Here is a 124,630-nt window from a genome sequence, read left to right as displayed (position 1 = left end):
CCTCAAGCTTGGCAATCCATAATATTCTGATTATGGATATGAATATTATAATCATATAATATTCTGATTAGACCACCTGGACTTTTTAAACTACCTGTAAAACCCTCAAAAGAGATAGTTCAGAACTATCAGAAAACTATGACTTGAAATGTGACTGCTAACACAACACCTGAAACAAGCAGTTTCCTGATATACAAAACTGGAAAAATAACCAAGAAAATGATGGTTTGGGGTTAGGAACAGGTCCATAGGATGGGAAATCAAGGTAGCCAAAGCAGCAGCAGCTACAATGCAGGATTTTCTTAAAGCAAATGAATTCAGGAGACACACCAAACTATTTTCCTTAAAGAAAGCACTTTATTTTTTATTTAAACAACTTGGTCACAGGATATCATTTTACACAAATGGCAGTAATTTGTAAAATCTCGATTTAAAAGGCCTTGCATCTGATTCTGAGGTGATAAGAGGATAAGAATACAGGTATAAAAACAGTGCAATATGTAATCCATGGCCTCCAGGTTGACTTCAGAAATCCCTTTAATGTTACTGGGCCAGTTCCATTAAATATTGAATTTTTAATATTAAATAAATACTTCTGGGTTTCCTTTAGTCCAACATCAGGCCCAGAAATGTAATAAAATGAAAAGGCCCCAAACATCTCAAACCATCAAATCACCTAGACAGAAGGATCACAAGTTGAGCTTACAAGCTCTGTAACATGGCATCTTGTCTATGGATCCAGCTGAAGAAACACAGAACTTCAGTTGCATCAACAATTAAAATAGACTAGCTGAGGTTTTAAAGCTTTGCCTTATAAATATGAATTTCTAGAGGTGAAAGGTGCTATTTGAAGACTAAAGCACTAGTAAGTCACAGGCCCCACTTGGAGATGGCCACAGCCTCTAAGAAATGTGTTTCCATTGACCATTTAGTCTGTGGCCCATGGCTGGTACTCCAGTGAGCTCACTCAGTGCCAGCCAGAGTGGGGATAACTATACTAGCAACAGGATTACACTTAGCTGACCCTTCAAACAGTTTATATTAATCACAGCAAACATCCACAAGAACATACTGAGTTTTATTCGGTATTAAGTTCAGCATGGCTTTGATTCTCCCCTGCATCGACTTTGCAGTGCTGGATATAAAATGGCACACTTGTCAAACTGCCGAGAACACTGGATCCCAAACAGGTGCCTCAAGCAAAAGTCTCTTATCATCCATTGCTTGTTTGAGAAAATTCTTCTTTAAAATGCAGGGTACCAAAATATGCCTAAAATGAAGTAATTAATATAAACCTATTTACCTAGTTGATAGAGATCCTTAAACCTCACAGAATATTGATTTTTAAATATCTTGGTTAAAACTTCTAGTGTCATATTTTTGCTTCTGTTAATTGAGCTTCATAATAAAAAGCTAATTTCCTAACCAAGGAAATAAGTCTGTTAAGCAGATGATCAGTATTACACAGAAACTTACTGGCGAAATAAGTCTGTTAAGCAGATGATCAGTATTACACAGAAACTTACTGGCATTGTGTTTTCTGGCAGTGAGAGATTCTAGTATAGAAAATTTTTTCTTTTTAAAAATATTAGAAGTACCAAGGACTATTGCATAAGAGGAAGTCTGTAGCAATCTTACTTCTAGGCAGATGGAACAGTGGAAGACAATAATCACTTCACTCACCAAAGGAAAACAGTACTCGGAGAGCAAAGATTTATAACATCCTAAAGACAAACACAAATGTAGCTGAGGGTGAAACAAGCAGTATGCTATCCTGAAAACAAACTTAAGGCTTTACTTTAGCAGCATCAGAGTAACCTATCAAAGAGGCATTGTTAATGGTCTGCTCATTTCAGAAGCACCCAGCTAGAACCACAGGAGTATTTTGTGGGTATCCTAAGAAACACTGAACATCAAAGAATTTTCTCCTTTTGTCCAATCCTGACCCTTAACTATCTGTCCCTTGAGTCTTTCAAATGGACTCATTCCTCTTCCCCAAGAAAGTACACAGTGGTATGATAATTCTGTAAGTGGCCAGAATATAACAGGCAATTTATTAAGCTTCACATCCAGAATGTTTCTTAACAGTCTGGGGATGTGAGGCAACCAGAAGGGGAGGGACATGAGGGCGATGGGAAGGAGTTTGCTCTTATGGCCAAGGGACTGCTGGGATATAGATTTGCAGGGCAACTCTTCACTACCACAACTACCAGATATTTCTCTGGGATGACTCAAACAGAGAGATCGTGTCCTTTCAAACACTCCACAGTAAATTCTCTTGCCCTCCAGAGAGAACCAAGGCCTATAATGAAATCCCTTAGATGGTTCCAGATTATAAAATGGCTCAAAAGTCTAGACCAAGGATGTTGCAGAGACTACAGAAACACTGTGCACATGTAGACCCTTGTTTGCTGCTCCTTTTGGTTTAAACACTTCAGAAAGCTTTTACTCCACAAAAACAATGAGCTTCCTTCAGGTTTGAGCTTTTTCAGTAAACTGACAATCATGAGTTCTTAAGGAATTTAAACCAAGTATCTTAATTCCAATAAGCTAGAATAATATCTAAGCAGTTCCCATCCAAGTAAGGGACACTGAGTTGCCTCATCCAGGTAATCAATGTCAGGAGTGAGATGTTACAGAGATGGTGATCATTCCTAAATCTCCTCGATGACTTTGGTCTTTTTGTACTACTGTTATCATATTTTTTGTTTGGTTTTTGGTACTGGGGAATTGAACCCAGGGGCACTTAACCACTGAACCACATCCCTAGCACTTTTTTGTATTTTATTTAGAGACAGGGTCTCACTGAGTTGCTTAGCACCTTGCTTTTTTCTGAGGCTGGCTTTGAACTTGCAATCCTCTTGCCTCAGCCTCCTAAGCCACTGGGATTACAGGCATGTGCCACTGCACCCAGCTCACATCACATTTGGATTGCTATTTACTGTGTGGCAAGTTATTATAAGTGACTATACTGATGTATCTATGAATTTTTATTATCAATCACTAGATAATCAGAGTTAGCTGTTTAGCTGGGGCTCAAGACACATGAAAACTACCAATTTCTGCCTACATAACGCTGTCCTTGACATTATTACCAACTCTCATATCTAAAACCTACACAGAAAGAAAATAGTTATATCAGAGCCAACTTCAATTCTAAAAGAATATTTGACTCTGGGCCAGAGAGAGGGCATCACTGTAGAAACCACAGTGTCTGCTGGCATTCCCAGGCTGGGTCTTTGGCTCGTCCCAACGGAACACAAAGCCTATCATTTGTTAAACAATCCATCTCTGGGGAGAGTAATGACATGCCTGAATAAAAATGTAATGACAATATCTTAAGAAGAATGTCAACTAATGACAAGACTAGGGATGGTGCTACCCAGAATTGTAGGAAGTAGTATTTCCTCTTAACACGTACAAATCTATTGCTAAAGCAGGATGCACTGACTGATGGAAAAAGCTAGCAGTATTTCCCCTATATTAAGCAACAAGCCAAGGCAAATTTAAGGACTCAAGAATTATCTTTGGGATTGCAGAACAGTACATGTATAAAATCAAACATTTCAAGAGACTATTTTCCCTATATGAAATGCACTCTTAATTCTATGGCAGAATGATCCATTCTATATAAATATTCCATCTAATACATTTCCAGTTTTGAGATATGATTAAAGAAACAACTTATTACTTTGGAGAAAATGAGGGAAGAATGCATTAATGAAAGTAAGCCACATATACCCTGTTCTTCTCTCCTAGTGAGATACTTTATGTAGGAAAGAGTGAATGGAAAATAATGTGTAAGTTAAGTGGGAAGATGTCAATCAACTCCTCAAAGACAGTTTATGCCAGAATAATGTGACTGCCACAAGACTGGTTTTTGCAATTTGGTGCTATAAAGTTATAGCACTTGAAACATGTATGTAGAGAATTAAAAAAAAAAAAAAAAACAAGCCCTTGATATTAATTAAGTCTCCCTACCAAGAAAAAGACTCCCTAATATAAGAGTGTTGTTCTTCTTCCAGCCACTATCTTGTGTGCTAGCACCTTACCAGGTGAAACACAGAAAGAGGAAAAAACCCTTCAATACCTTTTGGAGTCTGTTACAGTAAATACAACACGTATAAAAAATAAAAATAACTCATTTCCTATACTCATGACCACTACACATTACATTGATAATAATTATCTTCATCATTGTTATCAACTGTCCTTTTAAGATCAGATGACCAGAATCAGTCCATCTCAGCATCTCTTGCCCCGTGTGAGTAGTTAATGTCTAATACTTAAGGAGAAATTCCCATAACTGTACAACGTTATATGCTGAAAACTGATAACCCTAATAATATTGGCTTTCGTATTCTGAACCACAACATTTTTCTTCAGTCTTGGGATTTTCCTAATGACATTTCACATATTCAGGTGCTTAAATTGTTTCATAGTGCTTTCCACATCCCTCATCCTCATGTGACCCTTGTGTGACCCTCCTGTGATCTTCTGTGAAGTAGCCAGGGCAGGCATCAGTACCCCATGCTACAGATGAACCTGAGACTTGGGAAAGTGACTCAACTAAGGGTCACATGGCTATTAAAAAATTGAAAGAGGGACTAGAAGCTCTCCTAATCCCAAACTCCTCCTGCCATGCTAATGGATGGGAATTGCTTCTATCAATTTGTGCATTAGCAATCCACATCCTTTTCAACCTCTGGTGATTCAGTCAATTAATAAGGTGACTGGAAAGGAATGGCTCTACTTTTACTGCTTCAATATAAAAATCTCTTATGTTTGAAGTCAGAAAAATTAATTTCTCTCCAGTCCAGTATCCAAACCTGAGCATGGCCCTATAATGCCTGTAAGGAACTGGGGAAAAAATGAACATCCTGCATGGATACTGAAGTGTAAAATGGAAAGGGGCTGGAGGGAAGAGCCACTCCTCAGAGCTGCACAGAAGGCACTTCAGACAATGTCCTCGGCAGGGTGGTGGAATGCACGTGTGCCCAGGGTGGAGAACTGTTGCCAGTTCCGCAGGAAGCCCCTATTGTACTGGCCTGTGTCCACGATGAGCCCACAGAGGAGCCGGCGCCCGGTCTTCTGTCGAAGGGCCTGCTGGACTTCCCGCTCAGTCACATTGTAACTGATATTTATCAGCTGGATCAGGAAGATGTAGGCCATACCCGCTGTGATGATTACAGAGTACCACACACAGGTGAAGGACAGAGCCGAGCTGCAAAGGGAGAAAAGGGCTACTGCCATTTTTGTCACATAGAGTCCTTACCATTCTCACATTTTATACATTTTCTACTTATTAGTAAGGAATTTGCCATTTTTTCCAATCCTCCAAACTTAAAAATACCTTACTACCCTCAGAATACCAATAGCTGGTTTAATTTACAATAACTAACATGTTCTACTGTATTTTATAATCATCAGTACCTCTGTTTCTAGTACGTTATACTAGAATAGCAAGGGCAGTTTTTTACATTTTGTATCTTCCACACAACCAGCACAGCCCTGACACAATGACATTCAACATCTGTTTGATGAATGAATGTGTAATTCCTAAAATGTACCTAACACAGGAGAAAATGAAGATGCCATAAGTTTGCCAAAAATGTCCTCTAGGAAGTTGCAATAGGAACCTAGGAACCGTGCTTAAGTTATTAATCTCCATTCTTTTTCTAGTCCAATGCAGACAAACACAAAGTAGAAAGCAAGTTTCAATACTTAGTAGCCTCAATTATAAGATCTGCAGGAGCACTACAACATTTCCAACTCAGCTTCCTAAAACAAATTACCTTACAAGGCAGCAAAGCTCCTTTTAGGCTCATCAATGAAGCTGCGAGGAGGAGATGCCTAATCACACATGCCATTTGATTATATCCATTCAAACATGAGCAAATGGAGAGTTATTTGGAGATAAATTCACTCAGAATCTTCTTTTGTAAAGCTGAAAAGGGCCTCAGAAATGTAAATCCAAGAACCTCACCATCAAAATGAGGTGACATGAGTGGCCGGGGTTGTGGCTCAGTGGCAGCACACCTGTCTGGCATGTGTGAGACACTGGGTTCGATCCTCAGCACCACATAAAAATATTGTGTCTACCTACAACTAAAAAGTATTTAAAGAAAAAAAAGATGATGTGACATGAATCACCTGCAGAGTGGAGTGAAAACCAACAGTAGGGTTGTGTTCCTTAGTTCATTTCAATCACCCCACAGAGCACAGACAGGTAGGATGAGCAGAGTTGAGATTTATCTGGAGAGATAGGAATTGCTGTCTATAATCCCAAGACACCCAGGCCTGCTGTATCTAGAATTAGAGTCAGAGTACTTGTGTCTATCATGGAAAGAATCACAGATCTTGTAGCTTGTATGTAGAGAGCCTGAGAACTAAGATTCTACAATGGCAGGTCTCCTAGGTCTGCTGGGATAAATGTTGAATGCCAGGGAAATAGAGGGACTAGAAGGAATGTCTGGACTCCCATGTTGCAGGGTGTTTCATGTATTTCCATAGAACTGGGATTCTATGATGACAAGATATGCTGGGCTGCTGAACTCTATGTGCAGCGGATGGATATGGATATCTATGGTAGAAGGATATTCAGAACTGCCAGGGTTTGCATATAGATGCAGGGGCTGGAATTCTATAGTGCAAAGATTGTCAGGGATGCTTCTTTCTTTTCTTTCTTTATGGAAAGCAAGGAACTGGATTTTTCTGTTAGCAGAACTTGCAGAGCTGCTGAATTTATAAGGAAATTTCAGAGAACTCTGAATTTCTGACGGCAGGATATGCAGTGCTGCTAGACTCTATGTTCAAGCAAGGCACTATGGTTCTATGTTGGCAGGACTCACAGGCTGATGGACTCTATGTGGAGATGCAGGGAAATGGGCTTCAGATGGCTGGGCCTGGAATGCTGCCGGTGGTACATGGAAGTCCCAGGGAACTAAGGTTCTAAGATGGCAGGATTCACAGTGTTCCTGGACTCTACATGAAGACTAAGGAAAATTAACTTTATAATTGGAGCTCTTCCTGTGCTCTACACAAAGATCCAAATAACTAGGATTCTATTAATTGCACAATTCCCAGGACGCTGGGCACTATGTTTACAGTCACAGCATAGAGGTTTCTTGTATAGGAATGTTGTTTCTTTGTGGAGAACCATTTCACTGGTTCTATGATGTGGATTCTCATTGTTGATGGACTCATATTGGAGATCAGGGACTGGAGATTTGTGATGGGTGTTTCCACATCACTGAAGGGCTCTACATGGAGATCCTTGAAACTTGCGTTCTATTAATGCAAAATTCCCAGGACAGATTTGCTCTCCTTGGATATACATGGAATAGGATTTCAATGGGTGGCAGAATGTGCAGGGCTGCTGATCTCTATGTGGAAGAGTAGAATCATAACTGGTGTTTTGATGTACATTTCTGATGGGCTCTACATTAGGCACCACATAATGGACATTTGATGATGATGGTGTTTCCTGGGATGCAGGGTTCTACAGGGAGAGTCATGGAACCGGAGTCTGTTATCACAGGAATTGGAGTTCTTTTGGATTGTACATGGAGAGAGAAAATTGGGGTTCCATGATGTCATGGCAACAGGCTCTGCTGCAGGAAGGACATTCATCACCCACAGTGTCAGCAAAGAATTCCAAAACTAGATAACAGTCTCCAGTCGTCTAGGAAATAATTGTGCCCTGAGTAAGAGAACCAATCTATTTTAATAACACCCATAAATGTCCCAATCTAGAGTAACAGTGGGGAAATCTGTCCATAGATTGAAAAAAAAAAAAGAATTCGCATAGGATACTATGTGGAGAAAGCAGGGATGGTTCTGAAGAAAGGCGAATGAAAAGAAAGAGGAAAGTACCACTACCTTTGCGGACAATGGAGGAAAGGAAAAAGAATGCTGCAGGGAAGCGCATGGTGTTGAGGGGTGGGACTCTGAAGAGTCCCAGTTTTTGCCACTGCATTGAAAACTTTACAGGGTATAAACAGGCCCCCACCTAATAATGCCTAAGGAAATTTTGACCCAGATACCACAGTAATCATGAGTGATTAAAAAAAAAAAAAAAAAAGAACAGGAAAAACCATGAGAAGTAAGAAAGAAAAGAAAGGTTATAAAGATCATAAGCACTTTTCAAAAGAATCAGAAGCAGTAAATTAAGGTTGGACTAAAGAGCACCTGAAAGTAGCAATAAAGTGAAAAATGATTCCTGGTATTGCTGGTTATATTTATTATTTCAGTTTCACTATTGTTACCTTGGGTGTGCAAGTGGGCATTTGACTCTGAAAGTTCCTGATTAAGCCTGGGCCTGTCTGTACAGTACTAGCTCCTCAGTTTTTGTATTAACAATCCTTTTGACATCACCCTAGAAAAATGCATATAACCACAACACAATTTAATTGGCAATTTCAGGGATACCCAGGATCCCTATAACCTGTCCTTCATTTTGAACAAATCCTAACTTAACAGCAAATAACAGCTCCTGTTAATGACAACATCTATTACTTCCTGGCTGGGTGTATCAACTTTGGGATACATATCTCACCTGTAATTTGCATAAACTCCAGGACAATAGAAAAGGGCAGTGAAGACACTTCTATCTCTACAAATGGTGTCCAAGGTCAGCATTATCCCGTACACCGAAGTGAGCAAGAAGATCAAAAGAGCAAGTATAAATGCTTGATGATTTGATTCTCCAACACAGCTGTTTATCCTAGAAACAGCATGGGGATGAAAAGCAAACATATTTTAAAGGTTCTTTATATAACTTAAACAATAAGAAAGCTTTTAAAATAAGAATAATGTAATTCAGTTATTAAAATGTTCTCTTTTTCAACTTTAAAAAATTAAAACTTGTCAAACTGAGCAATACCTATATTCTATGTTCTTTACCAAGTAGAATCATTATCATTTAATTTTTTTAAAAAAGCAAAAAGCAGACCTAGCTAAGGAATAATTTAAAATATATACACATATGTTTATATTATTTTATGTTAAAAATTGAACCCAGCGCCTTGCACATGCTAGGCAAGGGCTCTGCCATAGAGCTACACTCCTAACTCCTCTTCCTTGGTATTAATAAGCAAAGTCTATTAGCAGGTGACAAAGAGAGTCAATAGTACCATCACCATGCTAAATAAAGAAAGGAAGCTACACGGTAGAGTTATGAAATCTTTAAAAATGCTAAGCAGAAGTATTCAGTACAGGAGATTATTAAAAGGATCAAAGAGGTTAGAAACATAGTGTGGGATAACCTGATAACATACAGGCTACTTGTCAAGTAAAAATAGTTCGGTGTCATGGCCATTTGTAGGGCAGGATGTAAAAGCAGTCTCTCCTGCCTACTGCACACCAAGATGCTCAGATAGGCCAAGTAGATTTCACTTGGGAGAGGCTGTTAGGCCCTTGGCAAACTAGCATATATACACACACAGGAATAAGTGATGAAGACAAAGAAGTAGAATATCTAAAAATGGAAATACCTTTACCCTAAAGACAAAGTCCCAGAAAAGAGCTGTCCCTGTATTTGGGTTGTACACTTGAGTTCCACTCCGATGCCCTCCTGGCCTTTCCAGCACCCTCACCTTCTCCTGCATCCCCTGCTAAGAAGAGGTAAGCTATATGGCCAAAAAACACAATTATCACAACTACCTTAAGAGCAATGAAGCTACAAACATGCTACTTAACAGCAGTCCTGTACCTGAATACTCAATTCTCCCTTCAGTGCAGAGTAACTCCATAAAGCTGCAGACGTTATCTTTAAATGTTGCACTGTGTATCTAATGAACCTTACATGAGTTCCTCAGCCACTGGCCAGCTGGAAGGTATAAAAGAAGCCCATCCTTCTGCAAATAAGTAGTTATCTGATAGCGCTTCAACTCCATAATGTTGAGTGGAAATTACTGTTAGCATCAAAAATCATTAAGGGTGTATGGCAAGAGAACAAAAGAGTTACCTAAAAATAGGAGAACACGTTCCCGAACCCTCTGTTCAAAAAGAATAGCAGAGAAAAATACACATATGCTGATAAATTCTGTTTTAAAAAAAACATTCAACTCTATTAGAAAGGAGAAAATAAATGAGTAGTTCCAAGGAAAATTGCAAAATGAAAAAGAAAGAAAAAGGAAAACCACACCCAAAGCGTTTTTCTCCTTCAGGAAATAACTGAAGAAACTAAATCTGTGAAATTCAAAAAACTGATGACTAAGTGGGAACATCCCTAAAGCCAGCAAATATCTACAAGGTGTAAAGCTGGGAAAGAGAGGAATTTTAGGCTAGCACAAAGATCAAATATGACTAGGGAGCTGTACATGAATTCACACTTTCCAGGCCTCCAAATTTTTCCAACATACCAGACACAATGATGATCCATTCTCCTTACACAGATGCCACAAATACGGCAATGCCAGGCCCGGGCTGGTCGCACCAGCTGGCATTTGGCACACCAGTCCTCCTTCACCTTGGTGGGGCTGCTGGCCAACATCCTGAAGGAGCCCTTAAGATCATCCTTCAGCGTGCGGTTGTTGAGACTCCCGGACGTGTCGGCTCCGGGGAACCCTTTGGTCTTCTCCTGCCCTTTTTTGCTCAGACATTCGTTTTGGATGCTGCTTAGGGATTTGTCATTGCTTGCTGGATTGCTGAGGTAGCCTGGATTCTTCTTGGCTCTATACAAGGCTAAGAGTATCAGAAACAACCCGCAGGTAAGAACAGCCAGCCGAGTGGGCCCCACATGCCCTCTGGGAACCACTTCCCGCAGGAACACATAGTACATGTAGCCCAATGAGAACAGTCCAAGGCTCAGGAAAAACAGAGTCTGTTCTTTCCTTCTGTGAGTGAGGTAGTAGTACCACAGTGCCAGCACAGGAAGGGAGGTCAAAACCACCACCCCCAGGAGGAAATGCCAGGAAGCCACGTGAAGGAAGACAGGCAGAAGGACAAGTGGAGGAATGATGCTAATGTTAATTTTTTTGGCTCCCCTAAGCCAGGGAATTCGGAGGCGATCAGAAATTATATCCATGATTCTTTCACAAGTCTCTGGCTGCACTGATTTACACGTAAGCCATCTATTCAGAAAGAGCACAAAGAGAAGACACTTCATATTGGTCTGCTGAATTCAAAACTACAGAACACTGAATGCCAAATAGCAGGATAATGATAAGAGACTAAAGGCCAAGCATTTTATTTCCTTACTACTAAGCATGAGCTTTTCAGACTTTAAAAAACAGGAACAAGAAAATAATATTTAGAAATTTAACAGTCAAGATTATCTCTTAAACAAATACATAGGTATTTAATAAGTATATACACATACTCAATACAAGAAATATATAGATATGGGTGTGTATATGGTTAAAACAATCTCAAAAAATCACAGCCTGTACAAACAAAATGAGAATTCTACAAAATACTATATAAGGGACAAAGCAACAATAATCATCTAATGAATTCTTATGATCAAACATTATAAAAAGAGTTCTGAAGAAGGTGGAGTCATCAGAGGGGTCTTAGTAGAAAAAAAATGGATCTGTACTTGACCCTGATAGCCAGCTAGCATTTATGTGGGTGGAGAGGAAGAGAGAAAGTAAGAGGAATGAGTGTAGCACAAGACCTGTCCTGGACAGCACATCACTTCAGCAGGGACAGGGCTCTGCACAAAGAAGAATGGAGATCAAACCAGGATGAGTTAAATGCCTGACCCTAATAAACAGAATGGTGTCTGTTGACACTTTTGCACACTTAGGCTATGCTATGGTCTGAATGTCTATGTTCCCCCATATTCACGTGCTAAAGCCTAATCCTCAACACATTGGTATTAAGAGATAGGACTGCCAGAAACAGTGGCATGCACACTTACAGTTCCAGCTAATCTTTGGGAGGCTGAGACAGAAGGATCCTGGAGCCCAATAGTTCAAGGCCAACCTGGGCAACTTAGTAAGACCCTGTCTTAAAAAAAGGGGGTCAGGGTGGGTATGGTAGTGCACACCTATAATCCCATCAGCTTGGGAGGCTGTGGCAGGAGAATCTCAAGCTCAAAGCCAGCCTCGGCAACTGAGTGAGGGCCTAAACAACTTAGCGAGACCCTGTCTCAAAATAAAAAATTAAAAAATAGGTTGGGGATGTCGCTTAGTGGTTGAACATCCCTCGGTTCAATCCCTGGTACCAAAAAGCGGAGGGGGGGGGAGTTTAGGAAGTGATCAGGTCATACATGAGAGCAAATGGGATTAATACTTTATAAAAGAAGCCAAAAGAGCTCATTTGCCTTCCTTCCATGTGAGGATGCAGCAAGAAGGCACCATCTATGAAGTAGACAGCAGCCCTCACCAATCACAGTATGTGCTCGTGCCCAGGTCTTCCCATGTCTTCAGAAATGTTAGCAATAAATTTCTGTCATTTATAACTTCCCCAGTCTAAGGTATTTTGTTATAGCCCAAAGAGACTAAGATAGAAATCAGTACTAAGAAGTGGGGTGGTGCTATAATAAATACCTAAAAATATGGAAGCAGTTTCAGAATTGGACAGAGGCTAGAGTTTTGAAGTGCATCCTTTAAAAAAAAAAAAAAAACCTACATTACTGTGTAAGGGCAATTCTGGTGACAGCTCAAAGAAGAGAACGGTAGAGAAAAAGCCTCAATCTTAGAAATTATCTAAGAGATCATGAGCAGAATATTTAGAATATGAATGGTTAAAGGCCTTTCTGATGAAGTCTAAGTGGAAATGAGAAACTAGAAGAAAGGTGAGGCTTGACACAAAGTGACAAAGAACTTGGCTTAATTATGTTCATGTCCTAGTGTTTTGTAGAAGTTATAAGTCAAGAGGGATGGAACTGGATATTTGATGGAAGAAATCTCTGAATAGTGTTCAAGGTGCTGCATGGCTTCTCTTGAATGCTTATAATAAAATGTGAGGAGACTTTAGGAGATAGAATTTATAATCAAAATGGAAACAGAACTTAGATTTGGAAGTTCTCAGCCTGTCTATATTGTAACAAATGTGAAAGTATGTTTGGGGGCAAACACCAAGGGTGTGGGTGAGGAGATCAGTATATAGACCAGTCATGCCATTCACTAAGGCAATGGAAGAATGATCCTGAAAGCTCCACTTCCAATACAAGTCTAGAATGCCAGGGCCTTGACGACAGAACAGTTGCATAGGAAAGACCCAGTGTACCTGTGAGAATTCAGGGCTTGCTGCCCAGTGCCACCTTAAGTCTCTTATCCCTAAATTCTGGTGCAGCATTTCACAGCAGGCCCAGGTGTGACGCCAGTGGACCCAAGTGCAGTATAGGCTACAGTGTCCACCACTCCAAGGGTTTCTAGGGGTAAATCTTGGTGGTAGTCATAAGTACCAATTCTTAAGAGCTATAGAGATATGACAGCCTCAAGGCCAAGGCAAAGAACTGACACAGGGACATAGCCACCACAGAGAGCCCCTACTAGGGCAAAGCCTACAGAGTCATGGGAGTAGGGCCATTTTCCTATACCTAATAGGGCTGCCTGGGGGCCCCCAGACTAGTAGAGCCACAAGTATGCAACTCTAGCCAGGGAAAGAGAGCTGTAAGCACATGACTCCAACTCATTGGAGCTTCAGTGTGGGCCACACCCAGCAAGTTATAGAGGGAGGAGTACTCAGAGCTATAGGGGCCCATTCTCCATCTCAGTATGTCTGGAAGGTAGAACTTCAAGCCCAAGTTTATTCTCAAGCCTGAATGTTGTTTTCCCTGTGGGGCTAGGAGCTTTCATTCCTTTCTCCTTCTTACTTTTGAACTAGAAATGTCTGTTCTATTCATGTCCCACCACTGTATTTCAGAAGCACACAATTTATTTATTTCACAGGTTCATAGCTAGGAGATAATTTGCCTCAGGATGAACTGTACTTGAATCTTACTCATATCTGATTTAGATGATATTTAAATTATATTTGAACTTAAGACTTTTGTGTTGATGCTGGAAAAATAAAGAATTTTGAGGTTTGGGGAATGGAATGAATGTGTTTTGCATGTGAGGACATGAATTTGAGGGGTCAGTGGTGGAATGCTGAACACTGGTATCCCACCAAAGTTATACATTGGAACCTAATCCTCAAGGCAACTGTATTAAGAGATGGGGTCTTTAGGAGGCGACTATGTTACAAAGGCAGAACTCTCATGTGATTAGTGAATGCCCTTAGAAAAGAAGCCCAACGAAGATTACTCACCCCTTCTGCCATGTGGGGATGCAGGTGCTATCTGTGAGGAATAGGACTCTCACTAGATACTGATTCTGCCAGTACTCTGATCTCAGATTTCTCAGTCTCCAGAATGGTGAACAATAAATTTGTCATTTATAAACTCCCAGTCTAAGGTATTTGTTATAGAAGCCTGAATGGATTAAGGCTAATATGGAAAGATAGAAAATAGGAAAAACTTTGATTTTTAGACAATTTTATTAAGCAGGACTAGAACTTTGAAGTGAGTGGGAGTAACTACATGGGAATCATACAGAGGAGCAGGGACAGTGGAAACACTGGAACTCTATCTCCAGAGGAGAAAGGTATAAAGAGAGCAGAGGAGAGAGTTCAGGGGACAGCCTCAGTCTTAAGGAATAGGAAGGATAAAAAGCAAAGTTAATGGAAAGGCTATGGTCTAAGTGACAGCGGTTATGGAAAAAGCATAATTTTACCATTTATTAGTGCAAAGTGTTCCATTTTCTCAGTATGGATTTTAGACTAAATCTAAAGAATTATAAAGAAGCAATGGAGTCTTTATGAGACAACGTTAGTACAAGACTGCAGTGGTCCCCAAAGGATGCTTTTCATGGCTAGATTAATGCACCAAGGTCTAAGTTAACAATCTGCAGGTGAAATGACTTTTTAAATCAGAAGTAATTAAATCAAATGTCCAATATCCCTACTCTTCTCACATTCTTGTTTTCCATTCAGAAAGTAGGTAAAAAACAGTTTATTCCTGTTTGACATACATTTTTTTCAGTGATGTTAAAAATTATCTTCTTGGACAGTAATTCCTATCATTGAGAGTGGTGGAAATAAAGGCACAATATGATGTGATCAATCAAGATGGCGTCACTGCTCACCCTGAAAGCAGTAGATCCAGAGGAGGTTCATGCCTTCTGGCTGGAGCTCCTCCTCAGAAACAAGGTGCAAAACCAGCAATGACACAAAAATGATCTTTCAAACCTCAAGGTGCTTTGAAACCAGGTAGAATGTAGTCAGTCTCTAATGAAAGGCCACTGAGAATATAGGAACTTTCTGGAACTACTGTGTTTATTTCAAACTTACAGATTCTGCTGGCTTGCAGTTTTTTTTTTTTTTAATATACATAACAACTTGCTTGGTATACCCTTATCTGCCTGTTCTCTCCATCATCATCATCATCACCATCTCTCTTTAAATGAAAATTAATAATGTTCTAGTAAATTGGGCTGGACCAGTGTACACTACTGCATACAATCTTTATAAAATCCCCACACTTGACATAGAAAACAATTCTCAATTTTTGATCCTTGAAAATGGAATCAAGAGCAAAATCCAGCGTTCTGGATGGCAAAGCTAAAAGTACACATGGTAGTTCTTAAAAGGACCAGTAGGGTCAGCATCAAGAAAAGCTCTGTTCTTACCTATCACACCCTTCATCGATATCTTGACAATCACACAAACAAGCAGCCACGTGGTTCTTTTCCCCATTTCTATCTATGTATTCGCAGCAGCACAGGGGCTCCAATTCAGGTTCTTCGGTTTTCTTTTTTTTCACTGGCTTCATACTGACTGCCCTTCTGTGCTGTGATTTGCACCTGTCACCATGAGATGTAAGCAGCCCTCAAAAGGTAAAGGTGGAAAGACTCCAATTCATATCTTGTAAATACATCCACGCCTCTCTCTCTGATGAACACCAACGCCTGAATAATCAAAAATGAGAAGAAAGTGGGGGAGGGGTCCCAATTTCATCAAGCTTTTGTGGCTTCATATGGTCAGACAGGGGGCTCCGAGGATCTTAGGGCTCCAAGCTGCTTCACCACCCCTTCCCATCTGGGGCAGGCGCCGTCTGGGCACAAGACGTTCTCATGGCGACAGCCGACCACGCGGCCCGGGACATCCCCGGCGCGGGCGGTAGAGTTCACCTGCGGAGCTGGCCGGGAAGGGCCGAGCGGTCCCCGCCCCAAGGCTGGGTGCTGTGGAAACTCACCCCCGGGGGTGCAGGGAACAGCGAAGCGTAAGCTTGCTAGTACCAGCTAATGCGCCCCAATGCTGGAGCCGCCAACCGCCTGGGGGAACGCTACAAGGTTCCCCTGCAGCCCCGAGGTCGCCGTCCAGCCTCCCGCGGAGTGCGTCTCCACCTCCACTGTCAAATTGGAGGACGTGGGCGGGCCTCTAGCGCCGCCCCGCTCGGAGAATGACCTTGGAAGGGAAGTTACCTGCTCTCCCGACGGAGGTGCGGCTGCAGAAAAAGAGGCGGAGACCGAATGGGAAAGCCTCTGCTCCACCACAGGCGCGGAAGCGTCTCCTGAATTTCGACTCTGTGGGGCTCCTGGCGTGACGGCTAGAGTCTGGGACCCCGGCTCCGCTCGGCCGTGCCCACGCCGCAGCTGCCCACCTGTGAGCACAGCCAGCCGGGGGCCCGGGCGGCGCCTCCCTGAGCCGTCCCCGCCGGCCCGGCTCGGCGCGGCAAGTCCGCGCGCGCTTCCGGGTGCCCCGCCCCCGGCGCCGGGGATCCCCGCCCGCCCGCACGTGCGCCGCCCGCCGCCCCGCGAGCCCGCCGGCGAAGCCCCACCCCGCGCCGGACCAGAGGGCTGGTACCCGGAGCCCGTCCGAGCGGCAGAGGCGCGAGGCGGTCAAGGTAACCTCGCGCGCCCGAGCACCACGGCTGCCTGCGGGCGGCGCGTCGGCGGGGCAACTTCCCGAGCCTTCGGGTTGTGGACGGGGTGCGGAGTCGGAAATACTGGGAACCAACAGGATTTCCGAACTACGTGAGACAGTGGGTCCGGCAGCCTTCTTTCTGACGCCGGCAACAGGCATTGGGGGCGAGCAGCGCAAATGTTACCGAGGTACCTCCCTCATTTTCCGGGACCTTCCCTTAAAGGCCCATCGCTGCTCCCAGATCTGTTGATTTATCCAACTTGTTCATTCTCCTGATTTGTGGCCAGCAGTCTGCATTCGACCAGCAGGCCTCTCCAGTACTTCTGTTCCAGTAGTCTGAGTATTCGATATGAAATTACCCTGAGATAAGAGACCTCTTGGGTTTTGTTTTGCACTGAATTTTTAAGAGTGTTGGCCCATGTACACGTTTTCACTACATCGGGCATTCTGGATGTTTTGCTTTTGTTTTTAAACAGAAAATGAAGAAAAATTACAACTCAGACATTTCAGGTTTTATTTATTTTCAGTTTACATAGCAGGTTCAAATTTTATGAATTAAATTTTGACTTTATAGTCTTAATTTATAAAGCAACTTTGGTAATCTTCTTTGAGGTATGTTATTAAAGTATACGTTTTAAAGCAACCATCAAAATATTGTTTGTCAAATGACTTCCCAAACTTTTCCTACCTCCTGGAAAAATGTCTGATTTCAAGTAAACTCACGAATTATTTTCACGAATTACTTGTATTGACATAAATGCCTAAAAACTTTTTATGGAAGAGCCCAAGATTGTCTAACAGCTTCAATCAGTTAAGTTGTATTGGGACATAAATGCTCCAGAAGTATTTTATTAAAGAGCTAAATTTTGTGTCTGGTTTATAACTTACCAACTAAAATAAGCCCCTCCCGCTACCAAACACACAGAAGCCATAAGTGGCTACTGAATGGTAATACACAGATTATTTTCAACCAGACAAGTCACTTCCTCCATGAAAGACTGCTAAGCTGAACCCAAGCTTAGTTCAAGTATGCATTTGATCTGTCATTAAATGCCCAGATTTTAACATCATCTGGTTTTTTAAACCCAGGGGATGGCTCTTCATTTTGAGCATTTGTGTCCTACATATTTCCTTTTCCTAAATTGCCTCTTATGCCATTTGATGCATAGAAGCAAGATAATCTCACCTCTGCTACCTTAATAAAAAATAACTCTTTCATAAAGATACAACATGGCTAAGGAACCTTTCTGATAATAACCATCAACATGCAGATTCAAAGGTTTGACCACTGAATTTGCATGCCAAATAAATGGAGATATTGTAATATTTTACACAAAATCAGAAATGTCCTGTATGCCTGAAAACTGATCCTTTAATATTAGTAATGATTTAGAGGTTTCTTATACTATCTTCTTTAGTCTCTTAAGCTTATCTCAACTGTGAAAGCAGTCTACTGGACACTTATTGGTTCTGTGCTAACAGATAAATTTAAAGCATCAAACTTCCAAGCCTCAGTGTAGAAAAGAGGCTGTACCATTCAATTCAGAGTGTCTGCTTTTCTCTTTTTTTTTTTTAATCACAGCATTTCAATTCCAGAATATATTTCATGGTTCACTGAAGAAGTTCACAGCTTAAAAACATGTTTTAGGAAATGAAAGGATAAATTTATAAGGCCATCAGAGAATAATTATCAAATAAATGTTATTAAAAAGAATTTCATATTAGGAATCCAAATAATATGAAAACGTGGAAATGTTCATGACAATGAAAATCCTTCATCCTCTGACTTTCTTCCCAAGGTTTTCTATTAGTTCCAAGTATTTCTACAGTTTCAATCCATAGATCACTAGCTTTTGACGGCCATGCCAGTTTTGTTCTTATTTAGTAGATCGAAGGTTTTCTGAAGCATAATGAGTGAGCTCTTCAGCTGCAAACAAAATTAATTTTCAAAGTCAGATTTTTAAAATTCTTTGATTATTTTATGCCAGAACTTTACAATTAAATTCAATAGAGTTTTGTTTATACAAATAAAAACTGAATACAACACACTCAATTCTTTAGGATATCTGCTGTTTGCTACATAGTTCCCCTCATCAGCTGGAGTACTGCATTTTTTCCTACTACTTTATATTCTACTTTCCAATATGTCCATTAATCAAATTATCCCGAGTGAAAGGCTCGTTTTCTTAAATGGTTTCTGAAATTGGACTGGTCTCTTCACTATTCCTACACAATTTAAGTTCCACTGATGGGCTATTCCTTACTATTATGTTCATGTTCCTGTTCGAACATCTAAAACTTATACATACCCTCTGTCTCTGTGGTTTTCCTTAATCATGTTGCTTCTAAACCCCCAGAACAACACCTTTACTACTTAACACTCTTGATGCTGAATTTTATACTTTTCTTAGTCTTTAACAATACACATGGATGTTGATTTCTCTAATAAAATTATAAACAACTTGGAACAAAGAATTATGTCTTATTCTTTCTTGTATTCACTCATTCATTCCACAAATATTTATTGCTTATCTATTATATGCTGATCACTATTCTAAGACTGAGTATAAATAAAATGGCTCCCCACCTTCATGGAGCTTACAGACACTAGTGAGGGTTACTAAAATGAATAGTCACATACATAAGTATAAACTTAGACATTTTATTTATTTATTTTTGTGGTGCTGGGGCTTGCTTACGTAAGCACTATATCACTAAGTTATATCTTCAGCCCTATTTTATCACATTTTTAACATGAGTAATTAGAGGAAAATAGTATTTTCTGAAATGAGGTTCACTAGAAGGGAATTGAGTTTTGTTCTGATTGATTTGAAGTGCCCATTAAGTCGTTAGGGTAAAGCTCAGGAAAGGGAGTCAGAGTAGGAAATACAGATTTTGGGTTTGCTGCAGCTTGACTATATTACCTCCAAAATTCATGTTAAAACTTAATCCCCAAAGCAACAATATTAACAGATGTTAGAGGGTTATTAGGTCATGAAGACTGCCTTCAGAGACAGAGTAGTGCTCTTATAAAAGGGCTGAAGGAAACTAGCTAGGTCCTTACACTTAGATGACACCGTTTATGAGCAATAACCCTCAGGCACTGAACCTGCCTATTCCTTTATCTTGAATTTCTCAGCTTATGGAACTGTGAGAAAGTTCTGTTATTTATAAACTATCCAGTCTCAGGTATTTTGTCATAGCAGCACAAGAGAGTAAGGAAGGAGTCAGAAGCTAATGTGATTATTTAAAGTTAGGGGAGTAGATGAGAACACCTAAAGGGAAAGTAATGAAGAAGGAAAGAGAATCTATCACAGAGCTCTAAAGCATTTGGGCCAGGAAGAAGTGAGTATAAGAGTTGGTTTTGACCAACAAAAAGTAGCTTTACATTATTCTAACTGAAAGAAGACAGAAAATAATACATATTATATAAGCCATTTATATGAAATGTCCCAAATAGGCAAACCCATAGTAATGAAAACAGATTGGTGTGTGCCAGGGGGGTGACTGCTAAGGTGTACAAGGTTTTCTTTGGGGGTGATGACAATGCTTAGGAATTAGATGGTGGTGATAGTTATACAGACTTGTGAATATAATAAACATTCTTTAAAAGGGCGAATTTATATTACTTGAATTATGTCACAATGAAGCTTTTTATGGTTTTAAAGAAGGCAAAATTAGCTATATTTCAAGAAAGGTGTGGTCAGTTTCAAATAGTGCTGACACTTTATAAGATGAAGACTTTTTAAAAAGACATAATTTTTACATGCTAAAGATCACAGAAAACCTTAAACAATATCTCAAACAATATCCATAAAGGGAATAACGGGGAGAAAATGCATACATTCTACTTGCACCCTCTTCAAACCCTACTAAAAGTACAATAAAGGAATTTTCTTCCTCCTTTCTTGTTTTTTTCTTTTCCTTCTTTTTTAGTGGGGATTAAACACAGGGGCAGTCATCACTGAGCTATATTTCCAACCCTTTTTTAAAATTTTGAGATAGGGTCTCACTAAATTTCCAGGTTGGCATCAAATTTGATATCCTCCTGTCTCAGCCTCCCAAGGAGCTGGGATTATAGGCCAGGCTTGTGCCACTCTATGTGCCACACCTTTCAGAGGCACTACTAGAGAATGTGCTCCATTAAAAGGAGAATGCAGGGCCTGGGGATACAGCTCAGCCACAGAGCACTTGCCTAGCAGGCGCAAGGCCCTGGGTTCAGTCTCTAGCACAACGAAAAGAAAAAGAAAAAAAGCCAAGAAAGGAAAACATGGGACATGGAAAGCTAGGAGACAGACAACAGAAATCCCCAGGAGGACAGCTGCACACCAGATACAGGATCACCAGACCTGACTAGAGTTAGTCAGAAGGCTCCATCAGTAGAATACCTGAGTAAATAAAGATTTTGAGAAGAGATCTGTAAACAGAATTAGGAGATGAAATGCTTATAAGTAATACTGATAAACTAATCAAAGGTAGTTATGGTTTAATTTTATGGCTCTCATCTTGGAATAGCAAACTTGGTCAAAACAGCAAATACTGAGTATTCTTCTAACCAAAATTATAACTTCACTGGAAAGATAATAGAAATCTGAAATGTATGTGTGGTGGGTGGGAGGTAGGAAAGTAAACCAAAACCTTGTTTTCCATAAAAGAAAGTTAAAAGATAATGTCTAAAACTGAAAAAAATCAAGAATTAACAATACGTGGTTGTTGACAAATATGGATGTAAGCAAAAGAATGAACTGAAAGAGTTACATATGAACTTCAGGAAAGAAATGGGGGAAAGAGTACTGAGATTGCCACTTTTCTGAATAAGCCTTGTAGAACAAGTTAATTCTTTATGTGAAGTGATTTTTGATGAAAATAAAAATTGAAAAATGAAATATAAAGTATGACAGCCGAAGTGCCTGACCATGAAAAGAAGTAGATATAAAGGGGTAGAAAACAAATGTGGGTAAAGCAGGTTTGTTAATGTAGAAGATAACAGAGCAGAGTTAAGTGCTGATGGTCAAGATCTAGTTGATGAGGGAGAATGAAAATGGAGAGGTAATCCCAGCTACTCAGGAGGCTGAAGCAGGAGGATTAGCAAGACACTGTAGTAAGATAACAAGGGAACGAATGAAGGAAGGTGTAGAGAAGCTAGAGAAGTGATGGATGAAGTCACCCACTAACACACACTGGAACTTTACCTCCCATAGGTGGAGGAGTGTTTCTAAAATTAGTCAAGAAGAGAATGGGGGTGCAAGGATAGGATAATTTATAGATTGATTATCGAAGGAGGAGGGAAAGTTTCTCTTTTGGGGCTGGGATGTGGCTCAAGCGGTAGCGCGCTTGCCTGGCATGCGTGCGGCCCGGGTTCGATCCTCAGCACCACATACAAAGATGTTGTGTACACCGATAACTAAAAAATAAATATTAAAATTCTTTCTCTCTCTCTCTCCCTCTCTCACTCTCTCTTTAAAAAAAAAAAAAAAAAAAAAAAAAAAGAAAGAAAGTTTCTCTTTTCTCCATATGGCACAGTCATCAATTGAGAGGGAAAATGGGAGGAGAGGGCAAGGGGAGAAGGACACCATCTGTCCTTGCTGAGGGTGGAAGGAAAGTCACTAAGGAACTGTAGGTACAGCACATCTGAGAAGCACCAAGTTGAAGCTGTAACCTTAGTGCCCACATGAAAGTCCAAGAACTATAATTGAATATTCTTAAAAAAATACATATATATATACATAGAAGAAAGGGACAGAAGGGGCTGTGGTTGTGGCTTAGAGGTAGAGTGTTCGCCTACCATGCATGAGGCACCAGGTTTGATCCTCAGCACCACATAAAAATAAAGATATTGTGTCCCCTTATAACTAAAAAATAAATATTTTTTAAAAAGAAAGGGACAGAAGGAAATGAACTATTAACAGTAATTGTATCTGAATGTTAAAACTATATATTCTCTTGTAATACTCTCTATTTTTTAATTTTGAAAAGTGAGTGTGTTATAGTCATAATGGAAATATTAATCTTCACTTTTCAAAGGAAATTCTAAGTCTAGTTCATAGAACTAACTAGCACATACTGGTGAGACCATGTTCAAGAGAGGACAATAACAAAATAATGAAATTACGTAAGTATTCACTTTAATGAAAAACTGGTAAAATAATTATGTCACATTTATACAGTTGAACCCTATGCAGCTATTAAAAGAACAGGAAATGCTTTATATGGTGACACAGAAGTATCACTAAGATATATCATTCATACATAAAAGAAAAATAATGAAGAGTGTATATAGGAGCTACCACTTCTATAAAAATTTAATTTTAAGCATAAAATTTTATCTAGAAGACCAGTAAAAAGAACGAAGTAGATAGATATATACATACTGATATATACAAACATTTTCAAAATCTATTACTAATTTTAAAAAGAGGATACTCAACAATGTGTATACTATGTTCCAAGTTTTGCAAGAATAACACAATGGCTACATACATAATATGTATAATGCAGAAATTTTCCTCAAATTATAGTATAGGAAATACTCTCTCATAACCACAGCAACTGCTTCACACTGGTATGAAGGTATTAAGTACTTTGGTACAGACATTTGCCTACCTGTTCAAGCATCACTATGGAATCTCGGAGTACTCCTTTTAAATGATGAGCCTGATCTTTGTTCTTTTTAATGTTTTCAGTTCTTGAGACAATATCAGAGGCTAGACTGAAAGAAAAATAACATCCCAAATCAAGAGAATAGCTTCTGAACTTTCATTTCCAAAAACTGTCAGTGCCCCATACATTGCAAATAAAATACAAAAGTAAACAAATAAACAAACAAAAAAAGCTAATTATGACTACAGGGTAATGAGGAGACCAGAATTTTTAGGACTGGAATTAGATTTTTCTACAACTAAAGAACGGCTGAAATAATATGGTGAAAACAGGCTGGGGAGTGGGATGACACTTACTTTAAAGATTTCTCTTCTCGGAGGTGGAGACGGTAAAAGGACTGAGCAGCATATTCTACCTTTGACAGCTTCAGAAACAGTGTCACATTCAACAAAACTAGCAACAGCAAACTAAACAGAACAAACCATACCTGGTTAATCCATACTTACACCTCAAGCATTGCTAGTACACAATATATATGCAAAAGCCTCAAAAAATGTGTATTTCTAAGACTATTTGCTAATCACTTAAATAAATCATCCCTATTTTATTGTGTTAAATAATTACTTTTAAATATTAAGTGAACATTGGGGAAAAAAAGATGGAGGGTAACTAGAGTAACAATAAAAGTATTTAAATAACTCCAACTCACAGGTTGGAATTGTATCTGACATCTCTCCTCTCTGTTTAGAATCCCAGCCAGTATTGATATGTGACCATCAGCTTAGAAATCTACCAAGTAAGCTTTCAGGATGTATTTTTGGGTACTTTGGCTTAAGCAATTATACACCCATAATGCTGCATTTCAAAAAAGGAAATGAAGATCGATATGCAGCTGATCTTAGGTGGATAATGATCTATCTCTTTATTCCCAGTGGAACCAAAAAGAAAAACTAAACAAACAATTACCATTTAGCAAAACTTTCCCCTTGTTCATCCTGGAAAAAGGAAGTATCAAATACCCAGTATACAATAATGTTGTCAAATATAAAATGTTATGTGTTAAATATACTTAATGTATTGGTATTCATAGCAACCTTTCAAGTGAATGAATACATATCTTATTACACATATATGCAAATATATAGATGACACCATATCTACTTTTTTTCTGTTAAAGCAATGACTTGACATTAAAAATATATAATGGAAGTTTGTGATATAGTTCAGTGGTAGATCCTCAGCACCACAAAAAATAAAAAATAATTCACCTTTACCCTTCAAGAAAATGATTTAAGAAATTTAAAGGTAGCAAGAAAATAAATCTATAAAATTATTATGGCATTGAAATTATATAGGGATCAATATTTCAATATTTGACTATAAATTTTCTGCAAAGTAATGCAAAATAACATTGCTAATATTTGCCATTCATTATTGTCATAGAAAGTCAATTTAAGCAAAATATGATAGCATTTTATAAAACTCAAAGGAATAACAATATTTACTGTTTTGAAATCTATAATAAGAAAAATAATTAATATAAAAGCTTCATTCCAAAAAATTATCACCCAGAGTGTATCACTGAGTCAGAACCAATTCAATCAATTTAAAGGACTATCTCAAGATTCATATAGACCCATGTAGATATTAGTTCTCTAAATATAAATGGTTAAGTAGATTCCTGGAGTGTACCCTGAGATTCAAATGCATACACAAACACAAACACAAACACACACACACACACACACGCACGCGCACGCACGCACACGCATATATACATAAACACATCACTATGTGATGCTCAGATTATTTGTGTTGGAATAACCTGGGTAGTGTGCTTTAAAATACTGGTTATTGATCCCTAGTAGAGATCTACCCAATCAATCTCTGGGACCAGGGCCAAGAAATTCACATTGTAGCTAACTCCCCAAGTGATTCTTAAACACAGTATATGGTAAGAACTACTGACCTAATCAAATAGAGTAAAATAGTATCATTGAGACTTTACCAGCATGTACACGTGTATAAGTATTCCTTTGAAATTTATGGAATTTCCCATAAAAACCCATAATAGTAGAAATGGATCTGATTTGTTTAAAAATTTTTAAAAATGTTTTTGAAATACATACTTGTATTCCTCCAAATTTAACTACTATGAAAATCATACATCAAAAACTACATACTGAAACCTATAAAATTGCTGGTTTTGTAGGCCAACATTGGTCAAATAGTAGTAATTTCAACCCAATAATATACAAATGCATCCAAATTCTTTGGGAAACTAGTTAAAAGTAAATGAAGACACAAATAAAATGAGCATTCACAACAAATACTTACAAAATACTCATCACCACAATAAGAGCAGTGTTACAGGTGTTCATTTTCTTTCCTGAAGATCACAAGAAAAAGGCTGCATTAGAGTGAAGATTGTGATTATAACTGATAAAAATTTAATGTTCATTTGAAAATTGAAAAAGAAATTTTAAAAGTTATAAGATAAAGTGATTTAGGGTAGTTTCCCTGTGCCTCTTTTTTGATATCTTGTATCCTGTGTAAGGCAGAAAAAAAATCTACAAAGAAAAACCTACAGCAATCCTTCAAATTTGGGGTATATTACAAATTAATTTACTCTAAAATTAAGCAATTCATTACAGCATGTGTGATATATAGCTAAGTACTAAAAAAATAACATGTGAGCTGGATTTATGTACAGATCTTCCTTCCTTTTTAAAAAAAGTCATTCTCATCTATTCACTGTTGCCTACACTTTTAAATTCCAAAATTAAAGAGCCATTAATCTTAAATAGTGTTAAACATTCACACTAAGGTATAAGCCTAAAGAGGATTTGATAATGTAGGAGAATGAGAGGTATGACAATTTTAAAATGCTGAGAAGGCAGAAGAAGCAAAATGTCTTCAAAATTGAGAGTGGGGATAATAAAAGTCAGTTCCATCTTTGAAACTTTCCTAAACTGGTCCTGACAGTACATAAGAACAGTCTTCTCAAATATAGAAATCAAATGAGTGAAGTGATCCAGAAGACAGTAGAAGCTATTGTGGTGGGACTGTGGCCAGCAGAGGAACACACACATCTGAAGGGGCAGCAAGGAGGAAGCTCTAACCAACTGCTGCTGTGAAGGGTTGTCAGATCTGAGTTTTTGAATAAAAATGTCCAATTTATAAAATGCTGTGTGGGCTAAATAGAATACTTTTGGCCATATGCCTGCCATTTTAATAACTGCTCCTTTATGCTTTAGTATTTGTTATCTTTAAGGAACTCAAGAGTGTGATAAACATTATCAAAATGATAGGGAAGAAAGACAGACATCCTGACATACAAACAAGGGAGACCTTCTGCTTTCTATAACTGAGCTAAAGTCCTTCATCTGTTCACCAACAACAGCTACCTGTAACATCCCCTTTGGTCTCTAAGCCCATATCTCCAGAAGAATGCTGAGAAGAAAGCTTAGGAACTGTTTCTGCTGTTCGGTTGAAAGTTCGCCTTCTCCTCCGCAGGCAGCTAAGTTTTCCAGGGTCTTCAACAGACTGATTTAACGAAGATTCTTCCATTAACAAATCTGATTCTAAGAAGGAAAACAAAATCTTTAAATACAGGGAAACCTTCTCAACTATAAGATAGTAGGGTTTTAACTATCTGTTACATTCTTATGGCCTAGATTCAAACTTTATTCTTAATGAAAAGCTTTAGAGAGTATGATGACCCCATAATGAGGTTTTATTTTTCTAGGAAGAATGTGTATTAATAAATGATGGGATCATCAATGCCAATTTGCCATGTGCTATATTAAATATTAATGTAATGGTTTCAGTTATGGAAACAACAGGCCACCCACTTATAATGGATCATTAGAAAAATCTCCAAAAAGACCTTCAATGATACATAAAATTATAAGAGGTTATGAGGGGCAAGGGGGAGGGAAAAAAAGGGAGAGAATTGAACAACAGCAGGGGAGGTAGAGAGGGAAGATGGGAGGGGAGGGGAGGGGGGATAGTAGGGGATAGGAAAGGTAGCAGAATACAACAGTCACTAATATGGCATTATGTAAAAATGTGAATATGTAACAGATGTGATTCTGCAATCTGTATTTGGGGTGAAAATGGGAGTTCAAAACACAATTTGAGTCAAATGTATGAAAGATGATATATCATGAGCTATGTAATGCTTTAAATAATCAATAAAAAAATTTTTAAAAAAAAGAAAAATCTCCAAAATAGGCTAAGGTACTTGTAAACCTCAAAGGAAGGACTAGCATATAATAGTTTTAATTTTCAATGAGGGTTTGCAAGAAAGGAAGCACAAGTAAAAAAAAAAATCTAAACAAGCTGAAATCCTCATTTTTGTTATTTCTTTCAACCTTTTCCTTCACAAGATTTTTTAAATTAGCTCATTATTCAGTGACCAAAATAATTTTTGAGTTTTATTTTCTCTGCTTCTGATGAGAAGTTTACTAATGAAATAGTCAAAGAGAATAAGGCCAGGAAAATAATCAACAAAACTAAATGATACTATGAAATGAATGAACTCCAGTTTTTCCTCAATTAAAATTACATTCATATATATATATATTTAAAAACATCCAAACAGAATAGCTGTATCAATTCCCAAGTCGCTCCTTAGTATCTACCTCCACCAAATCTATACATGTATATAACACCATTGCTAAGTGGACCTCCACAAGTCCAGGAAACCTTCCACAAAGAAGAAAGTTGTGGGCCTAAGGACTTTCCAGATCTTAGAGAGCACAGGGTATATCTGTGACCTGATCACATAATCCCCTCTCTGTATTCATCTTTCTTGGTTCCTTGCAGAGGCAGGGGTTGTGATAGCTCTTCACTGTATAATACTGGACAAGTCACTTAACCATACCATGTTTCAATTTCCTCTATACTAAAGTGGAAAAGCATAATCATTCCTATTTGCAGGGCTGGATGAGTATGAAATGAGTTAGTATTTATAAATTACAAAAAATTTTATTATATATCTGGCATTAATAAACATTATGTAAGTGTTTGATAGACCATTAAAAATCTGAAGTTTTGAAATCCCATAAGAGATAGAGCAAGTAGGGGATTTTGAACCACTTTAGTGAATCATTCCCACCATCATCTATTGTCTCCTGCTATGAATCCAAATGAAGAAGCAATTTATCTTATTAATAAGTGCTACCTTTACAGAAATAGATGCATCAAAAACTTTACAAACCAAGCTGTTTAAAATACTGCTCCAACGAACTCCAGGAATTCTTTTCAATTAAAGATTTGACAAGTCCCCATGGTTGTTTTCTGTATTTCAAATCTGTGGAAACTCTAATAGGATAAGAAGGAAAAATATTTATTTAAGGTCATGCTATAGTTATATTAATATTATAATTAAATGAAAGATTATATTCAGTGGAAAGCCAAAAGGATTCAAAGTCATTAAGATTTTAAAAGAAAATTTGTTCACTAATAATGCCTTCAAAAAACTACTGGATTGTTAATAATTTCATCAAATTCTCCTTTTAAATACTTGCTATTATATTTCTTTCCTTTCTCTAATCCTGAGTTTTTCTTACTTATATAGCAATCATGGCTCCAAATAAATGCTAAATTTTCTTCATGCCTTGTATGAAATTTCTAGTGGTCACATATTTGTTAAGAGTAACCACATTAATTAGGACTAGGCCAGGCATATGATAGCTCATCACACTTCAATGCACCAATCCTCACTTCCCACTGCAGCCAGTTACTGCTCGCCATCTGCTCCCCCAGAACTCCCAGCCCCCTTGCTCTAAAATAAGGTCATGGGATGAGTTCAGGGCAATGGACTATGAGCTCAATTCTATAGCTTTCTCTTTCTATAGCAACTAAAATGACACTTATGGATTGTGTGGCTGTAGGATGTTAAAGCTGTTATCAATTGGAGTCCTGGGTAAAGAGCCCCACCCCTCTTCTGATCTCTGAGGATATATAATTTAAGCAAGAAATAAAGCTTCATTGTGTAAACCTAAAAATTCAGGGTTAAAATGTTACCAGAGCATAATTTAGCCTACTCTGACTATACACTCATTGATGATAGCTCACCTTAGCCTGCATTTCTGTTTTGAAGATGGGATGATACAGTATCTGTTCAGTGTATAGAAGTAATCATGGTAGGGGACATCATGTGTCAGTACTTCTGAATCTATTAAATAAAATTGTGCTTCTCGACTTTCTTTATACAGTGTCTGCCAAAATAAGATTTTAAAAATGTTGGCATGTACATTTTAACAATTTTATAAGTTTTTTGGCAATTTAGAACATATATACTAGAATTCCTTCCCAGAAGTTACAAAAGACATGAGAAATCTATATACCAAGCTAGAAGAACCTCCACATTGGCTGTGGCATCTATAAAGTGAAAAGGGGCCCACAGAAATAGATATAATGTCCCACTGTCATTTCACTATACAATTAATTTTTTATTTTAGGCATGAGGAGGGGAAAGGAACCATATAATCTCTTGAATGTTTCTTAGTTTATAAGAAGTTTTAAATCTTTGCATTGGAGAACATTCAAAAATCAACTGAATAATACAAAAATAATACAAAATTTATCAAAGTTTAACCAACCCACCCTTCACCCAAATAGCAAAGGCAACCACAAAATATTGCTTTTGTTATACCAGATTTAAAGTGGCTGTCAGATAAACCTTCCTCATTTTAACCATATCTTTTCTACCTATCCTCTTAAGAGGGGAAAATTAGGTTTCCAAGGTTACTAAAGATTCCCTGATACAAAAATACCAAACTTTTCTTATATGTTTGACAATATTTTAAAAAATTTAAAAGGTAATGAACAAAACTGCAAAAGCATAGATTATAATGGGTATTTGCAAAACAGGTACATTACACTTAAACATAAGTTGCCAATACTGTCATTATTGATTACAGTATTGATTACTCCAAGATAGTGCCAAACTGGTCATTAAATAGCTTATATTAAGTTTCTTTCCCATGTTTCACAATAGCCATCTAGTTATTTGGTACTAAGTTTTGACATGATTCTGCAAGTTGGATTTTAGAAGTGCTCTTTTAAAAATATTTTATTATGAAAAATTGTTAACACAGTAGAAGAAATGAAGTATAATGAGCCCTCATGAGCTCATCAACCAACTTTAATAACATTATCTACTGCCCGATTTTTTTTATCTGTACCCAACTCCCACATTCCCTCCTTCTACCACCATTTTTTTGCCTGGCTAGATTAGTTTTAAAAGAATCTCAGGCATCAATATACTTTCATTCATAAATATCTCAGCATATCTCTTTTACACACACACACACACACACACACACACACACACACATATATATCAGTATATTTCATTTAAAAATAGTGTGTTCCTTAAAACACAGCTACAGTGCCATTATTATGTATAACAAGTTAATAATTCTTTTAACAGGTAGTTTATTTAATTAAGTTTGGATTAATATGGTTTATATGCCTGGTAAATCTCTTGTAACCTCCAACAGTCCCCCTTCCTTTTTTTTTCTCCATTTTTTTGTAGAAATTATCTTGTAAATTGGTGACTATGGTAGACAGGTTCTCTCTCATTACACACACGATTCTTTCAGAATACTGACAGGATAAGCATACCTGCTTTTCAGTGGCAGCAGTGCACTTTCTAGTAAGTGGATTATTAAGGACTATAGTATAGGTCATGTTTCTCAGTTGATCTCCTCCAGATTCTACAGTCCAAGGAGTAGACACTACATCTAGTCATGGGAAACATAAAACATGTTAGCTGTAGAAATTTGAAGTGCATGACTTTAAATAGAATCAAAAGTATTATTTTAGAAATTTTTTTAAATTTATTGTTGGTCGTTCAAAACATTACAAAGTTCTTAATATATCATATTTCACAATTTGATTCAAGTGGGTTATGAACTCCCATTTTTACCCCGTATACCGATTGCTGTATCACATCAGTTATACATCTGTTGATTTACATATTGCCATTCTAGTGACTGATGTATTCTGCTGTTTATCCTATTCTCTACTATACCCCTTCCCCTCCCCTCCCCTCCCCTTTTCTCTCTCTACCCCCTCTACTGTAAATCATTTCTTCACTTGTATTATTTTTCTCTTACCCCTCCTTTCCTCCTATATGTAATTGAGTATGACCCTGAGGCTCACCTTCCAATTCCATGGGATTTCCCTTCTCTCTCCCTTTCCCTCCCACCTATCATCCCTGTTTAATGTTAATCTTCTTCTCAAGCTCTTCATCCCTACCCTGTCCTTGGTTACTCCCTTATATCAAAGCAGTCATTTGGCATTTGTTTTTTAAGGATTGGCTAGCTTCGCTTAGCATAATCTGCTCTAATGCCATCCATTTCCCTCCAAATTCTATGATTTTGTCATTTCTTAATGCAGAGTAATACTCCATTGTGTATAAATGCCACATTTTTTTTATCCATTCATCTATTGAAGGTCATCTAGGTTGGTTCCACAATCTTGCTATCGTGAATTGTGCTGCTATGAACATCGATGTAGCAGTATCCCTGTAGCATGCTCTTATTAGGTCTTTAGGGAATAGACCGAGAAGGGGAATAGCTGGGTCAAATGGTAGTTCCATTCCCAGCTTTCCAAGAAATCTCCATACTGCTTTCCAAATTGGCTGCACCAATTTGCAATCCCACCAACAATGAACAAGTGTACCCTTTTCCCCGCATCCTCTCCAGCACTTGTTGTTGTTGGACTTCATAATGGCTGCCAATCTTACTGGAGTGAGATGGTATCTTAGGGTGGTTTTGATTTGCATTTCTCTGACTGCTAGCGATGGTGAGCATTTTTTCATGTACTTGTTAATTGATTGTATGTCCTCCTCTGAGAAGTGTCTGTTCAGGTCCTTGGCCCATTTGTTGATTGGGTTGTTTATTATCTTATTATCTAATTTTTTGAGTTCCTTGTATACTCTGGATATTAGGGCTCTATCTGAAGTGTGTGGAGTAAAGATTTGTTCCCAGGATGTAGGCTCCCTGTTTATCTCTCTTATTGTTTCTTTTGCTGAGAAAAAACTTTTTAGTTTGAGTAAGTCCCATTTGTTGATTCTAGTTGTTAACTCTTGCACTATGGGTGTCCTATTGAGGAATTTGGAGCCCGACCCCACAGTATGTAGATCATAGCCAACTTTTTCTTCTATCAGACGCCGTGTCTCTGATTTAATATCGAGCTCCTTAATCCATTTTGAGTTAACTTTTGTACATGGCGAGAGAAAGGGATTCAGTTTCATTTTGATGCAAATGGATTTCCATTTTTCCCAGCACCATTTGTTGAAGATGCTATCCTTCCTCCATTGCATGCTTTTAGCCCCTTTATCAAATATAAGATAGTTGTAGTTTTGTGGATTGGTTACTGTGTCCTCTATTCTGTACCATTGGTCCACCCACCTGTTTTGGTATCAGTACCATGCTGTTTTTGTTACTATTGCTCTGTAGTATAGTTTGAAGTCTGGTATCGCTATACCGCCTGATTCACACTTCCTGCTTAGCATTGTTTTTGCTATTCTGGGTCTTTTATTATTCCATATGAATTTCATGATTGTTTTATCTATTTCTACAAGAAATTCTGTTGGGATTTTGATTGGGATAGCATTGAACTTATAGAGAACTTTTGGTAATATCGCCATTTTGATGATGTTAGTTCTGCCTATCCATGAACAAGGAATATTTTTCCATCTTCTAAGATCTTCTTCTACTTCTCTCTTTAGGGTTCTGTAGTTTTCATTGTATAGGTCTTTCACCTCTTTTGTTAGGTTAATTCCCAAGTATTTTATTTTTTGTGGGGATATTGTGAATGGAGTAGTTGTCCTCATTTCCGTTTCAGAGGATTTGTCACTGATATACAAGAATGCATTTGATTTATGCGTGTTGATTTTATATCCTGCCACTTTGCTGAATTCATTTATTAGCTCTAATAGTTTCTTTGTAGACCCTTTTGGGTCTGCTAGGTATAGAATCATGTCATCTGCAAATAGTGATAATTTAAGTTCTTCTTTTCCTATTTTTATGCCTTTAATTTCTTTCGTCTAATTGCTCTGGCCAGTGTTTCAAGGACTATGTTGAACAGAAGTGGTGAGAGAGGGCATCCCTGTCTTGTACCAGATCTTAGAGGGAATGCCTTCAATTTTTCTCCATTCAGAATGATGCTGGCCTGTGGCTTATCATAGATTGCTTTTACAATGTTGAGGTATGATCCTGTTATCCCTAATTTTTCTAGAGTTTTGAACATAAAGGGATGCTGTACTTTGTCAAATGCTTTTTCTGCATCTATCGAGATGATCATATGGTTCTTATTTTTAAGTCTATTGATGTGGTGAATAACATTTATTGATTTCCGTATATTGAACCAGCCTTGCATCCCAGGGATGAATCCTACTTGATCATGGTGTATAATTTTTTTGATATGATTTTGAATCCGATTCGCCAGAATTTTATTGAGGATTTTTGCATCTAGGTTCATTAGAGATATTGGTGTGTAGTTTTCTTTCTTTGAAGTGTCTCTGTCTGGTTTAGGCATCAGGGTGATGTTGGCCTCGTAGAATGTATTTGGAAGTTCTCCCTCTTTTTCTACTTCCTGGAATAGCTTGAAAAGTATTGGTGTTAGTTCCTCTTTAAAGGTTTTGTAAAACTCTGCTGTATACCCATCCGGTCCTGGGCTTTTTTAGTTGGTAGTCTTTTGATGGTTTCTTCTATTTCCTCTATTGTTATTGGTCTGTTTAGGTCGTCTATATCTTCCTGACTCAATCTGGGCAGATCATATGACTTAAGAAATTTATCGATGCCTTCACTATCTTCTATTTTATTGGAGTATAAGGATTCAAAATAATTTCTGATTATCTTCTGTATTTCTGAAGTGTCTGTTGTGATATTGCCTTTTTCATCCCGTATGCTAGTAATTTGGGTTCTCTCTCTTCTTCTCTTCGTTAGCATGGCTAAGGGTCTGTCGATTTTATTTATTTTTTCAAAGAACCAACTTTTGGTTTTGTCAATTTTTTCAATTGTTTCTTTCGTTTCGATCTCATTAATTTCCGCTCTGATTTTAATTATTTCTTGCCTTCTACTTCTTTTGCTATTGTTTTGCTCTTCTTTTTCTAAGATTTTGAGATGAAATATGAGATCATTTATTTGTTGGTTTTTTTCTTTTTTTAAGGAATGAGCTCCAAGCAATGAATTTTCCTCTTAGAACTGCTTTCAATGTGTCCCATAGATTCCGATATGTTGTGTCTGTGTTTTCATTTAACTCTAAGAAGTTTTTAATTTCCTCCTTAATGTCTTCTATGACCCATTGATCATTCAGTAACCTATTGTTCATTCTCCAAGTGATGCATGATTTTTCGTTCCTTCTTTTATCATTGATTTTCAGTTTCATTCCATTATGATCAGATAAGATGCATGGTATTATCTCTACTCCTTTATATTGTCTAAGAGTTGCCCTGTGACATAATATATGATCTATTTTTGAGAAGGATCCATGTGCTGCTGAGAAAAAAGTGTAACTACTTGATGTTGGGTGGTATATTCTATATATGTCAATGAAGTCTAGGTTGTTAATTGTGTTATTGAGTTCTATAGTTTCCTTATTTAACTTTTGTTTGGAAGATCTGTCCAGTGGTGAGAGAGGTGTGTTGAAGTCTCCCATGATTATTGTATGGTGGTCTATTAGACTCTTGAACTTGAGAAGAGTTTGCTTGATGAACGTAGCTGCACCATTGTTTGGGGCATATATATTTATGATTGTTATGTCTTGTTGGTGTATGGTTCCCTTGAGCAGTATGCAGTGTCCTTCTTTATCCCTTTTGATTAACTTTGGCTTGAAATCTATTTTGTTTGATATGAGTATGGACACTCCTGCTTGTTTCCGCAGTCCATATGAGTGGTATGATTTTTCCCAGCCTTTCACCTTCAGTCTATGTATATCTTTTCCTATCAAATGCGTCTCCTGTAGGCAACATATTGTTGGGTCTTGTTTTGTGATCCATTCAACTAGCCTGTGTCTCTTAATTGGTGAGTTTAAGCCATTAACATTTAGGGTTATTATTAAGATATGGTTTGTTCCTCCAGCCATATTTGTTTATTAATGTTACTAAACCTGATTTGTTTTCCTCTTTGATTACTTTCCCCCCTTTACTGTCCTACCTCCCACTGATGGTTTTCAATGTTGTTTTCGATTTCCTCTTCCTGTAATGTTTTGCCAAGGATTTTTCGAAGAGATGGTTTTCTAGCTGCGAATTCTTTTAACTTTTGTTCATCGTGGAAGGTTTTAATTTCATCTTCCATCCTGAAGCTTAATTTCGCCGGATACACGATTCTTGGTTGGAACCCATTTTCTTTCAGTGTTTGAAAAATGTTATTCCAGGATCTTCTAGCTTTCAGAGTCTGTGTTGAGAGATCAGCTGTCATCCTGATTGGTTTACCCCTAAATGTAATCTGCTTTCTTTCTCTTATAGCTTTTAAAATTCTCTCCTTATTCTGTATGTTGGGCATCTTCATTATAATGTGTCTAGGTGTGGATCTCTTATGATTTTGCACTTTCAGCGTCCTGTAGGCTTCTAGGATTTGGGATGCTGTTTCATTCTTCAAGTCTGGGAGGTTTTCTCATATTATTTCATTGAATAGATTGTTTATTCCTTTGGTTTGGAGCTCTGTGCCTTCCTGAATCCCAATGACTCTTAAGTTTGGTCTTTTAATGTTATCCCATATTTCTTGGATGTTCTGTTCATGGTTTCTTAGCAGACTTGCTGAGCTGTCTATGTTCTTTTCAAGTTGAAATACTTTGTCTTCATTGTCTGATGTTCTATCTTCTAAGTGATCTACTCTGCTGGTAGTATTGTCAATTGAGGTTTTAAGTTGGTTTATTGCTTCCTGCATTTCTAGGATTTCTATTTGTTTGTTTTTTATTACCTCTATCTCCCTGTGAAATTGGTCTTTTACTTCCTGGATTTGTTTCTGTAGTTCCTTGTCAAAGTGATCTTTCATTGTCTGGTTTTGCTGTCTCATGTCTTCCTTGAGACTCCAGATCATCTGAAGCATGTATATCCTGAACTCTTTATCAGACATTCCATCTGTTGCAGCTATTACCTCTTCTAGAGTTGAGTTGACCTGCATTGCTTGTGGTCCTTTCTTTCCTTGTTGTTTCATATTGCTCGCGTTTCTTTCTGCTTGGTGAAACTGTTGTGTTTTTGAAATTTTCCCCCTATTTATTTATATTGCTCTTGTATAGTTGGGAGATCTCTCTTGCAGGGCGGGTAGTGGCTATGCTCCTCCTCTAATTAGGGTGATCTATCTACCACGCTGGTTGGTCGCAGGTCTGCCCACCCTGCGGGCGCGGGTGGCGGCTCTACTCTGCCCCCACTCCAATTGTGGTGATGTAACTACCACGCCCTCGGGTCGTTGGACCTGATCCGGATGTGGGCGGCAGCTCTGCTCCGCCCCTACTCCAATTGGTGTGACGTGTCTTCCACGCTGGTCGGCCTCTAAGCCTGTTCCGCCGGTGGGTCGCAGATCTGCCTACCTTGCGGGCTCAGGCAGCAGTTCTGCTCAACCCCCACTCCCAGTGGGGGTACCTAACTGCCTCTCCAACGGGTCGCTCACTGGGCCTTTTCCGGATACGGGCGGCGGCTCTGCTCAACTCCCACTCCAACCAGTGTGACGTGACTGCCTCGATGCTACTTGTCCACCACACTGGCAGGCTGCCGGGCCTGTCCTGCCAGTGGGTCACAGGTCTGCTTACCTTGCAGGCTCAGACGGCGGCTCTTCACAGCCCCCACTCCAAATGGGGTGACTTGGCTACCGCGCAGTCAGGCCGCTGGTCCTGTTCCAGGCGTGGGCGGCTACTCTCCTCGGCCCCAGCTGCAGTTGGGGTGTCTTGATACCATGCCGGCAGGTCACTTGGCCTGCTCTGGGCGCAGGTGGCAGTTCCACTCTGCCCCCCAGGCCCCCACAGCACCCAGCAGGACCCGGACCGAGAAGCAGACCCTGTAGGTTCCCCAGACCTGGGCCAAAGCAGTTTCGGGAGCCAGAACCCGGCCTCTCCGACCCCAGCCACGCTCTGCTAGGAGCAGGCTCCACAGAGCAACCGCCGCGGATTCCCAAGCCCCAGGCCAAAGCAGCCCCAGGAGACCGAGCCTGGACACTCCAAATTCTCCCAGCTCGGTGCACGCTCCGCTAGGAGCAGGGTCAAAGACGCAGTCCCCGCGGGGTCCCCAGCCCCGGGACAAAACTGTTCTGGGAGTCAGAGCACCGCCGCCCCTCAGCGCACGTTCCACCTGGAGCTGGCGTCAGCTCGCAGTCCCCGCAGGTTCCCCAGCCCTGGGCTAAAGCAGTTTCGGGAGCCAGAACCTGGCCTCTCCGATCCCAGCCACGCTCTGCTAGGAGCAGGCTCCACAGAGCGACCCCCGCGGGTTCCCGAGCCCCAGGCCAAAGCAGCCCCAGAAGCCCGAGCCCAGTCGCTCCAAACTCTCCCGGCTCAGTGCACGCTCCGCTAGGAGCAGGGTCAAAGACGCAGTCCCCGCGGGCTCCCCAGCCCCGGGCCAAAACTGTTCCGGGAGTCAGAGCCCCACCACCCCTCAGCACACGTTCCACTTGGAGCTGGCGTCGGCATGCAGTCCCCACAGGTTCCCCCGCCCTGGGCTAAAGCAGCCCGGGGAACCAGAATCCGGCCGCTCAAAGTCCGGCGCCCGCCTTGCCAAGAGCGAGCCCCGAAGAGTATTCTCCTCAGGTTCTCCTGTCCCGAGCCTGAGCGATCTGTCTGCCAGACGCAGGCAAATATCAGCCTGGAATCACCTGTTCCGTAGTTGAATGAGCTGAGATCAGTAGAAAACAGGGATCATTACATCAGCTCTCCAAGATGGCGGCTGCTGTCCTCCTCCGTAGTCCGACCGGTGTCGAGAAGCGAACTGGACCGCTTCTCTCCTCTGTCTCGAAGCCAGAACTCAGCACTAAGCACGGCCAGTGCACCGCTGGCAGGAGCCCCCAGAATCCACATCGCTGTACTCCCACTTCGGTACCTCGCCGCTACTCAGCGCGCGCCCCAGACTCCATCCACGGGGCGGTCCGCCGAGCAGGTTCTGCTACCCTCCGTGCGGAGAAATCGCCCGCGATTGAGCCCCCGCAGTCGAATCCCGCACACTAGAAATCCGTCCTTTAGATTCTGGAGCACCTCGATTTCACTGGAAATTCCCAACAAGGTAGCCTTCAGCCGTTTCACCTCGTCTTTCTCCCGCACAGTGACGCGGTGCACTGGGGTGATGCACTCCCATCGCCACCATCTTTCGGTGTCCTATAATTATTTTTTAAAAAATGGTTTGCTTTTGCATTTTTTTCCTACAGTGTGAGAGACCAAACTTAGGGGCTAGCACATGTTAAACAAGCACTCTACCGCTGAGCTATAACCATCAGCCCTAAATTTTTATTTTTGACCAATCCTGAGCCTCTTATAATTATGTATGTTCAATGCTGAAGAAAAAGAAATTAGCTGGGCATGGTGGAGCACACATGTCACCTCGGCTGCTCAGGAGACTAAAGCAGGAACTTTTCAAGTTCAAGGCCAGCCTGGTCAACTTAGTGAGATCCTGTCTCAAAACAAAAAGGTCTATGGATGTAACTCAGTGGTAGAATACCCTGAATTCAACCCCAATGCCAGAAAAAAAAAAAAAGAAAAAAGGAAGGAAGGAAGGAAGGAAGGTGGGGAGAGAGGGAGAGATTAAACATTAGATAGTCTTATATGTTACATATACATGTGTTTGATCTACTTATTCCTAAACTGTTTCTTATTAATACACTTTTTCTTTTTTTTAGAAAATTAAAAGTTGGTTTAGCTGTAAGCTTCTCTTTAAAGTCCCTAGTACCTATGGACAAAAGTAATGGCAACAACCTTATCAAACAGAACAACACTTCAATATACTATCATTGAGGACAAAACTTTAGAAGACATTTATTTTTATATAACAATATGACCTTGACAACCACTTGTAAAGAAATCATGTCAACATCATGAGAAGTCAGAATAGTAGCAGTTTGTCTACAACATCTTCAATCAAGATAAGGCAATAGGATGAAAAATGATTACATTCTATATAAACTTTTTTATATTAACAGGGCTATAAGAACATCTCCATATTTTTAACAGGATCTTGGTCAGAGTTCTATTTTATTTACTGAGGAACAGCACAGTAAGTGAAAACACACTTTGAAGAGAAATGTAGCTCTAGATTACAGCACCATACAATTAGTTAAGTACAGATAAAAGCAGTATGGACCTGACACCTGATGGCACGAGGACAAATGGACTTGGGCAATAACTCAGTATGTTTTGCTGCTATTCATCAGCATTCTAAAGTTTAGGAGCCTTTATCTAACCTATTATCCATCATAAAAAAAATGAAGCAAAGATTTATGATATAGTCAATTTTACTGAATTTCTTTTATACAGCTAGGCCTAGAGATTTAATTACGGACCATGAAGCTGTTCTTGAGTATCTGGCAAAACCTTATAACTAAATTAAAAAGGCAACATCATGAACCATAAAATCTTTATCCAGGATTTGCTGAAAAAATGATTTATTTGGGTGTTCATAAAAGAAGATATACAATTAATTCTAAAATACTGTTTCGGAAGATTGCTTTGGTCATGTCAGCCTGTTTCAGGAAAATGACATGAATAATCAATTGCATATCAAAATTGAAAAATATCATTGATTTCTGATATTTAAATTGTATACTATTCAATAAAACAATAAACAAGGATAAAAGAAAAATATCTATTTTCCCCTGTATGTTATGTTTGCATTTTTAACAATGTTACCAACAAGATGTACTAAATATCATTTGCCAGACATCACATAATTAACATCATATTAGAAATAAGTCCTCCAATATCTAAATAAAGTTCATGATAATATAAAAAAATACTAGAATGAAATTATAAGAAAAGTGGCAATAGTGTACAAAAGGACACATGAGTCATCTGATATACTGAGTTAAAGTAATAAAGAACAGAGCAGGGATTGTAGAACAAACACTTTAAATTTTTAATTTAAATATTTAAACTGGTGAAACATAACACCCATTAGGATCCTTATTATTTTTTCTTTTTTATTTATATATGACAGTGGAATGCATTACAATTCTGATTATACATAGAGAGCACAGGATCCTTATTATTTTTAAAAAATAGAAAATAACAAGTGTTGGTGAGGATGTGGAGAAACCAGAACCTCTGTCAACTACTGGTGGGAATGGAAAATGGTATGATTATTATGGAAAACAGTGTGATCTTTCTCAAAAAATTAAACATAGAGTTATCTTATGATGTAACAACTCCACTTGTAAGTATATACCCAAAAGAACTGAAGGCAGGGACTATACATCAGTATTCACAGCAGCATTATTCACAGTAACCAAAAAATGTAAATGACCAAATGTCATTAGCAGATTAATGAATAAACAGAATGTACTACTGTATATGCATACAATGAAATATTATTCTTCCTTAAAAAGTTATAAAATTCTGACACATGCTACAACATGGATGAATAAACCTTGAAGGCATGCTAAGTGTAATAAGCCCATCATTTAAGGACAAATATTGTATGATTCCACTTACACAAGGTACCTAGAGTAGCTAAACTCAGAGACAGAAAATATAATGGAGGTCACCAGGAACAAAGGGAAAGGAAAAACAGAAAGTTATTATTTAATAGGTTCAGAGTTTGTTTGGGATAATGAAGTTCTGAAAATGAATGGTGATAATGTTTCTGCAACAATATGAATGTACTAAATGCCTCTGAACTGTACACCTAAAAATGGGTCTTATGTATATTTTATCAGAATTTTTAAAATTGATAAATCTAGGTAGAGGGTATATGGATGTTATTATACATGCAAATTCTTTTACATTTTCAAAATGAAAAATTTGGATAAAAGTACTGAAAACTGAGTTTTTAATTACAGGTAGTGTCACACAACTGTAAATTAAGATTAAATAGAAGATCCACTTAAAAACTCCTTGATTTTTTAAAAGATATCCAGTAGTGGCCATTTCAATGCTGGAATTAGACTTAACTCACAAATAGTCAATTACACAAAAATATTAAATTTTTACATTTTTAAAAGATGCCTTTGAAACTCATTATTAAGAAATACAATTTGATTACCAGGTAAAAGATTCCAAGGACAGCAGTATGTTTTGCAGCCATGTGCAAATTGTCTTTTGAGGAAAAGTTTTTCCCTATAATCTTGCACTGTGCCTATAATTGTTCAGATTGTGATTATGTAGAAATCTTTGCTTCCAAAGCCATTTATAACATCAGATAGCAGATATAGTCATTCATATTGAAGCCAGGTATGATATCAGACAACAAATGTAATTGTGTTTCAAAACCTGAACTTCATTTAGTATAAAGCATGGAATAACATGCTAGTCCCTTTTGGGGTTTTTCAGCCATAAAAAAATGGCAGTGCAATGTCAATAGGCATCACTTAGAAAATTAAGGGAAATAATAAATCTGAGTCTTCTACTTTTCCATGTAGAAATGAATAACAATAAAATATAAAATAAATTCCAAAGAGAGATAATAAGTTAAATATAAGATACTGAGTGAAGAGGAAGATTTATAACTCTCCAATAAGCCACACTTTAAAAAAAACACATTTTTAAAAACAAAAGAAAGTGATTTATTAAAACCATGAATCAATATAATCACAAGAGTCAATATCTATCAATTAGAAATATCTTTGATATTCTAATGTGTATAAGAAAAAATTGATTTTTATATGTAGAAACAATATTGATAATATCATCTATGAATATATAATTATGTTTACATAAAAGTTTCAAATAAAGGAATAACATTTAGTGGTAAATAAAATCCATAGATTAAAATTTTTATTTAAATTGATTATACAATAACTTTCTCATAAGCAACTTACCTTATGTCAATCTCTGATGCTGCTACATTCTAATTCTATATAGCAAACTAAACCACTTACTCCCAAAGTTAGTAAAGTATCTGGAAATGTTTAGGTTAAATTCATTTTTAAACTATAAGATATTCGAGATATTTACCTTGGCACATGATCATTGAAATCCTTCCAATTTCCTAAAAAACTTTATTTTTTTTTCACTAAAATATACTACAGACTATAATCTCAAATACATAGGTCCATGCTTTTCACAAAGGAAAGATATACATGTGCCCCACTCAGACTAGGATATAAAATTTCACCAATATCCCAAAAGCTTCCTCCCAGTCTTTACCCACTGACTCTCCACAACTGAAATCACTATGTCGACTTCATAAGTTTATTTTGCCTGTTTTTAAACTTTATATAAAGAAATTATATACCATGTGTTCTTTCGCACCTGGTTTCTTAGCTTAACATTGTGTCTGAGGTTCCTTCATACTATAGTTTGCCATTATTTTCATTAGTATATAGTATTATTCTATGGAAGCTTTTGGAATTTATATATTTTATTATTGATGGATATTTGGAAGGTTCTGAGTTTGGACTATTATAAATAAAGCTACTGTGAACACTACAGCAGATATTATTCAGAGAACTCATGTGCCCATTTCTCAGGGGTGTACACCTAAGGAGTGGAATCTCTTGAGTTAGAGAATTCATAGCTTTAACAAACATTAGCAAACCATTTGGCAAAGTGGTTGTTCTAGTTTATATTCTACCAGAATCCAGTTGTTCCACAGTGGATGCTTTTGAACTAGATTCATCCCAACTGAATAGATACATAAATGAATAAATATAGTTTTAGTTTTTAAAGGGTTTGAATTTATTTTAAGTAGCATCTGTCTAGTTAAACAATTAAACCATTCACGTGTGAATTTAACCCAACATTTAAAAACTAGTTTATATATCACCAAAATAATCAGAGCAGGTCTAATATTTTCCCCTGACATCATAAATCAGTTTATATATGCTAAACATTCTAAGGATAATAAATTTATCATTAGGAAAGAATACAAGGACCAACCTATTATATTTCTAGAACTGGAAAATCTCTGCATAAAGCGTGAACTAGTGAAGAGCAATTCAAACATCCTCTCAGCACTGATATGAAAAACTCGATTGATATAAAGTCTTCCTCGAAGATCTTTCTCAGGAAAATCTTCTAGAAAAACAAAAATATACACCAAAGAGAAGTTAAGAAAAGATAATTTCAAGGAGTGTATGTATGGGTATATTCTTTTGGGCACAAAATGTTTTTTAAATGTGATTACAATGATCATTGCATTCTAGTACACTATCAAAACTCCAAATAGAATAATATGTATGCACTATATATATTTATGTAAACATAAGTATGTATAGTTGACTACATATAATCAAATATTTCAATTATTAAAATCTAGAAAATGTAGGAATATTTTACTGGAATGATATCAAACTCTTGATACTCAAAAGAATATTTCATAAGTGATTAAAACAATATTGAGGGCTGGGGTTGTGGTGCAGCGGTAGAGCGCTTGCCTAGCACATGTGAGGCCCTGGGTTCGATCCTCAGCACCACATAAAAATAAATAAATAGAGGTATTATGTCCAACTGCAGCTAAAAAATAAATATTAAAAAAAACAATATTGAGACACACAGCCATTAGTAGGTCCTATCTCTCCATACTCATACATTCAGTAAATATTTAGTCATCAATGGCTATAATATCTGCTATGCTCACTAGCTTGTCAGCCTGAATGATACAACCTGACTGCTAACTCTCCCAAGACAAGGATCACTATATTCACAATAATACCAATACCACACATTAAAAGAATAGGTATACCCTCTGAAAAATACTCTTCAAAGCTAAACAATGCCCAATGGAACACATTTTTTTCCTAAGAACTAATGATGATGTTGAAAATTAGCAAGTAAAAAAAGTTATATTTGCTCACCTCTTCTCATGCTCCCTGGAAAAATTAGATAAAAATGGCCCATATTTACATGATATTTTCTATGTGTCAGAGGTACTAAGTACCTCTCACTGCATTCCTCTGAAAAAAGTGGTATCATCATCATCATTTCTATTTTACGAATGAGGAAATGGACACATAGAGAGAAGTGTCAGGGCTCCACTGACAAACCAGTGTCAGTGACTGGTTTGGAAACTGAACCCACTTCAGCTCTAGAGCACACAAGCATAACCTTTATTTTAGGCTGCCAGAAAGCATTTTACTTCAAAGAATCAAAAATAAAAAGACAGATAGGTATAAGAACTCTGTATAATAAAGAAAAAAGTGTAAAGGAATCCAACGTGAAAGTTTAATCATTTAAGGATAGGTATTACTTCTTATTTCAAGGGTTATGCTCCATCAATACAAAATAAAAATTATGACAAAAGCTCCCCATATTTCAGAAATCAAGCTCTGAGAATTACCTGTGCAAAGCACATGTCAATATTAATCCATGGGAACCAGTCCATTTAAATGAAAGGCAATGGCCTATGAATCAGAAAAAACTCCTGTAGCTCTAGTTTCAGCTCCAACTATCACTATTTCTCCCTTATTGAATGATTTGTACCTCTCTATTTTGTTACAAGTGCAAAGAACTTAGGGACACACGGTAGATATTGACTTATCTTCACCCTGCAATAATACTATATGTCAGAAAAAATGATTCACTGCAATTTCAAATAATAGCTTTTTTGGTATAGGAACAAATCACTAAAATTAGGCAATCCGCTGAGGTTTTATGTAGTAACTCCCCAATTAGGCTTGCAAAACAGCTTTTGCCCACATAGAAGTATTATTTGTTTATGCAAAAATAACTCAAATACACAAAAAAGCAAACTAGAGATAATTCTATTGATCCTGCCATTTCTTCACAGAACCTATCCTTATTTGTAATTAAACTTTTGGTGTCTTATTTACTTGCTTATTATCTCTCCTGTACTTGACTATATGTTCCATGCAAGTTGGGATAACGTCAGTTTTAAACTTTTACATTCAGTGTTTGACATATAAGAACTGTATTTTTGAATGCATAAATTAATACAGAAAATGCTAGAAATATCTTAGGTTCTATTTTTGTATCTAGGACTTTTGAATTTGTAACCTCTAAAAAAACTTCTTATTTTATTTTGAGATATATAATTAATTAAACTATGATTTATCCCCCTTCCAGTAATGTCCTTTTTCTGTATAAGAATACAATCCAAAACACTACATTCCATTGGACTACTGAAGTTATTTTAATTTTTAGGTTATAATCTAATACTGTCACTATTTATTTTGTTCCTCAAATTATTTAACTATTTGATTTGGTCATTAGGAGCTCCTTCAGGTTGGTGCCTGTATTTTTTTGACATGTCCACCCTCTCCCACTTCCTTACTTTCTGGCACCACAATGTGCTCCAAGCTCATCTTCAATTTTCTCTGTTCTTAGAATCAGCTATTCTTCTAAGGATCCCTGGGACTATAACTTTTCAAAAATAAATTTCTTGGGGCTAGGGATGTAGAACACTTGCCTAGTATGTGTGAGACCCTAGATTCAATCCCAGCACCAAAAATGTAAGCCTCTTATTCATCTGTAAAAGAGGAAAATTGCACTCATGCATATTTCAGTACTGGGAATTGAACCCAGGGACACTCTGCCACTGAGCTACATACATTCCCAGCCCTTTTTTAAAAATAATTATTCTCAGACAGAATCTCACTATGTTGCTGAGGCTGGCCTTGAATTTGTCATGCTCCTGCCTCAGCCTCCTGAGTTGCTGGGATTACAGGTGTGCACCACTGTGCCTGACTCAGTACAATATTTCATATTTCTTTTAAATCCCATTTTTAGACAACAGATTCTGAATTACTATTAATAAAAATATAATTTGTTGTATGACTATAAGGAATGAACAACCATCTATTTTGTATGTAAATTTATTCAAGGGAGTAAGTAAATGAAATAAATTATTTCCACATGGGATTATTCATTTATGAAATTCATATACTTCAAAATCTCCCATCTGAATAACATCACCAATAGTATTGCTATAATATATTAAGCTAGAGGGGGTATTGCTCCATTCAGAAGGTTACTATGGCCAATAAAGAAGAAATGGTATTTTAAACATATCAGTTTAAAAGTAGCCAGTGGAGAGTATGTAAAGTGAGACAAATAAATATAGGAGAAATGCATGAACATAAATGAAACTGAAAATATATGCTGGCAGTTTTTTGAGGGTACTTTAAAAATGTAGTAGGTAGGTATAAAAAAAAAGCAGTTGATTGAAGCTTAATTTAGTAACTAAGGACCCACAATCAGTTATATCCTCCATTTTCTAAAAACTAGTGACCTGCTATCTTGATTCAGGTACTCCTTACACCTGAAAACCTAAGTTCAGTTGAATGTGTTGTTCAAAAATCCAATTCACAGGCTGGGGTTGTGGCTCAGTGGAGAGTGCTCACTTAGCATGTGTGAAGCCCTGGGTTTAATCATCAGCACCATGTAAAGATAAATAAAAAAGGTATTGTGTCCATCTACAACTAAAAAATATTTTTTTAAAAATCCAACTCAAGTAACTGTTGGGTTACCTGGTTTAATCTCAGGGCTGCTTCACTGATATGACAGCTTATCATGTGGCTTTTTCTCTGGCTTTTGCCAGAGTCTACTTGTTTTTGACTTCAGTAATTAATAAGCATTATCCAAAATTTCAATTCCTGTTACTCTTTGCTTGGCTTTGCCTCTAATTCATCTTTTTCTGTCAGTTATGGGTCATGGATTTCAATTTTGCTATCCTTTTGTGTTGTCCTCACAGCCTAATCTTCACTTGAGTTGTAGCTTCCATTCTCTGCATAAGCATCCTGTCACCATGACATTTCTTTGTTCTTGACACATGCAACAGCTCATCTTCATTTCCCAGGAAACTCCCAGCAACTTTTAAACTCCTTCCCAACTTCCCCTGGCTAGAGAAAGTCTATCCACAATGATCCTTTAAATAGATGAAGAAATTCTGTAGCTTATTCTATAAATCATAACAAAGTTTAAAAATAGAAATATGATTTAACATATTAAACACAATGCTTATTTTGTTTAGGAGCTAGGTGGAGGGAGTCCAGTTCTGAAAGGATAGAAATAGCTAGAAAAAGGACACCCTTCAATCTTGTTGTATTCTAAACTGCCTAGCACAGAGGAAGATCATTAAAGTAGATGTTAGCTCACGCAGATTCTAGTCAAAATTTCTCTGTGTTCCACTTAAATTTCTCATCAAAGATTGGGGCCAAAAGTTTCAGCAGTTCTCTCATGAGACATTTCATGATGCTCTGATTTGTTAAGTCCTGTCAGGAATACATGGGTCTCTATATAAAAATAGAGTCTCTATCAAAATAGTGGAGTGTCTATATCAAAATAGTTTAGGGCCCCCACTCCCCAAAATTATAGCATGTGGGGAACAGAAAAGGTGAAAAAAATTGTCATTTTCTCACTCAGCCTGGTCACAAAAATAGACGAAAACACTATCATTTAAACAAAATTATGTTTGGTTTAAAGTGATCTGTCACCCATTCAGCTCCCTCTCAATCACACACACATCTCCAAGTCTCTTGAGATGGTTTACTACTTCTGGCCATTCCCATTTTCTCCCCAATTCCCTTACTTCAAGTGTCTATATAACTTTACAACTTTAAGAAAATAAAAACTAGATTGATTATTATGCCCATTTGATATATCTGACATGATTTTGGAACCCATTTGAGGAAAGCAGCAGGAGTCCAGAATTGTTACCTAATGATAATCTAATAAGAAGTCATCATGCCACACACCTTAAGGAAAACTGCCACAAATAGAGGGTGTTACATGTTAAGTTTTTATTGCTGTAAAGCTGAACAGTCTTTGAAGGGGAAAGAGCAAGGAAAAAAATGTGATCAGTGTTCATATATAATACAGAAAATATACCACTATTATTCTTTACTCATGGTTATATGCACAGCTTTTATGAGTTTATGTTGTCCCCTGTATAACTTTATCATTAATGTTAATTTAATAGGAACTCAATAATGAAACTACTTTTTCAAGGACCATTCTTATAAAACTACAGGTGAGAGGTAGACAGATAAATAAATAAATCCTTATTTTGGTGTCACTTACCTATTTGGCCACTGGGTGCCAGAGTAGATCTTCTAAAGCCTGATTCAGTCAGGCAGGGTGTAACTAATTCCTGCCCTGCTACATACCAGAGCACTGATAAAGCACTCACTACCCTACCTCCTTACCAATGACTCCCACTGCAATGACTTCAATGTCAATGATCTTATAATTTTTTTAAAAGATTCCTGAAAATACCTACTTAATAAGTATGACAAGCCCCAGGTTGTGGGTTCTAACATAAAGTACAGAGAACACAATTTGCTATAAAGTTTCCTTTAAACAACTTTTTATACTTATGATATTCTCAACTTTTGCCTGCCTCCCCCTTCCTCTCTCCCTGCTCCATCTCTTCCTACCTTTCTTCCCCTTTGTGAGAAGGTGAGGAAAAGACATGTGAGGACATAGCAAGAAGGTAGCTATCTACAAGCCCAGAGAATCCTCACCTTGATCAAGGATTTCTATCCTCCAGAATAATAAGAAAATACATTTCTGTTGTTTAAGCCACACAGGCTGTGGTATTTTGTTAGGGCAGCCCAATCTGATTAAGACAATCTTAGTAAGTATGCAAGGGTTGTACTGGCAGGCCTGTCACACCTCTGTCCTTTCTTCTAAGTCTTAAGTGCCCACCGAGGTCAATACTCCTATAGGGATGATCTTCCCTTCTACATTGGGAAGAGGTCAAACATGGTGACTGATGGGTAAGTCTATCTCATTCATCAGCTCAATCAGCAGCCCAAGTACCTTTGTCACACATCTTCATCCTCTAACTTTGCCACTATTACTATTAAAAGTGATATTTTGTCCTCTATAAGACTTGCTTTTTGTTTTCTTTCCCAATTTTGTAACAACAAGGGTGGTCAAGAAAGATGGCAGTTTGTTGCGCCCACTAGAGACCCCATGTATGCAAGGATTACAATACTAAACATGTATTTAAAATGCCATCTGGAATATAATACTTCTGAGATTCAGAAGGTCTCTGGTTTATAATTTTCATTATTATTTATCATTATATTAGAATTAAATTAAATCTCTGTTGGCCTTCTAAAACTAAGTTGCTTTTTAATGCCATGTGGAACATTATTTATCATTTGTTTTGGTAATAAATTTCAACTGTAGAATGTTCATTTAAAAACAAATTGAAATTGAATGAAGTTGTTAAAAACTGAATGGAAATTGGCTATAGTAAATGCATACCAAATTCAGAAGCAATTATGAACTGTCCATGCGCCTGCTTTAAAAAACTCACCCCATTATTCAATCAAAAGCTTTTATCTTCCACATTCAAAAGTAGAATATTCTTCTGAGTAATACAGTGAGTAATATTTTTTTAAAAGTTTCCTTGTTAGAAATTTTGATGTTCTTTATTATCTTTGGGAAGCTACTCAATAAACTAAATTAATATCCATTTCAGAATGTGCCCCTACTACAAATACTTGCTTTCAAGTATTTGTGGTAGGGGCACATTTTGCTAAGGTATCTTTTTTAAAGAAAAAGGAGGAAAAGAAACAATAATTTTGGAAGTACTGGATAAAGTAAAAAGAACATTAACCTAAGAGACCTGGTCACTTAATTCCAGCGATGTATCGTGAACTAGCAGCATAATTTTAGACTGAACCCATCTAGGTCTTAATTTCCCTAACAGTTATCTAGATAAACCAATAGATCACTCCATCTATAAAATGTGAGCATTTTACCCTGCCTGGTATATGGGAGTGGGCATGCAGATTTTTATTAACAGATTTGCTTTTCCATTGGTACTTATTCAATGGTTGGTATTTTAAAAGCTAAATATAATGGATACTTTCAAATTCCAGGCTTTGAAAGTAGTGCAGATGGGTTAGATTTAGTAGGCTTTCTCCTGTTTTCTATAAACTTTCATTTCTTTTAAGATTCTTTATAGGGCAAGACTTCATCTAACAAAATCAAATTCTCAATCTGCAGACACCTAATACAAAGATAAACATTAAGACTTACTTGCAATTTTTTAAAAATTTTCCAGAAATTCTTTACCTTCATCAACAGAATCTGAAGTGCTGCTTTTTTCCAGAGAAAGATATTCATTTTTATTCAAATCCAGCGATTTTGATGGCATTCTACTTAACCTCTTTTCTGAAGTTAGTAAAGGACTCTTTGGGATCTGTTTCTCACTTTCAGGCTCCGCTTTCCCTAATGCCTAAAAGGCAATAATACAGTTAGTGAAAAACAAATTTTAAGCCTAGATTTTACAGTGAGAACTTTTATTTAAAGATTATTAAAGATGTTTTCAAATACTGCTCTTTGAAAAATATTTGTAGCATTTTGTTTATTAGGGTTGAATCTATCACATTTCCAAGGCTGCTAAATGAGGGCCCATGAAATGTCAGTAAATAATACATGCCTTCCTGAAGTCATCTTCTTACATAGTAATAAACAACAAATTTATGTAAAAGAACTCACATAAAGTTAATGTCATGTGAATTAAGTAAGCAGAAGGGAAAGGGACAAAGGGCAAAAATAATGCAATAATCAGTTTTTTAGAATGAAAAAGGAGAATAACCAAGCCCACTAGTTTCCCCAGCCAATGCCTGCCCCATCATCTCAAGGAAGAGAATTCACCTACCTCTCAAAACCAGTAACTAAAGCAGAAAGGGGAAAGGAAATAGAGAGATAAAAGTCACATAAGAGTACAGTGGGGAAGACAAGATTCAAAGGGAAATTAATTTCATAGCAAACTCAAAAGCACACAATTGGCTTTACTGTTAAGAGCCTAAGCATTAAAATATATTCAATATATGATGCTATCTATACCTTTGGGGATGGTTTGATAAAGACGTGTCATTTCTACAGTAAACTGAATGTTAAGCATTAAAGCATGAATACAATTACTATGTTAATATTCAGATAGGCTAGTTTTACAAACAGGCTTAGTAGGACACTGTAAAAAAATAAAACTGTATAAACTGTACAGCAAAGTACTTCCTTGCAATATCTATGTGTACACAGATGAAAGAGAGCAAAAGCTACATACACAATTCTTTGACTTCCTGCCCCAGGAGATTCTTGAGCAACACTGAACAGAAAAACAACTCTAGGGAGGATATAGGTTTCCATTGGCCACCTAGAAGCATAACAACAACTGGGAACCAGGACACAATTTACTAAAGGATTAAACTTCCCTAGTCAGAGGAAAGATTCTTTAGGCAGAGATTACTACTAAAATCAAGAGCTGATGTGTTTGGGAGTTCCACACTATAAAGCAGCATGCTTAAACAGCACCAGGGCTTTAACAGATGCTAAGTAGAGTAAGTTTCTCTAACTCCACATTTATGTTTCCCCTCTTTTTGCTAATTAAATTATATTTCTTATAAAGAATATAGATAGGGCTTGGAATATAGCTTGTGGTAGAGTTCTTGCCTAGCATGCATGAAGCCCTGAGTTCAATCCCCACCATGGTGGGGGGCGGGGATATAGATTGATACATATAAGAAAAGTAACAGTGACTATTTCAATGGGTGGCATTTAAACAGTTTTTATTTCTTCATTTATTCTTCTACATTTCAAAAAGTTTTACAAAGTGTTAATTTTAATAACTTTTTAAAAAATTTTTATTATTGGTTGTTCAAAACATAACATAGTTCTTGACATATCATATTTCACACATTTGATTCAAGTGGGTTATGAACTCCCATTTTTACCCCATATACAGATTGCAGAATCACATCAGTTACACATCCACTGTTTTACATATTGCCATACTAGTGTCTGTTGTATTCTACTGCCTTTCCTATGAAAACATGCTTTTTAAGTTATTAAAATTCGATAGGAATTTTAATAACTTAAAAAGCATGTTTTCATCTTGGAAAAAAATTGCTTCAGATTTTTTCTTATTTCTAACTTGTGCTGGAAGTAAAAATAAGCCAAACTAAGTGACACACAATATTTGTTGACATCTGAGAATCTCCCCAAACTGCTCTTGAAAGCAAAAGGGAAAATAAGGAATAAGGACCAAATTTCTATATTACTTATATTCCATAACCTAAAAACAACTATATTAAACACATCAAGGAATGTCTGATTGATCTCATAACATTGTTACTCTTCTATACTCCATTCTTTTATTGAGATCAAATGTGACCTTCTTTTTTTTTTTTTTAGAGAGGAGAGAGAGAGAGAGAGAGAGAGAGAGAGAGAGAGAGAGAGAGAGAGAGAGAGAGAGAATTTTTTAGTATTTATTTATTTTTTTTTAGTTCTCGGCAGACACAACATCTTTGTTGGTATGTGGTGCTGAGGATCGAACCCGGGCCGCACGCATGCCAGGCGAGCGCGCTACCGCTTGAGCCACATCCCCAGCCCCAAATGTGACCTTCTTTAGGAACAAAACTAGAGGCAAGAATCAACAGGTTAACTATTCAAGAGTTGGTATAGAAGAAATTGTAGAGAGGTTGTAGGAAGGACTCAAGCAGAGATTAGTTCTGAAAACCCAGTCCTTAAAGTCAGACTTCTGTAAAAGAATAAGGAGACTACACGAAATCCCCTATCTTGTTACCTCACCCAAGTTCAGTAATTTCATCATCTCAGTGAGAACATGCAAAGAGATTAACATCCAGAGTCAAATTCCTTGTATCAGTAGTGAGTACTTAAGTGTCTCTTAGTGTATATATTTTTAAAGAAATCCACAACACAAAACCAGGCTGAGGTAGTTGCATGATAGATGATGGTTGCCTAAGGCAAGTTCATAACTAAGGGCCTTTCACATAATAAATTCCTTTCGATGTTTTCCCAACATTTACACAGAGAAAATGCTGGAAGCTCCCTGGGGGAGGGTAGAAAAGAACCACTGCTGGCCATAGGTGGGTTCACTTTCAATTAAAACAGTTCATGGTTTGAAGTTACTTAATGTATGCTAGGAACTGTTCTAAGTATTTTCATACCTATTAGTTAATTTAATTCTTATTTTTTTAAACCCTATAAGCTATTATTTTCACTTTATAGTTGGGAAAAGAAAGAGTTTAATAATTAAATAGGTTATCAGTCATCTCAAAAAGACAAAGGAGCTTTACATGAGAGGGATCACATTGGCAGAGGGGACAAACTGAGTAACAAAATAATAATAATGACTCCTAGTTATTGAAACTCACTGAAATTTAAAAACCAATTACACTTATAATGATCCTTGAAAAGATGAAGGAAGAAACTGACCAACTAACCATAAAGCCCAGTAGTTAACTGGACCTGCCTCTTCAGTAGGTGGCTTAAGAATCATCTATTGTTACTCCTCCATTTCTCCCTTCAAAACAAATTCTCTCCATCACACTTACTACTCTCCCTGGAGAAAATTCTGCAAACTACAAATTTCTACATCTTGTGATTTTTTTAAATGCATTTATCCTCCCCAATGACAATGCCCAGAGAACTGCCTGGTAGCTCTATACTTTATCCAGCTCTAAACAAAACGACACTTTCCCCCATATAACCTCTGCTACTTACATACTTAAAACTCTTCTCATAAAATAGAAGCCTGATGTCCTAAGGTTTTAAAACATTTTGTAGATTGCATTTTTTACTTTATCTTATATTGTGACTACCACATGGCAATATCAGATATATTTTAAAGGAATAACATATACTAACTCCTTTTGATGAATTTCCATCCAATGACTCTGTTTCTGAAACTTGATGAATTGATTCACGGGTAAAACTGATAGACTTGGATAATTTTTCATCTCTTTCCCCAGAATCATCCACACCACTTCTTCTGAGACTGCTGTTAAGAAACACATCATTATAAAAATATAAAGTCACCTCCACACAAATAAGTTATTTAGACTCCTGGGATCTTTTTTATTATAAACCATTTTGATGGCAAATGGACTATTGTACTGGAGCAAATAGGCCTCTACTTATACCAAAGCTATCTTCTTAAATCACAAGCAAATTGACTTCATTCCTAAAAACAAATCATATAGGTAATATGAAGTTTTATAAATTTTAGAAATCATTAAAAAAAATTAACGAAGTATAAGCAGCCAACAACAGCATCTCAAACGAGCTGGGGACAACCATGAAACTTTGAAAGGTTCAGGGAGGATGTGTGAATTAGACATCAGTCAGCACAGAAGACAGTTTTTACATCTCCTTCCTTCTGACTCAGACCCAGCTGAAATGGCCAATCCCTTTCAGAAATGGAAGCTCCTGCTATCTGAGCCCATCAATGAATCTTTCCTGCTCATGATTCTTCTCAATACTAAGAACAAGGGGTAAGAAATAGCTTTCAAATGATCACAGGGCCAAGACTACCATGAATGTGTTAGTATCTGCTTTTCCCATCTCAGGAAGCATAAAGAAAGGAAAGAGATTAAATACAAAAGGAGCATAACTGATCTAATTTCCAGTGCCTAGCCTTATCAGGCAACTACAATTCCCATATAATCATAACCATGTGCATTTAAAGCTCTTCTGCTAAAATAAAGTAGCAGCCTGATTCTCACACAATATTATCCTGAGGAAGGAAAATAAAAGCCAAAGGGTATTTCAACCCTGTTTTACTCCGCCCAAATAATACTTAAGGTCTGTTACAAATCATTCTTGGCCAGGCAGAATGGCAGGCCTCTGATGAGCCAAACAAGAAAAATGGGTTGTCCGGACTAGCCTACCAATTGAGTGTCTACACTTAAGGAATTTAAGGATGGAGATGAGATACAGAGAAATAAAGAGAGTAGAAAGGAGGAGAAATAAGGAGAGACTGAGAATGAAGAGAGAATATGGAAGCCCTGAGGAAATAAAGGTTTGAAACAGACAATGCTTCTTTCAGAGACTAGAAGAATGAGAAAAGGAATGAACAGGAAATCAGAGTCCTGCCACATATTTTATTAGGAAAAAAGATACTAGAAGAAAGTAGCAGTGCATACATTTGGCAAGAGATCTACAACACAAAACCAGGACTGGTCACATTGAAAAGCTGATCCTAAAAGTCTGGAGCCCCCTGCCTTTTGCAAAGACTAGAAACTTTTCAAGATGGCAGGGATTTTGAAGGTCATCTAGTTTAGTGGCCTCGTTTCATAGATGAGTAAACTGAGGATCAGAAAGGTTAAAAGATTTGCATGAGGTTACTCAGCTACTTGATGGCCCAGATTAGAATCCAGATCGTGTTTACCACAATCCGAGTCTCTTTGCATTAGATCAGTTGCTTTTCTACCCAGCTTCAGTACCTGAAAGAAACTTGTAAACTTTACAAAGAAAGTAGTATAATGGAAATTTTTAACTTTACAGAAAACTAATAAAATATGCATGTTCTACCTGGTAAAAAAGACTATAAAATATTGATGCTAAACTGAAGCAATATAAATAGGATCAGCATCACTAGAAGACTAGCTAGATGAGTAAAAATTGTATACACACTTTAAAATCTTCAAAATATTTCCATTTTAAGATAAGCTATAGATTTTTAAACAACAGCTTTAACATATAATTCATACAACAAAAAGTTATCCTTCATTTAAAGAGTAAAATTCAGTTGTTTATAGAGTTGTACAAACATCACCACTACCTAATTTTAGAACATTTTAATCACCCCAAAAAGAAAACCTGTACCCATAAGCTGTCATTCCCATTCTTTCTTCCTCTTAGAGCCTAGCAACTACAAACATACATTTTCTAGGTATTAATGGATTCTGAACTCCATTTCATATACATGGTATTATACAATATATGGTCTTTTGTTACTAACTTCTTCCAGTTAACATAATGTTTGCTATAGAATTTTAAAGTATTATCCTGTTTGTTTTTGTTGCTATGGCCCAATCTTGCCATTAGATAAAATGCACTTTTACTCGAATGGTTAATAAAAAATGTCCACTCATTGCCAGGCATAGTGGTGCATATCTACAATCCCAGCTCCTCTGGAGGCTAAGGCAGGAGGATCACAAGTTTAAAGGCTAATCTGGGGAAGTTGGTAAGACCCTGTCTCAAAATGTAGCTCAGTGCCTCTAGGTTTAATCCCCAATACTGCAAAAGACAAAACACAATAACAACAAAAATGTTCACTCTTCTAAATGAATCTGAATCTGTCAAAAATATATTTCTCTACTCATAATTTCTTTATCACATTATTTGTTCCGCCTTCATCGCTCTTATCTTGTTATTATTTGCATCCCCAAAGTATTATAAACTTCTTTTATTAATGTACTCAATATTTACTGAGTGCCATCTTTTTACTAAGGGTCTGGAGAATTACCTGGTGAAATCTCTGAGTTTATAGATAAAAATAAAGTAAATTAAATGGCACGTGTCTTGAGGAACACAATGATACTATGACTTACTCAAGGATATCCTAGCATTTGTGTTCCTCAAGACATGTGCCATTTAATTTACTTTATTTTCATCTATAAACTCAGAGATTTCACCAGATAAAGATGAATTAAAACTAAGCTGTGAGGGGCTGGTGTTGTAGCTCAGTGGAAGAGCACTTGCCTAGCATGTGTGAGGCACTGGGTTCATTTCTCAGCACCACATAAAAATAAATAAATAAAACAAAGGCACTGAATTGTCCATCTACAACTAATATACAGATAGATATATAGATATGTATATATAGAGAGATATATAGATAGATAAGTATATGTGTATGTGTGTGTGTGTGTGTGTGTGTGTATAAAATGAGAATTTCATATTTAAAAAAAATAAGCTATAAAAACGGGAAAAGGGGATCATAAACTAAAATCAATTTCCATGCATATATAAGTTTGTCGGAATGAACCCAACTACTATGTATAGCTATAAAGCTCCGATAATAAAAATTAACCAAGCTTTAAGCAAATTCTAGGTGACAGTTTATAGTTTACATTTCTTCATATGTCTCGTATTTGGCAAACTATTCTCCATGCCTATCTTTTACCCCCTTCTACCTCAAAGAACAAGGCAAACTGTACCCAAGGGTGAATTAATAGAGATTCAGAATTAGTAGAATCTAAAATAAGTCCACCTTAAAGGCTAATAAACCTTGACATTTCAAAACATTTTGCTGTACCTTGGCTGCTCATTATCTTCAATTGACAGTGACAAGTTTTCCATCTCTTCAGCATTTAAACCTAGTTCAGTGCCATAGTTCTGCTGGAGAAGTTGCCAGAATTCTTGTCTGGTCAGACTCTAAAATGACGGAAACATAATGAGTATTAGATAATATAAAAGATAATATAACACAGTGATTTAAAACATGAATATTAAAGTTAAAATGACCTGTGGAACAGCTACCAAAAGCGTGGACTTGGTAGCTTTCTGATTTTTATAAACCTTCATTTTCTCTATAAAAATGACTTAAGCCGGGCCGCTGCCGCTCGCGCTTGGGCAGGATGCGGGGCGGGCGGGGGGTGGGGGGGAGGAGCTTCGCTTCCAGCCCCGAGTGAGGCGGAGACCCGGGCGGGCGGGCAGAGCAGGCGGCACCGCACCTCGGCCAGAGGCGGCTGCAGCAGCTGTCCTCGTCCCCTCCGCCGCCTCTCTAGTCCCTTCTGTGATTACCACTCCAGCTGCTGGAAACGGGCGAGAAAGAGGAGGTGAGAAACTCCCACCGACCCACAGAGACAAACAGCTGTGACTCAGCATCAATCCATCCGGCTGAAACAACTGGTCAGCCCTTCTCATCCTACGGAGGTAAATGCCTACCGAGCCTTCATAAGTAGTGGCCACAGGTTTGAAACGGGGCTTGGGAGAGACAGTAAGGACCCACCCGTTGCATTGGTCGCCCAGCAAACGGAAACGAACTGTCGCCATTTGCAAGAGACACCACTATGGCAGAGAACTGACGTCATCAGACAGCGGTGGAGGAGATAACGTCATTGAAACCTGCGGCTACAGCATCAAATAAATTTATAGGAGTAAACAGTAACTCAGCAGTCAAACAGAACAAGAAGTAACATGAGCAGCTTCAAAAAGCAAGGAAGAAAAGGAGTACAAACAATGCAGGACAGCCTAAATATTCAGGAGGACCTAGAGTCATCAGAAAAACGGTCATATAAAGAACTCAAGGAACACCTTAGACAGATGGAATGGAACCTTAAAGACGATACAAGACAGCAAATTCAAGCAGCGAAAGAACACATTGAGAATGAATTACATAAACAGATAAAAAAGAAGTTAAGCATCTTTATCAGGAGATAGAGATTATAAAAAATAATCAAACAATAATTCTAGAAATGAAGGAAACGATAAACCAAATTAAAAACTCAATTGAGAGTATCACTAACAGAGTGGAGCAAGTAGAAGCCAGAACGTCAGATAATGAAGACAAAATATATCATCTTGAAAAGAGTCTAGCCAACTCAGAAAGGCTGGTAAAAAATCATGAGAAAAACATCCAAGAGTTATGGGATAACATAAAAAAACCAAACTTACGAGTCATCGGGATAGAAGAAGGTACAGAGATTCAAACCAAGGGAATGAGTAACCTGCTGAATGAAATAATTACAGAAAACTTTCCAGAAATAAAAAAGGAAACAGATATACAAATTGAAGATGCATACAGGACACCGAGCACACAAAATCACAGTAGACCAACGCCAAGACACATTGTTATGAAGATATCCAATATACAGAACAAAGAGAAAATATTAAAAGCTACAAGAGAAAGGAGACAGATTACATTCAGGGGTAAACCAATAAGGTTAACAACGGATTTTTCATCACAGACACTGAAAGCAAGAAGGTCATGGAACAATGTATTTCAAACACTGAAAGACAATGGATGCCAACCAAGAATTCTGTATCCAGCAAAATTAAGCTTCAGGTATGACAACGAAATAAAAATCTTTCATGATAAACAAAAGTTAAAAGAATTTGCAGCCAGAAAACCAGCATTGCAAAGCATTTTGAGCAAAACACTACACGAGGAAGAAATGAAAAACAATAACCAAAACCATCAGTGGGAAGTGCCTCAGTAAAGACAGAGGGCGAGGGGAAAGATAATCATGCAGAAACAAACTAAATTTTTTAAAAAAAGGATAAACAATCAAACATGGATGGAAGTACAAACCATATATCAATAGTAACTCTGAATGTTAATGGCTTAAACTCTCCAATAAAGTGACATAGGCTGGTATCATGGATTAAAAAAACAAATCCAACAATATGCTGCCTCCAGGAGACACATCTGATTGGAAAAGACATACACAGGCTGAAGGTGAAAGGATGGGAAAAAATATACCACGCACACGGTCCTCATAAGCAAGCAGGGGTGGCCATCTTCATATGGAATAAAATCGACTTCAAGACTAAGTTAATCAAAAGGGATAAAGAAGGTCATTATATACTGTTAAAAGGAACCATTCACCAACAAGACATAATAATTATAAATATTTATGCACCAAATAATGGTGCTGCGACACTCATAAAACAAATTCTCCTCAAGTTCAAGAATCAAATAGACCACAACACAATAATTATGGGTGACTTCAACACACCTCTCTCACCATTGGACAGATCCTCCAAACAAAAGTTGAATAAAGAAACTATAGAACACAATATCACAATCAATAACCTAGACTTAACTGACATATATAGAATATATCAACCATCATCAAATGGATATACTTTTTTCTCAGCAGCACATGGATCCTTCTCAAAAATAGACCATATATTATGCCATAGGGTAACCCTCAGTAAATATAAAGGGGTGGAGATAATACCATGCATTTTATCTGATCATAATGGAATGAAACTGGAAATCAATGACAAAAGAAGGAAGGAAAAATCCTACATCACATGGAAAATGAACAATATGTTACTGAATGATCAATGGGTTACAGAAGACATAAAGGAGGAAATCAAAAAATTCTTAGAGATAAATGAAAATACAGACACAACATATCGGAATCTATGGGACACAATGAAAGCAGTTTTAAGAAGGAAATTCATCGCCTGGTGGTCATTCCTCAAAAAAAGAAAAAACCAACAAATAAATGAGCTCACACTTCATCTCAAAGCCCTAGAAAAGGAAGAGAAAAACAACAGCAAATGTAGCAGAAGGCAAGAAATAATTAAAATCAGAGCGGAAATCAATGAAATTGAAACAAAAGAAACTATTGAAAAATTAACAAAACTAAAAGTTGGTTCTTGAAAAAATAAATAAGATCGACAGACCTTTAGCCATGCTAATGAAGAGAAGAAGAGAGAGAACTCAAATTACTAACATACAGGATGAAAAAGGCAATATCACAACAGATGCTACAGAAATACAGAAGACAATTTGAAATTATTTTGAAAACCTATATTCCAATAAAATAGAAGATACTGAAGACATCGATAAATTTCTTAAGTCATATGATTTGCCCAGACTGAGTCAGGAGGATACACACAATTTGAACAGACCAATATCAATGGATGAAATTGAAGAAGCCATCAAAAGACTACCAACCAAGAAAAGCCCAGGACCGGATGGGTATACATTGGAGTTTTACAAAACCTTTAAAGAAAAATTAATACCAATACTTTTCAAGTTATTTCAGGAAATAGAAAAAGAGGGAGCTCTTCCAAATTCATTCTATGAGGCCAACATCACCCTGATTCCGAAACCAGACAAAGACACCTCAAAGAAAGAAAACTACAGACCAATATCTCTAATGAACCTAGATGCAAAAATCCTCAATAAAATTCTGGCGAATCGAATACAAAAACACATCAAAAAAATTGTGCACCATGATCAAGTAGGATTCATCCCTGGGATGCAAGGATGGTTCAACATACGGAAATCAATAAATGTTATTCACCACATCAATAGACTTAAAGATAAGAACCATATGATCATCTCGATAGATGCAGAGAAAGCATTCAACAAAGTACAGCATCCCTTTATGTTCAAAACATTAGAAAAACTAGGGATAACAGGAACTTACCTTGACATTGTAAAAGCTATCTATGCTAAGCCTCAGGCTAGCATCATTCTGAATGGACAAAAGTTGAAGGCATTCCCTCTAAAATCTGGAACAAGACAGGGATGCCCTCTATCACCACTTCTATTCAATATAGTTCTCGAAACACTGGCCAGAGCAATTAGACAGACAAAAGAAATTAAAGGCATAAAAATTGGAAAAGAAGAACTTACATTATCACTATCTGCAGATGACATGATTCTATACCTAGAAGACCCAAAAGGGTCTACAAAGAAACTACTAGAACTAATAAATGAATTCAGCAAAGTGGCAGGATATAAAATCAACACACATAAATCAAAGGCATTTCTGTATATCAGCGACAAAACTTCTGAAACGGAAATGAGGAAAAACACTCCATTCACAATATCCTCAAAAAAAAATTAAATACTTGGGAATCAACCTAACAAAAGAGGTGAAAGATTTATACAATGAAAACTACAGAACCCTAAAGAAAGAAGTAGAAGAATGTCGCGACCCCCTTGCCCGCAAGGAAGACGCAACACCGGGAATCTTCTTACAGCTGTTTATTCAGGCTCTGCAGAGTTCTTCCTCCCCCGGAAGCCCCTCCCAGCCTTAATAAAGTATCCGAACACCCAATGTGAAGCTGCCACGTGGAGCTTTCTCATAGGGTGTCAAAGAACCAAGTGCCAACTCTCCCAAAGAAGGAGTTGTTTGTCACAGACCACAACGAGGCCGGCGCCATCTTGTAATGGCGACCGGTCTGAAGAAACGGCTCACCACAGTTCCCCCTTTTGTTTTCTAAAAACAACACAGGCGAGAGTAGAGGTCCTATCCCACTGTGCAGAAGTGGCTGCATAGTATGGCTCAGCACATACTTATATATTTCTTGCAGATAGAATGGAAAGTTACCAGTAGGCGGGAGCAAGGGCGGGGGGAGACAGAAAGTTCTTGTTAACTCATACCAAGCCTTCAACCAGGAACCTTATCGGACCCAAGCAGGTCAAGACGTTCCCACATGACCGTTATAGGCTGAATAATATGAAAACAGACACCACAAGTCCTTCAAGGCCTGGTGAGCTGCCTCAAGGCCTTGTGAGCTGGCCTCTTTGACGTGCACAACAAGAAACCAGGGCTGGATCCAAGCCCTGGGGGCCGGGGGGAGTCCGTGCCAGCAGTTCCCCCTCTTTTGTTTGTGGCACGTCAAAGGGAATCAAGTAGCCCCTGTCTTAGGTCGTTCACTGCCCTTACAGTGCTTATCCGTCTCTGGGGAGGCCCCATTTCCCTGTCTTAGGTTGTAGTGCAAGCGTGAAAGTTGTCCGTCTCTGGGTACTACAAGATCAGCTCGTTGTTGCCAAGGCGTTTAGTGGTATCTATTCAGCCAGTCATTATTAGGTCTTTAATTGGTTTCGGTTCAACAGGGCATAGAGTCAGAGGAGAGGAATAATAAAAATAAGGAAGAAAAGGGGGCAAAAGGAGAAAGGCATGAAGCAGGAATCATTGTAGAAAAATCATCTTTGAATTGGTCGGAGACAAACTTCAGTAAGATCATCTTTGGTTTGTAGGCGTTGATAATGGACCTGTATTGGCTTAGAAGTCAGAATGTTAATTTGGTCTTTAATAAATTGTGTCATTCTCTTGACAAGGCAGGGGCCTACAGCAGCTACAAGAAGGAGACCGAAAAGCGGTCCCATTACAGTGGACATCAAAGGAGTCAGCCATGGGGTATTTTTAAACCATTGTTCAAACCATCCTTGTTGTGCTTCAAACTCCTTTTGTCTTTTAGCCAATCTTTCCGTGACCTTTTCTATAGTTTTAGGATTACCCCAGTGTGATCTGTATAAGCATAACACTGTTCCTATAAAGCTATACATAGTTCTCCTTCCCTTACGAACAATAAATCTAGTCCCCTCCTATTTTGTAACACAACTTTTGAGAGGGAGGTGAGGGACTTTTCCAAGGCGGTAATTGATTTGGCCATGGCTGTTAAATCCTCATTCATAGTCATTTGTAGATTTAGTAATTGACCTCCCTGGACATAGGTGGCTGTCCCTGTTCCTATTCCGGTTGTTATTCTGTCTATGCCCAGTAGGAGGGCAATAGTCATAGTTATGGGTTCTCTGGGGAGTCGAGTATGTCCCTCAAGGTGTCCCAGGGTGTAGTCTGACCCATGATAAGATATCCTCGGCCATAGTTGTACCAACACACAGAAATCAGTAGTTGTATTTAAGACTGCCATGGAAACACAGGGAGTTAACCCAGTATTGTAAGCAAAATAGGACCCTTTGGGACCCCACAAATAATCAGATTGAGATTGATTTATTGGTCGGGTGATGTTGTAGAAATGTTGGCGTGAAAGCGGTACCTTTTCCAAGCAAACCCCTTGTCCCATGACCTCCGTGATAGTCAACTTATAGCTGGGCAGAGAATAACATTTAGGATCTGCAGTGGTATTAGAGGATAAATTAGACAGTATCGTTACCCCCTCATAATAGGGCGGCCTGGAGGTCAAGCATAGCCAGCAATCTTGGGTCCTGTTAGGATTAGTGGCATTGAGAGCGAAGAAGGCTCCTTGGACCAAATTAAGAAGGCGATCTCCAGTTCCAGGGTATATGGGCTCAGGGGCATAATCAAAGGTTTGATAGCCCATAGTTTTTGTTTGACCGCTGGGGGAAGGTTTTACTGTTGGGGCTATGGGCTGCTTGGGTCCAGATGGGGCCTTTTGGTCTCCGAGCACCTGATTAGGTCCTATTAGACTTCCAGTAGGCTGTTCTGTGGTCAATTTGAGCCGAAAAAGCAGGCCAGGATTGTACTGTCCGGGGGTGTAAATACTCAGCCCCCAGAGATATCCTTAAGTCCAATCTGGTTGTTGTCTTCCATTGGAAGTAAACTGAATAGTAATATTTGTTTGTCAGAAATGGGCATAGTCATTCCTAGGTGAATTCTTAAGTCAATACCCATTACTAGAGGTTTCACATCCCCAGGAGGCACAATAATAGGCCTTAGGTCCCTGGCAGCATCTATATATTTTCCCCTCCTTTATTTTTTGTAGATAAATTTTTAAATGTTGATGGGCTCGTTCCACAATAGCTTGTCCCTGGGGGTTATAAGGAATATCTGTTTTGTGTTTAATCTTCCATTGGGTGCAGAACCGTTGAATTGTTTGGCTTATATATGTGGGTCCATTGTCTGTTTTGAGACAACGTGGACTGCCCATGCAAGAGAAAGCTTTTAAGAGATGTCCAATAACATCTTTGGCCTTTTCTCCAGTGTGTAATGTAACAAAGATATAGCCAAAGTATGTATCAATAGAAACATGTACAAAAGACAGCTTACCAAAACTAGGGAAGTGGGTAACATCAGTTTGTCAGATATCATTGGGGTGTAAGCCTCTAGGATTAACACCCAAACTGGGGAAATGAAGAAATGGAGCACATACTGGGCACAGGGAGACAATTTGTAAAGCTTGATCACGCGAGCATCCTGTGCGGAAGCGTAAAGATTGTGAATTTAGATGGAATTTAGCATGGAGTTGTGAGGCCTCATCATACTTGGTTATAGTGTATGCTAGGCCCATATTATGAGTGGCAGCATCTGCTTTAGCATTACCTTCCGCCAGAGGCCCAGGAAGCTCCGAGTGTCCTCGGATATGTCCAATGAATAAAGGATCTCGTCTAGCCCAAACAAGGAGCTGAACCGTTTGTAATTGTTCCATGATAGTGGATTGTCTGTCAATATAAGGGGCTGTTTTAATAACTGAGGCTAACTTAGCAACATAGAGACTATCAGTATACACATTAAGTGGGATGGAATTGTATAGTTTAAGGGCTATAATTAGAGTCTCAACTTCTGATCTTTGGGCAGACAGTTTAGGAACAGGGTGTCAAATTACTTGAGATCCATCAAAAACAACAGCAAACCCCCCTTTTTGTTCTGTCTGTATAAACAGTTTGAGCTCCCGAAATAGGCTCTCTTTTAATAATTTTAGGAAAAATGATAGGACATCTCTTAAGGCCTTCTAGAAGTTTATGTCGGGGAAAGTGATTATCAATTTTACCTTTGAAAGTACAAAGAAAAAGACACCAAAGATCATGTTTTTGTTGTAATTTTAAAATCATATCTTGGGTATAAGGTTGAATGAGAATGTCAAGAGTCTTTTTAAATAGTGCATCACCCAAATATTTGGCTTTCCAGAGCAGATTTATCACCAGTTTATAAAAGGGAGTTATCACCCGAGAGTTAGAAGCAGGTAAATGGACCCAATAGATGGGACTAGTCTGTCAAAACACTCCAGTAGGAGTTAATTTTGATGGCAGGATTATAAATGATAGGGGTATAGAATAATCTATCTGGGTAACCTGTATCTCTTGTAAGGCTGTTTCTATTAACCTGAGTGCCTTCAAGGCTTTTGGAGTAGGTTTTCGCAGGGAGGTGGGTGAGGGGCCTCCTCTCAAAAGGTCATACAGGGGTTTAAGTTAGTAGTTTAATATACTTAATGTTTAATCAACAATGTGAATTTATTTACCAAAATTAATCCCTATCTTAAACAGTAAGAATTGTTAGGCAACAAGGATCTTTCTGTAAAGAAATAAACTCACATTTCAATAGGTGTTTGTCATGTCAAAATATGGACAAAATTTTAGCTCACATTAGTATGGTTAAATTAGGAAAATAAACTGAAATATCTTTAAGTTAATTATAGTCAGTTTAGTATATGAAATTTTTTTTCTCTTTTTTGTTTAGATAACAATATAAAAATCTTTTTACTTAGGGAAATGAATAGAAAGACCTTATTTTACCCAAAGATGATTTCTTTCTTTTTCTTAGGATCCATGTGTGCTTTGTCTTTGTTGGAACATCTTGTTTTTTAAAAAAAATACACTTTGGAACAATTTCTGAAAACCTTAGGATCCATAAACAAATTATTATACTTTGATAAGAAATATCAATGAAAATATAGTTAAAACCCTTAGATATTTTGTAGAAATAATTATAATAATTTATCATCTTATGAGTTTAAACAGTAACTTTGAGAAGGAGAAACTACGTGATTGTATTTTCACTTAAAAGCAAATTTACAGTAAACACATTTATCTCAAATATCTGTAACTGAAAAGGCAGAGTATCTGATAAATGTAAATATAAAACATAAATTATGGGTTTTCTGTTGAAGAAAAACAATTAGGCAAATATATATTAATTAATCAATTAGGCATGTGTTAATTAATTTATAGATTAACAAATATAGGTTATTTAAATATCTAAAAAATATATATTAAGAATAAGAACTTAACTTATAATTGTATTAACTTTATGTAACCACGTGGTCTTAAAATATTTGGATCCATGTTAATTTATTTTTAACTAGGAGTGCACTCTTCTATGTGACGTTACTTGATGTACTGAAATAAGATCCTTGAGTATACATTTTTATTTTTATAGTTAGCAATTAGAATAAGGATTTTTTGGTCATCACAGGAACCTTGCCGGCTTGTTCCTGTGGCAAGCAAATGCATCCTCATAACTTCCAAAATTAAAAGTAAAATATAAAGAAGTATATTTGATATCTCTCATCAATAGAACATTATTTAGTAACACAACTACAGAGAAAAGTCAGGTTATTTAACTTGGAACTAGCTTAAATTTAGGACTGTAACATAGAAAGCTGTGGAATTAAATTTTGTCTGAAAAAGATATCTTTTGTTAGCATTGATAGGCAGGCATGTTTCAAAAATATAGGCTCTGAGTAGCTCCGGTAGAAATCTGAAACACAGCAAAACAGGTCAGTGGCTGGAAGGCGGGACTAGAAGTCCTGTCTGAGTGACTGTGGAAGAACCAATCGGCAGCCCCCAAAAGTGTGGGAGGTGGGACCAGGAAGCCGCTCTTCTGGCTAGGCACCCCATGGTTACCATGGTGATGTAAGCAACATGGAGTCCGCTGCTCATTTTGGAGGCAAAAGTTCCCCAAGGTTTCCTAGCCGATTGCATTTTGTTTGATTTTGTCTGCATTTTTCCCCGCCTGGCCAAGATCTTACTGCGGTAGCAGCTTGTTTTGTCTCTGGACCGCCCCGTACACTCTGGCTTCCGGGGCCCGGGGTGGGCCCCTGTTCCCGTTTCCCGGCTGTAGTGGGCGTCCCTGAGCATCAAACTTGGAATTACGCTCGCTGCTGTAGCTATCTGAGCATAGACCCCAGGACCATAATTAATTTGTTGATTTATGATAGCATATTGTCCTGAGCCTGTTAAAATTTCAAGGTTACACTGTGGGAAGCCGGCGTCCTGATTGACTCAGGCTAGCTCACGACACCTCTCTTGATTTTCACTTGTCCACAACAACAACAATAACAACAACAAAAAAAATCCCTCCGGACAATACAGCCCTGCAAAGTTGTTGCCAGTCACTAGGTGTCAGCTGATTGGCAGAGAAAAACTCGAAGAGAGTCAATGTAAAGGGGGCATGGGGTCTGTAATTAGTAATTGCCTCCTTTAGTTGTTTAATGTCCTTAAAGGCTAAAGAAACATACACTCTGGCCGGCTGTCCATCGGCATCCAGGTTTTCAATTACTGGAAAAGTTTGGGATATCTTAGGCTGCCACTGAACACCCCCCCTGCCTTCTGGGGTTGTCCTCGTTCCAATCGGGGTTATAAGGAGGGAGCGCAACAGGGATCGGGGCCGTAGATGCTTTAAATCTTGACTTCTTCATTCGACCCTCCAGTTCCTCTATCTCCCTTTCCAGTTCCTCCTCCTGCCAGCTGTTACCATGGAGCCCAGTTAGTAACTCCCTTATCTTAGAAATGTACTCAGCACTGTGAAGCCCAGCTCAAGGCCAGAGGCCTTGATACATATTTGTGTGAAAAACTAGTAAGGGAGTGTCTAGCGCCTGGAGTGCTGATCTTTTCAGACAGTAGCCAAATAAAACAGGACACAGCAACAAAAGAAACACAGAAAACAAAAGTGAAAGTACACAGTGCAGCTGCAATAAAATATGAGGCTCTCTCTTTCTTAGTAGAGGAGCTGATTCCGCTTTGGTCGCGGGTCCCACTAACCGGGACTATCAGGTCCCGCCCACCGGGACTATCGGGTCCCACTCACCGGGACTGTGGGGTCCCACTTACCGGGACTGTTCAGTGCACCACCTCTGACGACTTGCAAGTTTTGATTTTCCCGGGTTTCGGCACCACTTGTCGCGACCCCCTTGCCCGCAAGGAAGACGCAACACCGGGAATCTTCTTACAGCTGTTTATTCAGGCTCTGCAGAGTTCTTCCTCCCCCGGAAGCCCCTCCCAGCCTTAATAAAGTATCCGAACACCCAATGTGAAGCTGCCACGTGGAGCTTTCTCATAGGGTGTCAAAGAACCAAGTGCCAACTCTCCCAAAGAAGGAGTTGTTTGTCACAGACCACAACGAGGCCGGCGCCATCTTGTAATGGCGACCGGTCTGAAGAAACGGCTCACCACAGAAGAAGATCTTAGAAGATGGAAAAATATACCCTGTTCATGGATAGGCAGAACTAACATCATCAAAATGGCGATATTACCAAAAGTTCTCTATATGTTTAATGCAATGCCAATCAAAATCCCAACGGCATGTCTTGTAGAATTAGATAAAGCAATCATGAAATTCATATGGAAAAATAAAAGACCCAGAATAGCAAAAGCAATTCTAAGCAGGAAGTGTGAATCAGGCGGTATAGCGATACCAGATTTCAAACTATATTACAGAGCAATAGTGACAAAAACAGCATGGTACTGGTACCAAAACAGGCGGGTGGACCAATGGTATAGAATAGAGGACACAGAGACTAATCCACAAAGTTACAACTATCTTATATTTGATAAAGGGTCTAAAAGCATGCAATGGAGGAAGGATAGCATCTTCAACAAATGGTGTTGGGAAAACTGGAAATCCATATGCAACAAAATGAAACTGAATCCCTTTCTCTCGCCAGGCACAAAAGTTAACTCAAAATGGATCAAGGAGCTTGATATCAAATCAGAGACTCTGCGTCTGATAGAAGAAAAAGTTGGCTCCGATCTACAGATTGTGGGGTCGGGCTCCAAATTCCAATAGGACACCCATAGCACAAGAGTTAATAACAAGAATCAACAAATGGGACTTAATTAAACTTAAAAGGTTTTTCTCAGCAAGAGAAACAATAAGAGAGGTAAATAGGGAGCCTACATCCTGGGAACAAATTTTTACTCCTCACACTTCAGATAGAGCCCTAATATCCAGAGTATACAAAGAACTCAAAAAATTAGGCAATAAGATAACAAATAACCCAATCAACAAATGGGCCAAGGACCTGAACAGACACTTCTCAGAGGAGGACATACAATCAATCAACAAGTACATGAAAAAATGCTCACCATCTCTAGCAGTCAGAGAAATGCAAATCAAAACCACCCTAAGATACCATCTCACTCCAGTAAGATTGGCAGCCATTATGAAGTCAAACAACAACAAGTGCTGGCGAGGATGTGGAGAAAAGGGTACACTTGTACATTGCTGGTGGGACTGCAAATTGGTGCGGCCAATTTGGAAAGCAGTTTGGAGATTCCTGGGAAAGCTGGGAAAGGAACCACCATTTGACCCTGCTATTGCCCTTCTCGGACTATTCCCTGAAGACCTTAAAAGAGCATGCTACAGGGATACTGCCACATCGATGTTCATAGCAGCACAATTCACAATAGCTAGACTGTGGAACCAACCCAGATGCCCTTCAATAGATGAATGGATAAAAAAAAATGTGGCATCTATACACAATGGAGTACTATGCAGCACTAAAAAATGACAAAATCATAGAATTTGCAGGGAAATGGATGGCACTAGAGCAGATTATGCTTAGTGAAGCTAGCCAATCCCTAAAAAACAAATACCAAATGTCTTCTTTGATATAATGAGAGCAACTATGAACAGAGCAGGGAGGAAGAGTAGGAAGAAAAGATTAACATTAAACAGAGACATGAGATGGGAGGGAAAGGGAGAGAAAAGGGAAATTACATGGAAATGAAGGGAGACCCTCATTGCTATACAAAATTACATATATAAGAGGTTGTGAGGGGAATGGGAAAATAAACAAGGAGAGAAATGAATTACAGTAGATGGGGTAGAGAGAGAAGATGGGAGTGGAGGGGAGGGGGGATAGTAGGGGATAGGAAAGGTAGCAGAATACAACAATTACTAATAGGGCATTATGTAAAATTGTGGATGTGTAACCGACGTGATTCTGCAATCTGCATTTGGGGTAAAATTGGGGGTTCATAACCCACTTCAATCTAATGTATGAAATATGATATGTCAAGAGCTTTCTAATGTTGTGAACAACGAATAAAAAAAATAAAATAAAACATAAATGTGAAGCCTTAAAAAAAATGACTTAAAGTGTATGTGACAGAGTTGATATGAGTTTTGTACAAAATTGTAATTTTATATTTTGTTTATATTTTTTCAAGACAGGGTCTCACTACATTGTCTAGGCTGATCTCAAACTCTTGGGTTCAAGTGATTCTCCTGTTTCAACCCCCCAAAAAGCTGGTACTATAAGCACACATCATCACACCTGGAAAATGATGATTTTTTAAGTATGTAATAAAATAACTACTGTAGGTGGGAAGTAAAAATGTTTAAAATTTTTTCTTTATAAAATAATTTGTAGTTTCTGGATCTGATATCCAACAACCTACCATGACCACTGTTATCACCATTCAGCATCCTAAATGCCAACTTGGAATACATCCTTTTAATCCACAATGTATCTGAATATTTTAGCTGCATTTAGAATCTAATATACCAATACACTTTAAATTATATTTTCCTAAAATTCAAAATGCAAGAGGCTGAACTTCAGAATTTCCTTTACTTTTAATAAAGTCTAGTTTGTTCTCTTTTTCCTCTGCAAAAAATCATCAAATACTCCAGGCACAGTGGAGCACACCTGTAATCCTAGCAGCTCAGAAGGATGAGGCAGGAGGATTTCTAGTTCAAAGTTAGCCTCAGCAAAAAGCAAGGCACTAAGCAACTCAGTGAGACTCTGTCTCTAAATATAATACAAAATAGGGCTGGGATGTGGCTCAGTAGCTAAGTGCCCCTAAGTTCAATCCCTGGTACCCCCCCCCAAAACCCCAAATCACCAAATACAGCACATTTATGCAAAAGAATGATATGATGATAAAACAGGAAGCAATATAGTTAATTACATGATTAAGCAAGATAGAGGGAGGCAGCTTAACACTTGAAGATATTGTCAATCTTCATCTCTTTCATTCATTCAACAGGTATTTATTGAGTACCTACCAAATGTATACCACTCTACTAGATGCTAAGGGGTATAAAAATGATGTAGAAGTTAAGTTCTTGACCCTCAAATAATTTCTATTATAATTGAAGAGCCATGGGACACTTTAAGTTAAATATGACAATATATGATTATGTACTTAAGTGCTGGTAGAATCAAGATGACATAAAAGTCTAAAAGAAAAATTACTATTATGGATTAGGGAGATATGTTTTCACACTGGTTTTCAGCTGAACTGAAAAAAAAAAAACATGAATGAGAGCAGGAGAGAAATGAGAAAAGTAGAGGAGAGAGAAACCAACATAAAAGTACAGACTAAATGCATGAACATAAGTAATATTTGTTTCATGGTCAGTAATAGTTTGTCAGCCCAATTGGAGTAAAAATTTAAAGTTGGGTAACAGAAAGATAAATATAGATTTAAGAGGGCTAAAATGTATATAGATGCCTGGAATTCTTCTGCAATATTTCCTATAACAAATATATTTCCTTTTTTTCTCTTTTTTTTCTTTTCTCTCTCTAGTAGTTGTGGTATCTTTGTTTGATATTTATACTAGATGACTTTCATTACATTTTGTAGAACCTCAAAGAGATTAAGAACAAAATTTCTGCACTTTTTTCCCAAAATTTTTATAATTGGTGTATTATAGTTGTACATACGAGATTTGCTGTTACATATTCATACATGCACACAATACACAATATAACAATATAATTTGCCTAATATTACTCAGATTTCTGCACCCTTAACTGCTAATTCCCTGTCTGCCATGTCAGATCACTAGGATACCACAAGAACACTTGATTAAAATTCAGGTGTCATTATCAGTACTTCAACATGTTGAAAATATCTGAGTATTTACCTATAATAAAGCTACTCAGGTTAAGTAAATGGGCAACACTCTTTGCTTTGAGCTATTGTGTTAACCTAGAGTGGATATCTCATTGGAAATAATGTATGTGTAACAAATAACAATCTTCTAATATTTACTATTCAATATAACCACTTTTTGGTGGACAGAGTCTTTTAAGACATAGGATCCAGAGAAGAAAAATTAACAAAATAAAATAAAAAGGATCACTGGTGGTAGAGAAAGATGAGGAACAACTGTCTTTGATCCTAAAGAAACACAGCATACATTTCTAACTTCCACTCCCAAAGAGTCATTTGCTTTTCATGATGACATCTTTACTACTAATTAACTCATTCTTTCAAAGACTATCTTCAAAATATTTTAGTGTCATGTAAGGATAGTTGGCTTTATAAAGAGAAGCAAACAATATTTCAATATACTTGTGTAAGATTAACCTCTCAAACTTTTCAAAAACAAATAGATATTTCCAAAGAAAGACTAAAATAAACAAATCAACAAATACTCAAGACAGCTTCCTAACAGTGAAAGAAATGAAACTTATAAGTAAAATACTAACAACAAAAATGTAATTTTATTTGACTACATAAATACATGTTTTAAAATTTTTAACAAATAATACTAGGAAGTTAATCACAGGATAATTTCAATATGCTTTTTGACCTATTAATTGAACACACGCATGTGCGCACGCATATATATATATATATATATATATATATATATATATATATATATATATATATGTTAATGGGAAACAAAACTCATTGAATTCACCATGCTGTAGATTTGGTAATTTGTTAAACATCACTTTTCTATAAAGCTGTCCAGTTGTCATAAAAGCACAGTATGTTCAGCAATTCTGAACATTCAAACATTAAAACATGTTCAGCCTGAATTAATAATTCTTTCAATAATCAGCAGTAGAATCAATCTGCTTGAGTAATCTTAAAAACAACCTAAATTTTAAACAAAATTTAGACCACCTACCTGCAAACAAAGTAGAATCTTTCCAGTTCAACCTACAGAGTAGTTTAAAGATGAACCAAGCAGTAATCAGATAAGGCTCAAAAACCAGCAGATCAATTTCTGGCCCAGAAAGCTTTGTATTCCCAGTATGCTGCAACCTCTATCTGAAGCAGAGTGCCAAATATTTAATGACAACTACACAAAATCACTGCTTCAGTTTCCTAATTTTGTTATGAGATGTTTTTCCGTGTAAAAGAAAAGTTCTAGTGTAGTTTAAAGCACATTATTTGTTGCTTCCTGGTTTGCAGTTCCAGCATTCTTTCCAAGGCTACAGGTCAGAATGCACAACTGAAGTTATACCTCACTCTACAGGTTCCTAAGCCACTCCTACTAGAAGAGGAGAAGTAAACAGGGTTTTATTAAAGGGACAGTTCCTAATTTCTTCCGTTCTATACATGGTGTAGAGACAAGATGCAAATGAAAATATCTTGCTCATGCTCAATTACTCTTAAAAAAAACCTACTGCAATATTTTCAAATTTCATTTGAAAATTTAACTGTTAAAAGATTAAATTTTCTTCTCCATGATAGTACTTTAACTCAATTCCAGAAATATGATAATTACTTCTTCATATACCACTTCTTCAATACTGACATAGCATTCCCATCTGACTCCTCTATGACTAATATCGATTGTATCTCTTGAGTATTATAAATGGAATTTCAGGAAATAGCAGGAAGAGCCAGCTATTCAGGTGGAGCAATTCCAGTGAGTACTTGGCACATCTTTCATCATTGAAAAGTTATGATAACATCTTGATTTAGTTCTTTCCTTTGAAAATATTTCTGACTTTAATCCATTCAGAATAATTTCCTGGACTATAATAAACACTACAGTCTTATCTGCCAATTCCAATTTATTCCAAAGATGAAGAGTTTTCTTCTAAATTTCATTTTTTAAAGTTAAACATCTTAATTTCTACCAATTTATTGACTGAAGGTCAAATGCTACTTGATGAACTACAACACTTGACCTTTCTGGGGTTGCTAAAATCTAATCATTTTTACAAGGGCAGAATGAGAGAGCAAAATGACATGGAGAAGACCACTCAAATGAAGAAAGCACACTATGGGGACTAGCTTCCACATATAAAATTAAGAGCTTTTAGCCCACGAAGCAAGTTCTCATTGGCTGAAACTATAGATGAATATATTTACTCTCCACCTATGAGAATAAAATGTAATATTTATCTACTTCTTTTGCTAACTATAAAAATCCTCATAGCAAAGCAAACCACTGGTATATAGAGCAGAGTTTTAATTCAGGAGATTTAAGAAGGAAAACAGAACCTAAAATTGAGCCCCAAGAAAGAACAACATACAAAGGATAAGTAGAGAATGAGTGGCCAACAAAAAAAGACTGAGGGAAATATCAGAGAGGGAAGAGGAAAGTCCAGAAAGAATGATATCATGCAAGTGAAGGATAGAAGGTATTTCAAAATGGAGGGAGTATACAAAGTTGTCAATGCTACTGAAAGGCAGCACATGTGGCAAATGCAAGCCTCCAGAGGAATGAAGCAGGCTGGCAGGCCAAGCAACATGACTAGCATATGAGTGCTGGGGGAAGGGAAAGAGAGACTCCTTCAGAAAGGAGGAAGGGCCAGTTCTTGAAAAACCTTATATGGCATGCTTTAAACTATGGACTTTACATTGTGAAAAACCACCTAGTAGTTTCGGTGAAAAAGTAATTGTGCTTTCAAAAGAAAACTTTAAAAACTACCATTACTTGGCAACAACCTCAAAGGCAGATTAGAATGTTGTAAAAGAGATAATTAGGAGACTATAGTGATGCTGCAAGCTAGAAATGATGAGAACCTTGGTGATTAACTAGACATGTTGACAAAGAAGAGGTAAGAAACAAGGATATTCTTGGGTTTCTGGCTCAAATGACCCAGCTAAAGTTGGTTATGGTTCACTGACCAAGGAGAGTAGGTGGAGTGCTGCCAAACAAAAGGTAAAAAAGTGGGAACAATATAGAAATACAAATACTTCTGTCCTGCCAGGCTACTATGTAGCAAATGTAACTAAAATAGTTAGCAACTTCACATTTATCTTTTTCAAGGTAGGTTTGAATGTTGCATTTATTAGATTTGTAGCACTACTAGAAAACTTCTAAAATTCTAAGTAACTCCAAAAAGAATGATCACTAGACAGCGGATTAAGGTAGAACAAGGGGATTTGATCAAGTTGAGCTGTCTAGAGGAGAACGCTACATGACACTTTTCTAAAAGGTCTCAGAAGGTGACATAAAGCTCTGTAAACTAACTAATATTTGGAGAACAGCCTTATTACTGCCCATGCCCTAGACTGGGGCTCAGAGAAGCTGAGCTAAATAGGTCACACTTACAAACCACATTATAGTGGTTAAGTTGGAAATATACTAAGGCATAAAAGGGTTATATTGCTTGCTAGAGATAAGAAATCTCATTCTACCATGCAGGACACCTGAATACCTTGGAAGTCAGATTAGTAATCATAAAATTGCATGGTAAGCATGGAATCTGAGCTTTAGGGAACAACTCACTGTGACCTGTGGAGCCTAATGTCCTATCTCTGCACTCTTTCTCTGCTGACCAGAGTCTGCCTCTGTTACCCTACTTTTCTGTCCTGAGTCCTAAGTTTTTGGCCGAATTCTGACCAAGCCTCCTTCACACTCACATATTCTTTCTTTATATATTCACTAGTATATTTAGTGAATTGTTTCAAACCTTCCCTCACCCAGCACCCCAAAAGTAAAGCTGGAATGACATGTTTCAGAATTTGGAGTGGGTGGATATGTATGTATTTTAAAAAGCTCCCCATCACCTCACCTGTAATCTAACAATACATGCTATGTCCCCCTGCCCTTTAAGAATAAGCTGAAAGTCATGCTTTCTTTTTAAGCCTTAAAATTTTAAATGAGTGTAGATTTCTGCTCTATTAGGCTCTAGATTTAAATACTCTCAGAAGGTACTCTTAAATTTCTGGGAAACCTAGCTTCCTTGTAACCTCCCATGTACTGGCAAGAGACGACTATGCTCTAAGAGAAAAACTGTGCCACAAAAGTAAATTTGGAGTCTGTATGCATTCTATTATCATTAATCCTGAATCCAATAAAACAATAATATAATTGAAATATGAAAGGATTAAGAGCTTTAACCAAAGAAAAGCATAAGTTTTAAACTTTAACCCTTACTACTAATAATAACCTTTTATATCTATACCCTATTATTTTAAATTCAAGAGTATACAGAATAGATTTTATTTTATACTGTACTGTACATTGTTTCAAGATAATTTTTTCACCCTATGTATGTATATAGGAGGCTAAAGAAATTAAGTTAAATGCACATTGGATTTTGGGTAAACTCTGAATTATTCTGAAACCAAATTTCTGAGTTTTCTCTCCATTCTTTGGTTTTTCATTTAACAAATCTTCTTAATTAAGAGTACTGATTATTTTGACCTCAAATCATTAAAATTCCATAAATTGTGTCATTCAAGAAGTATTTATTGGACATATGCTACATGTAATATATAACTTATTATCTAAACTGGGAATACTTTTGAGAGTCAAGGGACACAGTTAATATTTACTTTGACAGAGGCTTAGACCCAGACAATTTCTGACTGTACTGAGTAGACTGAAACATATGCCAAATCTGAGCTCTGTCACTGGACATACAGCAGTAAACAAGACAGACATTGTCCTTGTTCTCAGGTGTTTATAGTCAAACAAGGAGAAGAAAAACAGAACAAAGATCAAGGAAAATGAATGGAACTGAAGATAGTAACATTAAGTGAAATAAGTCATACAAGTTTGCATATTTTCTCTCTTTGTGGAATCTGGTGGGTGAGGAGGATGCCATGATAGTAACAGGGAGAACTTTAGAGAGGAGGAAGAGTTTGGGGGATGGGAAGGGAAAGAAATGGGGGTTGGATATAATCAAAGTATGTTATTTGCAGGTATGAATACATCACAATGAAATGCATTATTCTGTATAATAAAAAGAACTAATAAAAATAGAATAAAGAATCATAACTGTAATGTTATAAAAGAGAAGTGCAAAATATAAAGAAAGATGAATAATAGAATGACATCAGATTTATTAAGGAGTTTCAAATAGGGCAAGAGGTGAGAAAAAATGGGTTACAAGTTCTAGAAAGAAAGAACATATTTGAAGATCTAATGCAAAAAAAATGAAGAACATGAAAAAAAAGAAGATGATAATGAGATGTGGTTGCAGTTATGGACTATGTTAGATTATGTAGGCTCTATGTAAAGTTTTTAGATTTTAATTCCAGGTGCAATAAGTATTAAATACGAAGTTGAAATAGGTCTTAGCATTTTTTTAAAAAAACATAACTTTGGCTGAAGTATTGTTCAGGGTTTGACCAACTGTTTCTATAAAGAACCATATAGTAACTATTTTAGGCTTTGTGGGCCATATGGTTTCTGTTGCAAATATTGAACTCTATTGTTGTAGTGAAAACAGAAAAATATGAGCATGGCTGTGTTTCAATAAAACTTTATTTTTAAACAACAAAATTTTAATTTTATATAATTGCCAATATCATGAAATGTTATTTTAATTTTTTTTAACCATTTAAAAATGTACAGCCCATTTCTTGTGGGAAGACCATTAAAAACAGGAGACAGGACTATTTGGTTCTGGAGCAGGGACTAGTTGAAATTAAGCAAAAAAGAGCTGAGGAATGTGGTGGGAAAGATCCTAAAATTTATCTTGAACCATGGTTGAAACATCGACATGTTCAAGTCTTTGGATAATTTGGTTATCTTTAATGTTGAACATGCCTCTCTATTCCAAGAGGGCACTATACTCTTATTTTCATAAGGAATTCTGTTTCTGTTCTTTAATATAACAACAAACAATGCTTAAGCATCTATTTATATTTTAAATACTAAATAAAACTGTCCTAAAAAGAAATTTTAAGCACTGTAGAATTCACCCCCCCCCCAAAAAAAAAAGATCTAGAAAAACAAAGGGAAAACTACCTATTTTGTATTTTCCTGGTGAATTTGAAGAACAACGCTAAATAACAGATAGAAAACATCAATTGTTTATATTAAAAGTCTGCCCTCATTCCAATCTGGCTGTTTGCAGAACCAGCTGGGAGAAATGAGTCTGGCTGGGAATTTGGAAGAGTGGAAGCAAGGGCAGGAGAAATTGAGTTTGGAGACTGAACCCAAGACCAGGAAACATGGGGGCCACAGGTGACAGACAGGACTAAGAATTAGCTCCTCTAACACACAAGTGGAACTCAGGCAAGGTCCCTGGGGTACAGTCTTTCTGCATAGACCAGCAATCACTGGGCCCTGGAGGTGCACTGATTTAAAATATCCAGACCAATTGGCATTCAGGGAAGAGCCTGGAGTCCACCTAAGCCTAAACAGGATTTCTGCCTATGGGATTACCTCTCCCATTCCACTAATCTGGAGGAATCAATAAACTAAATTAAAAATTCAATTGAAAGCATCACCAACAGACTAGATCACTTGGAAGACAGTTTTAGGCAATGAAGACAAAATATATAATCTTGAAAACAAAGTTGACCATGGAGAAAAGATGGTAAGAGACCATGAACAGAACTTCCAAGAAATATGGGATAACCTGAAAAGACAAAATTTAAGATTTACTGGGATAGATGAAGGCTCAAAGATACAAACAAAAGGAAATGCACAATCTTCTCAATGAAATAATATCAGAAAATTTCCCAAACATAAAGGATGAAATGGAAAATCAAACATGGGAGGCTTACAGGACCCCAAATATACAAAATTCCAAAAATCCCACACCAAGATATATTATTATGAAAATGCCTAATATACAGAATAAGAGAATTTTAAAGGCTGCCAAAAAATGACAGGTAATATTTAGAAGGAAACCAATCTGAATCTCAACCCAGAACCTCAAACCTAGGTGGTTCTGGAATAATGTATACCAAGCTGTGTGTGTGTGTGTTGGGGGGGGGGGGGGGAATGGATGCCAGTGAAGAATACTATACCGAGAAAAATTAAGCTTCAGGATGGATGATGAAATAAAAACCTTCCAGATAAAAGTTAAAAGAACTCATAACTAGAAAGCCTGCACTACAAAACATACTCAATAAGATATTTCATGAAGAAGAAATAAAAAATAAAAGTGAAAACAAGCAAAGGGAGTAACTATACCAAAATAACAGTGAATCAATGGAGAAACTAATTCAAATTAAAAAAAGAAGTAAATCAAAATGACAGGGAATAAAAATCATATCTCAATAAGAACACTGAGTGTAAATGGCTTAAACTCATCAATCAAAAGACAGAGAGAGAAGAGGGGAGGGGAGGGGAGGGGAGGGGGGATAGTAGAGGATAGGAAAGGCAGCAGAATACAACAGACACTAGTATGGCAATATGTAAATCAATGGAAGTGTAACTGATGTGATTCTGCAATCTGTATATGGGGTAAAAATGGGAGTTCATAACCCACTTGAATCAAAATGTGAAATATGATATGTCAAGAACTATGTAATGTTTTGAACAACCAACAATAAAAAAAAATGAAAAAAAAAACAACACCCAACAATATGTTATCTCCAAGAGACTCAACTCATAGGCAAAGACATTTGACAGACTGAAGGTAAAAGGATGGGAAAAAATATATTATTCACATGGATCTCATAAACAGGCAGGGGTTTCTAGTCTCGTGTCAGATAAAGTGGACTTCAAGCAAACATTAATCAGAATGGGCAAATAAAAACACTCATAATGCTAAGGGATCATACATCAACAAGACATAATAACTGTAAATATTTATGCCCCAAACAATGGAGCATAATGAGCATAATGTATGAGGTTTTTATAGAATTTTATAGCTATGCTCCTGTATAGTCTATGGATTTTTTTCTTTGTTTTTTCTTGGATAGGCAGAATTAATATTGTCAAAATGGCTATCCTACCAAAAGCACTATTCAGATTCAATGTAATTCCTATTAAGTTTCCGATGATGTTCTTCATAGAAATAGAAAAAGCAGTCATGAAATTCATTTGGAAAAAGATATTTGGCCCAGAATATTGCCAAAGCAATCCTTAAAAAAAAAAAAAGTGAAGCAGAGGCATCACAATACCAGACTTAAATAATACAACAGAGCTATAGTAACAAAACCAGCATGGTATTGGCACCAAAATAGACATGAAGGCCAGTGATACAGAATAGAAGACATAGAAACAAATCCACATAAATACAGTTATCTCATACTAGACAGAGGCTCCAAAAAACATGCACTGGAGAAAAGATATCCTATTTAACAAATGGCACTGGGAAAACTGGAAATCCATATGTAGCAGAATGAAATTAGACATCTATCTCTCACTCTGCACAAAACTCAGCTCTATGTGGATCAAGGACTTAGGCATTAGACCAGAGACCCTATGCCTAGGAAAAAACAAAGTAGGCCCAAATCTCCATCATGTAGGCTTAGGAACAGAATTCCAAAATAAGACTCCTAAAGCACAAGAAGTAAAATCAAAAATCAATAAATGGGATGGATTCAAACTAAAAATCTTCTTCTCAGCAAAGGAAACAATAAAGAACATGAAGAGAGAGCCTAAAGAATGGGAGAAAATCTTTGCCACCTATACTTCAGATACAGCATTAATCTCCAGGATATATAAAGAAATTTAAAAAAATTACCTCCAAAAAATAAATAACTAAAACAACAAATGAGCTAAGGAACTGAACAGGCTCTTCACAGAAGAAGATAATAAGCAATCTATAAATATATGAAAAAATGTTCAACATCACTAACACAGAAATGCAAATTAAAATTACACTGAGATTTCATCTCACCTCAATCAGAATGCAATTATCAAGAATACAAGCAACAATAAGTGTTGGCAAGGATGTGGGGGAAAAGGTGCACTCATACATTGCTGGTGGGACTGCAAATTGGTACAACCACTCTGGAAACTAGTACGAAAATCACTCAGGAAACTTGGAATGGAACCACCATTTGACCCAATTAACCCACTTCTCAGCATATACCCAAAAGACTTAAAATCAGCATATTAAGGCTGGGGTTGTAGCTCAGTGGTAGAGTGCATGCCTCGAATGCATGAGGCACTGGGTTCAATCTTCAGCACCACATAAAAATAAAAATATTGTGTCCATCTACAGCTAAAATAATATTTTTTAAGAAATCAGCATATCACAGTGATGAGGCCACATCAATATTCATAGCAGCTCAATTCACAATAGTTAAGCTATGGAACCAACCTAGATGCCCTTCAATAGAGGAATGGATAAAGAAAATGTGGTACATGTACACAATGAACTGTTACTCAGCCTTAAAGAAGAATGAAATTATGGCATTTGCCAGTAAATGGATGGAACTGAAGGCTATTAGGCTATGTAAAATAAGCCAAACCCAAAAAACCAAAGGCCGAATGTTCTCAATGCAGACGATGACTCACAAAAGGCGGTTGGGGGAGAGTAGAGGTTGACCACATTGGATGGGGAAATGGGAGAAAGGGAGTGTGGATGGGAATGGGATAGAGAGTGGAATGAATCAGACAAACTTCTTATTTTCATATATGAATACTTGACCAGTGCAACTCCACATCATGTACAATAAGAATGATGTTATACTCTATGTATGTATCCTATGTCAAAATATATTCTACTGTCATATATAACTAAAAAGAATAAATTTTAAAAATGGCAATTTGAAACAAACAAGTCTGTCCTCTAGCCCCACAAATCTCAGATAACTCAATATGCTGTACAGACCACCAGAGCCAAGCTCAAATGTTGTCAACTAAGCTGAAATGCTACGAATTACATCATAAATGAGTATGCTGGCAGTTCTAACACATATCTACTAAACTCCAACTTACGTTATGCTAAGTTATGAATGAAAAAGATGGTTCTTTAAAAAGCATTCTTTTTTAAAGGCAATAGTATGGCTCCAGCTTTTTCTGAAGCTCTTTTGTGGGACTTAATAAATAAGAAACAAGCACATACAATCATGTTTGGTTTTCATAATACTTAATCAAATAATCTTTCAATAATCTTTTCTTCTAGATTAATTTGCTTTGTTTTTACAGCCTTCTCACACATACAAAAAAGTAAACAGAAGTAAAAAATATTTATTTTTACTCTCAGATTTCCTAATTACAGGTAAACATAAGTAAAATATTCTGAACTTAAATTCTCTAAATAGATTCCAAATATTATAACCCAAATAAAATGTATTATTCAAATTATGTATAAGGTTTTTATAGAATTTTATAGCTATACTCCTGCATAATCTATGGATTTTTTTCTTGTGTTTTTTACTTGTGTTTTTGTTTGTTTGTTTTCAGAAGTGTTACACAAGATCAAGAAATCTAACCAATGTGACTATTTCACTTCAAAAAACTAGAAGGTAGGCCAGGCACAGTGGCACAGGCCTTTAGTCCCAGAGACCTGGGAGGCTGAGGCAGGAGGATCACACATTCAAAGGCAGCTTCAGCAACTTAGCAAGGCTCTAGGTAACTTAGTGAGACCCTGTCTCAAAATAAAAAATAAAAAGGGCGGGGGATGTAGCTCAGTAGTTAAGTGCCCCTAGGTTTATTCCCCAGTACCAAAACAAACAAACCAAAAAAACTAGAAGGCAAATGGGGCTTGTGAAACCCTGGACAATATCAACAGTATACACAGTACTGGCACCTAATACAGTATAAATGGGAGTTGCTATTATTGTTGTAGATATTGTATATTTTAAAAAATAGCATTGTTCTTCAAAGATCACTAGGAAAATACAAAAAATAAATAAAAAGAAGGTAGTTTTCTGTTTGTTTTTTTAGTTCTTTTTCTGGGTGAATTCTACCATGCTTAAAATTTCCTGTTAGGCCAATTTTATATAGTATTTAATATATAACAGATACTTAAACACTGTTGTCTACTACAGAGCAAAAACAACTGCCATTCTCCTTTTTAAAATGAGAGTATAATTTCCACTTGAATTAGAGCTGCATGTTTTGTACCTTAAGGTGTTGCTTAAGCCAGGAGCATGAACATATGGCTCAAGGTTGGCAGAAAGCTAAAACACCAAAGAAGGACTCATGAGTCCTTCCTCCCTGCCTTCGCCTTCCTCTGACTTTCAGGCCTCTTTTTCAGACATCACCCTCCCTCTGGCAAAGCTAAAGCATCCCCAGTGGGGTGCTACTTGGAACAACCTGTCTTCAGAGGCTGAGTTCCAAAAGCCATTCAATCCTAAGAGCCCTGAAGTTCTTTTACAATGTGCTCACTTCAATTATTAGCTAGGGATGGGGGAGGAGAGAAGTTGAAGTTCCCACCTGTGTGTTTATTTTCCTGTTGCAAAAAGGAACCTGGTAATTGAACTTGACCCTTACACATGGGATGCAAGTACCCCCAACCCAGGAGCCTGTCTTAATTACTTTGTGTTTTGTTTTAATTTAACTCAACAATGTATTTTCTACTTTCCCTATTTCTTCTTTTATCCAGTGGTTATTTAGGACTCTTCTATTTAATCTCCACTTTCTAGCAAATTTGCCCAAATTGATTTCAAATTTCATTCCATTGTGGTTATAGAACACATTTTATATTATTTTAATCCTTTTAAATGTACTGAGGTTCATTATTACCTAGCATGTGGTCTTCTCTAGAGAATGTCATGTGCCCTCATGAAAGATACGTGTTCCTGTTGTTGTGCGGAGTATTCCATAGATGTCTTTTGGTTCTAGTTAGTTTATGGTGTTGTTCAAACGCTTTATTTCCTTGTTGACCTTCTGCCTTGTTGTTCTGTCACTGAAAATGGAGTACTGAATTTTCCAACTATTACTGCTGAATTGTTTATTTCTTCATTCAATTCTGTTAGGTTTTGCTTTATATATTTTAGGACTGTGTTAAAAAGTACACACATTCGTGATTGTTATGAATTCCAAATGAACTGATCCTTTTATCATTATAAAATATTGTTTTTTGCCTCTAAAAATTTTGGCATTCCTCTATTTTGTCTGATATTACTGTAGTCACCTCTGGTTAGGGTTTGCATGAAATATCATTTAATTCCCTTTACTTTCAATATATTTTTGTCTTTAAATCTAATCTGTCTCTTACATCCAGCATATAGTTGGATCATATGCTTTTTTATTCTGCCAATCTCTAACTTTCAAGTGTTTAATCCACTTAGATTTATTGATCTGTGTAATGTCTACATTTTGCTAATTGGTTTTTATGTCATAACTTTTATGTCCACTTATTCTTCCATTACTGCTTTTTTTTTGTTGTTGTTGTTCCAGAGATTGAACTTGGGGACACTCAATCACTGAGTCACATCCCCAGCCATATTTTGTATTTTATTTAAAGACAGGGTCTCACTGAGTTGCTAAGCACCTCACTGTTGCTGAGGATGGATTTGAACTTGCGATCCTCCTGTCTCAGTCTCCCAAGCTGCTGGGATTACAGGCGTGAGCCACCATGCCCGGCTCCCTTACTACCATTTTATGTGTTAAAAACATATTTTATAGTAGTTCATTTTAATATAATTTATTTATTATCTTTTACTATATGTTTAATTTCTTTTTTTTCCTTGGGGTGGTGGTTACCCTAGGGATAACAATTAACATCTTAATTTGTAATTATGGATCTTGTTTTGCTTCAAGATTTTTGGAATTTGAATAGTGTAGTCAAAGTTAGGTTCAGAAAAATAAAAGAGCTCTTCATAAATTTTATTTATGTACCCAGTAGAAGATTCTTATTATAACAAACACCTGCCTCTGGGATGAACACTTACCTTATCTAATAAAACGTTCTGCCACAACCTAAATATACTGAGGTAACTTCTGTCCCTGGCACCAAAAGATGTAAAGAAAAACTGCAAAGGAAAAATAATAGAACAATTTTAGTAACAGAAAAGAAGGAAAAAGCATCTGCCATAGAGGTCTGCTGGGGATTTCAGTGGTCAAAGCAAACTAATAGGTTACAATTGCCTACTTTATATACTCTTTTTTGTTTGACTTTTTATTACAATAGGAGAAAAGCAGTTATCTGTTGTATGAACACAGTGTCTTTACAAATAGTGTCTCACAACAAATAGTATCTTACAGCAAACACAATTTTGTCAGTATTAGTAGGGAAAGGAACTTTAAATATCATAAGTAGGTATTTTTGTTCATCAAAGTTTAAATATTAGAAAATCAACTTAAATTTTAAAATTACAAATTTTATTTTATTCTGAACTTACAAAGATAAATAAATTGAATTGACTGACATTTGAGCCAAATATACAAAAAAAAAGAACAAAAACTACAAGTGGATTAAAGAGATGGACTTATTTTAAGGATCTTAATTTTAAATTATATTATCTTTTGTAATCTTTGAAAAACTCCAGAAATACTTTCTACTAATTATAGATATAAAACACCCATGTTAACTCTGAACTTTTTTTTTGTTACAAAAGAAAAGTAGTATGTTTCAATTTATCATTCTGTTTTCAGTTCATATTTTTCTTTGCATTTAACTGATTTTTGCAAAGTCATATTGTAAAATAGGCTTTTATAGGAAAATGTGACAAGACAGCCTATTTTAAATATAGTCTCTCAGTGTGACATCTCTTCCAATCTCCTACTTAGTGACCTTTCATGACTAAGGTGTTATCTTCAGGAATGAGATATCTTGGTTCTATGCTGGAGTTATTAAATAAAATGTCAAAAATATTTAGGGTATTGACACTTTACATAGACAGATTTTTAAAGTGCTATTTTCTGATTCCTAAAATTGAAATTTTGGTAAATATTCTTCATAGAGCAAAACATTTTATAAATAGGATTTTCCAGGAACTCTTTCAAATAATTTTATAACCATAATATATAATGTAATGGTCACTATTTATTACTGTCCACTATTCTCATTTCTTAAGCCAAATTGTTTTGCCTAATTAAGATAACCTTAAAATTCTGTGTTCAGAAACATAGATAAGAAAAATCTTGTCTATCTCATTTTCACCAGTATGCTATGTTTGCTAACCTCCACTTCTAAAACTAAATACTCCACTTTTGAACACAATCACCACATTTCCAGTTCCTTAAAACTCCAAGTTTTCTGGATAATCTTGACATATTACTACCTTCCTTTATTTCTTGCTACATATCCAACTTCAAAAATTATTAACAAGGTAGAGTGCAGTGACACTCACCTGTAATCCCTGCAACTCCAGAGGCTGAGGTAGGAGGATTTTAAGAATAGCCTCAGCAATCTGTATACAGGGTAAAAATGGGAGTTCATAATCCGCTTGAATAAAATGTATGAAATAAGATATGTCAAGAGCTTTGTAATGTTTTGAACAACTAATAATAAAAAATAATAAAAAAAATAAATAAATAAACTATTTTAATAACTACCAAAAAAAAAAAAAAAAGAATAGCCTCAGCAACTTAGCAAGACCATTCCACTATACAAGAAATAAAAAGGGGATATAGCTTAGTAGTAGAGCATTTGCCTAGCATGTGCAAGGTCCTCAGTTCAATCCCCAGGACTGAAAAAAACAATGACAACAACAACAAAAAAACTATTAATAAGCGCTGGTTCAAGAATAAGCCTACTAATTGAGGAAGAGTTCTGAATAATGTACTATCTAAACCAGTGAAGCACAGAATATATTCTAGAACTTAATAAGAACTAAAAGTAAAAAGTAAAATAATTAGTCTTCCTTTAATCATAAAGTATATATAAGTGATGAAGATTAAGCAGTACAAGAGTTTTTCCCCATTCTGATAGAAAAAGAATTCATTGAGCTAACACGGTCTACAGGAATTTAAGACCAGGGTCTATGAATTAAGCTGCTGTTCTGGTTCTATCACTTGTTAGTTCTCTGACTTTGGGGCATTTCTGCCTTCTTTTCTCATCTACAAAAAGAGAATAATTGAATAATTATAGTAGCAGATTTTTATAAAAATTAAATGAGAAAACATGTGAAGTGTTTAAAATAACATCTACAACCAAGTGTTCAGTAAATGCTAGGTGTTATTATCATTATCAAAATTAATATGTTTTGCCCTGAAATTTCACTATGTATGTAAGAAACAGTAACTCATGAGCTTAAGAAGGCATGGTAAGACTGTTCACTGCAGCACTGTTATAAGAGTAAAATATTAAAACTGAATTTATGATCAACAGAACCACAAGACATCCAAAGAAATACTATATAGCACTTCAAAAATCAAAGATAGTTCTTTCTATATGCGTCCATCTGCAATTCCAAGAGATAATTTTGTTGGATTTTATTGTGGTGATGGTAGTCATTAATTTTGTAGTACTGGGGATTGATGGAGCCTTGTGCATGCTAGGCAAGTGCTTTACCACTGAACTACATTCCCAGGCCATCCCCCTCCCTGGAACCCTTTTTTTTTTTTTTTTTTTTAAAGAGAGAGTGAGAGAGGAGGGAGAGAGAGAGAAAGAGAGGAGAGAGTTTTTAATATTTATTTATTTATTTTAGCTCTCGGCGGACACAACATCTTTGTTGGTATGTGGTGCTGAGGATCGAACCCGGGCCGCACGCATGCCAGGCGAGCGCGCTACCGCTTGAGCCACATCCCCAGCCCTGGAACCCTTTTTTTAAAGACAGGGTCTCACTAAATTGCCCAGCTTGGGATTCTCTTATCTCAGTCTCCACAGTCCACAGAATTACAGGCATTCACTATTATACCCAATTTGGTGCTTATTTCTTTTAAAAAGAGAGCTGAGCCACGTACCTTGGTACCTACTTGTAATTCCAGGGACTCAGGAAGCTCAGACAAGGGGATTGCAAATTCAAGACCAGCCTCAGCAATTTAGCAAGACCCTAAGCAACTTAGTGAGATCCTGTTTCAAAACAAAAGATTTTTTAAAAAGGTCTGGGAATGTGGCTTAGTGATAAAGCACCTCTGGGCCCCTGGGTTAAATCTCCAGTACTCCTACCACCACCACCCCCAAAAAAGAGCAAGAGAGATGAAGAACAATATGAATAAGATAGCATTTACTTTAGAAAAGCAAAATTATATATACATATATGCATACACATATGTATGCACATATATATGTAAACACAAAGGCAGACTGAAAATACAAATCAAATTATAATAGCATTTGCCTCTGGAAGGACAATGGAATTGAGGCTTTACTGACATGGAAGGAAGATGTTAGTTAAGAATCATTTGATGATTTTGTTAAATAATGAAAATATACGTATGTATTAATTCTAAAGGTAAGAATATTAAACTATTCCTTTACTAAATAAGTTATCACTGAAGGTGTTGGTAGAACAGAGAAAAGAAGGCCCTACACTAGCAGTGAGGATGGGGGCAGAAAAACTCAAAGCAGTGTTTAGATCAGAATGAGGAGGTTGTTCACACAGAAGCATTGTCCCACACAGTGTCAGAGCCCAAGCGGGTAAAAAGACCTCTGACAGAGAAATGTGGATACAGGGAAAGGACATGTGCCATCAGTCCAAGCAAGGTGAGGAGATCAGAGGTCAGGCATATGAGAATATTTGAGTCATGGTGGGATGGGCAGTGGCCCAACTCTGTCAGAACCTTTCATGAGGTGAAAGGACATCCATGTTGGGGGTGATAGTGGAGATGGAGATTGGTTCCAAACAGGCTAACTGGTCAAATAATGGATAATGGGAGCCTGGTTTCTCATTGTCAGGGAAAGAGGGGTTACAAACATGGAAATGGAGAAAACAAGAATGAACTCTGTGGTGTTCAATTGGAATAGGAAGTATTGATATGTGTTCATGGATGGATAGATGGATAGATGAATGAATGGCTGCATGGAAGGAGGGATAGATAGATATATAAGTGGGCATATGTATGTGTGTGCATTTTGAATGTGGGTGTATGATTACATAAAATAAATAAACAATAAAACATTATACACATAATATACACTCTTTTTCTGTCCACAGAGAATTCAGAAATAGTGATACCCCAATACAATGAATATGCTAGCTTCTAAATATTGGTCTTCTCCTAAAGAAATCAAAACTCCTTGAAGAAATGATAGATTCTAGCACTGGAACAGCCAAAGTCTGAAACATCTTGTGCCAAAAAGCAAAGAAATGCTCAAACAATACTGAAAATAGTCAAAAGAACATAAACACCAGGTTGAAAGAGTTTCAAATGCCCAAACTTGGGAAATCTGAACGTCAAAATAAGTAACTGTAGTGATTATAAGCATTGAATAAAATAAAAACCATGAATTCATAATGATATAAGTAAATGATAAAAATAAACAAATAAATAAATTTAAGTTTGGCAAGAATGGTATGTTTATATAGTTTCAATGCATCTTGTTTCAAAATATTTGTATAGGAAAATAGATTAACTTTAAAACAAAGACTGGCAGACACAATTAAATAATCAATATAAATATCACCAGTAATGGCACAAACTAAAATTATGTGCCATCTGATAGGATCCAAAAGGAAGAAAAGAGCATCATTTCTAGGGATTTCTTCCAAAATTGCATAACCCAAATTTAATCATAAGGAAACATCAAACAGATTCAGGAATATCTTACAAAATAATTGACCTGTAATCTTTAAAAGTGTCAGGAACATAAAGGTAAAGCAAAGGCAAAAAGGACTCCTCCAGGAAACTGAGGAACACAGAACTGAGTCTATGCGATTCCTGGAATAACTGTGGAAACTGAAAGCAGTCCAAAGATTAAACAATGATAAATCAATATTACTTTCTTGATTTTGATGGTTATATTGTGGTTATGTAATACGAGGGCAACAAGGCATCTGGGTTGACAGACAGTTTACTCTCAAAATAGTTCAGTGGGGAAAGGTCTTTGTATTGTATTCGGAAATACTCTGTAGGAATGAGAATGTTCAAAAACAAATATAAGGGGTTGGGAATATAGTTCAGTGTCAGAGAACTTGCCTACCATGTGTGAGGCCCTGGATTTGATGCCTGACACCACAAAAAAAAAATAAACAATAAAACTCAAAGTGCATTTGAAAGAAACTTTATAAGATTAAAAAGTATAATTACAGAGCTGGGACTATAGCTCAGTGGTAGAGCGCTTGCTTTGCACATGTGAGGTACTAGGTTCAAACCTCAGCACCACATAAAAATAAATATATTGTGTCCATCCACAACTAAAATAAAATTTTTTTAAGTATAATTACAAAGACTTAATATCATGATCCTGTTTCTCTCTCCCCATGTTCTTTCTTTCCTTCACTTCCTTCTTCCCTTCCTTCCTTCTTTCCTTCTCTCTGACTCCCCTTCATACCCTACCATACTTTCTTTCCATACCTTCCTTCTTTCTTCTTCTTCCTCAGCATTATGTTTCTAATATCAGACACATAGCCCTGAACAATTTTTTCAGATGGGTATAGAAAGATTACTCATATATCCCCACCAAGAAATGATAGACATTGCAGGTGAATAATAAAATGATGGCTATTAATTGCCATTGTTAAGAAAAGATTATAATGATTATGTGTTCTTACTTGTATGCTGCCCAAATCTCTGCTCACAAGACTATGTTTTTATTAGTTGCTATTATGCAGGTATTACTGACTAAACAATCATGAAATTATTATAGTATTTAGAAATAATAAGAACATTTTACCAACACTCACCCTGCCTACCTCTTAACAATGAGAAAATGAAAAATATGGGTGAAAGTTCTCATAAACTATGAAGTACAAAAAAGTCAGTCATTTAAAGTTAATCACCAATAACTATTAAAGTATACATAAACCTACTATTAAAAATAAGATATTCCTAACTTCAACAGCTGCCTATATTCTCAATACTGATGATCAGTATGATGCAAATTTTCTTCACACTATGGAACATGGCAAAGGTAGAAAAGTTTTTCACCTTTTCACCATCTGTAATGATCTGGATAGCATTTGGGATCAGTCGAGCAGTTTTCTCCTTGGTCATAAAGGTTATATTCTTCAAAGCAATAGAAATCTAAACATACAAAAGAATTGAAAAATCAAAAAGTATATTTTTTAGAAGTATATACAATACAAAATGCCAAGGATTATAATATAATTCTAATCCAGAATATTTAGTAGAAAATTCTGAAGGGATTAATAAACACATGCTTATATCCTTTAGGAAAAACAAGGTAAGCACTCAGACATTCTTCCCTTCAGTATTCTCCTCCACCAACTCCCACATCTTACAGTAGGACACAGTGTGAAAATACGCATGGGTGTTCATGTTCCACGTTAACACACCAACACACAAGCAAAACTCAGACAGTCTTTCACATAAGATTTGGTTTTGTCAGCCAACAGATATATATCCAAGCTTTTACAATCTGAAATTTTTCTGTAACCATATCTAATAAGTATAAATGGAGCTCAAGGTATTAAGTTAGAAAATATGTTATATTTTATACAACATGTAAATTTACTCATATCTAAGTAAAGATGCACAAATATACATATGAATTTACTTTGGAATTGTCTAGAATACATTGTTTTTAAGGGGACAGTATACATTTCTATTTATGCAATTATTTGTACTAACTAATCAAATTCAAAAATATGTCTTACTGTAGTTTCCCATCTGAAGATGTTGCTATAGAAACACAGCCAGTTTTCTGAAAGGTATAGTCGTCCCTGAAGTAAAATGTCCCTTTGAAGAGCACAAGCATAATCTATATACACAAAAATAAGGAACATCTATTCACAAAAATGTGGCAACTGAATAAACCCAATACTATTTCAACAAATAAAAAGTCATCACAATTTGTTCATTAGTTCACTCTTCATATACTTGGCTGTGCACTAAGATTACCAGAAGTGGATCTTATCCTCATGAATCAGTCTAGAAGGATGGCAGATAATAAACAAGTAAATACAAAAGTAAGTACGATAATGTCCAAACACAGATAAAGCTATGAACATATACATGTAATAAGAGCTATGAAGGTAAGTGGGTGGGATGTGGAGATAGGATATCAGGAATGATTCCCCTAAAAAAGCAGTCTATAAACTAAAGTCTAAAGATCAATGAAGTCTTACCAGGATCATAAAGGAATAACACATTTAAAAGCCCTATGGTGTAAAAATATAGGGAAGAACAGAGGAGTAGGAGAATGAAATGGAGGAAGGAAAGAAAAGGGGAAGATAAATGAAATGAACTTAACAAAAATCACATTATATTCCATATATAGATACCAAAGGGAATTTCACTTTTATGTATATGTAGAAGAAAGGAAATGTAATAGCATACAGGAGGGAAAATAGGGGGAAGGAAGAGGAGAGGAAATGGGGAGATGAGGCTTGCAAACAAATTTCTTGCATGTATTATTTTGTCAAAATGAAACCAGTAACTGTGTATAATAACGATGCTCTAATTAAAAAAAAAGTTTTTAAAAAAGCCCTATGGTAGAAAAAAACATGGTATATTTTAGGATCTAGAAAAAGATAGCTCTCTAGGCTTGAGAAGCTAAATAAGTACATCTTGTAAGGTCTCACAGTAGAATGGACTCTGAGAAGCTACTGATGAGTTTTTGTTTTTTTAATGTCTTTGTTTTTATTTAATTATTTTTATGTGGTGCTGAGGACTAAACCCAGTGCCTCACATGTGCTAGGCAAGCACTCTACCACTGAGCTACAACCACAGCCCCCCACTTAGGAGTTTTAAATGGAAAGGACATGATCAAATGTATATAATTAAATAGTGCTTTAATCACATTGCAAAAATTGATTTCAATATGCCAGCTGGAAGTCCAGGGGACAGATGATGGTGGTTCAGACCAGAAGAAAACAATATTAAGGGAAAGAGTTAAATTCATAAATATTTAGGAAGTAGCACTGATGAGGAATTGGTGATTGGTTATAATGTTAAAAGAGAAGGCAAAGATGACTCAGAAATTTGTATAAATTTTTTAAGTCAATTTCAAAGTTGATCCTCTTGATCTCAGCACTAAAATCCAGCAAAATCAAGTCTTCAATTTAAAAAATACAAAAGAAACTTCGTGCAAATGTCACTGCCTACCAAACAAGTTAATACCATGTGTCTAAGATGAAGTCTGACTCTGTGGCAAATACAAACAGGAGTGTAAATGTGAGATATAAAGAGTTGCTATGAGGTGTTTTAATTAGGCAGTAAATTTTTAAATTCCATAATGTAATTAGCAATTTTAGAAAAAGGTTTCACAAACCTCAAAATATTTATACTTAGTCATGTTAAATTTCTAAGCAAACACTAAAAATTGAGCAAAGTAGCCAGTCTTTCACAATGCTTCCTTCAGTAAAACAAACCTGAGATACCACCAAACAAAAATTCCTAGTAAATAATTAAGCAGATTAAGTTACTCATTTACTAGTATACATCTTCAAAACAGATATTAGACTAAAGGTTACCTTGAGGTATCATGAAATTTTTATATAAACCACTAAAATATTTCATTACTTTAATGTTCCTCATATTTCATATTATAAATACCTGGCAGACTTATTAGAACACAGATTGCTAGGTCCCTCCCTTAGAATTTCTGATTAAATAGGTCTGGAGAAAGGTCAAGAGTCTGTGTGTTCAACAGGATCTCAGGTGATGCCAGCATGGCTAGTCTGTACACCACAGTACATTATTTTAAATTAATCATATTAAAAGTTATAAGGGAAAAAAGCTACAGAAACCATTACCTGGGCATACTTTTTATCAGTGGGTTTTTAAAATGACTTCCCTAAAATGTGTATGTTCTATCATAATAAATGTATATCTCAATAAAATTGAATTTTTAAAAAATGACAAAGGCAATATATCCTATGCAAGAAATAAAACATTTTCTTTTAAAAGTAAAGAGGTTTTACTCTTCTTCTTTTCTCCTAATTTACCAACTGATAAATGAGTATGCACCACAATAATAATCAGTGTTTCAAGAGGCAATATTCTACCTGACTTAAGTCATATTAACAATCTAATTCACCTAGGATGAAATGAGAAAATAACATGTAAAACAAATTATTTTATGGATGTTATAACTTTAAAATTGGTTATCAGAAAGAGTAAAATTGGGCTGGGGATGTGGCTCAAGCGGTAGAGCGCTTGCCTGGCATGCGTGCGGCCCGGGTTCGATCCTCAGCACCACATACCAACAAAGATGTTGTGTCCGCCGAGAACTAAAAAATAAATATTAAAAATTCTCTCTCTCTCTCTCTCTCTCTCCTCTCTCACTCTCTCTAAAAAAAAAAAAAAAAAAAAAAGAAAGAGTAAAATTGAAGAAGTTAACCAAGAAACTTAAGTCAATATGTGACAAGCATTAACATCAATCAATTACTAGCTATTACATGATCAATTGCAGCAAACTGAATAGCTCCGACTCTAAAGATTTACTTTAGCAACTACAACAAAATGAAGGATACAGAATAAAGTGCTATGGTAATAGATAAAGAGTGTATCAGTACCATATATGTATACATTAAACTTGCACAATAAATAGTAAGTACATACTTAATTAGATAAGATATACTATTTTGTTTTATTGATGGAGTTAGGCCTACTATCCAAAAGGGAAGTGACAATGAACTATGTGAATGTGCCTTTTTAAACAATAATATTAGGAAATACATATCTAAAAGCATTTCATTCTAGCAGCAATCATCTTTGAGAGCCCAATTATGCTGACATTGCTTTAAAAAAATTAAAAGACTCAAGACATTTTTAGAATTGCTTACAAATTTAAGAAAATTAAGTTATCAAAGATAACTATTTCATTTTTTATTTTGTGTTTTACTTGAAATAATAGGAGTAAATATAAATTGAAGAAAAAAAAAACCTGATTTTCCCTCCTGCAGAAAGGGAAACAGATACTCCCCTTGCTTTCCTTGGAATATTTTCTTTAGAAAACTTGCAAATTCTTTCCCTGCTCCTTTGAGGATGCATGTGAATCTTTTTAAAAGCTAAATAGGCTTCTTGCCAGTTTTAAACCAGGAATTTTTTCTCAAGGACCTGGGAGCCATCTCTGGAAAGTAAATATCAAGGAAGATAACATCTCTATCTCCAGAATCTGTGAGAAGGTAGGAGTCTAATTTCAGTGGACACCTCACTTCAAGTTGCAAAACTAACTCCTGCCATAAAAATATGAGTTTATTTTTCCTTTGGATTTATGCCAACTAGCTATCACTGATGGTTGCCCTAATTATGAGGTAAATTTGGGATGAACTATATGTGACATATGGTGATGTCAAGTCCTCTTATTTTAAGGACTAATGATCATTTCTTTAGAGCCTACACATAGTGGTTTGTATGTGCTTGACTGTGTAACAGGGTAAGAGATTTCTTTCAGTTCTTAAGACCTCTTGTGGGTTGCCTGCAATGCACTTCACATTCTGGTTTAATGCTTAATTGATAATAAATTATTTTCTTTCTCTTTGACTTTTGTGGAGAGGTTTTCTGAGTTGGTAGGAGATTTTTATATTCCTTCAACACAATATTATTTGTCTTATCCACATTGTTCACTCAGATACTCAGAATTTAACAAGGTTTTAAGTAATGATATCCCTGGAAAAAAAGAATATAGTCTCCTAAGCCAAATACTTTCAATGGAATAGAGTTATTTTAGTAGTAAATCATAAATAGAATGGCTGATCTAAGTTGGGAGGGATACTGACATGCACTTACTTCCCCGTTTTTCTCTACAATTGTTTTGAGAGGACAGGGAAAACACAAAACAGATTAAATCCATAACAATGCTGAGGGGTAGGTAAAAGAATGATTATATTAGCAGACTGAAGGTTTTGTTAAATTTTAGAAGACAAAAAGTGGATATCAATGAACAAAGTATGGAGAAAGCCTCATCTTAAAAAAATATGCAGACAAAGAAAAAAATATACAGACAAAAGCTACAGTAGAAATACAGCCATTCTTCCCTATATATACACACTTAGAATCAGCAAGTACAAAGAGGGATGGTTACGATAGATACAGACATCAAGGACATAACCGATGGTTTCCCTCAGAGGTCAGCCATACCCACTATGTCTTCCAAACACTGGCAGAATTTACCCAACCTTTAAAAGGCCACAGCTCCTAATGTGAATGTTAGTGTACCAGAGTAAAAGTCGAATTTAGGCATTTAAGGTTGAGGGTATAGCACAGTTTAGATCTTGAATGTCCACCAAACACCATGTGCTGAAGCACCTTTGCGAGGTAGTAAAACCTTTAAATGGTGGGACCTAGTGGAAGGAAGTTGGGTCACTGCCATTGAAGAGGATATTATGACCCCAGCCCTCCTCTCTCTTTGCTTCTCAGAAGCCATGAGGTAATCAAGCTTTGCTCCACCACATGCTCCCCACCATCATGTACTTCCTTGCCACAGGCTCAAAAGCAATGAAGTCGACCAATCATGGTCAGAAACCTCTGAAACTGTGAGCCAGAATAAATCTTTCCTTCTTACAAGTTGATTATCTCAGGTATTTAGTCACAGCAATGGAAAGCTGACTAATACAGCGTAGGAATCCAAATCTGCTTTCTCTCTGTACAAAGAAAGATTTGTCAGTCAATATGCCTCCTTTCTACCTTTCTACCTTTCCATACATACAGGGGAGAGTTTTCTTGGATAAACAAAGGGATATGCTTAGAGATAATCCACTCCAACTCTGTAACAATCTATTCCTTCATTCATAATATAGAAGGACAACCATAAGATTATACAGTTCATATTCTTCCAGCACACATTCTCCTTCCCCCAACCCCTACCAATCAGCACCAACTTATTTCAAGGTTGACATAACTTCAAAAACAAATGAGAAAAATTTTGCTCTTCTTCTATTGCATAATTTGGGGCCATCGGTTCCTTGAAAATTGAATAAAAGTTATCTCTGAAAACATCTGGGCATAAGGCCTTATGTTTGGCAGAATTTTGACTGATGAGATTATTTAAAGGATTATAGATTCTTTAAGTAACAGGTAGTATGCTCTACTCAATGCATTTCAATACATTCCAGCCCAGATTCCAACTATTAGCACTTCAATCACGTTACCCAAAGGCTCTGCTACCTGCATACTCATGATAAGCCAAAGTGTTGGGAAATTAATGTATTCCCATAATACCATTTTTTCTAGAAGTAGAATTGCTGGGTCAAATATGTTTTTAATTTTAATAAACATTTCTTTGCCCAAGATCAGGCAAGAAAAAAAAGATAAACAAGAATTAATATTAGAAGTGAAAAAGCAGATATATATACCCAGGCTTAGGGAGAGTTAGTTGTAATTTACAGAATCATACTTGGTATGGGTCTGCTAACAATCTAATTAAAATAACTATACTCCAGCAGAGGCTACCATAAGCACTTCAACTATTATTATCACAGTTTAACATCAAATGTTTGGCTAATTAGCATAGATACATTAGAAAAGGGATTTCAAGCCAGGCATAATGTCGCATGCCTATAATCCCAGCAAGTTGGGAGGCTGAAGCAGGAGGTTCATGAATTCAAAGCCAGCCTCAGCAATTTAGGGAACCTCAGCAACTCAATTTAGCAGTGAGAACCTGCCTCTAAATAAACTATAAAAGAGGGCTGGGAATGTGGGTCAGTTGTTAAGCACCTGTGAGTTTAATCCCCAGTACCAAAAAAAAAAAAAAAAAAAAGGAATTTCACTGGTGAAATTACTGGCTTGTTAATCAGGATGTTAGAAATGCATTAACATTGATGAAATAAGTTTTGTCACTATTCAGTTGTTGGCGAAAATATTTTAGATTTTCTTCACCATTACAGTTACAGAGTGTAAGAATCTAGTAAGGCTTTCAACCCAGGTGCACACTTAATCCCTAGATTAGATTTTCTCAAGCTTTAATGTGCATATAAATTACCTAGGGATGCTTGGAATTTCAGGTAGAGTTGTGGGCTTCTCCCTATTTAATTATTCAAGCATTTATTTATAACACTATGTGCTCATGAATATTTATTTGATTCTTAAAATTAACAATCCAAAATTATTGTTACTTTGTTGTCCAAGCAATTCTAGATTTGACCATTTTAAACTTGGCTCCTTTTTTTTTTAAATAAGCTCTTCCTGACTTCTGAAATAACTACAAGATATTTCAAACTCATTCTGCATTTTCACTGTTCCAGCCCTATAACAGGCTATTTCTTTAAAGAATTCTTGTTCCTTTTATTGGAGAGTGGTATTTAGAAACTAAAATCTGGGCCCTAGACATGCTTGTTATTACTAGGGTACTATGTTTTAAATCCTCTCAGCAAACAGAGCTATGGAATAGATCTATAAAGTCAGCCCTCCATACACATGGGAAGAAGGAAAAAAGGAAAGGAGGGAAGGAGAGGGGCAGGAGGGAGGGAAGGAGAGGGGCAGGAGGGAGGGAGGGAGAGGGATAGGAGGGAGGGAGGGAGGGAGGGGGCGGGAGGGAGGGAGGGAGATTTCACCTACACTGAATATGTATAAATATTTTTGCTTGTATCATTCCCTAAACAATATACTATTGTTATAAGGAAAGGGCCATCTGGGGAACTGAGGCAGAATGAAGACCACATCCCACTTTCAAATGCTGATTCTTGCATTTATTGACTGGGTTATTTGTTTTTTTGATGTTAAGTTTTTTGAGTTCTTTATATATCCTGGAGATTAGGGCTCTGAGGTGCATGTGGGAAAAATTTTCTTCCAATCTCTAGGCTCTGTCTTCACATTATTGATTGTTTAGTTTGCTGAGAAGAAGCTCTTTAGTTTGAATCCATCCCATTTATTGATTCTTGGGTTTACTTCTTGTGCTTTAGGAGTCTTGTTAAGGAAGTCAGGTCCTAAGCCAACATGATGACGATCTGGACCTAATTTTTCTTCTATTAGCTGCAGAGTTTCTGTTCTAGTGCCTAAGTCTTTGATCCACTTTGAGTTGATTTTTGTGTGGGGTGAGAGACAGAGGCTTAATTTCATTTTGCTACATATGGATTTCCAGTTTTCCCAGCACCATTTGTGGAAAAGGCTATCTTTTCTCCAATGAATGTTTTTAGTGTCTTTGTCTAGTATGAGATAACTGTATTTATGTTGGTTTTTCTCTATGTCTTCTATTTTGTACCACTGGTCTTCATGTCTGTTTTGGTGGCAATACCATGCCATTTTACTTAGTATAGCTCTGTTGTACAATTTAAGGTCTGGTATTGTGATGCCTTCTGCTTCATTCTTCTTGCGGAGGATTGCTTTAGCTATTTTGGGCCTCTTATTTTTCCAAATGAATTTCATGACTGCTTTTTCTATTTCTATGAAGAATGTCATTAGGATTGTTGTAACAGAAGTGGCATTAAATCTGTATAACAGTTTTGGGTATATGGCCATTTTGACAATATTAATTCTGCCTATCTGAGAGCATGGGAGATTTTTTCATCTTCCAAGGTCTTCAATTTCTTTCTTTAGTTTTCATTATAGAGGTCTTTTACCTCTTTTGTTAGGTTGATTCCCAAGTATTTTAATTTTTGAGACTACTTTTTGAGAGTAGTTTTCCTAATTTCTCTTACAGTATATTCATCACTTATGTATAGGAAAAAATATGGAACACTTTACAAATTTGCATGTCATCCTTGCACAGGGGCCATGCTAATCTCTGTATGGTTACAATTTTAGTAAATATGCTGACAAAGCAGCACTTAACTGGATTCTTACCCACAAATTCTTACAGATTTTATGATTAGGAGGAATCATCCTTACCTCCCTGAGTTTCAGGATCTGGTCTGTGACAAGAACCACAAAAATCTCCCCCTTCAGGGTAACGTGGGTTCCTCTTATGGACATTATTTTGGGCCTGCATTTCTCCTAAAGATAACAAGTAGTTTGCTGAGGAATGTGACATATCCATCCTGTCTACCTAAGCCAGGTTGGGCTACAGGTAAACTGCTTCTTGGAAAAGAAAGCATGTGGGAATGAACATAATGTGCCCATTTTATAAAATTATTCCTTTAACCTTGTGTTCCCACCACTCACATCTGTTTGTCTCCTATCACTGTAACTATAACAGAACAGTTTGCTCAGAAGCAGTCTTTAACAGAATTACTTTCCCCTTCTATTCTAATCTTTATCCTAATCTTTTAACAACTCATCCTTTTCACATGGTATTCTAAAGAGAGTCCTCCCCCTTAACAACCCTTCCTTTTATTAGCTCTTGTGAACAGACTTGCAGAAAAGTAATACCTTCAGAAAAGAAATTGCAAGCCAGGTGTGGTGAAACATGCTTGTAATCCCAGTGACTCTGGAAACTGAGGCAAGAGAATCACAAGTTCGAGGCAAGCCTGGGCAATTTAGGAAGACCATGTCTTAAAATGCAATAAAAAAAATATGGGGATGTATGAGCACTCCTGGGTTTAATTTCAAATAGGGCTGGGAACAGAGAGGCTCTACTTGATGTTCTGGGAAAGGACGAGACAGACAAGTGGAAACACAAATAATGGAGAAGAAGACTCACCTTGCATGTGGATGTCTTGCCTCTTATCCCACTATACCTCCTTTTTCTCCTATAAAAACCCTTTGCACCCCTGATGCCCCTAGGGGAGATTTGAGACGAAAAAGTCTAGTCTGTATTCTTCACAGCTGGTTTTGAATAAAACTGTTTCATTCAACCAAGTTTTTTTTCCCCTCAAGTTTTAAGCTGAGTACTGAGCAGCACAAATATTGGATCCCTGAAACATAATAACTATTTACACAGCATTTATATTATATTAGGTATTAAATGTATTAGAGATGATTTAAAGAATACTAAATGATGTGCACAGGTTATAGGTAAATACTATGCCATTTTATATAAGGGAGTTGAACATCCACAGACTTTAGTATCTGAGGGGAAATCCTGGATCCAATCATCCTCTGGGGATACTAAAGAACTATTCTGATATCTTAATTGATTAAGCGACAAGTTTCCTGTGTAAAGGTTTGACAAACCAACAGTTATGAATCCACCACTGAAGTACCATGTAGAACCATCCTATCACCCTAGAAATTCCCCTGGGCAGCCATTTTACCTCTCCTAACATTTTCCAAATTTTCTAAATGGAGCAGGTTTACTATAGCAGTGAGAAAAAAATTAAAAATGTTAATTTTTGAAAGCAAATATACACACTGAAAGATATTAAAACAGACTGAATTTGGAAGTCTCCCTCTGAAATTAAGAGCAAATTTCTCTTGCTGAGAGGGAGCTAAAGGGTTCTCCTCCAACAACCACCACCACCACTATGTCCTAAGGAAGCTGAGAATGGAGACTGTCCCCTTCCCAGGCCTGTGCAGCACACTAAATCTATACATGTACACTTCCTGCCTTTTGTCTTACATCCTGCCTCTGCTGCCTGGGTGCTGCCTCTTCTCTTTTAAAAGCCTTGCTCACATTCAGAGATCTCAAAGATGGAACTTTTAAAACAATAGTTTTTTTTTTCTATCTTTTTTAAAAGCCAGCTTTGAATAAAATTTTCCTACCAATTTGACTCCAAATATTTTTGGAGCAGTGAACAAACTTTTAGCCTAATCTCTTCCCCAGAGGTAGTATTAGAGCTGCCCACTAATCATTTATAAAAAGATAGCTATAAAATATTAGCCAAATTGTATATAGACAGTAGGATCCTCAACGATTTTCATTTTTTTCTTTATACTTTTTCTGTATAGCTTTTCAGTTTTATGATGGGTATATTTCACTGTAAAATCAGATTAATTTCTTTCAAGAAGGCAGTAATGAGGATGATACATTTTAGAAAGGTTTTTGTGAAAAGTATTTGATTTTAAGTGGCAGACTGGCAAGAAACATTCCACACATGCAAAAAAGATCTACAATTTGTTTTTAACATCTAACAAGCTATTCAAAGTTTAGAAAAAGACAACCCACTAGAAAAATGGGCAAAGTTTATGAAGAGAAAGGTTCATAGAAAAAGAAATGCACATGGTTTATAGACATAAACAGATGTTCAATGTCTCTTACAATTAAGGATATGCATATTTAAACAATGATTAAATACCATTTCTACCTAACAAATTTTGATAAAGCAGAGTTCCTGAGGTGTGGCAAAACAAGTACTCATATACATTATTGATGAGAATGTAAACTGTAAGGCCTCTTTGGAGGGTGACTTAACAACAGTTAAAATTTTAAATGCTCATTAGCTTTTGTGTCACAATTCTACTTCACGGAGATTATCTTAGAGTATGTGTTCATATGTGTTAAAAAAATACACACTCACACACACACATACACACACATACACACAAGAAAGTTCAATGTCACATTAGTGGTAAAAGATAAGACGTAACCAAAAAGTCTTATCAGTAAAGGATTATTAAACAAATTACAATATAAATCATTCAATTGAATACCAGGAAGCCATTAAAAGCATGATGTAGGCTTATAAATAGGGCTAATAAAAAGAGCTGTAGGGGCTGGGGTTCTGGCTTAGTGGTAGAGTGCTCGCCTAGCATGCACGAGCCACTGGGTTCGATCCTCAGCACCACATAAATGTAAAATAAAGATATTGTGTCCACCTAAAACTAAAAAATAAATATTTTTTAAAAAGAGCTGCATACAAGATTCAAAACAATAATCATAGCATGTAACTATTTAACTTTTTTTAGCAATATATACACATATGTTCCTAAAGACACACAGACAATTTCTGTAAATACATAGAAGAAACTGCCAACAGTGGCTATCTTCCTGTAACAATGTTGCAGTTTGGTTGAAAGAATCACTCACTGTTCCATGTAGAATTCGAAAACTTTTTCATGAGAATGTTACATGCAATAAATAATATTTTTAAAAATATTGTAATTCATCAACATATTTATTGACCTGAACTGTCTGGAAAATCATTTACACTGAATTAAACATTCCCCCATAGTATCAAATCTGAGAAATTCCCACAAATGTTTTAAATAAATATTCTAAAATTAACACCTAGTTCTATAATTTATTGTCATGAATCTGTAATAAGCTTATATTAAAAATGAAATACGTTCATAAGCCAAAATGATTTTTTTCTCTGAAAAAAAAAAGTCTATGTGAACAAAGACATGAATACTAATTCATCTCTAAAATGTTTTATTAAGTTTCTCTATGAGTACATTTGTTAAAGAATGTATCTTTTCAGGGAGAGTTAACATATATTGAATATCAAGCTTAAATATTTCCTCTAACACCATATTAAACAAGTACCAGGAGAAACTGTGACAAATCATTTCTTCTTAATTATATTTTCCTAGTACTTAATTCTATTTCTTACCTACTAAGTCAGAAATCACTCCTCCCCAAATTATAACTTAGTTTTATATTGTCTAATTGTGAATGAGAAGATGGTGCTTATCTTGAAAACTATTTTCTCTCTTACATAAAGGCTTAAATTTTCTACATATACTGTCACATGTCACTTCTATTTTGATAATATGGTTAAAAATGGATTTTGTTTGTTTGTTTTTTGCAAATTTCCATCTTTTTTTTTACCTGCTATTAGCTTCTCTGTATCAGGTAGATGTGTGAACTGTCTTTTGTATTCCTCATTCTTATCTTTGTATGTTGAACTTGAAATCTGCAACAATAGAAAAATTTTAATTTCTGCTTAATTATAATTGTTATATCTTAGAACATTAATAAAATTTAAAATCATATGCTTTTCTATGCAATATTTTATATGTCCTCATATGAAAAACATAAACATCTCAAAAACATGAAGGAGGGAAAAAAGAACAAAAGAAACGACTTCCAACATAATAAAGAATTTGGCAATTCTATCTCTTCAAAAGTGAATATATAGCTGGAAAAAAAATATTAACAATCATCTCAAGTGGCTGGAAATTGATAAAAGATACACAATAAATTGTCAAATATTTGTTTATGAAACCTGAACTTGGGTCAGTAGAGCAGAAGTCTGTGGCCCTCTTTCCTGGGCCTGTTCTCATAACCCTTTCTCCTCTACCAGTTAAGTCAGTGGGATAGTTCTACCTAGGTAGAACAAGCCACAAAAACTGGCAGCTATGTTGACCGAGGTAGTTGAGCTCACTGGGAGTGGAAAGCAGGAAATCTATGCCCGGAAGTAAAAGGGGAAACCCTAAATCTATTCAAGCAAGTATGAAAGTTTGGTCCCCATTGCTGTAAGCCAAATGACAGATGAGCAAGGGACTTAACAGAGAAATCTTGAAGGAAAGGCAGTCACAGATGGGCTTGATATACTCTCCACATATTCCTGGCCAAACAGAGGCTTACATGTATATGTAGAAGAGACTAGAAACAGCTATCCATATATTCCTGGCTAGGGACACAAGAGATCTCAATAGAACATAAAAACTGGGACAAACTCGAAAACAGCCTAAACTTTGAATATATTCCCCAATCTATACATACTGCTGTCAGTAGAAGGGAAAAACCATACTGGCTCTATGCATTTGAACACATCATTAAGCAAGCACTGAGTGACATGTATGGTGACTACTAGAAATTCAGCCTTAAAGAGAAAAACAATATAGTTAGGCATGATGGTGCAACCTTATAATTCCAGCAACTAGAAGGCTGAGGTAAGAGCATCTCAGTCTCAGCAACTTAAGTGCAAGCCATAGCAACTTAGTGAAACCTTTTCTCAAAATAAAAAAAACAGAAAGGACTGGGGATATAGCTCAGTGGTAAAGCACTCCTGGGTTTAATCGTCACAAAAGATAGAAAAGAAAGAGAAAGAGAAAGAAGGAAAAGACGGAACGAAGGAAGGGAGGGAAAATAAATAATAAACTGCGTAGAAATGTTAGTTCCCACATGTCACACAACAAACATATTTACTCTAGGCAAGTTATTAAACAAATAAATAAAAATCAACAATTACAATCCTTTAGGGAAAATGCAATCAGAATCTGGAGATGGTATATTATCTAAATAGTTTAATTTTCAGCAAAACTATAAAAAATGAAAATAGTGTGACTTATACTAAGGAAAGAAAAAAAGGTAATAAGAAACAGTCTTTGAGGGTCCTCGTACATTGGGTTTAGCAGACAAACATATCAAAGCAATTAAATGTGTCCAAAGCAAGAGAATCATGCTTAAAGGAAACCAAAACAATGACTCCACAAGCATAGAAAATTTAAACAAATAGATTTTTTTGAGAAATCTTTTTTAGATAAACAAATGGACATTCTGGAGTTGAAAACTACAATCCCTGAAATAAAAATTTCACTAGAGGGGCTCATACAGTGAACATGAAGATAGATCAGCATAACATCAAATATGAAGAACGGAGGGGGAAATGTTTGAAGAAAATAAATATAGACTTTCAGACACCTGCAGGATAACATCAACTAAACCAAAATGCATGTAAACCAAAATGCATGAGTATCAGAAGGAAAAAGGAGAGGGCAGAAAAACATCTGAAGAAGCAATGGTCAAAATTTTTCAAAGATTTTTAATAAACCTCAAGTAAAAGAAACAAAGAGCATCACCCTTAGACTTAGAATACTTAAACTACTATCTGGTGCCTTCACCAGAGGCCAAAACAATGGGGCTGCATAATCTTGGATTTAAACCTCCAAAACTGTGAGCCAAATAAACCTCTTTTCTTTATAAGGTTAGTTGTCTCTTACATTTAGTTGTAGTAATGCAAAACTGACTGAAACATGTCCCATACAACAATAGCAGAATGCACTTTTTTTTCCCTAACTCACAAGGAACATTCTCCAGAGCAGATTATATCCAAGCCCTCAAGACAAATTTCATCAAATTTAAAGAATTAAACCATATGAGATATGTTCTTTGTGAACAACAGAATGAAACGAAAGTCTAACAACACAAGGACTAGATTCCAGCTTCACATAATCTGAATACTTGAAAATGGAATGAAATATAGCCATCTCCTATTGAACTAAAGGCACTTAAATACTGAGTTATATCCTCCGCCTTTTTAAAATGTTGAGACAGGGTCTCACTAAGTTGTATAGGGCCTTACTCTGTTGCTAAGGCTGGCCTCAAACTTTTGTTCCTCCTGCCTCACAGTCTCCCAATTCACTGGATTATAGGTTTGTGCCACTACACCCAGCCAGGTTAATTTATCCTCAATTTTTCCCTTTCTCTTATTCTAATCCACTACCAACACTCATTCCAAAAATATACTTTGGAGGTTATGGAATATGTCACAGATACTGAATCTCTGATAACTCTTCAGATCATTTTTTTTATCAGATATCAACCATTAGGATTTTGGATTGCAAGATATCAGTTTATTGAACTTTATAGTATTTACATGTATAAATATGCACAGACAGTGTTAGAATACTTTAAAGTAAGAAAGAAGAGTTATTTTCGAAAATGATTATAGGGAATTATAAGAAAAAGAAGGATTTTTTTTTTCTGTGTTGGAGATTGCATCCAGGGGTTTTCTACTACTGATCTATATCCCCCAACACTTTTTATTTTTTATTTTGAGACAGGGTGTTGCTAAGTTGTCCAGGCTGGACTTGAATTTGTGTTCCTCCTGCCTCAACTTCCTGAGTTGTTTGGTTTATAGGAGTACATGACTGCTCCTAATGAAACTGGGACCTTTAAGAAAAATAAACTTAAAATGTTTTAATATTTATTGCTTCAAATATTGTTATCTACCTCATTCTATCTCCATTTCCTTAACAGTCTCCTAGAAGCACAGCCATTTTTAATTTTAATGAAGCCCAATATATCATTTTTTTCTTTTACCTCTTGAAATTTGGTGTCACATCTAAGAAACTATTGCCTAATCCAAAGGTCATGAAGATTTATAACTATGTTTTCTTCTAAGAGTTTCATAGTTTTAGCTCTTACATTTAGGTCTATGATACACTTTGAAATAATTTTGTATACGGTGTAAAGCAGAGGTCCAATTTTGTTCTTTTGCATGTGTATATCTAATTGTCCAGGTACTATTTGTTGAAAAGACTATTGATTCCCTCATTAGATAATTCTGGCAGCTATCTCAAAAATTAACTGATCATAAAAATTTAAGAGTTGATTTCTGGATTCTTAATTTTATTCCATTAATATACAAGTCTAGTCTTATGCCATGTTGATTACTATAGCTATGCAGTAAGCTTTGGAACTGGGGTATATGCATCTCCTAACTTCATTATTTTTCAAGGTTATTTTTGGTAATTCTGGGTCCCTGGTACTTTCAGGTGAATTTAATTTCAGCCTGTCAATTTCTAGAAAAAAAGCCAGTTTGGATTTATATGATGGCACTGAATCTGTGGATCAATTTGAGGAGTACCACCCTCTTTTTACAATATTGTGTCTCCTAATCCATGAATATGAGATGTCTTGACTCTTGATATTTAAATCTCTTTCAATGAGGTATTATAGTTTTCAGTGTCTAGTAGTCTCTCTATATCACAGGTTTAACTGTCATGGTTTCTTGTAATAAACTGTGGTCTGAAATATTAAGTAGAAAAATCCAGAAGTAAATAATTCATAAGTTTTAAATAACTTCTATTAAAATATATTGTTATCATGGTTAACTTTATTAATACTTATTGTTGTTCATTTTTTACTGTGCCCAACTTATAAATTAAAATTTATCATAGGTAAGTTTAGGAAGAAACATAGTATATATAAGGATTTGGTGCTATCCACAGTTCCAGGCATCCACTGGAGATATGAAACCCACCCCCTAAGAATAAGAGGGGATGTGTAATATTTATATTATCAAATATAGCCCTTTGATAATCTGTGGCAATGAGAAATTTAATACAATATTATATCTGTTTTGTTTAATTCATTCCTAACTACTAATTTGATTTTATTATAAATGGAATTTTGTTTTCTTAGTTCATTTTAAGGTTGTTCACTGCCAGTGTACAGAATTACAATTAATGTTGGCTTTGGAATCGGAAAATGGTTTGGGAAGTGTTGTTTCCTTTTCTGCTTTTTTGGAAGAGTTTTTAAAGAGTCTGTGTTAATTCCTTAAACATTTGCTAGAATACACCAGTGAAGTCATTTGGTCCTGAGCTTTTCTTTGTGAAAAGTTTCTATTGTTTTCATTTTGGTGGTTGGTGTATTTTGTTGTTGTTTTCAATCTTTTTTGTGGGGCTGGGGAGTAAACCCAGGCCTTTACATATACTAGGAAAGAACTCACACTGAGCTACATCCCCAGACTGAAAGTTTCTTAAACTAAACAGATGACCCAGCCATTTGTTCTCCTGGACACTTTCTACAAAGAGAAAACCTGATATTCATACAAAAACCTGTATACAAATGTTTATTGCAGCTCTAGTGTCATTTCTCAAATCTGGAAACAACTAAATGTTCTTCCACAATGAATTTCAAACCATGGTACATCTTTACAATGGAATACTGCTCAGCATTAAAAAGGAATGAACTTTTAGCATACACACATAAAACCTAGATGCATCTCTAGGGAGTCATGCTGTGCAAAAACAGTCAATACAAAAAGATTACATACAGTTCCATAACATACAGTTAAGATTACATACAGTTCCATAACATTCTTAAAATGCCACAATTATAGAGAGGGGGGAGAGAGAGAGAGAGAGAGAGAGAGAGAGAGAGAGAGAGAGAGAGAGAGAAACACAAATTAGTAGTTCCCAAAGGTTAACTAGAGGAAGGAGGGAAGAGGAAAATGGTATAGTCTATAAAAGAGCAACAAGAAGAATTCTTGTTTAGGTGCACAATTATTTTAAACTTAAAGTAAAAGAAAAAATTAGCAAAAGAAGAGGAAGCTAGTAGGGTTAGAATAAATCTGTTAATTCCATGTTAGGGGGAAACATTTAAACTTCTTTTAAAACTTATTCAGAGGTCAATACTTAATACCCTTCCTCCCCCCTCCAACTACCTATCCTTAGTAGGCATTTCACCAATTATTAACATCTTCACCCCCAAAAAATGCAATTAAAATTGTTTAATAATTGAGCAAAATGTGACTAGAGTAATAAAAACTCAGTGTCCCATGTAAACTCACTGAATCATTGTCACTGTTTTTAAGTTTACAACTCATATCTAATAAAAGATTTTTGGAAAGAGACAGGGAATGTTAAGCAAGAATTTCCGTATTATCTTAAATTTGTATGTGCTAAATTTCTCATTGCCACAGATTATCAAAGGGCTATACTAAGGCTGAAGCCTTAGTAAATATCCCAGTAACATATAACTGTTTCAATTATTTTCAATAGTCTCTATTATATTTATTAAATATGATAATTTACTGGTACTTTGATTTGAATGTGACCCCTAAAGTTCATGTATTAGAAATTTAATCTCTAATGCAGTAGTCTAAGAGATGATTAAACTAATGTTGTTATCCTGAGAGTGGATTATTTATTTTGAGTAGACTACAGCTCTCACTGAACTTGATTTTAAATTCCCTCTTGCTCTCTCATGCATGTTCTCTTGCCCTTCTGCCTTTTGCCATGAAATGACACAGCAAGAATAGCCTCATAAGTCACAAGCCCCTCAACTGTGGACTTTCCAGCTCCAGAACTGTAAAAACCATATTTCTTTTCTTTATAAATTAGCCAGTATTGTGGTTTTATTAAAGCAACATAAAACAGACCAAGCAATTGGTAATTTCTTAATGGTCTTGCTTTTGGTTCCCAAAGACTTTTCCATGTTGATATGGTCACCTTTAAGAAGTTTGTTTTTAATAAAATATGGATTTTCTTTACTTTGTCCCTTTATTTCTTTGGATAATTGTATGTCACATTTTATAAAAGATGATTAAAACAACAGTCTAAAATCTGGTTGCTTCAGTTAGGTTTTTGTCCTTAAACTGTACTAGTTAATGTCCTTAGCAACCTCCACCTTGCAAATAGCCAACTCTCAGGTCTTATCTAACAAGGTCATTCTGTCCTTAAAAAACTTTCTTCACTTGTCCTTGTGGACACCACATTCTCTAATAGTTTCTCATATCTGATCAGTCAAATCTTCACAGTTTCTTTTGCTAGTTCTTCTTCTTCCACTTGAGGTTTTAAACATCTGAGGCTACTTCTCTTCTCTCTATATATTTTTCTCCCTAAGTAATCTCATCCAGTCTTTATAAATCTATCTTTAAATATCACCCATACTCAAAGTCTCCCAAATTTATTTTCAACTTCAACCTCTCCTCTGAGACTCAAATCATATATCAAAAGAGATCTACTAGATCATTCTATTCATATACCAAATATGCATCTCCAACTTAACAAAAACAAACAAAACATCCTCATTTTCCCAACAACTACTTCTCCCCCATGGTGATTCCTTCTTCTAAATGGTGCTTCCATGTATTCAGATGCACAGACCTGAAACCCAGTAATCACCATCAATACTCTTTTTCTTTCTCTCACTCACCACATCCATCCTTCAGTAGTTGGTCAAGTAAGCCAACTGTATTCCTGCCTCAGGTTCTTTCCATGCAATACCACTCTCCTTTCTCCTCCCTCAAATGATTCACCTGTGTTCTTTCTCCTACCTCCACCACTTACGGCTCTCAAATATCACCTTCCCACGGAAGCTTTTCCTGGCCTTCCCAAATAAATATGTTACTCTCTCCCATGTGATTCCCCACAATATCTTTATGTTCTTTTTATTGTCTTCAAAGTTTCTATCACTATCTGACATAATACTACACATTTGTTTTATGTGTATACTCCATTTCCCATTCCAGACCTGTAAGGTGGTAGAAATACCATATGGTTCACATAGAACAACATGGTATATTAAAGAAACTCAAAAAAATCAATAAAACCATTTCTACCTTAATTTACATATATTTACTTTTGCAATTTCTAAAATAATGACTCTGTTCATGTACTCTCTCCTGTGAAAGACTCACTGAACTTTCTGATTCTGAAGTCTTTCACCAAGAGTAGAAAATTTTCACACATATTATCTTTGATTTCTTGATCATTTGGTCTTTATCTTCTGAAACTCCTATTAGATTCAAAACAGACTTCTGTACTATTCCCCTTATATCTTTAACTATTCTCTTTCACACTTTTTTACCTCTTAGTGACACAATCTGGGTAATTTCCAAAACATATCTCTTTCATTTTATTGGTCTCTCTTTAGCTGCTATTTTCCACATCTACTGCAAGTTTTTAATTATTATTTCAATGACCATATTTTTCATTTCTTGAAGTTTTTTTAGATATTTATTTTTTAGTTGTAGTTGGACACAATATCTTTATTTATTTATTTTTATGTGGTCTTGGGGGTCGAACCCAGGGCCTCGCAATGTCTCAGCAGTAGCTGAGACACAACCCCAGCCCCCCCATTTCTTGAAGTTTTATTTTGTTATTTTCAAATCTGCCTGGTGTTTGAGAATTGCTTATCCATCATATTTTAAACTCCTTCTATTAAGTCTTTAATATCATATGACATTTTATCTTGGTAGTTTTACTATCTAAAATTTTGGAGGGTTTAAATAAAATCTCCTTCTGTTCACTCATAGTATATTAAACTCAAGCCCCAAAACCTCATGAGAAAAGGACTATAGTTGTGTACTCTCAGGACAAATTCACCTCACCCCCAATCCTTGAGATAGACAAGCTTCCTAATCTTCAACCTGCACATGTGGATGGATTTATTTTCCTTGTCAACATTTCATAGAAGGTATACAATTCTTCAAAAGTCATGGCTTATAAAGAATTCTCAGTTCCAACTCATGTAACTTCGAGGCATCATCATCTATCATCTCCTATTCCTATTTGGCCATTAAATTTAAGATTAGCCAACTTCTCAAGCCTGCATTGACATTAGCTCATCATGTTCTTACAACTCTAAGAGTGATTCACTCTTCTTTTTTTGGCCCATAGGAATTTCCCATGCTATCTTGTGATCTCAGATGAGCATTACAAAAAGATATTTGTATTTGTGTGTTCAGTATTTTTAATCTGAGTACTTATAGTAACAGAACATTTAAGTTAAATAGCCCCCTCTTCATATTGCCATAATGTTAGTTCCTATTCCTTTAATCTAAAAAGGTTAAAAGATACCTATTTTTATCAAACAGTATCTAATATCTATATCGAAAATTTTCAAACAGAATAAAGTATGCTTTTTAATCCAACATAAAATTGGAAAATGAGTTGATTCTTCTTTATCAGCCATCAAGCAGAAAATCAAAAATAGCCTTTACATCTATATTTATTTGAATAAAGTAAAGATGTGCTGCTACAGAGGACAACATGAACATAAGAGACCTTCACCAAAGTCACCAAAGTATATTGCAAACACACTAATTAATCCTCTGGGTTTTTTTATTATTTAACAGCACAACATTAATTAATCCTACAATGTACCTATAAATCAGGTTTGTGGAAAGTTTTAACACTTATAAATAGAAAAACTTACCTGTGAATAATGTGACTATGATTATTCTATAAGTCAATGATAAATACATAATCAAGATTTCGGTTTTCTTATACAATTGATAACATTCTAGAAAAGCTAAACTCTACATGGATGTGTAACCGAAGTGATTCTGCAATCTGTATACGGGGTAAAAATGGGAGTTCATAACCCACTTGAATCAAATGTATGAAATATGATATGTCAAGAGCTTTGTAATGTTTTGAACAACCAATAATAAATAAATAAATAAATAAATAAATAAAAAGAAAAGCTAACTCTAAATATATTCTATTAAAACATAAATTTTGGCTAATTATTACTTTTATATATATACAAATAATATTTAAAAATCTAGATTTTTCTATTCTTTAAAATATTTTGAACAAAAAATAAAAGAAATGATGATTTCAATCCTAACTCCCTTTAAACTTTTCCTACTCCATATTTTTTCTTCTATTTTGCTTCTTAAATCAAAGATATGAGGAATCTGAGATTCAAATATTCTTTATTCTATGTATATATTTGAATATTTTAAAATACATATTTTTCAAATAAAAACATGGATGCCTAAACAAATTTAACATTAGTTACACAATTCAGGAAACCATAAATTTTTCCACTTTTTAAAGTAATCAGTTAAATCAGCTACTAAGGAAATAAAGATATACAAATGATGAAATTTTTAAAGGGGGAACTTAATGCCAAAGTAGAAAGTAATGCTTATAATAAATAATTTTATCCAAAGCACTATTATTTCTATCAAAATTTCCAACTAAGTATGTCATCTTCTAAATACACACAACAGAAAATCTCAAAGGCTTTTTTCTACTCTCAATAGTTGATAATGCTATATCACTAAGAGAAATTGTACCCTATATAAATGCTCCTAATGCAGATCTGCTTGTTTTTCCTCGGGGACCTTAATCTACCTGGAATATACAATTATTTAAGGAGGGGTGGATTTTTAGTTTTGAGGTTTATTCCTTTCATGATGTATTTTTACTAACAGCTAAAAGGCAAAGGTTTTTTGACAAATACTTATTTGCCATTATTGTAAATTTCATTCATACATTTCAAATAATTTTCTGTTGTTTCATGAAAGTTTAAAAGTTAATAATAAAATTCTTCTCATACATTCTAGGGTTAAATATTTTAACTTCCAAGTAAAAATAAAAGATGTGTGACAATATTCCTATATTTATTAAAAAAGGATTGAAATAGAAAATCTGAAGCTATTGATCCCACTATCAATTACTATGGAGATTTTATCACACTCCTTTAAAGACTTACTGTTCAGAAGGATACTTCTTAGTCAATCTGTTAAATGCATGAGATGACACAAGACATACCAATGTTGTCATACTGTGACGCAATCTCTAATTTATAGGTGATGTAACTACAGTCAGGTTATACAACATTCAAGATCACTACACAGTAAAATCAGCCAGGCAAAGAAGACACTATTTCATATGTTTTATTTCCAGCCTCCCATTTGCTCAATCATATCATGCTGCTCTCTGAACTCACTACTGTGGAACTACTGGTTTTGTCAAGTCAGACTTTAGGAGTTTTTCTACATTATTGAATTTTCCAGCTCCCTGGAGCTTAGCTTCTTAAATACCAAAACCTTAAAAAGTTATTTGATTATTTTAGTAGAAACCTTCCTAGAGATGTGCCATAACATTGGTAACAATGGTAGCTCCTCTGGGCCTGAGGGATGCCAGCACCTCCCTCTTGAGACCGCTGCAGTCAACCAGCCCTTACACCAAGGTAACCTTGTGCAACTGAAAAGCAGTGATCACAAATGTAGACATGTCAAAGGAGATGCAACAGGACTTGGGGGTGTGTGTTATAGAGGCACTAGAGAAATATAACATAAAAAAAAAAAAGTTTAGCAAGAAATACAACCCCTTCAGCATTGCATTTTGGGAAGGAATATCAGTAGTTTATGTTGTACGTGAAATCAAACACTCATCTACTTCTGCCTGGGTCCAGTGGCCATTCTGCTGTTTAAATCTGCTTAAAACCCTGGACTATGCCAATCACCCAGTGACCCATTCAAAGAAAGGACTGCAAACTCAATTCCAAATGGGAGAGACTGAAATCTTCAGTGTGGCAGAGGGAACATCTCAATCTTCTTCTTCTTCTTCTTTTTTTTTTTTTTTGGTAATGGGGATATTTTATTTTTATTTTGAGACAGGGTCCCACCAAATTGCCCAGAACCATGCTAAATTGCTGAGGCTAGCTTTGAACTTACTATTCTCCTGCCTCAGCCTCCTGAGTTGCTGGGATTGTAGTTGTGCCTCACCATGTCCAGCAGGGCAGTCTTTGTACTAGTTTGTTGTAATTATGAAACAATTAACAAAACAGCTTACATCTGTACAAAACAGCTTACATTTATATTTATTTTTTAGTCTACCTTTCTCTGCCCTCTTTTGGATTTTTTTTTTTCTCCTCTCAATCCATTCCTGTAAAAAGTACAGCTGTTGTGGTGGGTTTTGTGTGTGTTTTTGGTTCTTTTGTTTGTTTGTTTTTGTTTTTCCATAAGGCACTGGCTTGGGAAAGAAGAAAGAAAGAAAGAAAGAAAGGAAGGAAGGAAGGAAGGAAGGAAGGAAGGAAGGAAGGAAGGAAGGAAGGAAGGAAGGAAGAGGGGGAGGGAGGGAGGGAGGGAGGGAGAAAGAAAGAGAGAAAGAGAGAAAGAAAGAAAGAGAAAGAGAAAGAAAGGGAGGAAGGGAGGAAGGGAGGAAGGGAGGAAAGGAGGAAAGGAAAGAAGAAAGGAGGAAAGGAAGAAAGGAAGAAAGGAAGAAAGGAAGGAAAAAAGGAAGGAAGGAAGGGTGGGAGGAAGGGAGGAAGGGAGGAAGAATGAATGAATAACCTTCATAAGTGTAAAAGGTACAACTACAAATTCCTTGTATGTTCAAGTACAGCAGCTCTGCCATTCTTGATCTTTGTTTAAATACCAGGTCATATGTTTCATAAATATTTTCCTTTATGCTACTCTATATTAATTTTGGATTCTTCTGTGAACTCTGCCATTTTATTATATTCATTAAATTCCTACTTCATTGCTAGAAGAATGAAGAAAAGAAAATAGCAACACAGTAGAGACAGTGGTAGAAGCAGATGGGTTTAAAAATGGCAGAGGAAAAAAAATTATTATTTATTTTCCAAACTTCTTAAACGTCATTTTTACCAGTTATAATACAGTCACACTATCCAGGTGTTTAGAAAGTAGGCTTTATGATGCTCGCACACTATTGAAATTACCATCCCTGAATCATGTTAGCTACATAGATCTTTGGCCTCCACTTAAAGAGCTCAGGTTACAATACTTTTTGAGCTTTTGCTGTTATTTCTTGGTACTGTGCATGTGTTATTATCCAGTAATTATCCTATCTTTGATATTCTATTCAATTTATTGAAACTAATTTTTGGTATAGGAGATTGAACCCAGGGATATTCTATCACTGAGGTATATCCCCAGGTTTTTTTTTTTAAATTTTGAGATGGGTCTTGCTAAATTGCTGAGGCTGTCTTTGAACTTGAGATCCTTCTGCTTCTGCTTCCTGAGTTGCTGGGATTATAGGTGTGCACCCACATCTGGCTTTGACTTATTTGAACTATATTTTTTTAAATATGGCAAAATATTTTATAGAAACTCCAAATCAAGATTTGAGGAGGTCTCCTATTACCAGTTATGTCAGCACGAACTAATTTATCGATGCAGGGTCTTTTTTGTTTATGTTTGTCTCTGAGTTCTTTTTTTTTTCTTTTCTTTTTTAGAACTGGGGACTAGGGATAGAACCCCAGGCTTTGTGAATGTGAGGCAAGCGCTTTACCACTGAGCTTCATCCAAGCACAGCCTCTAAATTCTTGATAGTTATGGTTTCTGGGTAAGTGACCTCTGGAAAGCCTATAAAAATTCTGAAATGCTGTATTTGTCTTTAAATCTGATTTATGTGAATTCATATAAACATTTATCAAAATAAAGGGTCTGCAATCACCTTAGGGGCCTGACCTGAGCTTAAGAAGCACTTGAATCATCTGGTTAATTCTGTGAAAAACAAAGATTTTGATATAGTAGGTCTTAAGGCGGGCCCAAGATTCTTCATTTCTAATGAAGTGACAGGTGATAACCCAGTCTCCTAGCCCCATATACTATAGTATGAGTAGCAAGGATCCAGTGCATATTTCTTTTTTCTCTTTCTATTTCTAAATGCTCTAATTCCCTTGCTTTTTACTTTTCTTATGTTATCCTTTTTCTTGCTTTAAGTCTGCCAAGAGTAACCATAGTAACTACTTAGCTCTGTAGATAGCCCTTAGAGCTATGAAGACTCCCCAGTCCACAACATAAGCTATAAAAATCATAGAGCAGAAGAATCAAAACACAACAGTAGTCATCAACCTTCTCTAAATGTGACCAACAATAATATGGTCAATATAGATGACATGATTTTTAGGATGTGTTTTGGGTTTTTTTTTTCTGGTATATTTTTTAGTAATTGAATTTTTCCTTAGGTTGTAGTTAAAAAAAAAAAACTTATCACTTTAAATTTCTTAATTAGAAGTCAGAACTTGTTAATCATATTAAGATTCAATAATATTCCCATGAACTGAATTGCTAATTATGAAGAGAATGATGCTGTAAAATTATAAGAAAATTTACTTTCAAGTATTCCTAATCTTCAAGAAGTCAGCTTTCTAATGTTCTAACATTAGAACTACATATGCCTTATGATCTTATACAAATTTCGCTTATAGTTGTGTTATACTAGGTTCCATCAAATGTTTCATAAGTCTCATAAGAATTGCTAGATGTAGAAGGAGACTTTTAACATAATAAATGCTAGCATTCATAGATGAACAGAAACATTCTTATAAAAAGACATTAAGATCTCAATGTGCCTACCCCACAAAATGGAAAACTTAAAGCATATAGAGGTTATACAACCAAGTAAATACACCATAAATAAAATTTAAAACGCCCAACTTTAAAATGCATCTTATAGTTATTACACATTACAGGCTGAACATTATTAAACTTCCTTTTAAGCACAGGAACTAATTCTTTAAATAAAAATTATATTAAAATAGCTGGTTTTCCCATAATGCTTAGAAATATGGCTTATATAATGTTAGTTTCTTGCCAGTATAGTTTACGACAATGTAAGTGGAATTTATTTCTGTGTTGCAGTTTTCTCACAAGGAAATTAAAGCAGACTATTCTATTCCATCAAACCAAACAACAGTGCATTCTAGTGGTAAAAGGACGGCATAGTCAGAAATGTCTTTGGGACTCCAGTCTAAAATCAGAATGTCTAAAGTCTAGGAGCTAATAAGAAAATATTATAAATATTATATGAACTGTTGTAGAGTCAAAGAAAATTTGCATTCAAGGTTGAAATGAAAATGTAAAAAATAAAAATATTACCCAAAAGCTCCAGTCACCACTCCAGTTATGTAAATTTGGTCCCTGTTTTTTAGTTGACACTATATTATTCTCATCCACAGCTGGACTAGGATTCTCCTCTGTCTCTTCCTGTAACTCGGTGGCAAGGCTTGAATCCCCTTCATTTGTTTCCTGGAAACAAATATCAAATAATTTTAATTACTTATTGAGAAATGTCCATTTTAAAAATAATTAATGTTCAAAACAAGTTATTGTTTAAAGAAAAATATTTAAACTTTCATAAGATAGAAATTAATATATTTGCTTCTATAGTTCATCATTTATACATTCAACAATCTTCCAACTATTACTATTTGTTAGTAGTTTGGTTGGCACAAGGGATATAAAGATGAATAAAACAAAGACCTTTGCCTCCAGGGTTTACAGTTTCTTGGAACAACAAAGAGAAAAACTACAATTCAGTGGGAGTATCAGCTGGTACAACCACTTTGGAGAACAATCTGCAATACCCAGTAGAGTCTAAGATAGGCATACACTACAACACTCCAATTTAATATGTACATGCAATACAAGATGTTTATTAACACTGAAGTTGAAACCTCACTGTCCATTGGAAGAGAAAATAATAAATAAGCCCTTATTTATACAAACAACAGAGTTAAAAAATTAATGAATCATGTTTCAACCAGGCAGTGGTCCCTAATCTATAGAATGCTCAGAGCAATGATTATACTTTGTGCAAGATAAGGGACCACTGGTAGTTGCTCATTAAAGAGCTGTCAAAATTAATAAATAAATAAATAAATAAAAGGAAAGAGAAGGTGTGCAGTAACCATTATGAGAACACGTGACTTACCAGGACCCTTAAATATCTCTCCTACTACTGCTGCTGCCAACAGCTCAGAGTTCTCAAACCCTGTGAAGTAACCATAGACTTGCAAGAAGTCCCTATCCCCAGTGAAACTGACATGAACGGGTCTGAAGGAAGAAATCTGAAAACATAAAAGGATAGAGAGGACCTACTTCACAGGAAATTTATTCAGTAACCACCAGAAAGAGAAGGAGAAAGAGAGAAACCTAGACACATAGAGGAAACAAACAAATCTGAAACAAATCCATAATTTGACCTAATTAGAAATACAATATTTATTAAAATAATTTATATAACAAAAGATTAACTTTGTGCCTCTACAACACAGGTTCTGAATTAACTTCAATTTCCACTGAAATGCATCAGTTGGCTTTAACCAATACTGGGACTCAAATTAGAGTTATACCTTGAGGTCCCACTAAATTTAAACAAAATTTCACTTGTAATCTTAGGGGAGTTATTCAACATAGACAGCAAAGGTTGTAAGGCATTTTTTACCTTCACCATGAGAGCTATGTCTTGCTGTGAAATTGTTCATGGTTATAACATACATTACCCTAAAATATCACGGACACTATGACCCAATGTATAATAAATTAAAATAAAGTCTTTGGAGCTTACAAAATGCCTTTTAAAAGAGCAGGACCCTGGGCTGGAGTTGTGGCTCAGTGGTGGAGCACTTGCCTAATATGTGTGAGGCACTGGGTTCAATTCTCAGCACTACATATAAACAAATAAAATAAAGGTTAACCAACAACTGAAAAAGAAAAAGAAAACTTGCAATCTTGTGCATTGCTGGTAAGAATAAAAAATGGTTAAAAAAAAAAGAGCAGTACCCCTATGTACTACCATTCCCCTAGTTAATGTAACCCAGTATAAAATAAAACAGGGCTCTCAAGGTTTGAAACTAAGACTTAATTAGTAAGAGTGATTATCCCCACCACTTTTCAACTTAGCAGTCTTATTTGGTTTATTCAACTTGCAAAGAAGGAATGATGCCTCACAGTTGGTTACTGCATCCTTGATGCTACAGCCCTATACTGCGCTATTAAAATTACAAGTAGTAAATATTTTGCTCTTATAGACTTGGCTAATATGTTCTGTTCCACACCTCTTTCAATGACCTGTCAGTTTACCTTCACCCAGAAGGACTGTTGATGTGCTCCCAGAGTTTTGTCACCATTTGCAAACTTTACAGGCAAGGTCTTAATTGAGCCAAATATGGGCCTTCTGGCAAATCTACTGAAGCAGGGCATGACCTCCCCTGTCCTCACTGACTACATGGATGTCAGCGTACTGAAAGAGGTAACCCCTCTCCTGGATCCTTTGTCTACCTAAGGAGCAACTTGGGTTCAAATAGTGAAGGGCAATGGGAGTTTATACACTTTACGGACAATATTAAGCATCACCATAATGTGTGATGGAATTTTATGGTGAACTTTTGCTTCTCATCCCTTAACTACAATGTCCCTGAGAAAGTACAACTGGCTTAACTTCTGTAAGTCATCTTAATACTGAATACTCTGGGCAACAATTGACTACATCTCTACATTTTTACAGATTATAGGGTCATTACCTGAGAGTTGCACCCTTTGGGGAAAGAACTCTTGAAACCCTTGCTTTAAGGGTTTATATCCAAAATATAAATCAAGGTCACACACATATCTGCATAAAATAAATCCATAACACAAGGCCTCCCACCAAGACACTCCTTATCCCTTCAGAGTTCTAGACATTACCAATAACGATCAAGACACTCATTTTCTTTCTCAAAATGGAATCTTGAACAATGCTTTTTATGGAACTTTCACTTTTCTCACTGGTTTCAGGCAGCAGGCCCCATAAAGAGCCACAATGGCTTTCTTACAAGAGTTCAAATTTAATTAAATGAAAAATGGTACATTTCAATCATTTCTAAAACATCAGGGGTGAACTGTAATAAGGATTCGATGATTCAATATCCTTAGGCTTGCTTGCAGACAGCTTTAAAGCCTCACTCCTCCCTCTTCTTCTTCAGGACGTGTTAATAAGAAAGTCTGAGTGCTCTTTCCTTTGGGGTAGCAGGGAGATTCACACCAACCAAGCTCTGTCCCTTACCAAGAAACCCTTACCAAACACCACTTCCTAATCACAGTAAAAACCTGGAGCGAGTGTTCTTTCCTTGCTCTTAAGAGGTCCACCAGAGACCTCGATTATTATAAGTAATAGACCACTTCAACCCTCATGGTTTCTATATGGCATCATCAGTTCTACAGTTGAATCAAATTTTATGGGGAGTCCATTTTGGTTTCTAGGGTGGCTAAAACAGATTCCTACTTCCCTTGAGTTTTGGCTATGTGGTCCATGGTAAAGTTACTCAGTCATTCTAAGTCTGTCTCCTCAACTCTACTGTATAGGTTATAAGTCTCTCTAATCAGACAATAAGCTCATTGAAGGCAGGGATTATATCTGTGTTGTTTACCCTCTTATCCTGAACACCAGGGATAAGAGTGGAGCCAGTCTTCTTTCCTTGATCTTGAGAGGCCTTCCAAGAGACTGGCAGGGTGGGGCTGGAACACAGTTGAGTGAATGAATGAATGACTAGGTTCATGAGTAACTATCTTCTCTATTTCACAGTAATTTTTTGAGAATCAAATGAAATAAAACATTCATTCACTTGATCATTCAACAGTTATTTGAGTGCCTCTATCCTTTGGTAAATTAAAATACTACTGAAAGGTCTAGCACTGATTTTAATTTTCTAAAAGTAAAATATATACACCCAACCAATGTAAAAGTGATGAGGATAGTGTTAAGAAATGTAGGCACCCATCCAACCAAAGGCTTTCACCTTGAAGACTGATAAGCAAGTTTTTCAATTAATAAGGTAGTAAACAAATGACAAAACTAGTTTAAACCAAAACTTGGTGGACAGGACAGGGATTTAAAGTATGGGAGCCCTTTTATCAAGGGCTGATAGTGAAGGGAAGCCGGTGAAACTGGAAAAATGTGATACCAGGTCAAAATCACAACAGTGGAGCCAGACTCAATGGGGCCTGGGGCTGAGACATCTGGACTAGTACACTTGGGGACCAATTCAAGCATGCAACCTCCCCAGAGAAGCAGACAGGTCCCTCCATCGCCCAGAGGGGAAAGGCTCTCAGGAAGCAAAGGAAACCGTTTCCTTGGTAACAACTTTCCAAATTACTCCAAAGAGCACCGAGAAAATGGAAGGAAGGAATTAATTATCATAATCTGAGACGGTTCAAACAACCATTGACAGGAAAACTGCCGGGTAAAGCCGGCGCTTGGGAGCCCGCCCCACGGACGCCGCTTACCTGGCGTTCAGTCAGAGCGTCCTCCATCGCGGCTGCCTCCGCCGCAGCGGAACCGCGCACGCGCCCCTGAGAGCCCCCCTCCCTAAGGGAGGGGGCGGTCAGGCGCGTGCCCGGCACCCACCACTAGCGCGCGCTCTGAGCTCTGGACCCCGCCGGCCCTTGGAAGTACCACCGAGGGTCCTCCAGGAGTGCCTTGCGCCCTCTGGTGGCAATTGAGAACCGCTGCGTTTCGCTCACTCCTGAAGAGGGTTGATTTGTTAAGCAGGAGGCTACTCTTTAGTAGGAATCAGGATGATCCTTAGTTCCCAACCTCAAACTTCAGTGCCTATCATAAATGCATACCCTGCTACAATGTGCAAGAAAGTTAATTGCCTGGAAAAGTCTTGTTCCGGTAATACCCTTTCATTGAGATGTCCTCATGGTTTTCTATCGGGTACTTCCACCCTTGTGTCAAAATCAATAAATCCAGTGTTATTCAACTACAGATATGTTCCTGGTGGCCTCTGGGTAAGGCCATTGATTTTTCTCAGTGAAACATAATATAAGATGAAGGATAATCTGGAGGAAAAGCTATTGAAAGTTTGAGGAGAAAATAAAAATGCATAGGAAAATGAATTGATAAATGTATTAGGGAAATAGAAAAATTGCTCTGCATCATAAATGCTTAATTAAGATCAACAGTCATGTATTTAAAGTAAGATCACTAGAAAACAATATGGAAAAACTATAGTCCTATAAAAACTGATAAAACATATCAGAAAATTCACATAAAAGGAAACACAAATGTATCTTCAAAAAATATAAAAATATATCTGCAGTTTCACTCAAAATAAAATAGAAATTAAAACCACACTGAAATACTATTTTTTGCTAGTTAGACAAAAGTACAGAAGTTTGATAAAGCATTTTGTTGATAAGACTATGGGGATACAGGAATTCTCATGATGGGAGTGTAAAATGATAAAGCCTTTTGGCAATAATTATAAAAATTACAAAATACATATACTTTTGCAGCAATACCACTTCTGAGATTTCTCCTATGCATTTCATTGCATACATGCAAAATAATGTGCAAAATTATTCACTGAAGTATAGTTTACATTAGTAAAAATTGGAAACAATTCATCATCAGTGGAGAACTGATTAGTATATCTCTGTCCACTGGAATTTGGAATTCTATGTAGTTAAAAACATAAAATGAGAGGGAGTGATGTCAACAATAATGGCAGAGAACTCCAAAAGTCTGTACCCCCACAACAGCAACAAGTAACCATCAGAACCAAGTTATGTGGAATTCTGGAATACAACCAAAAGCTACTGATCAGGGGAACATTTAATTAAGAAAAAAATAGTTAAGGCTCAATAAGAAAGCTTTGTAAAAAAAATTTGTTGTGGGGGGGTACTGTGAATTTAACCCAGTGGCACTTAACCACTTGAAAGGTTAATAAAATAGGTACTTGTCACTCCGTTTTTCTGTATGCTTAACAAAACACTGTTGAAATCTTGAGAACTGTTTGCTAATCTTGTTCCCAGAATGTGCTGTCCCCAACTGCCAAACTGCAGAATGCACTCCCTCACTCATTTGCAGGCAAACCGCCCACTCGCCCTGACCCATCAATGAACTTCCCTCCCTGCCCTCTCCAAGAAAAGTATATAAGCTCTGCTTAAGCTGTTCTCAGGGCTCTCTCTCTTTGCTCTATTCAAGTGAGCTCTGAGCCCCAGCATGCTGGACCCCTAATAAACCCTTTGCTGTTGCATGAGACAGTCTCATGGTGGTCTCTTCCTCCAACGCTCACCAGACCTTTACACATCCTCAGCCATTTTTATTTTGAGACAGGATCTCAGCTAAAGTTGCTTAGGGTCTCATTAAATTGCTGAGGCTGGCTTTGAAAGTGCCATCCTCCTGCTTCAGCCTCTAGATTCGCTATGATTACAGGCATGCACCACTGTGCCTGGATTGTTGTGACATTATATATATATATACACACACATTATATATATATATATATATATATATATATATATATATATAAAATATATATATATATATATAAAATATATATAAATATAATAAAGGTTCATTAACAATTTAAAAATATATTTTTTAATTGTCAATGGACC

The 124,630-nt window shown here is 36.5% G+C and overlaps 2 protein-coding genes across 2 annotated transcripts; both read right to left on the bottom strand.

Annotated features, from left to right (window-relative positions):
- Positions 1–3,638: 3,638 nt before the first annotated feature.
- ZDHHC23 (zDHHC palmitoyltransferase 23) lies at positions 3,639–16,556 on the bottom strand. Its single transcript, XM_081301336.1, has 5 exons — positions 16,419–16,556; positions 15,624–15,902; positions 10,365–11,075; positions 8,558–8,725; positions 3,639–5,224 (listed from the first exon to the last, which is right to left on the bottom strand). Exons 2-5 carry the CDS (start codon positions 15,764–15,766, stop codon positions 4,957–4,959), a joined length of 1,290 nt encoding a protein of 429 aa, XP_081157462.1. The 5' UTR covers positions 15,767–15,902; positions 16,419–16,556; the 3' UTR covers positions 3,639–4,956.
- An 824-nt stretch (positions 16,557–17,380) lies between these two features.
- On the bottom strand, positions 17,381–122,544 carry GRAMD1C (GRAM domain containing 1C). Its single transcript, XM_081301647.1, has 18 exons — positions 122,510–122,544; positions 118,343–118,492; positions 104,068–104,152; positions 92,195–92,298; positions 91,506–91,601; positions 85,424–85,504; positions 57,596–57,714; positions 54,202–54,334; positions 50,602–50,764; positions 43,492–43,629; positions 31,099–31,217; positions 29,545–29,687; positions 28,685–28,788; positions 26,868–27,044; positions 25,798–25,849; positions 23,817–23,927; positions 23,464–23,569; positions 17,381–18,787 (listed from the first exon to the last, which is right to left on the bottom strand). The coding sequence occupies exons 1-18, from the start codon at positions 122,534–122,536 to the stop codon at positions 18,707–18,709; spliced, it is 1,989 nt and encodes a 662-aa protein (XP_081157773.1). The 5' UTR covers positions 122,537–122,544; the 3' UTR covers positions 17,381–18,706.
- Positions 122,545–124,630: the final 2,086 nt, after the last annotated feature.

The sequence above is a fragment of the Spermophilus citellus genome, assembly GCF_964194105.1.
Source record: "Spermophilus citellus genome assembly, chromosome: 7".
NCBI lineage: Eukaryota > Metazoa > Chordata > Mammalia > Rodentia > Sciuridae > Spermophilus > Spermophilus citellus.
Note: the sequence above shows the minus strand (reverse complement) of the source record. Positions and strands in the feature narration are given on the sequence as shown.

What these genes read in the sequence shown, in the direction of transcription:
- ZDHHC23 (XM_081301336.1), bottom strand. Translation starts at nt 15,766, where the DNA reads ATGAAGCCAGTGAAAAAAAAGAAAACCGAAGAACCTGAATTGGAGCCC. An exon ending in ATGGATCATCATTGTGTCTG is followed by an intron (nt 8,726 to 10,364) that starts GTATGTTGGAAA and finishes TGCTGTTTCTAG; the next exon opens with GATAAACAGCTGTGTTGGAG. An exon ending in GGAGTTTATGCAAATTACAG is followed by an intron (nt 5,225 to 8,557) that starts GTGAGATATGTA and finishes CTCCCTTTGCAG; the next exon opens with CTCGGCTCTGTCCTTCACCT.
- GRAMD1C (XM_081301647.1), bottom strand. Translation starts at nt 122,536, where the DNA reads ATGGAGGACGCTCTGACTGAACGCCAG. An exon ending in GAAGATAATGAGCAGCCAAG is followed by an intron (nt 54,335 to 57,595) that starts GTACAGCAAAAT and finishes GTTTCTTAACAG; the next exon opens with CAGTCTCAGAAGAAGTGGTG. An exon ending in CGAGAAGAGAAATCTTTAAA is followed by an intron (nt 23,570 to 23,816) that starts GTAAGTGTCATC and finishes TTTTTCTTTCAG; the next exon opens with TCTAGCCTCTGATATTGTCT.